At 52.4% G+C, this 130,034-nt stretch overlaps 5 protein-coding genes, 2 long non-coding RNA genes and 1 pseudogene across 11 annotated transcripts in view; 4 read left to right on the plus strand and 4 right to left on the minus strand.

The window, feature by feature from the left end:
* Nucleotides 1-6,787: 6,787 nt before the first annotated feature.
* LOC116435486 (zinc finger protein 2-like) lies at nucleotides 6,788-26,922 on the minus strand. The gene is given in 7 exon segments (XM_032091822.1): nucleotides 6,788-8,129; nucleotides 25,122-25,211; nucleotides 25,516-25,621; nucleotides 25,769-25,848; nucleotides 25,986-26,117; nucleotides 26,269-26,330; nucleotides 26,805-26,922. Coding segments are annotated over 7 exon segments (1,512 nt in total). The 3' UTR covers nucleotides 6,788-7,205.
* Nucleotides 26,923-29,532: 2,610 nt separating this feature from the next.
* On the plus strand, nucleotides 29,533-40,224 carry LOC116435488 (annotated as a pseudogene).
* An 8,087-nt stretch (nucleotides 40,225-48,311) lies between these two features.
* On the minus strand, nucleotides 48,312-52,710 carry LOC116435678 (serine/threonine-protein kinase pim-1-like). Of its 5 annotated transcripts, XM_032092193.1 has the most exons (8): nucleotides 51,938-52,707; nucleotides 51,760-51,810; nucleotides 51,171-51,537; nucleotides 50,368-50,544; nucleotides 49,961-50,110; nucleotides 49,124-49,733; nucleotides 48,850-48,984; nucleotides 48,312-48,561 (listed from the first exon to the last, which is right to left on the minus strand). In XM_032092193.1, exons 1-5 carry the CDS (start codon nucleotides 52,517-52,519, stop codon nucleotides 50,004-50,006), a joined length of 1,284 nt encoding a protein of 427 aa, XP_031948084.1. In that variant the 5' UTR covers nucleotides 52,520-52,707; the 3' UTR covers nucleotides 48,312-48,561; nucleotides 48,850-48,984; nucleotides 49,124-49,733; nucleotides 49,961-50,003. The 5 variants fall into 5 exon arrangements, with proteins under 5 accessions (XP_031948084.1, XP_031948083.1, XP_031948086.1 ...); XM_032092192.1 differs by having other exon boundaries at nucleotides 48,850-49,771; nucleotides 51,938-52,708; XM_032092195.1 differs by having other exon boundaries at nucleotides 48,850-49,733; nucleotides 52,010-52,707.
* Nucleotides 52,711-54,319: 1,609 nt separating this feature from the next.
* On the plus strand, nucleotides 54,320-76,436 carry LOC116435701. The gene is made up of 3 exons (XR_004236818.1): nucleotides 54,320-54,449; nucleotides 62,479-62,485; nucleotides 76,425-76,436. It is a non-coding gene; the product is annotated as an uncharacterized LOC116435701 (long non-coding RNA).
* Nucleotides 66,398-66,941, plus strand: LOC116435702. Its single transcript, XR_004236819.1, has 2 exons — nucleotides 66,398-66,549; nucleotides 66,716-66,941. It is a non-coding gene; the product is annotated as an uncharacterized LOC116435702 (long non-coding RNA).
* A 21,134-nt stretch (nucleotides 76,437-97,570) lies between the features above and the next one.
* On the minus strand, nucleotides 97,571-100,974 carry LOC116435687 (olfactory receptor 14J1-like). The gene is made up of 2 exons (XM_032092206.1): nucleotides 100,025-100,974; nucleotides 97,571-98,786 (listed from the first exon to the last, which is right to left on the minus strand). The coding sequence occupies exon 2, from the start codon at nucleotides 98,761-98,763 to the stop codon at nucleotides 97,807-97,809; it is 957 nt and encodes a 318-aa protein (XP_031948097.1). The 5' UTR covers nucleotides 98,764-98,786; nucleotides 100,025-100,974; the 3' UTR covers nucleotides 97,571-97,806.
* A 16,645-nt stretch (nucleotides 100,975-117,619) lies between these two features.
* LOC116435489 (zinc finger protein OZF-like) overlaps nucleotides 117,620-130,034 on the minus strand; it is a 45,538-nt gene continuing 33,123 nt past the window's right edge. The window contains exon 8 of the mRNA XM_032091823.1: nucleotides 117,620-118,324. Within this exon, the coding sequence (XP_031947714.1) occupies nucleotides 117,778-118,324 (547 nt within the window). The 3' untranslated portion in view covers nucleotides 117,620-117,777. The remainder of the gene's footprint in view (nucleotides 118,325-130,034) is intronic.
* On the plus strand, nucleotides 127,176-129,050 carry LOC116435688 (translation initiation factor IF-2-like). Its single transcript, XM_032092207.1, has 2 exons — nucleotides 127,176-127,460; nucleotides 128,303-129,050. The coding sequence occupies exons 1-2, from the start codon at nucleotides 127,176-127,178 to the stop codon at nucleotides 128,969-128,971; spliced, it is 954 nt and encodes a 317-aa protein (XP_031948098.1). The 3' UTR covers nucleotides 128,972-129,050.

A 130,034-nucleotide genomic window follows, 5' to 3' on the forward strand; every position in this document is an offset into this window, starting at 1 on the left:
TCTGGGGCTGTGTTTGGCTCTGTGCTGAGCACAGCGTTGCTCACACTGAGATGGTTTTGTTCTTGCTGAGCTTGCACAGAGCCAAGGCCTTTCCTGCCCCTCGTCCGGCCACGCTGGCGAGGGGCTGGGGGTGCGGGGGAGCTTGGCAGGGGTCACAGCCAGGACAGCTGACCCCAACTGACCCCAGGCATATCCCAGACCACAGGACATCATGGCCAGTGTATAAAGTGGGGGGACAAGGAGGAAGGGGGGACATTTGGAGTGAGGGTTTTTGTCTTCCCAGGTAACACTCAGGCAGGATGGGGCCCTGCTTTGCCGGCGGGCAGGGTCAGCACCAAAGACACAGACACCAACTGAAGGAACTGTGTAATTTATAGAATGCAAATCTGCAAAAAGTCACAAAAGCATAAGCTCAGCAAAGCACATAATCAGTAGCAAAGAATCACAGCAGGAGCAGCTCAGCAATGCCCCCAATCATCCCTGCCAAAGATTGCCTGCAGTGATTAACCAAGATCCAGCCCCAGTTGCCCTCAGACTTTACCATCACCTAGAGCCACCCATCAGCTGGGGGAAGCTGTCCCAGCCAAGGACTGGAGAGCCACTCCCGGACACTGGGAATTCCTGCAGCTGCCTCCAGCCACAGCTCAGGTTCCAACCCCGCTGGGAGAGGGCCCAGCTTTGACAGTGCTGGAGAAACAAACTGACAGCACTTCTAGTGCGGGAACATCTGCTTTCATCCTCCTCTTGGCTTCCTCCTAAACCTGGCCAGGGCTCAAGGAGGAGCCAAGGCAGCTGACTTTGACCATACAGCCCCCAACAAGGCCAGATGTGGGATTTCATGGCCTTGTCCCGGCCGCCCGCAGTGCCCAGGCCGTGCTGGCCGTGCTCAGAGCTGGGCCCAAAGCTGCCCAGCATTGCTGCCTTTGGGAGCAGAGCAGCAGGGCAGGACATGTGCCCAGCCTGCAGCCAGCCATGGCACATCCACCTCCTCAGCAGCTGCCCAGAGCCCAAAAGCAGCTTGGCAGCCACTGAAGAATTGGCTGCAGCCGCCCCAGCAAAGGGGGAACCTTTGGTGCCCGGCCAGGCCGTGCCATGCCCAGCTCTGGCAGCATCCCCCTGGCTCTGGACCCACCTGCACCCTGGGCATGGAGCGTGTCTTTGGAGAAGGTGCCACAATCAAAGGCCATCATCTTCAGCTGCCGCTGGCCAGCTCCAGGAAGAGGTTGTCATCCTTGAGCTCGTCCTTGGTGGCTCCAGCAGCAGCAGCCCCACCTGCTACAGCTTCTCCAGGGGCTCCTTCTCCTTCCTTGGGGCCACACCAGGCTCTCAGGGTTCTGCCCAGGGCCCCAGCCATCAGTGAACCAGACAAGCAAATCCAGGGGCGATGGTGGCCACCAGTGCTTGCCAGAGCAGGCCTCCAGCTCAGCTGCAGCCCAAGAGCTGCGTGTTCCCTTCTGATGCTCCCTGCTCAGAGCTACAGGCAGGACAAAAGAGTCTGCTTTGCTTTGCCACTGATTGCCAAGAGATGGGTGGGGCTGTTACCTGCCAGGCCCCTGGATCACACTGTGCCCGTGGGGCTCTGCCATCCTCTAGGGCACATGAACACCCTGCAGCCAAGGCTCACTGAAGAGCTCTTCCAAGGACGGCCTGGCCAAGGGCTGCATGGACAAGCACCTCTTCAGAACATCCTGGCACTCTGGGCACAGAAAGCAGAAGCCACCAGGCAGCTGCAGAAGGATCCCGCCCGCTTTGCCCCCCGTTCCCGTGCCCAGGCCATGCTGGCTGTGCCCAGAGCTGTGCCTGAACTTGCCCACACATTCTGTGCTTTGGAGGGCAGCAGGAGAGCAGGACGTGCCACCTGCTCAGAGCTGCCAGAGCGGGATGCTCCTGAGCCTGCTGCTCTCTTCTTTTTATTTTTCTATTATATTCTTGTTGGCTTCATGTTGTCTCATCTTTCTTTCTTCTTTTCTTTTTTCTTCTCGTTTTTCATTTTCGTGTTGATTTCTGTCTTTTGATTTTCTTTCTTTTTTTTTTTAATTGTTATTGTCTTTTTGCTTTTTTATTCCTTTTTTCTTCATTTTTTAATGGTGTGGTTTTTTGTTTTTTAGTTTTTATTGTTTCTTGGTTTTTTGTTCTTTCTTTCATTTTTTCCCATTTTTCTTGTTTGTTTCATGTTATTGAATCTTTCCTTCTTTCTTTCATCTTTTTTTTTCTTCAATTTTTTCATTTTCTTGTGGATTTCTTTTAGCTTTCTTTCTTCATTCTTTTATCTTTTTTCTTTCTTTTCCCTATTTTTTCATTGGTTTCTGTCTTCCTCCTTTCTTTCTTTTTTCTTTAATTTTTTCTTGTGTCTTTCTTTTTTTTGTTTTTTCTCTCTTTTTGATTCTTTCTTTCCTCTTTTTTTTTTCTTTTATTTTCTTGTTGGTTTCATGCTATTTACTCTTCCTTTCGTTGTGTGTTTGTTTCTTCTTTTCTCTTTCCTTTTTTCTGTCTTTTTACTTTCTTTGTGTCTTCATTTTTTATGGTTTTTCTCTTTTTTTCTGTTTTTGTTGCTTGTTGCTTTCTTCCATTCTTTTTATTTTTCTCTTTTTGCTTTCTTCTTCCTTTTTTTTCTTTTTTGTTGCTTTTTGTCTTTCTTCTTTCTTTCCTTTTTCCTTGCTTTCTTTCTTCTTTCTTTCCTTTTTCCTTGCTTTCTTTCTGCTTTCTTTCGTCTTCTGTCTTTCTTTCTCTTCTTTTTTATCTTTCTTCCTTGTTTCTTTCTTTTCTTCTTCTTTTTTTTGTATTTTTTTTTGTATTTCCTTGTTGGTTTCATGCTATTTAGTCTTTCTTTCTTCTTTGTTTCTTCTTTTCTTTTTCCTGCCCTTTTTTCTTTTTCTTGTTCATTTCTGTCTTTTTATTTTCTTCCTTTCTTTCTTATTTTCTTCCTTTCATTTTTATTATCTTTTTGCTTGCTTGCTCTCTTCATTTTTTAATGATTTTTCTTTATTTTTTTTTTAATTTTTCTCTTGTTGATTTCTTCTTTCTTTTTTTCATTTTTCTTGTTGGTTTCATGTCATTGACTATTTTTCTTTCTTCTCTTCTTTGTCTTCGCTTTTTTCATTTTCTTACTGATTTCTGTCTTTTCAATTCCTTTTCCATCCATCCTTCCTTCCTTCCTCTCTTCCTCCCTTCCTCTCCTTCCTTCCTTCCTTCCGAATTCCTTCCGAATTCCTTCCGAATTCCTTCCTTCCTTCCTTCCTTCCTTCCTTCCTTCCTTCCGAATTCCTTCCGAATTCCTTCCGAATTCCTTCCTTCCCCACTCCTCACCCCATCGAAGGGGTACAAAGAAGCCAGATGCCCTCCTAATTGGGGTCCTCTCACCCTCCCAAAATAGGGACTTCACCTCAGCCTCCCAAATTGCGGGGGGTTTATGGCACCTTCCCCAAATTCACTGCAACCTCCCAGAAGACACTTAGAGGCCCCAAAATTGTCAAAAAGAAGCAGAAGCTGCCCCAAAAGCAGCTCCTGCTTTCCCTCCCTGGAGTGCCCCACTCCAAGTGCCCAAACCACCCCATCCCTCCCAAACTTCATCCCACCCCCACAATGCCACCCCCATCACATCCCATCCCATCCCCACCCCATCCCATCCCATCCCATCCCATCCCATCCCATCCCATCCCATCCCATCCCATCCCACCCCTCCTGGACACCAATTCCCCTTCTGTGCTTCCTGACTCCCCACAGCCGGGCCTTGGGGCTGACGGATCGAGCCATTTGGGGCTGCCATCGACACACTGGGGCTGGCATTGAGTTGATTGGAGGCACCCGCTCAATCCCTCCATCCCAAATGGGAGCTTGGAACCTCTCCTGAGCCCTTGCTGTGCCCATGGGCTCACCTCAAGTCCCAAAATGAGAGCCAGGGCCCCACAGCCCATTCAGAACCTCTCAACATTGCCAGAAACAGCAGCATCCTTCCCAAAATGGGCTCCCCACATCCCTGACAATAGGTCCCCCTTCCAAGTACCAGAGCCCCCCTCTCAGAACCCCTCCCAAAGCATTGGGGGGACCCCAAAACTGCCTCAGGAACGGGACATAGCCTGACATCCCTTCAGGAATGTGGGATAGCCCAGAACCCACTGAGCAACGGGGTCCCCCCGGCCTCATCATGCGCAGCCTTCAGCTGTCTCAGGCAGAGCCCATCCCGCCCTCAGCAGCCCCAGCCCAGCCCAGCCCAGCCCTCGTGGGCAGGAAGCCCCAATGGCCGAGCCGGCCTGGGACACTTGCAGGGATGCGGGGGCAGCCGCAGCTTCTGGGGCCAGCCTGTGCCAGGCCCTGAGCGCCCTGCCAGGGAACCATTGCTGCCCCACATCCCATCTCAGCCTGCCCTCGGGCAGCGGGAAGCCGTTCCCTGGGGCCCGGCCCCGCAGGCCCTTGGCAAGAGTCTCTCTCAGCCAGCAATTGCTGCTCCTCCCTGCTGCGGGGCCCAAGCTGCAAGTTGATTTTCTGCCGCTGGCCCCGGCCCAGCCCCGAGCCAGGGCCAGCACCTTGCCCTGCAGCTCTGCGGGCGCTGCCTTTGTGCGGCCGCAGCGCAGCGGCCGCAGCTCGGAGCTGCCCTTTGTGTCCCCGCCGGCAGCTGGCACAGCTGGCGGGGCCGGGCCAGGGCCGGGCCAGCCCCGGCCTTCCCGGCTCTGGGACACAGCGGCGGCAGCCCCAGCCTTCCAGCCCTGCACACGCTCCCACACAAGCCTCCAGAGCCGCGGCCACGCAACGCAACTGACCGGCCGCTGACCCCCCAGCCTGGCCTGATGGCCATTCCTCTGCCCACACCTCGGCCAAGCTCCCCTTGGCCACCTCCTGAGCCACAGTGCCACAGACAAGTGGCACATACAGCTACAGAGCTCTGCCCAGAGCTGGCAGGGAACGTTCATTCAACAGAAAAACCACCAAGAAAAAGAGAACTGCCCCCAGCAGAGCTGTTCCCTCCTGCAGTAGTTACACCTGCACACCCACAGCGCCTGAGACTGCAAGCAATGAGCATTCCCTGGGCACATGTGCAGCCCAAGCAGCTCGAGGACAGCCTTGCAGCAGGACTGCTCTCAGCTGAGCCAAAAAGGCCCCTCTGGCAGCTGCAGGGCCATTGCAAAGGGCAAGGGCCAGAGCCTGGGCCCACGCGGGAGGAAAGGGCTCTGAATTCCCCTGCCCTGCCACCTCAACCCTGTTCCCAGGCTGCTTCCCACACCTCTGGATTCCTCTGCAGGACTGCGGAAAGCTGAGAGGCAGCTCTGGCTTCTCCACTTTTCATGTGCTAAAGCTGCCTGGCAGAAGAAATGGAGGGACAGCTCTGGTGGCACAATCCCTCCCGGCCCAGGGCACAGCGCTGGCAAGGTCTTTCCGTGCCGAGGCTTTGCTGCGGCCAAGGAAAGCTCCTGGCTCAGGGTCACCTTTCCTGCTGGGCCAGACCCCCCGAGTGGCCCAGCAGCAGCAGCAGAGAATTCCAGCACAGCCCCGGCACGGGCAGGGCGGCCCTGGGCGGGCTGCGGGAGCCGGCAGCGCCTGAGCTCAGAGCAGCTGAGCCCGGGGGCTCTTGGCCAAGGCCGAGGCCCAGCGAGCATTTCTCAGCTCGCAGGGCGGCCTGGAAAGGTGCTGGGGGGGATAATTCACCCCCCAGGGCGGTCCCAGTGGCTCCCAGGATTTCCATGTCCGTGCTCCCAGCGCTGCTCCCAGCCCTGATCCGTGGGGATGGGAATGTCCCGCTCCCTTCCCGGGGCAGGCTCACACCTGAGCCAGGTGTGCAGGGCAGGACCTTGCCCTGAGCCCAAGCCCTGTCCCCCCTGCAGGATCTGCTTCCCATCGGCCTCTTCCTCCTGCGGCCCCAAGCCCAGCTCGGTGCTGAACGAAGGGCGCTGGGCCGGGGTCATCCCCCGGCGGGGGCTGCGCACCCCCTCTGCCCCCTCCCCAAATTCCCTCCCGGGGCAGCAGGGGCTGGCTCAGGAGCCCTGTGGGCAGGGAAAAGGGGGTGACACCGGCATGGGGGGGTCACACACGCTCTGGGGGGACACACACGGCCCCTGGGGACCCCCCCTCACCTTCTCCTGCAGTGCCAGGACGATGAACCCCAACATGGAGCCCCCGACTCCGGGCAGCATCTTGGGGGTGGGGTCGGGTGGCAACTTTGGCTATCTGGGGAGGAGGTCACAACTGCCCTAAAACTCCCTCCCAGCCCCACAGCCACTCCCAGACCCCTCAAACCACCCCACAGCTCTCAGCCTGGACTCCCCCAACCACTCCCTGCAATAGAAATGGCCCCAAAAGCCACAAAATCCCCTTTCCATCTCCCCCAACACCCACCCAAATTCTCTCCAAGCCACACACCCCTGCCAACACCCCAAAACTCCCACAGAGACTGCCCCAAAAACCCCCCAAACCCTGTCCCAGCACCTCAAACCGCTCCAAGGGCCACAAAAGCCCATCCCAGTCCCCCAAGGAGCCCCCAGACCCTCTCCATCCCCCACGGCACCGACCAGGACAGGCTGGGGGACAGGAACATCCACAGCCCAGAGCAGCTCAGGCACTTCAGCAGCGATTTGGGCACTTTGGAGGTCACACCCCAAAGGGGGAGACCCAGGCCAGGGACTGGGACAGACAACTGGAATTCCTGGAGAACAGACAGGCTCAGGTGGACACGTTCTGCCAGCACAACTACGAGATTGTGGCCCCAATCTGCCTGGCTTCACAGCTCCATAACACTCAGATCCTCCCGAATATTCCCCTTGAACCCCAAATTCCAGTAAAATGGTACTGTTTTAGATCTCTTGGCTTAATTTCTTTATTTTTACTCCAATTTTGGTTGTTTCAGTAGGATTAACACAGAAATTACTTAGGCTGCAGAAGATCTCCAAGATCATCCAGGGTTGCTTGATACCACCAGTAGAAACAATTGGACAGAGCAGATGAAAATTTTAGGGTGTAAAGGTAAAAAATCAGCTCTTCCCAATGAATCTCCAATGTTGATCTGAGTCCCGATGGATGTTCCTGCCCCTGCATTCACCCAGGTGCCTACAGGGATCCAGGAGAACGTGGAGAGCACCAGCCAGGGCTCTTCCCAACACGGATCACAGGGAATGTGGGTCACCAGGGCTCTGCCAAACGTGGCTCCTCTGATGGGAGATGGAGTTGGAGCAGAGGACAAAGCTCTTCCCGCAGTCGGGGCACTCGCAGGGCTTCCCTTAGCGGTGCCTCCGTTGGTGTTGGGTCAAGTGAGAGCTCCTGGAGAAGCTCTTCCCACACTGGGGACACTCGTAGGGCCTCTCCCCGGTGTGGATGCGCCGGTGGGTGATGAGGTGGGAGTTGCGGTTGAAGCCCTTCCTGCATTCGGGGCAGCGGAAGGGCCTCTCATCCGTGTGAATCCGCTGGTGCAGGAGGAGATGGGAGCTGGTGTGAAACCTCTTCCCACACTCAAGGACCAAAGCTCAGTAGGGCCTCGTCCCCAGTGTGGAATGCCGCTGTTGACAGATCAGGTGGGAGCTGTCCGTCTGAAACCTCTTCCCACACTGGGGACACTCGTAGGGCCTCTCCCCGGTGTGGATGCGCTGGTGGATGATCAGGTCAGAGCTGTCTCTGAAGCTCTTCCCACACTGGGGACACTCGTAGGGCCTCTCCCCGGTGTGGATGCGCTGGTGGATGATCAGGTCAGAGCTGTCTCTGAAGCTCTTCCCACACTGGGGACACTCGTAGGGCCTCTCCCCGGTGTGGATGCGCTGGTGGACCATAAAGTTAGAGCTGTCAGAGAAGCTCTTCCCACATTGGGGACACTCGTAGGGCCTCTCCTCCGTGTGGATGCGCCGGTGCTTGATGAGGGTGGAGTTGTACTTGAAGCCCTTCCTGCAGTCGGGGCAGCGGAAGGGCCTCTCATCCGTGTGAATCTGCTGGTGCCGGAGGAGAGTGGAGCTGGTCTGAAACCTCTTCCCACATTCCCCACACTCGTAGAGCCTCTCCCCAGTGTGGATCCTCTGGTGGTCAATCAGGTGAGAGCTCCGTCTGAAGCTCTTCCCACATTCCCCACACTTGTGGGGCTTCTCTCCATTGTGAAGCTGCTCATGAACACCAGCTCTTGGACTTTGTGCTTTTCTTTCATGTGGAATAAACCCATCCTTCTCAACAAGGTGCCCATGGCCAAAATTGGGATTCCACCTCCCAGATTCCCAATATCCAAGGGCTGCTCCCAGACAAACCTGCCAGGACAGACAGATGTGGCTGGCCTTGGCCTCTGGTGGCTGTGTCTCATCTGCCCCTGAAACCCTGGGGCTCAGTGCGGCCCTTCCTCTGGAGACCACTGTGACCCTGTGTGGCCTCGTGGAACCCAGGGGCCGTTGTGACCCTGCAGGGCTGGTGACACCAAGGGGACCATTGTGACCCTGTGGCGTTCCATGGAACCAAGGGGCCACTGTGGCACTGCTGGGCCCAAAGAACCGAGGGGCTTTTGTGAAAGGGCAGCTGGGGAGGCCCAGAGTGGGCACCAGGAGAAAGGAATTTCCCTCCCAGGCAGGGCTGGGGTGCAACACATCCCCCAGAAGGAGTCTGGAGCAGCCCAAGGCTTTGTGTGGCCAGGCAGAGCCAGGCAGGACGCAGAGCTGCCAGCAAAGGAAGGGGCCAGCGAGGTGGGGCAGCCAGGGGGATGAGGACAGCCTGCAGGGACAGAGGTGCAGGGCAGGGACACCGTGGGACAGCCTGGGCTGCAGAGGGCAGAGGGATGGGCAGCAGCTGCAAGGCCCTGACAGAGCCAACTTGTGCAGCCCTTTGGCCACGGCTGCTGGCCCTGGCCCTGAGGCCAGGAGGGGACAAGTGACCCCTGCAGCCCTGGGGCCTCAGTGCCTCCTTGTCCCTGCCCAGCAGCCTGGCAGGGGCCGCCCCATGGTGCTGCCCTGGGCACTGCACATCCCCACCCCCGTGCCCCGGGAAGAGCCCTGAGCACTGAGGGAGGGACAGGATCTGCCTTGCCAGGGGCTGGGGCTCAGGCCTTGGCCCTTTGCACTCATGGAACACAGCCAGCTTTGCTCAGCACCAGAGACACCTTTCCCTTGCTTGTCCCCACCTGCCATCGCTGCCTCCAGAGTTCTGCTCTCACTGGAACCTGGGGACACTTTCACGTGAGTCGTGTCCTGATGGGACCCATTAAAAGTTAAAGAAACTTTGGACTTTGAATCTTTGAGTCCTTGAGAAGTATTTTGAAGACACTCTGAGGGACTGAGTCTGATGTGAACAACACCAAAGGCCCAGAGGGTCATTAAAGTCCTTGTGCTGCTGCTGTGCTGCTGAGCTGGGCCGGGCTCCTGGCACAGAGGGAACTCTCAAGCTTCTGGCAACCAAGGAGAGCTTCAAAGAGGCAGCTCTACTTAGGAGCAGCTCCTCTGCCAGTCCAGCAGGGCTGAGGGCACTGCCTGCAGGTACCTGGGAGGAGTGATGCCATGAAGATTTTTGCCTTTTCTTTTATACCCCTGTTACACCTTTTTACAACTTCTGTACTCCTAGTGCTTTTTGCTTACATTCTTAGACTTGTTTGTCAAGCTGAAGACTAAACATTTTAGAAGCTTTGTAGCTAGGGATCAATGTGCCGCAGACCCCAAGGTCCTCTCCAGAACACATTCTGTAAACCAAGATAGAACCATCCAGGGGAAGGTTCCTTGGGGAAGGGGGCTCACTTGAGTCTCTCATTGGGGAATCTTTGACAGATATGCTAATTAGTAAAACCTATCATGTTATACCCAATGTTGGGGGGGAGGAGAGAGAGACAGAGATAGATTCGGCGGGGTGCATCTCGATGCATATGACCTAGACATGTATACCTAAGGATACTTAAAATAAATACCAAGGTAAAATCCCTTTTCCCCTTCTAACCATGTATGACTCTTGATTTTAAGACCAGGAAAAGGCATCAGTTGCTGGAGACCACGAAGGGACCCTAAAGACCTTGAAACTCGCAGTCTTGGGTTGGAACACTTCTTGCTTTGCTCCTCTCTTTGCCGGCAAATTACAGAGGGGCCAGAGCAACAACCTAAGACTGTGACCAGGATTTTAGGACCAAGCACGGAAAGGCAGAAGCACGGAAAGAGGTGAGTGAAAAGGCGATCAGTTACTGAGGCTGTGCTAGCACTAGGGAAGAGATCTCCAAGGTTGTTGGAAAGGTTGGGGGCATAAAAGCCCACAAAAGGGGAAAGCTTAAACTTTTCCCTGGCAAACTGTGGAAAGGAGGGGACGCCCTCCAGGAGCCCAGAGGCTGCACCCTACGCAGCCGCAAGAGAGGCTCAGAGGTTGGTTGGTTGGTTGGTTGGTTGGGACGTTGGGAGTTGTGGGTTCGAATCCTGTTGAGACCAGATTTTTGCGCGCGCGCATTTACTGCTTGCTAAAACTAGTTGCTTTTTAGTATTTTAAAGTGCTGTTTTGAAGTGTTTGTGTAGTAACCTAGATAAACTGCCTGGGAAATTGGAATTCCAAGGCCAGATTGCAGGCTGAATTCCAGAGTTAAGAGCTTTCCTCTGTAAGAGACAGTCTGAAAATCCCTCATCTGCCTCACTATCGTCGCCGAAGACAGCGACTGAACACAGCAGTCCTGGCCTGGCTGAGGTGGGATTGTCTGCCAAGTGTTGCCTACAGGTGTGCCCACTGGGAACTGGTATGCATTCCTGAGGAAAATTAGTGCAGGTCGCAATGGACTGCGCCGTTCTTGCTGCCCAGGCGGGAAGGACTGCGCCGAAGCGGAAAGGAATGACCTGTCCTATACACCTCTCCGGTACACCTGTCTTGTACGTCTGTCCTGTACCTGCTTCCCAAAGCAACGGACCCCATAACAATGGCTGTAGATTTCCCAACCTCTTGGCCAGTTGCCCCTCGCTTCTGAAAAGGACTATAAAGGGACCTTCTCAAATAACCAAGTCGGAGATCTCCCCATGGAAAGAAGACGAATCTATTGGCGGAAGACCACGAGGACTTCGTCTCATCCGTTGGTAGCTATTGCCCCTCTTTTTCCCCCTCTCTACTTTGTTTTTCTCTCTCTCTCTCTCTCTTACTCTCTTCTATTGCATTACTGTGTTGTGGGCACTTAATAAAGGTGCACTGTTTTGATTAAAACTGAAATCTCTTGTGTCCTTTTACACTCTGAGACCGATAAACGAACCATCACGACCCCCGCTTGCATTAGCAGATCGTGACATTAAACTGGCGTCATGGACAGGATCTGACAGACAGAAGGGGTTGCAAGGTTGTGTGTAGTCTGTAATAGGGGAAGGACGTTTCACTCCAGCTGCACCTAGCCCGACACCCCGAAAAGGGTGAGCGGTGTCTAGAAAGCAAGGGGGGTAACTCGAATTTCCCGCAAACTGCACACGCCTGGGTGAAAAGCACCCCACACTCAGTTGAGGGCTCTGTCTTCAGATTTTTCACAAAAGATCTCTTAGTGTAAAAGGGGGAACTGTGTTTTTTGGTGTGTGTGGGAATTTGGACTGCTTGGTGTAGTGAAGAGACAACCATAAGTAACTTAAGGAGTACCTCCCAAGCAGATTTGGTCTCTTCACCCACCCAGGGAAGTGAAGCTGTGTGTGTCGCAGTGTGTAATTAACTTTTACCTCCCTGTGGTGGTTTTGATCCCTTCATAAAATGACTGAAAACCCTAGTGCAAAAGTTAAAGCTGCGTTTTATGCTCTGCTAGCAAAACACAATGCCCGGCCCTCTCCGGGAGGGGAAGAATGGGCTCAAAATAACTGGTTTAATTTGGATAATGTAACTGATAGAGTATGTTCTTTACAACATGAGACTAGATTTAAATTTGGCCGAAATAAAACCATAATCTGCTCTGTCTTAGGGGCATGCCTTGCAGCGGCTATAGATCATTGCTTAAAGCGATGTACTGAGGAGAAAGCAATCATAGATTCACTTCAAAACCTAGTGGAGATTTTACAGAAACAATTAGGTGAAGAGAAGAATAAAAATCATTTGATAGAGACTGCTTTAAAAGAGGAATATTTTAAGAATTCACAGAATACTGACTCACTAAAAGAGACAGAGGAAAAGGGAACTCCTCACATTAACCAAATATACCCCCAGAAAGAACTAATACTAGTAAAAAATTGTGGGGAAAACTGCTGCCCTCGTATGAGACCTCTGATTAAAACAGAATATAATTATATCAATGATGAAGATTTTGAACCGCATATCACCACTAAACAAATACCATACACTGCTGTTGAATTGGCCAGGTTAAAAAAGGAGTATGGGCGGCTCCCCCATGAATCTGAGACGGAATATGTTTTCCGAGTGTCCCTCACTGGAGGAGACCAAATTCAATTAACTGAACAGGAGGCCAGTGGATATTGGGGACATGGAGTTTTCTTGACAACAGGAGACAAACGTGGCACATGGTCCCTGACTCAGCACGCAGCTTTCTGGGCCGGGGGACTCAATCCTTTAGAAAGGGGAGACCCTTTCGCTATAGTTGGTACCCCCGATCAACTTCTAGAAAGCGTCCACAAAGCCGCCTGTCTGAAAATGATCCACAAAAGGAAATTAACTCCTGGATATGAATCCCCGATGCAATTACCTGTGAAACCTGAACTGATGACCCCTTTAATTCGGGGCCTTCCAGAATCACTCAAACCTACAGCAATTGTCCTTCAAAAAACCATAGCAGCTGTAGGTCCCGTAGAAAGGCTGGATAGATTCCTTGGAAACCCGAGCGACCAAACTGGATCTACCGATCCTGGGTTTACTCCATACTCAACCCCCTCAGCCTCCAGGTTCACAATCGAATTCACCTGCCGGTGATCGCAAAGTTTGGACATGGAGTGAGGTTGGAGTGAGGTTGCAGAAGATCTGATTAATTACAGTAGGAAATATGGACCTATAAAAATCCCAGAGGAAAAATCAGACAAAACAAAAGGTGTCAGGTACATTAGGGCTCCTCATAGTGAAAAAGCAGAGAATGTAAAACGGATCCCTAAGCATCAGCATTGGTGGTTATTAGGCATCAAAAAGGGGGTCCCCAGAGATATGATGGATGGCTTACCCCCTGATAAATTGAGTAAGGTAGTGTCTAACTGGCACTGCCGAAAACCCATTCTACCGAATCCGTCAATTCAACCCAGTGCACCCCTCCTCCCTCAGAATCTGGGCAGTGAGTCAGAGCAACCTCTCCCTCAAAGTCTGTGCAGTGAGCCAAAACGACCTCTCCCTCAAAACCAGGGAAACTAGACCCTCCGTCTCTTGTCAGTGGGCGAAGAGACGGAGCATGGGTATACCTGAGAATGCTCACTAAAAATAAAACAGGAGATATAATGATCACAGCTATTACAGGCCCTAAATAGGCACCTGTAACTTTTCTGATTGACACTGGAGCACAAATTTCTGCACTGACAAAGAAAGATGCCCAGAGGTGTGGAATTGTTCCAACAAAGAACCGATATTGTGTTTTAAATGCCTTGGGAACACTCTCACTACAGGGACCAAATGATCCTAAGAATCCTGCACACTACCCTGGACAACCTGTTTTGGTAGACCTTCCTACTCTAAGAGAAGTACCACTAGTGCTAAAAAGCCCTCTGAATAAATATGCATGGGTAGCCTCTGATGCCCTAGGGAGAGAGCATCGGATACATACACACTGCATAATTCCATCGTTCTAATTTTTCTGCCTTTGGTGGCAGACTCTGTTGTGTTTGCTTTTCACAGAAGAACTCCGAGGGACATGAAGAATCCAGCATAGTCCCTCAAACAAGTTAAATTGCTGATGCAAAACAATGTCTCAGAAGTTCAGCCAGCTTGTTCACCTTTTCTGCAAACTTCCTTGGAAGTTTGGTGGACAACCTGGTTGTAAGAGCGGAACCCTTCTAAGAAACGAATGCAAAGAGACATAACCGGTGTTGTGGGAACAGGATTGGGAATCTTAAATAGTATTGATTCAGATGTACTAATGAATAAATTGGCTGCCACAACTACAGATTTGACTAAAATACAACAACACTACAGTCATCCTTATTAGCCTTGGGAAGCCATCAGTGGTTGTTATCAAACATATTACCAAATTGGGAAAAGGTAAATATGAATGACCACAAATTGATAATTGACGCACTTGATGCTACACAAAACAACGTTTCTTTGGCTCTCAGCTGCATCCAGGCTCAATTATGGATGCAGTCAGTTGCTGCCTCAATTATAAGAGAAGGCGAAGAAGGCACTTTTCCTACTGAAATTCGGAAAATAATCTGGGACAGTGCCGCTGATTTTGAAAGAGAATTCCAATCCTGGTGGAACTTAGTAAATTTTACCTACGATCCCCTCACAAACACAGCCACAGCCTTTGTACTAACCATACGTAATGCTTCAGTGCATTTGATATTCCCTGTCATTGCATTAGGGCTGAACCATGATGGAGCTGTTCTCTATCCTTTCGAGCATAGAGAATGGGCCCGTCAAATTGGTGAGAAGTGGCAAACTGTTAATTTAGAAACTTGTATTGTCCGAGAACAACAAGGGTTTATCTGTGAAAGTAATGCAATTAGAGCTCAAGACATTTGTTTAGATACAGAACAAAATGTCTGTCATTTTGAAATTCATCCTAACGAGATTCCTGAAACAGTGCTTGTCTAGATAGGTAATGGATGTGCATGCTTAAGAACTGCTTGTGATAAAGTATTTGTAGAAAATTTAGTAGTAGATACTAAAAATCATTCAGATTTTTGTGTTTGTAACTTTACTAAAATCATAGGATGTGATTTTTCATATTTAGCCCCAGTTACTTCTTATCACCTTTTACAGTCCAATTACACACTGATCCACCAATTATTGCCTACCCCCATTGGGATGAACCTTACTTTGGTAAAGCAATTGTTGCTTCACCAAGATTTAATTGAAATTTTGCAAAAGATCAAGAAAAATGGACAGAAAACCTTGGTAACTGTTCATCACAATGTGAAAGAAATACATTGTGTTCTAGAAAGGGTAAAGAAAGATGCTGAACACAGGTGGTGGGATACTCTTTTTGGGTGGTCACCCACTGCTACAGGTGTCCTGAACAAATTGTGCCATCCCATCATTGTTCTCTTGATTTTGATCTTGATTGGTTTTGCTTTATCAGCAGTCTTATACATCATGAATTGGAGAATGATGAAACGGTTAACACAATTGACATCTATAATAGATGTCCACGTCCCATCCACTGTGGACATCCCCAAGGTTGTTGACACGAGACAAACTACACGAGTATTAAAATAAGATGTGATAAGGAACTAGAGGTATTTTGATTAAAAAATTACATGTGTATTCTGATTAAAAAATTATTTACTTCTTTCTTTTGTTTCCTTCTTTTTTTTTCTTTTCTTCTCTTTTCTTTTCCGTCCTTTCTTATGTTCTCTACCCTTTTCCGGGATATGCTACCAACATTGACGAGTCCTGAAGACTTCACAACGACACTACGAAATCGTGCTGATGGAGCTCGCTTGACGACAATCGTGAGTCACGGGGTGGTGTAAGAGACGGTCCAAAAATCCCTCATCTGCCTCACGATCATCGCCGAAGACAGAGACTGAACACAGCAGTCCTGGCCTGGCTGAGGTGGGATTGTCTGCCAAGTGTTGCCTACGGGTGTGCCCACTGGGAACTGGTACGCATTCCTGAGGAAAATTAGTGCAGGTCACAATGGACTGCGCCGTTCTTGCTGCCCAGGCGGGAAGGACTGCGCCGAAGCGGAAAGGAATGACCTGTCCTATACACCTCTCCACACCTGTCTTGCACGTCTGTCCTGTACCTGCTTCCCAAAGCAACGGACCCCATAACAATGGCTGTAGATTTCCCAACCTCTTGGCCAGTTGCCCCTCGCTTCTGAAAAGGACTATAAAGGGACTTTCTGAAATAACCAAGTTGGATATCTCCCCACGGAAAGAAGACGAATCTATTGGCGGAAGACCACGAGGACTTCGTCTCATCCGTTGGTAGCTATTGCCCCTCTTTTTCCCCCTCTCTACTTTGTTTTTCTCTCTCTCTCTCTCTCTCTCTTACTCTCTTCTATTGCATTACTGTGTTGTGGGCACTTAATAAAGGTGCACTGTTTTGATTAAAACTGAAATCTCTTGTGTCCTTTTACACTCTGAGATCGATAAACGAACCATCACGACCCCCGCTTGCATTAGCGGATCGTGACATCCTCTAGCAGAGTTTTCCTTTCTGTGAGCAAACATGGGCGGTGTGAATGAAAAAATCCCTCCTAACAGCCCATTAGAGCTGATAATAAAACATTGGAGATGGCTGACAGGGCGAAAAACTACTTTGGACACCCGAGAATTGCTCAGACTGTCCACACGGGTTTGGCCGACTTTAAAATTAAGTCAAGGAAATTGGCCTCACTATGGGAGTTTAGAAAACAACATCATTAATGACCTGATGGTAGAATTGAGATCATTACGTAGGTTTGATGAACTAAGGTATGCAGAACTTTTTACTATGTATCTGAACAGGGAAGAAGCATATGTGGTAGACAAAAGTAATATGGAAATGACTTTAAGGAAGAGAAAGGGAAAGAAAAAGCCGCAGCAAGCTGACTCATATACTAATATGGACAGAGAAATTAATATGATAGATACAGATATGGTAGCACCAGCTTTGTGCAATGGGGGGGTCTCCCCCCCGTTCAACCGCCAGGGCAGCCCGCACAAGGGGGGAATGGGGGAGCAGTGGCTCCCCCACCACCGCCGCCACCGACTCCACCGCCGGGGCAGCCTGCACAGGAGAGAGATGGGGGAGCGGTGGCTCCGCCGCCACCGCCTCCGCTGCCTCCGCTGTCCCTGCCGCTGTCCGAGCGGGGGCAGGGGAGGGAGCAGGCGGCCAGCCCCAAGCCGGAGGAGCGGCGCTGGGCCCCCCCACCCCCAGTCTCGTCAGGGGCGGAGGGCGGGCACGGAGGTAGGGGAGATGCGGATTGGCCACCGCCCCCTGACTTTTCCAGAGGCAGGGAAGGGGTGGATTGGCCACCGCCCCCTGAATTTCCAGAGGCAGGGAAGGGGTGGATTGGCCACCACCCCCTGACCGTCCCAGAGGCGGAGAAGGAGTGGATTGGCCACCGCCCCCTAACCGGTCCAGAGGCAGAGACAGGGAAGGAGGAGGGGAAGGGGCAGGTTGGCCGCCCTTCCCCGAGTACCCTGAACACAGAAGTGAAGGTAGAAATGGACACGGGCAATTGCGGCGGCATTCCCCAGTACAGAGAAGCGCAAGTTTCCGAGCCAGAGGCAGGAGGAGCCGCTCGCTCTCCCCACCCCGCGGCACAGGCAGTGTTAAAGCTGAGGGCAGATGGGATGGCCCCGACCCAGGCGGCTCTTACAGAGCCAGGGACGGGAGAACCTGCTTGCAGCCCCTGCCTCCCTACCCCTCTACTGCCGCAAAGAGCGAGACAGTTCCTGATCAACATTTGCCTGGAACAAGTTTTAAAACCAATGAACAAATTTCAATTAAAAGTGAATAGGATGATTTTGATACAGATGGTTCTCACGGGAAGGGAGGTAGAAGGAGGGGCAGGATAGCCCGAGAAGCTATGAGAGCAGTCAGTCCCGTCGCTAACACACAAGGTCCAAAACAGATAAAGGGGGGAGGAAGAACTTGTATTAGAAGCACCTCTGAGACAGGCTGTGAGAAATCAAGGAGTCATTTATATAAAAGTACCATTTTCTGTCGGAGAATTACAGCAGTGGAAAAACTCAATTGGGAAGTACAGGGACAACCCAGAGAGAGTAGCTATGTGTGTAGAAATGGCCATAAAATCCCAAAACCCAGATTGGGGTGATCTAAATGTTATGCTAGATGAATTATTGGATAAAACAGAGAGAGAAATGGTCAACAAAGCTGCTATATCTGCTATAGAAACTCAAATTGCAACTGGGAGTCTTCAAAGGTCAGTTAATGATATCTACCCCCTAGTGAACCCTAACTGGGATCCTAATGTCCCAGAACAGATGGAAAAGCTGAAGTGATACCAAAAATGGGTGGTTGTTGAGTTAAAATGTGCCGTTCCTAAAGCAGTGAATTAGGCTAGGTTATATGAAATCAAACAAAATCCAAATGAGACCCCCACAGAGTTTCTAAATAGGCTTAAAGAGGCTGCACAAAAATACACTACCTTAGACCCTGACTCACCTGAGCAGCAGATCCACCTGGCTTACCTGTTTATAGGTCAATCTGCTAATGACATAAAGAAAAAGCTGCAAAAGATAGATGGGCCACCGGACATAAGTAAATTGTTGACTATAGCCTGGAAGGTACACCAGAACAGGGACTTAGCAGACAAACATCATAAACCCCACTACAAGAGGTATGATAAGGAAAAGTCATCTGAGACATCAAAAAGGGGTCCCCCTTTTCCCCTATCTGCGGACCAATGTGCAATTTGCAAAAAACGGGGGCACTGGAAAAATGAGTGTCCATCACGAGCAGAAAAGAAGCCCCCAGTTTCGGAACTAACTGTAAATACGGACTGACGGGGACCGAAGGTAACTACTCCAGCAGAGCCTTCGGTTGTAGCTAAGCTGGGAAATGATGATGTTGAATTTCTGGTTGATACAGGGGCAACATATTCTGTGTTAAATACTTTAAAAGGTAAACTGAGTCAAGACACTGTGGATGTGACTGGAGCTACAGGGGTAAGTGAAACAAGGCCTTTTTTCCAACCTTTAAAATTTAAATTGGGAAAACACTGGGTCACTCACCAGTTCCTGTATATGCCAAATTCCCCAATGCCAGTATTGGGCAGAGATTTATTGGAAAAACTGGAAGCAGAAATTAAGTTTTCCAAGGAGGGGGGAGTGAAAGCTATAATCTCAGAATCTAAAATTATCGAAGCAGCTGCTATACTTGTACAGGAATGCCATGGAAAAATTCCCAAAGAAGTTGAAGAGGCTGTCATTCAAATAGTGTGGGCCAATGATTCTCCTGGGAAATCCAAAAAAGCTGAACCTGTGAGTATCACACTCAAAGCAGGGGCTATACCAGTAAGACAAAGACAATATCCTCTGAAATTAAAAGCTCGTAAGGGATTGGTACCTGTGATTGAAAAGTTTCTCAAATTTGGGTTGTTAGTAGAATGTGAATCCAGGTACAACACACAAATCTTGCCAGTAAAGAAAGCTGATGGTAAAAGCTACAAGTTGGTACAGGATTTGAGGGAAATCAACAAGATAACAGAGGACATACACCCCGTGGTAGCAAATCCTTACACACTTTTGACAACATTAACAAATGAATTAAGGTGGTTCACTGTTTTAGATCTCAAGGATGCCTTTTTCTGCATTCCTGTGAATAAGAATAGCCAAGAACTCTTTGCTTTTGAGTGGGAGAATCCAGAAACAGGGAGGAAGACCCAGCTCACCTGGACAGTTTTACCACAAGGATTCAAAAACAGCCCGACCATATTTGGAAACCAGCTGTCAAAGGAGCTTGAGGACTGGAGGAAACAAGAACCAGGAGGAGCAGTGCTCCAGTATGTTGATGACATCTTGATAGCGGCCAAGACACGAGATGACTGCATCGAGCTCACTGTCAGTCTGTTGAACTTTTTGGGCCAAAGTGGGTATCGGGTCTCGAAAGAGAAGGCACAGGTTGCCAGGGAAACAGTGGTATACCTGAGCCTGGAAATTTTCTGTAGACATCGACAACTCAGCAGAGAACAGAAAGAAACCATCTGTCAACTTCCAGAGCCCCATACTGTAAGGGAGTTGCAGGCCTTCCTGGGAATGGTAGGTTGGTGTCGCCTGTGGATATCCAACTACGGTATACTGGTGAGACCTTTATATGAGGTCCTTAAAGCAGCTGAGAAAGGGACAATTATTTAGACAAAGAATGCCAGAGCTGCATTTAAACAGCTGAAACATTCCTTGATGTCAGCCCCAGCTCTGGGGCTGCGGGACTTGACTAAACCTCTTGAACTCTTTACACATGAGCGACTGAATGTTGCTCTGGGGGTACTGGCACAGCACCTTGGAGACCAGCGAAGAGCTGTGGCCTATTTCTCAAAACAACTAGACAATGTAGCCCAGGGTTGGCCAGGATGCTTGAAAGCTGTGGCAGCAACAGTCCTTCTGATACAGGAGGCCCGTAAATTCACCCTTGGGCAGCACATTGTTGTGTATGTACCCCATGCAGTGATAAATGTGCTGGAGCAAAAGGGGGGACACTGGTTCTCCCCTAGCAGAATGCTCAAATACCAATCTGTGTTGTTGGAACAGGATGATGTTACTCTAAAGACAACTTCTGTGGTAAACCCTGCGATGTTTTTATCATCCACATTACTTGACGTGTGCCTGAGCATGATTGTTTGCAGACAATAGAGGAAACTTATTCCAGCAGACCAGACCTGAAAGATGTTCCTTTGAAAGATCCAGACTGGGAACTGTACACTGATGGGAGCAGCTTCATGAGAAACAGTAGGAGGATGACCGGTTACGCTGTAACCACCTCAGATAAAATCATTGAGGCAAAAGCCTTGCCTCCAGATGTATCGTCACAGAAAGCTGAACTCATTGCACTAACGAGAGCTCTAGAACTGAGTGAAGAGAAGAAAGTGAACATACAGACTGATTCCAAATATGCCTTCAGTGTTGTTCATGCCCACGGAGCTATTTGGAAGGAACGTGGCCTGCTGACTGCTCAAGGTAATGAAGTTAAGCATGCTAAACGAATTCTTGCACTTTTACAGAGCATTTGGAAGCCTACGGAAGTGGCAATCATGCACTGCAAGGGTCATCAAAAAGAGAAAACAGCCCCCGAACTGGGAAATTGTTTTGCTGACGAAACAGCCAGGGGGATTGCAGAAAAAGGCATTTTTGCAGTGGTGCCACAGAAAGAGATAGATTTGTCATCATTTACCCCAAAATACAATCAGAGGGATCACAAATTAATTAAGTTCCTTAAGGCTGAAATCAAAGAAGGTGGGTGGGCTGTTACCCCAGTAGGACAAGTCGTTGTTCCACCCCTGATCCTTCTGGAAATTGCCCAACGAGAGCATGAAAGTACCCACTGGGGAACAGAAAATCTTTTAAAACATTTGAAGAAAGTAGTAATAGGGAGAAGAATGACTGATACTGTACAATCTGTAACAAGCAAGTGTGAAACCTGCTGTAGAAACAACCCTGACACAAGCAAGAGAATTGTGTTAAGAGTGACAAAGACAGGAGATCTCCCAGGAGATTATTGGCAAATAGATTTTGCTGAGATGCCACACAAAGAGGGATGCAGGTATATACTGGTACTGGTTGACACCTTCAGTGGATGGCCTGAGGCTTTCCCCTGTCGCAGCAAAAGAAGTAGTGAAAGCTTTGCTCAATCATATAATACCAAGATTTGGGGTTCCTTTGGGAATGTCATCAGATAGGGGACCACATTTTGTTGCAACAGTGGTTGGGGAAGTTAGCAGGATTTTAGGACTTACCTGGAACCTGCACACACCATACAGGCCCCAAGCAAGTGGCAAAGTTGAACTCATGAAAACCCTCAAAACCCAGATTTGCAAGATTTGTCAAGAGACATCCATGACGTGGGTTCAAGCCCTGCCTGTAGCCTTGCTAAGAGTCCGCATACAGCCAAGGCGAAGGGACAACATCAGTCCCTATGAAATATTATATGGCAGGCCATACCAGGTTCCACATATCTCAGGGGAAATTCATATGAGAGGTAAAAATGATTTGCAAAAATATTTAATGGCTCTGAGTTCCACTTTGCAGAAGCTCCAGGGATTCGTCGTGTTTTCCAAACCAATAGGATTGGACACACCTGCTCATCCGTTCCAGCCTGGAGACTGGGTCTACATCAAGTGCTGGGACAGCGACCCCTTGCAAGCCAAGTGGAAGGGACCATTCCAAGTTTTGCTGACCACTTTTACTGCGGTCAAGGTTGCTGGCAAAGGACCGCGGATTCACTACTCCAGGGTGAAGAAAGCTTCTGCTCCCGAAATCACCAAGAACAGAGACTGATACAAATCAGAAAGATGCAGTTTAAACTGTTTTTTACATGTTTGCTGTTTGCCCAACTGGTAACCATGATTCAGGGTTCACCCCATGATTTACATAAGACTGTGGTCCAAAATGTTTCCAAAATTCTTAATAAAAGTGATTGCTAAATCTGTACTCAGTTACCGCCCCTAGATGGGAAGTGTCACTGGCCATTGATTAGCATTTTAATAGAAGACTTAAGAAAGACTTGGATGAAATTTGGAAGAGAACGCAAATTCTACATGAAGTAGCTTCTAGAAATAACACCTTAAAATTTGATCATATTTTTGATACCCTCACCTCATGGTTACCAAACTGGGCCTGGGTAAAAGAAATATTCATAATAGTTGTAATTGTAGTTATTATCTGCGTAATTTCCTGTGAAGCAGCTGGTTGTGTAAACTGGCTCTGGGGGTAAAAAATAGAGTAGAGAAAAAACTAGAAGGATAGAGGTTTGTTAGTCTCTAAAAGGGGGAAGTGATGCCATGAAGATTTTTGCCTTTTCTTTTATACCCCTGTTACACCTTTTTTAAAACTTCTGTATTCCTAGTGCTTTTTGCCTACATTCTTGGACTTGTTTGTCAAGCTAAAGACTAAACATTTTAGAAGCTTTGTAGCTAGGGATCAATGTGCCGCAGACCCCAAGGTCCTCTCCAGAACACATTCTGTAAACCAAGATAGAACCATCCAGGGGAAGGTTCCTTGGGGAAGGGGGCTCACTTGAGTCTCTCATTGGGGAATCTTTGATAGATATGCTAATTAGTAAAACCTATCATGTTATACCCAATGTTGGGGGGGAGGGAAACACAGACAGAGACAGAGATAGATTCAGCACGGTGCATCTCGATGCGTATGACCTACACGTGTATACCTAAGGATCCCAAAAATAAATACCAAGGTAAAATCCCTTTTCCCCTTCTAACCATGTGTGATTCTTGATTTTAAGACCAGGAAAAGGCATCAGCACATCCCTCAGTCTGAACTGCAGCTGGAGATGCTTCACTTCCACCAAGGACTCTGCCACCTTGAGAGAAGGATGCGCTCTATGGAGTTGAGAAAGAAAGTGCCTATCGCTAGCTTGTTTCCTCTAGTTCCTAGACAGCAAAGGGGCTATGAAAGCCAGCAGTGGCTTTTTGTTCTAGGACTTTTTCTTGACAAGCAGCTGCTGGATGTTTGGAAGGGGGTTTGGCATATGCAAAAATGAGAGGGTAAGATGGTACACTGAGCTTGAGAGAAAAAGCATATCTTCAGGGATTTGGATGCATTTCAGAGGGTGTGACTTACATGCTGAGCAGCTGATGGCACGGAAAAGGTTCTAAAGAAAGAGGCCGTGCTGGAATTGCCTTTTCTTTTGCAGCCTAGAAACTGCACAGCCAACAGCGAAACGATTCCTCCTCCTTCCCTGCTGCATGCAGGATCCCATTCCTTTATGTCTCCAAGAGGCAGGATGCACAGCCGAGCTCTTCCACTGACTGCTCGCACACGACTGGGGCCGCGCCAGCGGAGCGCTTGGCTTTTTGCTGGGCACTGTCAGTGCCCATCGAAACAAGCACATGATAGCGCTGCCCACTTGCAGAGGAAGAATCACTGCGAGCCCAGCTGGAAAGCACCCCAAGGGCAGAGGCAACTTGGAAACTTCCCCACGCTCAAATCAACGGTGTCAGGGCAAAAAGATTTCCCTAATCTTCCCCTTCCAAGTGCAGACTCTTCTTTGCACCCACACTCCAAGAGCAAGATGAACTCCTTTGCCCTAACAAATCTTTTCCCTCTCCCAGAGTCCCGCCACACACTTGAAGCCATCTGGCAAAAGCAGGGCTCACAAAAGGGCCAGCTGAGAAAGCTCTTGCTGCCTACAACTTCAAGTGCAGCCCTCAAAGCAGCAGCACACACGCTGCTCTGGGCACTTTCCTTCTCAGCTCTAGGCACCATGCTAAGCCTTCCCTCTCGCAGAGTCAGGATCCAAAGACAACGGCACCAGGGACTGCTCACACATGAAAGGCACCAGGACAAAAGGCTCACGAGCTTGGCCTTTGCATTCCTGCTGACAGCTCAACAGCTCTAAGCCAGAGAAGTGCCTGGTGGGAACAGCCTTTAGAATCACTCCGAGCACCTCATGACAAGGAGCTGCAGCGTGTGGGGATGAATCTCCAGCAGCCTCCTGCCCCAGAGTGTCCCCCGGGAGCAGCCATGCTCCAGGCCGAGACTGCCACCTGCATAACCAAAGGAGCCGGAGCCGGTGTTCCACACCACGGCTGTGCCTGGGACAGAGACACGAGTGGCCACAGAAGTGGCCATGGCACTGTCCGCACGCTGTCCCTGCTGCTTCTCCCCCAGCCGCTGGCGGGGCACCAACTGCCAGCCACCCACTCCTAAAGCCACGGGCCCACTGGGACACTGCGGGGGCTTGTGGAAGCCAGCGGCCACTGTGACACAGCGGGGCTGCACAGAACCCACGGTGCTTTGTGACCCGTGGCTCCCAGGAGAGCCTTTGTGATGCTGGGGACCTACACGGAACCCTGGCTCCACTGTGACACCAGCACAGAAGCTCAGGGAGCCCTGGAGACCGTGGTGACGCTATGGAAGCTGATGGAACCCTGGCTCCACTGTGACACCACAGAAGCTCGGGGAGCCCTGGAGACCGTGGGGATGCTAGGGAAGCTGACGGAACCCTGACGCTCCCCTCCACGCGTGGCTGGGTTCTTGGTGGCAATTAAATGCTCCCTGTTTGCAGCTGTCACTGGAGGGTGGCCCCAGGGCAGAGCCCAGCCGGGCTCCCAGTGCATCCCCCGGAGCTTGGGGCAGACAGTGGTCCCAGAGCTGAGGTTAATGGTGCGCAGCCGGCGCTGTGGCTCGCAGTCAGTGTTTGCAAGTGTTGCGTTCTCACCTCCTGCAACTTGTGGGGAAAACGAGCTGTGCGGCCGGGCCAGCACTGCCCCTCTGGGCAGTGACAAGGCTGAAGGTCTTTGGTGTTGCAGAGGAGCCGGCATTGAGCACAGCACTGGGGGAATGTCCTGATTCTGGCCGGGACAGGGTTCATTTGGCAGGAGCCAGGACAAGACTGGACACAAGCCCGGGCTCCTTCCCCTCCTAAGTGAGGAACAGTCCTTTGACCCCCACTCTGTGCACAGGCCAGACCTCCAAGATGTCCTGCAGCATCTTGCTGGTTTTGGAGGCAGGAGAGCTGAACACCATCACCTCCAGCATGGTGTCCATGGCATACAGGGTCTGCAACGACGACAGAGAGCAGTGGCCGTGATTCTGCTGTCCCTCCCACTCCCAGGAGACTGATCTGAAGTTCCAGTGTGACGGGAGGGACACAGGAGCAGGCCGTGTGCTGAGGGGCAGAGCAGCCGGCATTGCCGGAGGTGGCTGGAGCCTGGCAAGGCATGAAGGGATGAGGGTAGGAAAGCGAAGCTGAGACCGTGGCCTGCCTTGGATCTTTGGTCCTTAGGCAGCACAGGGTGGTCGGGAGCAGCCTGGACAGACTGGAGGCTCCTCCAGTTCACCCAGCACTTAGCCGAGAATACACAGATGCTTCCCGGCTCGTCATTTCCCCGCTTGGAGGAAGGAAAAAGATGCTGTTGAAGCAGAGTCTTAAGAGTTTTCTTCTGTTCTCCAGCACCGTCCCCAGCGTGCTGCAAAGAGAGAGGGGCCCAGCTGGCCACTGGTGCTGGGAGCAGTGTCTCAAGGTCTCCTGCAGCACTGGGGCTGGGCTTCCAGGAGGGATGGGCAGGTGGGCACAGAGTGCTGGGCAGGGGTCTGCAGGTGTGATGGGCCGGTACCTCAGTCCGGCAATAGCGAGCATGGCCAGCCGCCGCACCTCCGTGCAAATCTCGTACTTGGGCTCCAATTGCAGCAGCACCTGCAGAGCACAGCTGGTCTGCAATCTGGCAGCTTCCAGCACCCAGTGCCACCAGAGCCTTGCCCTGCCCACGCACTGCCCTCACAGGCTGCTGAGGCTTGTTGCTCCGTTCCCCAGATTGCCGGGTGCCCCCTCACCTGGATCTTCTCTCCCAGCTTGTATTTGTGGTAGAAAGCGTCCAGGTCCTTGCAGAAGCCACAGTCCTTGGCAGCTCTGCACAGGATACAGATGCTGTCGAGGAACTTGAGCTTCAGATCCTCATCCTGGAGCTGGAGGACAGAGACAACAGGGCAGCATAAAGCGAGGACACCCCTCCAGTAGGACCAGAGCCCTTAGGGTGCAGTGCCCTGTGGGAGCAGCTGCTCTGCAGAGCCAGCACCCCTGGCCGGGCACAGGCGCTGTCCAGCAGGCCGTGGGTACCTGGTCGGGGCTGCTGGCAAAGGCCTGGATGAAGTCCATGGCTTCCTGTCCATACACAGCATCTAATGGAGGGGGAGAGAAGAGAGAGCTGAAGAGGGTGCGGGGAGAGGAGAGAGCAGAGGAAAGAGATCTGCCGTTTGCCCATGCTGTGCCCACTCCCCTGGCACGGCCTTTCAGTGCAGCTCCCGACTGGAGGATGCCCATCAGAGGAGCTGCCCTGCTGGAGCACACCATGGCAGGGCAATGCCCAGTGCCCCGGGCTGAGGAGCACTCTGGCAGAGGAGAGGGACACGTCCAGCATCCCACAGCACCACTGCCTCTTGCCAGCCACTGACCCTCGCTGCCCACGCCCCAGAGCAGCAGCTGGGGCCCCCTCTGCTCTCCCCCTCCTCGGAACAGGCTGTGCCGGGGCTGGTGTCCTGCCCCGAGCAGCTCTGGCACTCCGGCATCACTCCCACCCCTGTGATCCCCATCTGCCCGTGTGCCGGGGAAACCTGATCCCAGCCCTGCCCAGTCCCACAGGGCCCCTCACTCACTGGGCTGCAATGGCTGCACCATGGTCACCTCAACGGGCTCCGCTGCAGAGCTGCTCTCCTGAGGAGCCGCGTCCTCCTCCCAGGCCACCCTGGGCCGTCTTGGGGGTCTCTTATCCATTCTACTGAACAGAGAAGAAGTTCTGAGTCTAGGCAAGGGGGAAGGTTTGGTTTAATATCTAACTCCCTGCTGCAGGGCAAGACGTGAGCTAAAACCAGCAGGCTTCTCGCCAGCTGTGTGCTCCCGTCCTGTCCTGTCGCTGTCCTGCCGGACACTGCAGGCTGGGCGCTGGTTCCACGTCAATAAACCCTTCCAGCTGTTGCTAGGGGCAGGTGGCGGGTCACAGGGGGCCCTTTGTGACACCCCAGTTCCCCCACTATGGTGCTCCCACTGAAACACTCCAAATCATGCACTGCTCCCTTCTCGCACTCCCCCTCCCCTTTCCCCTGCAGCAGGATGGAGAGGAGAACTGCAGGCTAAAAAGTGAAAGGTCACAGGTTGAGTTATGAACAATTGACTAAAACCAGCAATGAAAGAAAGCAAGAGCCCTGAGCTGCCAAACCTTATGGATGACAAAGGAGAGTAAGGCCTGTGATGACAGCCAGGTGGATGGACAAGGAGACACCCAGCATGAGTGGACGACTCAAGAGGAAAGGGAGACTTGTGGGCAGGAAACATGATGGGAAAAAAGGGCAGGATCAGGAGGGGAGAAAACGGGGGGAAATGTGAGGGGAAAAGGGTGTGAAACATGAGGGGGAAAAGGGTGGAAAATGTGAAGTAAAAAATGGCAAATATGAGGGGACAAAATTGCGGGAAAGGTGAGGGGAGAAAAGGGCGGGAAATGTGAGGGAAGAAAAAGACAGTAAACGTGAGCAAAAAGAATGGGAAATTAGAGGAAGAAAGGGTGTGAAAGAGAAGGGGAGAAAATGGGGGAAATGTGAGGGAAAAAGTGAAGGCAAATGTGAAGGGATAGAAGGGCAGGAAGTGTGAGGAGGAAAGAATGGCAAGAAACGTGATGGGGAAAAGGGGTGGAAAATGTGAGGGGAGAAAAGGGCAGGAAATGTGAGGGGGAAAAGGGCAGGAAATGTGAGGGAAGGAAAGGGCAGGAAACGTGAGGGACAAAGAAGGGAAACAGGAGGAAACATGGGTGTGAAACATAAAGGGAAAAAAGGCAGGAAACATGAGGCCAAAAATGGTGGGAAACTTGAGGGGAAAAGGGTGGGAAACGTGAATAAAAACGGGAAAATGGTGGGACAAATGACATGAGCCCAGGGGTGCTTTGTTTGGGGTCCTGCTTGGATTCAGCAGCTCGAGCTGTTTCTGTGTTACTGCACCATGAATAAATGGCTTTGTGGAACAAGACATCTGAGACTCGGCCATGGCAAACCTGGGGCTGAAGCAGTGAGGAAACCTGGTGTGACTGTGTGAGTGGTTCCATGGGGACTCAAGTTGGAGTCACTGGAGCCGCTGCTGTGAATATGCTCGAGTCCCAGCAGCTAAAATCTGTGGCCTTGGGATTTCTCCCAGAGGGACTCTGCAATGTCACATTTGATCGGTTCCTTAACACTGCCATGGCCACAGCAAGTCCTTGCACCATTGCTTTTGGTGGTTCCCCATCTTAGCCCACTCCCCTCAGAATTTGTTCCTGTCCCAGTTATCAGCTCCTGTGCTGCCTTTCCCACCCCGCTGGAAATCTCTGTGTCCAATCGTGTGTTCCTGGAAGTCCAGCTGCTCTCCCCATGCGGTTCTCGGGTGGTGCCAGCACGCAGAGGGTTCACTTGTGCGCTGTTGGCTCTGGCGGTCCACACCACTGACCCTGACCTGGAGAATCCGTGTCACATTCCTATCACTTTGCTTCCCACGGAAGGGAACGGCCTCTTGGCAAGAACTGATGGGAGGAAACGGACTACAGTGGGGAGATGGAAAGTCGTAAGAGTTTTATTCTTGCAAAGGGATTTCAGTAAAAGTGAGAAGACAGAAAGCCGGCTGGGCTGAGCAGGGCTGTCGTGTCGGAGATGAGGCAGAAGAGGAAGGTGCGTGGCCAGGGGCAGCGAGGTCGGGGGATGCGGCAGGGACACGGAGACGCCGCTGGCCTTGAGTGTGTGGGTGGGGCGTGGCGTGGCTGGAGCGGGGGTGCTCCGTGAGGGAGCGCGGCCGGGCAGGCAGTGGCGCCTGGCAAGGCAGCGGGACGCGGGTCCTCCCCCCCGGTAGGCGGCGCTAGGGAGCGGAAGAGGCGCGGTCCGGTGGCGGCAGGGCCCGGGCAGGGTCGGGGGGGGATCGGGGTGGTTGTGGGGCAGTCTGGGGGGGTTGGAGGGGTGGAGAGGGGATGTGAGGGGGAGGTCAGGTTAGGGGAGAAGGGAGAAGGGGGGGTGCGGGGTGCTTTGGGGTGGGAAGAGCAGGATTAGTGAGAATTCGGTGGACGGGAGGGGCCGGGGCGAGGGAGGGGAGGGGGCATTGAGGGGATTTGGGGGTATTGGGAGGAATTTGGGGTGCGAATGGGGGATTTCTGTTGTGAGAAGGGGAAATCTGGGGTGCAGAGTAGGAATGTGGGGGCTTGGGAGCAGGATTTGAGGTGCAAAAGGGACTCCTTGAGGCCAAAAAGTGGGAGAAAGGAGAAAATATGGATTGGGGGGGAACGGGGGAGTGGGGTAGAAAGGGGAGTATGTGAGGTTTTGGGGGAGGGTTGGGTTTTGGAGGGACCCCAGCCTCCCCTGTGTTCCTCCCACGCCCATGGATGATGAGGAGGAGGAAGAAGAGGAGAAGAAGAAGAGCCCCTGTGGGTGGCAGAATTGGGGATGATTTGAGGTGAAAAGGGTGGTTTTGTGGTGGTTTTACGGTTCAGGGGCCCACAACATCACCCTTTGCTCCCCCCCAGGCCATCACCGTCCCCTTGAGGAAGAGCAGAAGCCCCTCCACCCCAAGCAGGGCCTGGGGAGGGACATTGGGGGTGTCAGGGACCCCCTCTGAGATAGGGAGGTTGTGGGGAGACTGGGAGTCTCCGGGGGAAATTGGTGTGGAATTGGGGCGCTCACCGAGGGGGGTTTTGAGTGAGGATTGGGGGATCCCCCCCTTTCTACGGTGTTTTGTGATGTGTTGTGTGTGGGGAAGGAAAACAAAGAAAAGTTGTAATAAGAGAACAAAGAGGTCTCGTTAGAAAGAAAGGACTATTCAGTCAAGGCAGGAGAGATGTAAAATGGAACAAGTAGCAGAAGCACAGTAGTTTTGCAGAAGAAATTGTTCTACAAGCACTTGTCTTGGGGAAGAAAGGCTGATATTGCTATTAGGGACTTGATCACGTATATTACCGGTTAGCAGACGTATGAACAGTGTGATAAACAGCTATTATAGCATTGGCTTTCACAGGTAGTAAAATTTAAGAAATATTATCTATCAGAATATGTTAGGAAATATTATGTGCAACTATGTTAAGAATGACTGCGCTACGCAGATATTAACTAGTTAATGTTATAACCGGGGTCAAAGTTACAAGATGCTTATATAGGTTGAGTTATAAGATACAAATATAACCTGAATCATAACCTTCTATCCAATGTAATAGCTCGTATATGGTTAACTAATCGCCTAATGCTTAAATAAACGGAAACTCAGCAGGTGAATAATCTCAAAAATAGGCAAGTATAGCTATTTTGGGAAGCAGCAGGATGTACTAATGAGAAATTGGCAAATGTAAAGTCAATTAGCCACAAAATGGAGAAGTTAAAACAGTTAGATCCAGAAAGACCAAGGAACACCATAACTGCACATGCTCCAAAGACGAAGTTGAAAAGTTCAGATGTGGAAGACCTTGAGCCTTCATCGAAGAAGACCCCCGAAGACCTTCACGATCATGTTACACATTGTCTAAAAAGGCAGATCAGGGGAGGAACTATGTTAATCTTTTCTAAAGAAACGTAAATTAGTTCTTAGAAAAATGATGCATATGCATTGTGGTTTATTAATATGTATAGTGTTAAAGTATGTAAACGGAAAGTTTGTGTAACTTTTTGTGCCTCTGGCCATGGCCAAGCACCCAGCACTGTCGGTTTTGCTTTAAGTGACCTTTATCTCCTATAGTCCCTTATTAAATTTCTAAACCCCCCAAAAAAAGAGGAGTGGGCTTTGTTTCTCACAACAGTTATACTATTGGATATCCAGGCTCACGCTATTCTAACCTGGGAGTGAAAATACTATAAAAGCTATGTACACTTTCAATAAATGTTGCTGGTGGTACCAGGACTGGGGACTGTGCATCGTTCATACGTTGCAAATGGCTCCCTGAACAGAGACTTACAGTCTCCTAAAATGATCCTAGACCTGCAACGTTTCCGGGCTGCACCAACGGTGGGCTTCAAGGATGGTTGTAAACAGTCCTACAATATGCCAGGTTGTGGTAGCAAGTGCTTTACAACCGGTGCGGCAACAGTTTTCAACAGTTCTATTGTATCATTATATGGATGATACACTGCTAGTAGCAGATGACTCTTGTATTGCAAAACTGTTTTGCCTTTTTGTGTCTTTCTTTTGACAGATTTGGTCTTTGTATTGCAGCAGTTCAAACTGTCCCACCCTGGAAATACCTGGGGTTTCTATTATTTGAACAGGAAATTGTTCCTCAGCCCATTGTGGTGAGGACCTCTATTGAAATGCTAAATGATTTGCAAAAATTATTAGGAGCTGTTCATTGGCTCAGACCTACCCTTGGTACCTCCACTGAGGAATTGTCACCCTTATTTAATTTACTTAAGGGAGACACAGGTTTAACATGTCCTCACAAACTCAATCCAGAAGCCCGTGAAGCACTGCAACTTGTGACAGATTAAATTCAGACATCCTTTGTATCCAGACAACAAGCAGAGTTACCTCTGAGGCTTTTCCTTATCCTGGCTGAATTCCAACCAGATGCACTAATAGCACAGCGGTGTGTTGATAAACAGCAATTGTGGGTGCTAGAGTGGGTATTTTTAACTCACACATTTTCAAAGCCAGTGACCCCTTTACTTGACGTGATTGTTAGATTTGTTTCCACAGGTCGAAAACGATGCCAGAGCCTAAGTGGGGAAGATCCTTCTCACATCCACATTCCTTTGCCTGCAGACGCTTTTCAGGATATGTTCTGGGAATCATTATCTTGAGAGACAGCCCTGAGAGACTTTTTGGGAAACATTGTTAATTCTTTGCTGAAAAGTAAACTTTTGCAATGTTTAAAAGATCTTTCTTTGCAGCTGCGTTTTCTAACATGATCACAACCCCTGTGTGGTGCAAAGAGAGTCTTCATCGATGGCTCTGGGAAAACTGAGAAAGCAGTTGTTGCCTGGAAAAATTCCACAGGGGATTGGGAAAACTCTGTGATTTTTCAGCCAGGGTCAACATAGCTGGTAGAATTAGCAGCCGCCGTAGAGGTTTTGCGATTGTTTCAAATGAACCTTTCAACCTAATATCAGGTTGCTTATACGTAGTTGGCATTCTAAGCCATATTGAACATTCCTTTTTAAAGCAAGTGCACAACAAGAATTTGTTGATTCTGTTGTCTACTCAGCAAGATTATGTTCAAGGCCGATCGTGTTGTTTTTATGTGTCTGGTTTGAAAGACTGGTGTCTGCTAAGGAAGGCAGGAGCCTCCCTCAGAACGGAAAATATAAACCCCTTCGCTCTGAATTATTATAATTTTGAAATTAAGGGGCTTTCAGGCAATTATATGAGAAAGAGGAACAACAGTTCTTTAGTAGTATACATAACAAGGCAATAACACAGAAATACTGGCTTAACCTGACAGAGTCAGGATACGAGCTGACACCCTGCCGGGCAGGGTGGTGGTAGCAGTCCGATGAAGCAGTGGCTGCAGTCCTCCTGAAGTGGTTCTGTTGAAGTGGTGATCCTGTAGAAAGGTCTGGTCCTCCTCTGAAGGTCCAGTGGTGGTTATGCAGCTCTTGTCCTCTGGGAATCCAGTAGGGAAGGGCTGCTTGTGCTGTTCCAAAGCCCAGATTATATGCAGGTGGGAATGCTTAGTTGCTCCCCCTGGGCAGAGCATCTCCCAATGGGCTGATGTAATTCTATGAGTCATGTGGTGGGTCCTTGACATGCCATTAAACAGAGACAGACCCCGGAGAGAGTTATCAGGGATGAGTCATGGTAGGAGACAAAAAGCACTGCCCCACCTGCTTTAAGAGCTTGTGAAGATGATAATAGAATACATGCTTTTGGTTCCATCTTACATTGTAACCGAGGACATTATGTTATGCATCTTAGGTCTCCCTCATCTTTGCCTGGGCCTCTGGTGGAAGGCAATGCAGTCGCGGATGCTCTAACCATGATGGCAACAGTTCCAAATCAAATTGCCCAGACAAAGGTGTCACACGAATTCTATCCCCAGAATGCAAAAGCTTTGAGTAAACAATTTGATCTTACGTTTTCTCAAGGCAGACAAATTGTTCATTCTTGCCCTGGTTGTGCACACTTAACACCTTTACCTACCACGGTAGGTACAAATCCGAGAGGGATAGGGGTCAAGGAAGTCTGGCAGATGGATGTTACACACATTTCTTCTTTTGGCACCTTAAAATATGTGCATGTCTCAGCTGACACTTATTCCAAATCTTTTGTTGCCTCTGCTCATAAAGGGGAAAAGGCAAGAGATGTCATTAAGCACATGTTGTGAGCTATTGCCACCTTAGGAGTCCCAAAGGTAGTAAAAACTGATAATGATCCAGCACATGTCTCCCAATCAGTGAAAACCTTTTTTCACTCTTGGGGTATATGTCACGTATCTGGCATACCTCATTCCTCGACAGGTCAAGCTGTTGTGGAACGCACTCATGCCCTTTTAACGAAAATGCTTCTTAAACAAAAAAGGGGGGGATCCCCTTGGTATAACAGCTCAGGAACAATTGGGACAAAGCAACATTTGTTTTAAGTTTTTGAAATATTTCCAGCAAGTGAAAGAAGGTGTTCCCATGATACCTTAAGAGATTCTCAACCGCCTATTATAAAGGTCTGCAGAGCGGACCATGGTTAGGCCCCGTGCCTTTGCTAACGTGGGGACGTGGTTGTGGCTGTGTTTCTCTATCCACAGGACCCTATTGGTTACCTGCGAAGAACATCAAACCTGCTGCAGCAGGAATGAAGACTTGAAGGCAGCTCAATTTTAGTTTGCTAATCAGTTACAATGGGTTCTGGCACAACATGGGAAGCCTTTTTTGCCATCCTCAGCGGATTCTTGAGGATTGTGAATGAAGCACGGGTCCCAGAACCCAAGAGCAATGTTTGGCTGCCATTAGCCAAAGCAATTTAGCAAGCTACCCTTTGTATTTCCATGACCAGTGCTAGTGATCCATTTCAGACATGTCTGGTTGGCATTCCTTTGACAAAGGATGAATGGAACAAGTTATAAAATCAGACAGTGAGACGTGATTGTACAACTCCAGGTAAGCATAGATCGTCGTGGGCGTGTTTGGGATCCCGGCAGTCTGATGCTGGCCAGTCTGTGGGATGGCATTTGGGCAATGCTAATGAGAAAAATAAATAACTTTTCTGCTCTCTCACTGTGGCCGCAAGAGCTGGATGTACTAGGGTCTATAAAAGCTCCTGTGTGTTTCTACCCTAATTATGCTAATGATCCAAACACAGACAACACAGGAGTTGATAGAAGAGGCACTGGCATTTACCATGATGCCTCTGCCTGGTGCAATCTCACTACTCCCTCCCAAGTCGCAACAGGGACCAATGCAATAAGCCTGCCTGATAACATATTTTTGATATGTGGCAACAGAGCATGGGAAGGCATTCCAGGAAAAGCAGTGCGAGGTCCATTACTTTTGGTCATTTAACCATGTTTCATCCCAATCTCGAAGCACTAACTAATTGGACACTGCGACATAGGCAAAATAAGCATGATGTTAAATCACTTGGCCCTGACTGTAACTCTGAGGTTAAATTCTGGAATCATACAAAAAGAATTTTTAGTTCCTTAGTTGCCTCTATTGGTACGGCACAGGCCTTGATCACAATTAATAAACTAGGCTGTTGGCTTGCGAGGGAAAGTAAAGCTACCAGTAATGCTTTAACAGCATTGTTAACGGATGTCGACTGTGTACGTCATGCAACATTGCAAAGTAGAGCAGCAATAGAGTTTTTGTTGCTAGCCCAAGGACACAGATGTGAAGACTTTGATGGAATGTGCTGTATGAACCTGAGTGACCACTCTGAATCCATTCCCAAAAGCATGCAGGAATTGAAGGAGTTGTCTGGAGAACTGCAGCAAAAGCAGGGATGGGATCCTTTTGGCCTGTTCTCCTGGTTGGGAAGGTTCCGTTTCGGACCTTGGGTTAAACATGTCGTTGGTTTCGCTATAGTAGGGCTTAGAGCGCTTTTGATGATTCTATGATGTTTGGAATGTATATTTTCTTGTATTGATGCCTGGAAACCTAGTCAAGAAAACAGTGCTCCATAGTATAAGGCCTAGAGAGCAGGTATTTGTTTATGCGATGCCGGGAGTGAGGGGGATAGCTCCACCACAAACTCACTCGTCCATTCTTCACACAGTACTAGCTTTTACACTTTTGTACTGAATGCACACATTCTACTTTCCTAACCTTCATAGTGCAACATATTTTCTAGTCACATGATGATGATGTCAGCCCTTGTAGCACATGGGCGGTTTCTGCACGAGGCAGTCGTCAGCCTCCTGGTGGTCATTTTGGACGAAGGCTCATAAGCCTTCCTTGGGCTTGAGCTTTTCACCCCTGCTTTCTGCACATGCTCTGTAAGATTGTGTTCTCAAATAGTGAAAATATAATAAAAGCTATGTGGACTTTTAATAAATGTTTCCAGTTATACCACGACTGGGGACCGTGCATCATTCCTACGTTGCAGTCGTGGGTGTTGGCGAGAGCTTTTTATCATTCCTGAAGCTCCGTGAGTGTTTTTTAAGCAAGGTGGGGGGGGGTCATGAGGGCTCGAGGGGGGTTTGGGGATATTTTGGAGGTGGTGGGGGCAGGACCATGGGGGAATTGGGGCAGGGGATGTGAGGAGTTGGGAATGTGGGGGAGTCGCACGATTTGAGGGGGTTCAGATTTTGGGTATAGGTGGGAAGTGGGAGGGATCAGGTTTGAGGGGGCCGCACGGCTTGGGGGGGGCTCAGAATGGGGGGTGATGCAATTTGGAGGGTCATGGGAATGGGGGTGAGATGTTGGGGAGTTTGGACTCTGGGGGGTTGTTTGACTGATGTGGGCCCCAAATGGGAGGAGGGGTCAGTGGAGTTGGGTGAGCTCAGAGTGGGGGACTCAGAGTGGCGGGGGCTCAGACTGGGGGGGTGCCATGACTTGGGGGCATCATAGGAGTAGGGGAGGCACACAGCCCTGGGGGAGCAGATTAGACACTCACATGATGGGGGTCTCATTTTGTGGGGAATCGCATGACTTGGGGTGGTCAGATTTTGGGGCTCATATTTCAGGGTCACAACTTGGGGGGATCATGGGAATGGGGTTCAGATTTGGGGGGTTTCCATGAGTTTGGAGTTTCTGTCTTGGGGTCAAATTTCTGGTGGTTCACACAACTGGGGGCTTACAATTTGAGAGAGATCATACTTGGGAGGTCTCAGACTGGGGAGTCACATAACTTGGGATTGTCTGAGACTCCCAAAACCCACCCTGGCACCCCCAAACTCTTCTCTGGGATCCCCCAAGCCCTCCTCCGGGACCCCTCTAGCCTTCGTTGGCAGTCCTAAACCCATCCCAGACCCCCAAACTCCCACCACCCTCCCTTTCCGAACCCTGCCTGAACTTCCCCCCGGGCCCTGCAAGTCCATCCAGACTCCCCCTGGGACCTCCAATCCCCCTCCGGTGTCCCCCAAACACCTCCTTGAACCCCCAATTCTCCCCCTCCTCCGCCCCCCAAATGCCCTTGGGGCCACTCAACTACCTTCTGGAACACCTCAAAAAGCCCCGGGACTCCCAAATCCAATGGGGACCCTCAACCTTCCTTCAGGATCCCCCAACCCCCTCACCTCAAACCACTGCAGACCCTCCCACTTGAGACCCCCAAACCCCCCAGGGACCCCCAAATCCAAAGGGGACCCTCAACCTCCCTCCAGGATCCCCCAACCCCCTCAGCTGGAACCACTGCAGAACCTCTCACTTGAGACCCCCAAAGCGCCCCAGGGACCCCCAATCCCAAGCTCATTCGTGATGGAGCTGCATGGCGCTGGGACTCTTGTCCCAGGGACCTGAGCCCACCTGTCCCTGTGTGCTGAGATCACCCGAGAACTGCGTGGGGAGAGCAGCTCGGGTTCCAAGCACACACAGTTGTGTGATTGGAGATTTCCAACGGAGTGGGAAAGGCAGCACAGGAGCTGATAACTGGGACAGGAACAAACTCTGAGGGGAGTGGGCAAAGAGGGAAGCAGCCAAAGCAATGGTGCAAGTACTTGCTGTGGCCATGGCAGTGTTAAGGAACCGATCCAGTGTGAGCTTGTTGAGTCCCTCTGGGAGAACCTCCAAGGGCACAGATTTTAACTGCTGGGACTGGAGCATATTCACAACGGCGGCAGCTCCAGTGACCCAACACGTCCCTGCTCACACAGTCACACCAGGTTTCCTCACTGCTTCAGCCCCAGGTTTGCCATGGCAGAGTCTCAGATGTCTTGTTCCACAAAGCCATTTATTCATGGTGCAGTAACACAGAAACAGCTCAAGCTGCTGAATCCAAGCAGGACCCCAAACAAAGCACCCCTGGGCTCATGTCATTTGTCCCACCATTTTCCCATTTTTATTCACGTTTCCCACCCTTTTCGCCTCAAGTTTCCCACCATTTTTTCCTCTCAGGCTTCCCGCCCTTCCGTCCCCTCACATTTCCCATCATTTTTGGCCTCATGTTTCCTGCCATTTTTCCCCTTATGTTTCACACCCATGTTTCCTCCCATTTCCCATCTTTTCTCCTCATGTTTCCCTCTCAAATTTCCCCCTCACATTTCCTGATCCTTTCGCCCCTGATGTTTTCCACTGATTTTCCCGCCCTCACGTTTCCCACCATTTTTTCCCCTCAAACTTCCTGCCCTTCTGTCCCCTCACATTTGCCATCATTTTTTCCCTCATGTTTCTCACCTTTTCTCCCTATGTTTCGCACTCTTTCTTCCTCTCATTTCCCATCCTTTTACTCAAGATTCCTATCCTTTTTTGCGTTCCATTTCCCCCCTTTTCTCCCCTCACATTTCCCACCCTTTTCTCCCCTCATGTTTCCCGCCCTTTTCTCCCCTCACATTTCCCGACCATATCTCCTCTCATGTTTCCTGCCCCTTTCTCCCCTCATGTTTCCCGCCCCTTTCTCCCCTCATGTTTCCCCACCATTTTGTCCCCTTATATTTCCCAACATTTTGTGCCTGCACATTTCCCACCCTTTCCTCCTCACATTTCCCACTCACAATTCTCACTTTTCCTCCCAAGTCTGCTAGCTTTAACATAATTGCTTCCATATTGCTTTAAAAATTGTGCACTATACTCATAGATAGAGCTGTGTGCTGCAGTCATTATCATTTCTGTAATCGATTTCAAGACATTGTTTATTTGAAAAGCTAATCTATATATATAGCGAATATATATAATATATATTCACAGTATATATAATTTATATACATGACATAGTAGATATAATTTATATATATTATTTACTCATAATTTTCATATATTAGATATATTTATCAAATATATAATGTATATATATGGTTAACTTATATAAATTATATATAGAAGGTAATTAACTTTCTAGAACTATACACAGTTTGGACAGGTCTGTGGCTGGGATTGGATCCAGCCACACCGAGTCCTCTCGCAGGATTTTAGGCAGGCAGGTCTGAGCGCCCATGATCCTTCTCTCTGGCCCACAGTATTTCAAGTTCTGTGACAGAAGCAGAGCCCACATGAGCCCTGTGTCTGCACAGAAGGGGCCATCGCAAGGCCCGGGAAGACGAGCAGATGCATCGGGGGGATGCGGCCGTGCACAGGGATGCAGCCCACCACAGCTTCTCTTACCTTTCTGCTGACAGATGAACTTGAAGTGGGTGCAGAGAGCATCCAGAGCCATAAAGTGGTCTCTTCTCTCTTGAGCGACTTGAATGGATGTGCCAGCAGCTTCCCCAGGCCTGGGATCTGGATCTCTCCACAGGCAGCACCTCTGTCCTCATTTTGACCAGCCTGGGGGAGGCAGGCAGAAGAGCAGAAGGGCTGAGGGCCGGCAGCTGAGCCATTTGGCACAATTCCCTTTTGGGACACCAGAACCACCTCCTATGTAGGAGGTGCTGCACAGCCTCTTTCTCTTTGTCTTTTTCATTTCAGCGGAGTTTTCCCTCCTCGCCGTCGAGTGCTACGACTGCTACATGTCCCTCTGCAAACACCTGCAAGACGGGACCCTCCTGGGCAGCAGAGCAGGTGCTCACATGGCAGCAGCTGCCTGGGCCAGTGCCTTTCTCAATGCTCTGCTGCACATGGCCACTACGTTTTCCTTGCCCCTGTGCCAGGGCAATGCCCTGGGCCAGTTCTTGGGTGAAATCCCACAGATCCTCAAGCTCTTCTGCTCACACTGCCACCTCAGGGAACTCGGGCTTGTTGTGTTTTCCATCTGTTTAACTTTTCGTTCTTTTGTGTTCATTGTTTTCTCCTATGTGCAGATCTTCAGGGCCGTGCTGAGGATCCCCTCTGAGCAGGGATGGCACAAAGCCTTTTCCACGTGCCTCCCTCACCTGGCTGTGGTCTCCCTGTTCCTCAGCACTAGCTTTGTTGCCCACCTGAAGCCCCCCTCCATCTCCTCCCCATCCCTGGACCTGGCACTGCCAGTTCTGTACTCGGTGGCGCCTCCAGCCCTGAAGCCCCTCATCTACAGCCTGAGGAACCAGGAGCTCAAAGATGCCCTGAGGAAAATGATGACTGGATGCTTTCCAGCAGCAAAAACCTGCCTGTTTTCAGCTCCATAGGCTAAAGTGTAATCATTAGAGGCCCAGCCTGCCTTCTGAGGTTGTTTTGGTGGTGGTGGTTTTGGGGCGTTTTTTCTTCTCATATGTTAATGTTGTACCCAAAAGATTTTGTTATGCATCTTATTCACTGTTTACAGGCTGAATGTGACTGTTGACAGGGACTGTGTCAATAAGGAGTCTGCTCTGTGTGTATTCACATTAAATAAAGGACCCATCAGCAAGGTCTCTGTTTGAGATCCTTTGGTTGAGTCCATCCCTGAAGCTGGAGGGCAGGGCCAGTGTTGCAGGCGGTGGGGGGGAAGAGTCCCAGCAGAGCAGCACAGCCAGGGAGGGAGCAGCAGAACTTGGTCTTTTCAGAGCTCCTCTCCTATTACTTCCACTCTCTCCTTTGGAGCCGCTGTGATGGTGTAAGGCCAACAGCTCTGTCCGGGTGGTGCGAGTCCTGCTGCGTGTCACAGGCAGGGACAGGCCATGGGCACTGCTGGGACACAGCTGGGCTCCGCCACAGTTCCATTAGCAAAGGGCATCTCCTGAAGGCCCTGCAGGAAGGCTTTGCTCTCCCTCCACAGTCACTGTCAGGAACAGGCCCAAGGACCAGACTCTAAAGAGGCTGCCTGTGTTCCTTGTTCTCCCAGGGCTCAGTGGGATGAGATCAGGGTCCCAGTGTGGCCTTCAAGAAACTCAGGTGTGGTTCAGGTTTTGCTTGTTGGTGGCCAGTGCCCACCAGGTGGTGAATGGTCTGTGATGAACCTTCTCAGGGCTCTGCAGCTTGTGCCAGGGCTGATGGCAGGGGAATGTTCTTCTGGAGGGACTTGGGAGCTACCAGGATTCTGACTTCGGATGGGGGAAGCCATGCAGACAATCAATGTGATTGGTAAGCAAGCTTCGTTCATTAGCAATACAGAGGCACTTATATAGTATTGAATACAAGCTTATCAGTTCTTTAATTAGTTTAAACTTACAAAGGCGCATTCTTACTTCTACATAATTGGGTTAGATAAAAGACTACATTTGGCAAGCTTTATGTTTTGTCTTGAGAGATCACAGTTTTTCCTCCCTTCTCATGGTCAGCACATCTTTATCAGAACAGCACTGTACCTCCTAAAAACTCCTTTTTGTTCCCAGGCCTGTTTCTCACGCAGGGATTTTCTCATGGAGGCTTTTTCTCATGCAGGCCTTTGCTTGCAGGCCTTTGCCTCCACAGCTCTTCTATTGATCTGGTTTTATCAATAATCCATGGTGAATGGTCTGTGATGAACCTTCCTGGGGCTCTGCAGCTTGTGCCAGGGCTGATGGCAGGGGAATGTTCTTCTGGAGGGACTTGGGAGCTGCCAGCAGAACACAGGGGAGCTGCAGGGACAGTGTGTGCCAGGGATCAGCAGTGAGTGGAGCTCACTGGGCACAGGCTTGTCCAGGGTGGGCTCACCCACAGATAAAGGACTGAATGTTTCCTGTGACCCATGAGAGCTCTGCAGCCCCAGGGGACACAGCAGGTACAGGGAAAGGAGTCTGGGCAGTGACTCGTCTGACCCTAGGGGAACTTGCAGAGGAGGATCCAGGGCAGCCCCAGCCCATGTGCCAGCCCTGGAGCAAGGCAGGCACCTCTGAGCACCCTCCATGGCCACAGCAGAGCCTGTGTGGGAGGGGGTCAGTGCAGGGAGCACCATCAGCTGCAGAGCTCTGTCTCCCAGCTTGAGCAGCACAGCCCAGCAGAGGCAGCCCATGGCCCTGGGCAGCACAGCCCCCATGCTCTGCAGAGCAGCACCCCCAGCTCGGGGGCTGTGGGCAGCAGGGCAGAGGCTACAGCAATGGCTGCTCAGGCCAGCACAGACGTGTTCCCCTGGGAAAGGCTCTGTGGGGAGCTGGGATGGGCCAGGAGAAGAGCAGGAGCCCATGTGTGTGCACAGGAGCCCTGGCAAGAGGCTGCCCTGTCCCTGGGATAGCAGCAGGAGCAGCCTGAGGAGCCCCAGGGCCAACTCTCTGCTGCTGTGCTGGCCAGTGGGGCCCTGGGGCTGCAGGAGCTGCCCGAGCTGAGGATCTCCTGAGCATTCCAGACACAGAGTCACTGTCCCGGACCTCCAGTGCCTCCAGTTCCTGCTGCAGGGCCAGACAGGACTGGGCTTCTTTGCAGGGCTGGGGCCGCGGCAGGGAGAGGAAAACAATGGACCCTTGATTATAAGAGTCCCCACAGTGTCACAATGCTCTCCATGGTTCCACGAGGCCTTGCAGTGTCACGCTGGCCCCTTGGTTCCTTTGGGCCCCACGGTGTCACTATGGCGCCCGTGGTTACACGAGGCCCCGCGGTGTCGCAAGGCCCCTTTGGTTCTCCCAGGGCCCTGAGTGTCTGTTTTGCCAGTGGGCAGGGTCAGCACCAAAGACACAGACACCAAGTTCAGGAATAGTGGAATTTATTATAATGCAAAACTGCAAAGAATCACAAAAGGAGAAGCCCAGCAAAGCACCCAATCATCACTACCAAAGATTGCGTACAGTAATCAAGAAAGAGACAGCACCAGTCACCCTCAGACCGTGCCATCATCCACATCCTCACATCAGCTGGGGGAAGCTGTCACAGCCAAGGACTGGAGAGCCATTCCCAGACCCTGGGAATTCCTGCAGGTACATCCACCTTTGCAGGCAACGAGGCTTCAACCTCGCTGTGAGAAGGCCCAGCTTTGACAGGGTTGAACAAACAAGCTGACATCACTTCTAGTGTGGGAACATCTGGTTTCATTCTCCTGTTTGGCTGTTCCCAAAGCCTGGCCAGGGCTCAAGGAGGAACCGAGGGAGTTTGATCCTAAACCCCCAAACAAGGCCAGATGGGGCCTTGTCCAGTTTCTAAATACAGAAAGGTAAATCCATGTTTCACCAATGAACATGGAGCATATTGCTAATAATGCTTTGTTAATGAGCAGATAGAAATAGAACATTTGGTTGGAAGGTTCATGTAGATGTCAACTTTGGCTCAGAGCCTGTTGTTCAGGCCTCAGTCAGGGCCTGTTGTTCAGGCCTCAGTACTTCAGTCAGTCCTTTGACCTAGAGACGAACTACAACCTTCATAACAATTCTTTTGATACTACAATCTTAGGTTTAAGTATTAGTATTACTTTGTTGACAAGCCAAAATATCATACGGGACGTGCTTTAAGGGTATCTTTTCACAATCTTCATAGGAACGCTGAACCCAGCCATGATTAAAGAGCTGTACGTGAGTTTGATTCCATTTCTCTTTATACTGGGTGCAATTGAACAGTTTACAGTGTGGGTGCAAACAACCTATTCCAGGAGACAACATCCATCCACAGACACTTTTTCCTACATATATTCCTCTTTATCCAATTTAGGCAAGAAATGCCTTTTCTATGAAAATGCAGCGGTCAGGGGTCTAGAACTCTGTATTTATCATGAACTGTGCTCAAGTTTCTAACCCACCATTTGGGTTGGGCCAGATGGGCCAGCCAAGGCCAGTCATCGAATCCTTCTGGACTTCCACGCACCCAGCAATTCCTGAGGTTAAATGAGTTCCCTATCTCTGCTCCTACTGTTAGAAATCTATTTTCCCAACCAGTGCTGCGATTACAATGACAACATTAAATCAACAAGATCAACAATAGTTTCACTGTTAAGTGGTCCCTTTCTGTCTGCAGAAGTCACTCAGTGGCACATCAGTCTTCACATCGAGCGCCGTGGATCAGAGCACTTTCCAAAGGGACCATGGGGGCAAACAGGGAGATTTGGTCTGGCAGGCTCTGCAAAACAATATCCTGTAACATCTCTTTGTTCTCACATAGAACACTTGGCTGCAGGGATATGTTCCCATCTCTCTCACCCAGGTTTCAGGATTCAAACAGTGTTGTCTTTGCCTACAGCTGTTACTTCAGCTGGCTCGGATGGGCCATTTGGCCTCTGGACCCACACTCTGGCTCCATGATTAGGACTGGTTGATCCAAACCCTTTATCTCCATGAACAGTAGTGATGTGAGGTGGATGTCCTTTTGTCACGGTTGTTTTAAAAACTGGCAGTATCAATAATTGTGCTACCCTGCCGTGGGGTTGAATAATCCAGTGTTGTTCCCTATTGTTTAACAGAACTACTTTAATTTCTCCTTGATAATCTGCACCAAGCACTCCTCCCACCATATGAACACTTGTCAAGGCCAAGCTTGAGTGAGCAGTTATCAAACCAAAGTGTCCCAGGGGAATCTGAATTCCTGCGCCGGTACTGATAACTCTCATTTGCTTCTGATTTATCCTAATTAATTCCAATGCATAAAGGTCCAGCCCTGCAGCCTCTGGGATGGCCCTGTCAGGGGCCATCACCCCCAGAACAATTTCCCAGGAAGTCAGAGTGTCACTGTCCGTGGTTGTATTTGCAAATTGGGTGCAGCCATGCGCATCGAGGCAGTTTCCATTTCCCCGTTGGTGGGCCCATTGTTAAGGATATGGAGCACATCTGTGAGGGGGGTTTTTCATTGCAACAGCTTCCCATCTCTTACATTTTTCAACTGCTCTTTTAACAACCCCTTCATCTGTTCAATCAATTCTGCAGCTTGTGGATAGTCTGGTATATGAAAAACCCAGCAGTCTTACTCACTTTATTTTTCACAGTAACAGCCAAAGCATTCCACGTCCTGGCGTCAGCAAACCCTATAAAAACAGCCAGTTTCATCCCTTCCTCCTTCATCTGTTGTATACAACCTCACACAGTTTCCCAACGATGTTGGGGTCCTGGCCAATCGTTTTCTGTAGAGTATTTAGTCTTATATCCCTGAGCAGCCAAAGCTAACAAAATGGTTATTTCACAATGTCATTATATACATGTGAAAACATAAACATACAATTTTTATTATATTATATACATGTAGATAATTCTTGTTATTAGTATTCTTGTTGTTATTATTATTATTTCCTTTGCTCAAACAAATCCAAGCTCAAGATCAAAAACCTCTTCTGTTGCTCCATGTGGGAGCGTTTCAACAACAATCGTTCCTTCTGTTGGTGCTGTTTCCGAGATGCTGTTAACAAAATTCACCCTCATCTTCCCAAAGCCACAAGTTCTTTTCCTTTTTCCATATGCAATTTTTGGATGCATTTTAATTCATCCAGTGCTTCAGCTTCTTTCAATTGACGTCCTCATTGCTCGCACAGTGCTCCAACCGCAGCCCATGCCACAGCCAGCAAACCCTAGGGAAGGTCTTCCCATCCGGGAATTTTGGATGGCACTGATTCCTTACACTTTCATTTAAAAAGCAGCATTTTGTTGTGATCCGGCCAGACTATACCAAATTTGTTTTACCAGTGGGCAGGGTCAGCACCAAAGACACAGACACCAACTCAAGGAATCAGCGTCATTTACTGTAGTTCAAAGCAGCAAAGAATCACAAAAGGAGAAGCTCAGCAATGCACCCAATCATCACTGCCAAAGATTGCCCGTAGTGATTAAGAAAGAGACAGCAGCAGTTACCCTCAGACTTTACCATCACCCACATGCACACATCAGCTGAGGGAAGCTGTCACAGCCCAGGACTGGGGAGCCACTCGCGGACACTGGGAGTTCCTGCAGGTGCCTCCACCCACAGGTGAGGCTTCCAACCTCGCTGTGAGAGGGCTCAGCTTTGATAGTGTTGGACTAACAAACCGACAGCACTTCTAGTGTGGGAATATCTGGTTTCATTCTCCTGTTTGGTTTCTCCCAAAGCCTGGCCAGGGCTGAAGGAGGAAGCAAGGGAGTTGACTTTGACCATACAGCCCCAAAGAAGGCCAGATGTCAGATTTCATGGCCTTGTCCAGCTTCCAAATCCAGAAAGGTCAATCCATGTTTCACTAATGGGTGGATACATCTATCAGAGTGCTAATGACCATGCGCATTTCATTAACGAGCAAGTTCAAAGAGAACCTTTGCTTGGAAGGTTCTGATGGTGCCCCAAGCCCCGGGACTGGAGGGGCCCCTTGGCTGCGGGGCTGGGAGGGAGCTGCCCCTTGTTCTCACTCTGCCTCACGCAAAGCTGGGCCGCTCACAAGTGGGGCAGCACAGCAAACAGGCAGCCTGCGAGTCTCTTCCATCCTCGTCTCTTGAGATTTTTCACCTTTGAGCTTAAGGTCTACAAAGGCAACTGCTTTTGGTCCTGCTGTGTATCCCCACGTTAAGCAATGCTGCTAAATCCGTCTGTAGCACAGCAGCAGGGGAAAGGCCTCAGCCCTTCAGTGTCAGGAGCTGCCGGGCTCTGCCTGAGCAGCTCAGCCAGCAGGAAGGGAGCTGCTGCACATGGGAACGAGGAGCAAAGGACTGCAGCACCTCCTTCTTGGGCAGAGCCCAGATTCGGTGGGGGAATAACAGTTATTCTCGTGCACTGGTGCATCAGCACTGCAAGTGCTGTGCCCGCAAGCACATGGTTCGAGATCTGCAAAAGAATTCTGCAACTCTTGACTGGGTCAGGATGTCACCAGTGCTGAACTCCACTTTAGTCCAAAGCAACCAGTTTACACCTCTGCTGGTGTCTGCTAGAGTTTTTCTTCAGGGTATCCAGACAAAAGTAAACACAGGAGGAGCCTACGTTTTCGTTGGTTAGCAGAAATGTATCTCATTTTGCTGTACAATCCTTTTTCAAGACGTGTTATCTCTTTAAAAAAAAAATAAAAAAAGAAAAAACAGAAAAAATAGGAAAGAGAAAAACACCAAATGTGTAGCAAAAAATCTTCTGTCGCTTTGGATTAAGAGGTAGCTGATCCTTTTAAAAAGAGAACTAAGTTACTTACTTTGCAAATGTGCTGATGGCATGGATCCATCTCACTGACCTCAGCATCCTTTTTTTAAAGGTTTTGGGTTTTGTTGCCAATATTAAGTTATTTTAAATTGTGGTTGAAGCAATAGGACATTTAAATATGGATTGTGCATGACCGTGTCTTGAGTGTAAAAATATTGCAGTTTGAGACTTGGACCTAAAGTATTGCAAAGAAAAGTTAGAAATACCAATGGATTGTGTGACAGCAGCTTTTCCTATAGCATGTGCAGCATCAGAAAGACTTCATCAGTGTGGCTGTGGGTGCTTTTAGCTTTGTCCTGTGCCACTCTATGATGACATGAAACAGGACTTAACCTGCCACCAGCCCAGGCCACCCTTTGCCACCCCAGCTCCTTGGACCTTGTGTCCGCACAAGCAGACACAAAGTGTTTCTGCGGCTTCCCCCTTTTGCACAAATCCACAGAGCGCTGGGATTTTTCCCGGTCTCGTGTCTCCATTGTGCCATATTCCTAAAGAACCAGCAGCCCCTCCCGATGAATACGGTGAGTTACACAGATGCTTGTCAGCTCCACTTCCTGCCTAGAAATCTTGAAACTGCTTCTAAATGCTGCTCACTTCACCTCTTGGACACCTACTCACACAGAGCTGGGACAAAAATGCCCCGCATGCCAGCTTACGAGGTGAGTTACGCCAAAGAAGGGCTATGTGGGAAATCCCTATCCCTGCCTATCCTTTTAAGAGATCTGTACACGGGGGTGCGCATAGATGCGTCTTGTGTCTAAAGGAAGGAATGTGCAAGCAACGTGACTGACACTTTCACTCTCCGTGTTCGTTCCGCAGCCACGGGTACAAAGACATTATGGGAACCCTTGTGCAGACAGAGCCTTCTATCCCTGTAGAACGGAGCGCGGCGGGTGGGGGCGGTTGGCGGGCAGCGAGCCCCGGGCAGCAGGCGAGATCCGGCTCCGCACCTGCCAGGCCCTGCTAAGGCTCAATGCCGGCTCCTCTGCAACAGCAAAGACCTTCAGCCTTGTCACTGCCCAGAGGGGCAGTGCTGGCCCGGCCGCACAGCTCGTTTTCCCCACAAGTTGCAGGAGGTGAGAAGGCAACACTTGCAAACACTGACTGCGAGCAACAGCGCCGGCTGCGCACCATTAAGCTCAGCTCTGGGACCACTGTCTGCCCCAAGCTCCGGGGGATGCACTGGGAGCCCGGCTGGGCTCTGCCCTGGGGCCATCCTCCAGTGACAGCTGCAAACAGGGAGCATTTAGTTGCCCCCAAGAGCCCAGCCACGCGTGGAGGGGAGCTGGTGCAGCTGCGGCCTGCGCTGTTGCCTGCTGTGCTCTGGGGCTGCTGCTCCCCGCAGAGGGAACTGCAGTGGCGTGCCAGAGGAGACAAAGAAGCTTCAGCTTAAGCCAAACTGAGCTGGGTGGCTGGGCTGGCAGGAGTGGGGAGGGTCAAGGGCATTCCCAGAGCTCATCCTGCTGGAAGGACGAGGAAAAGTGGCAGTGGGAAGCTAACAGGGAGGAGAGCTGAGGCCTGGAGGGCAGCTCTTGAATGACACTCAAATCTCACCGGACCTCTGAGATATTGCTGTTCTTCTGCCAGTGAAAGGATGAGTCCCTAAACCTGGGGCTCGCTCCTCCTCGTGGTCAGGGGCATCAAGGAAGGCTACAGTGTGACAGAGACTGCCCTGAGCTGGCAACTCACTGGGGGAAAAGAGGGAGGGAGCACTTGTGAAGTAAAAGGCAGGTGGGGCAGAGAACTGTTCAGAGAAGGGCTGAGCTAAAGCTTGAGCAAGCGGAGAAATGTCATTTGGGGTCATCCCAGATTGATTTCATTTCACAAGTTATTGAACAAGTTTATTTGGGGCGGGGGGGTTGTCATGTTTTCCCCTGGAGGCGTGCACTCTGGCAGGCTTGAGCTGCGTTGCCGAAATGCTCGGGCACGTCTCTGCTGCAGCTCACACCGGTTCTTCTTTGGCTTCTTCCGGCCCGGTGCTGAGCTGCAGCAGAGCCCTGGCGGAGCCCAGAGCAGCCTCAGCATCCACAGAGCCCGGCTGCAAGGAGAGAAAGCAGAAACCGCCCGTCACTTGAAGGCTGCTGTCCCCCTTGTCCCAGCCACCCGCGGTGCCCAGGCCGTGCTGGCCGTGCTCAGAGCGGTGCCCGAAGCCGCCCGTCCCTGCTGCCTTTGGCAGGAGAGCAGGATGGCAGGACACGTGCCACCGCCCGCAGCCAGCCGTGGCACAGCCACCTCCTCAGCAGCTGCCCAGAGCGGGATGCTCCTGTGCTCGCTGCCATCTCCCAAAAGCCCTTATCCCACCCGTGCCAAGAAGACGGGGACCCACCGCACGCCACCCGCCGCCGGAAGAAAAGCTGCTCCCAAGCCATGTCCTCGGCCTTCTCCAAGGCCACGTGCCATCCACGCCGCAGCTGCTCCCAAGCACTTCCCGATCCAGGCTGGACAGCACCTACAACGCTTCCTTGAAGAAAAACAAACAACAAATTAAAGAAAAGGCATTACAGACAAAAAGGAGAAACAAGGAAAAAGGTAAAAAATCTTCTCTCTGTCGGGGGCCTGAGGAAGGCCCAACCTTCCCTACATGCTGGGGAAAAACCCACCCACGGGCGAGGGAAGCCCACGCTGTCTCCCTTCCCCCCTGCACTGCCCCCCAACAGGCACGGCGAGCCCAAAGCAAACAAGGGCAGTGGAGCAGCCCAAGCCCTTCCTTTCCTGCAAAACAAAGCACCTCGTGCACAGCTCCTGGAGTGCCACCTCTGCTCCTGCCATGGGGGCTTGTTTGTGTCGGGCTGGCTGCCCCAGCCCCAGCCCCAGCCCGGGGAACAGTGGGTGGTGGGAGCTGTTGGCAGGGCCAGGGGCCGACTCCCATTTCGTAAGCACCCCAGCCCATCCCGCCCGCCCTGCCGAAAAGCAGCTTGGCAGCCGGCTGAAGAATTAGTTGCATCCGCCCCAGCAAAGGGGGGAACCTTTGCTTCCCGGCCAGGCCGTGCAATGCCCAAATCTGGGAGCATCCCCCTGGGTGTGGACTCATCTGTAAATTTGCTGTGGAGCCTGGCTTTGAAGAAGGTGCCAGAATCGAAGCCCATCATCTTCAGCTTGCCGGTGGCCAGGTCGAGGAAGAGCTTGTCATCCTTGAAGTCGTCCTCCATGTCTGCAGACGCAGCAGCCCCACCTGGTACAGCTTCTCCAGGGGCTCCTTCTTCCCTGCGGCTGAGAGCAGGCTGTCAGTGCCCCGCCCAGGGCCCCGGCTGTCAGTGAAGCAGGACAAGCAAAAGCAGCTTGCACGGCGGCCACCAGGGCTGGGAAGAGCAGCTCAGCTCCAGCACAAGGGCTGCGTGTTCCCATCTGACGACCCCTGCGCAGCGATACAGGCAGGGCAAAAAAGCCTGCGTTTCTTGGCTGCTTCTTGCCAAGGCATGTGTGGAGCTGTAACTTACCGGCTCCCTGGATCAAAGTGTGCCTGTGGCTCTCTCCCTTCTTCTACGGATGATGAATATGCTGCAGCCAAGGATCACAGGACAGGTCTTCTAATGAGGGCCTGTCCAAGGAGTGCAGGGACAGACACCATCTGATCAGCTCCTTGCAGTCTGCGGGGAGGAACCAGAAAGCGCCGGTCAGTTGCAGAAGGCTCCTGTCCGCTTTGCCCCACTATTGCCATGCCCAGGCCGTGCCATGGGGGCTCCGAGCTGTGCCTGAACTTTCCCATCCATTCTTTGTTTTGGAGGAGAGCAGGAGAGAGGGGCATGTGCCACCTCCTCGGCAGCTGCCAGAGCGGGATGCTCATGAGCCCGCTGCTGTCTCTCAGCACTGCTATTCCCCCCGTGCCGCAGAGATGAGCATCCACCTTGAGAGAGCCGTTGTGGGAGCGACAGCTGGCCCCAGCTGATGTTCCGGCCCTTCGGGAACGGGTGCTGCCCGCAGACCATCTGGTGCAGCACGATGCCCAGGGACCAGACGGTCGCTGCCTCGCCGTAGTACCAGCCAAAACGGTTCCATTCCAGTGGGCTGTACGATGGTGTTCCTACGGAATAGAGAGGCAGTTCATCAGGAGGATGCTGCCTGCTCCTGGAGCCTCGCCCCAGCATCCCTGGGCACGCGGGGGCCGCACCAGTGGCACGCGGCGTGACCCGTTGCCCTCTCGCCAGCGCCTGTGACTTGTGGACAAACTGTGGGTTATAAAAGAAGCCACCGGTGTCTCAAGAGGGCAGCGGAAGCCCTGGCAAGGCCCGAGCATTCCACGCAAAGGGAAAACCCGCTCAGTGCCGAGGGGCGGAAAACCCTCCCTGCCTGCATTGCCCCAAAAAACATTCTGAAGCCAAGGCAAACCAGGCGAGCTGAGCAGTCCAAGCCCTTTCTCGCCTGCACACCAAACCGGCAGGTGCACAGCTTCTGGCCCCCCCCCTCTCTGCTACCCCCACCCACAGGTGTGTTTTTGTCACGCTGGCTGCCCCAGCCCCAGCGCCAGTCCTGGGCAGAGTGGCTGGCGATGGCTGCCAGCAGGGCTGGAAGATGGCCCCCGGCCACCCGCCCTCCAAAGCAACTGGGCTGAACACTCGGTCCTGGCATCAAAAGGGACAATCCCCGCTGCCACAGCCAGCTTGGGCCGCGAGATGCCGGCACCGGGAGCCTACCCTGGCGGGGACTCACCTGCAAAGCGGGTGTAGGCTGTGTCTTGCAGGTGGGTGCCGCAGCCAAAATCAATCAATTTGGCCTGGCCGGTGGCCAGGTCAACCAGGATGTTCTCTGGTTTTAGGTCCCTGTGAAGGACCCCGCAGCTGGTGCAGTGCCGCACGGCCTCCAGGACCTGGCGGAACAGCTCCCGTGCCACCTCCTCGGACAGGAAGCCCTGCGCTCGAATGAAATGAAGCAGGTCCTCAGAGTGCTCCGGCCGCTCCATCACCAGCACCACGTTGTTGGGGAGCTCGAGCCACTCGAGGAGCTGCACCACACCAGGGAAGCCGGTGGACACCTTGTCCAGCAGCACGACCTCGAGTGGTGCGCTGGTGCCGTCGGGCTGCGGGAGGAGCACGATGCCGTCAGTGGGGCTGATGCCGTGCCAGGGCTCGGGAAGCCCTCGCCCGGCCCGGGATGCTCTGCGCCCTCCGCTGCCCCCACGCCCGCTCTCCCCCGAGGCGTCCTGCCGCCTTCCACCCTCCCGGGCCTCGGCTTATCCCCGCCCGTCACGCCCCGGCTTCTCCCGCTGCCCACCACCCCCCTCCTCCCCCCGCTCACTCACCAGCTCGCCCCAATGACGGATGCGGTTCCGTGGCACCCGTTTGATGGCCACCTGCAAGCCAAGGGGAGCAGCGGGCTGAGCTCGCCGCCCGCCCTGCCGAGCCCCATCCTCCTTCTCCTGCGCCCTCCTCCTCCTCCGCCCCCCTCCTCCTGCGCCCGCCGCCGGCCCCGCCACTCACCGGGGCGCCGTCCGAGAGCCGCGTCGCCGCGAAGACGCTGCCGAAGCCGCCGCGCCCCAGCAGCGAACCCACCCGGTAGCGCTCCGTCAGGCCCTGCTGCGCCTTCCCTGCCGGCGAGACGCGGCTGTCAGCGCTCGGCCCGGGGCCAGAAACGGCCCCCGGCTGCTCCTCAACCGCCCCGGGCCGGGTATCCCCAGATGTTGCCTCTTTCGAAGGGGACACCGGCGGCTCGGGGGCGGGGGCCGCGCTGCCGAGCGGAAGAGCTCGGACCGGGGAAGGGGCCGCGGACGCGGCGGGAGCGGCCGCGCCGTCTGTGTCCTCGGCGGGTCCCGGGAGGAGCCGGGGCCGGCGCCGGGGCCGGCGCCGGGGCCGGGGCCGGGGCCGGGGCCGGAGTCGGGCCAGCCGAGGCCAGAGGCTGGCAATGCTGCCCAAGAGGCAGGCACTGATGCCCGCCCAGCAGCGCCACCGCCAGTAGGGCAAGAGCCGGGCGGAGGCGAGACCGCGGCGGGACGCCCGGGGGCGGGGAGGGCGCAGCCCCGCCCGGGGCCGGGGGCGGGCCGGGCGCATGGCCCGGCCTGGCATGGGGAGAGGGAGGCCGCGGAAGGGGCGGAGGGGGTGGAGCACTGAAGGGAGAGCGGGACAGGGGATGCGGGACACTGGGAGAAGGAGAGGAGGAACAGGAGAAGGAACGCGGAGGGTCTGGAGAACCGCTGCTCTTGTATTGCTCTTCTGCTGCTGCCGCCGCTGCCGCTGCTGCCGCTGCCGCCGCCGCTGCTGCCGCTGCCGCCGCTGCCGCTGAAGCGCTGGGAGCGTTTGTCCGCGTGTCCGTGTGTCTGTTGCCCGGGTGTCCGTTTTTCCCCCGCGCGTCCCGCGGCCGAGCCCCGCGCGCCCCGGGCCAGCACGGGCCGCTCGGCTCCGGGGCCGAAGCGGAGTCACGGAGCATCTCTTCCTCCCGCAGCCGCGCCAAACGCACCGTCTTCTTTAGCTCCTTCTTCACCAGATTGTAACGCTTCCTTGCGGCAGTCTTGCAACTTGCCCCTGCTGCTCGCTCGCCGCGCGCCGCGGTCTCTTGCTTACGAGCAAGCGAAGCGCTGTCCGCACTTTTTGCCTGGAGCAGAGCAAAGTGCAGAATGAGGCGCCTGCCAGCGCCAGGCAGAGCCAGCCCCGTGGGAGGGCAGAGCAGGACGTGAGGAGGGAGACGTGCAGCCCCTGCGGGGCGCAGCGCTGCTCCCCGGCCGCTCGGCGTGGGCAGTGGGAGCGGCGGGGCCGTGCCCGGCGCGGTGCCCTCGTCGCCAGGGCTGTTGCTGTTTTCTTACCCGGTTCCAGGTGAAAATCGGAGACTGCCGATAGGAGGATTCAAATAAAAGAATGGAAACACTCTTTTTGCCGAGTTCTGATGCCAGTCCAATAGAGCAGCTCAGCTCTCAGCTGTCTGCCTCCTCCCTGCCCAATCCAGCACTTTCAGCCAGGAGCAAAGGGCCTCTCTGCAAAGAAACTGCAGGCTGGTTTCCTTCTCCTGCTGTTCATTGACACAGGTAGAAAAGCAGACTAGTTTGGATGCTGAGTCTGTCCAAACAGACAGTGAGCTTTGCCATGTGAAGCCAAGACACGGAGTCTTGAGCCCTGTGACAGTGTCATGGGAATCACCTTTGTTGCTTCTGCTGTCTATTGTCACTGCTGAGGGTGCAGTCCCATGGGAGCACCTGCCCTGTCTCTAGAAGCCAGAGCCGAGCAATGCGCTGGGCTCTAAAATCTTCCATTGGCAGGCTTCTGGTGTCTCCAGCATTGCTTTCAAAGCCAAACAGGGAGAAGGCAAACTGTGTGTAGCAGCTAAGGGTACTGTAGAGTGTCTCAAACTTGCTAAGTCCTAGGTCTTCTAGGTAAGATCAGTTTGGAATAACTGTGGGGTAGAACTAGTGCAAGACAGAAAAGGGGAGCATAGAAGGGAAGCAATTAATAGTATACGGGAACATCTTGGGTTGTTTCTTTCCGTTTGCATGTCACTTCTGGGAAGCTGTTTTGCTTTTGCAAGAATCCTGTCCACAGTGATGTTTGCTCTTTTCAAGACCCTTTCCTGGAGACCTTGCTCGAGCTCCTGTCACAAGATGTGCCATCACGTGCAGTTTCTCTTGGCTTGCCACACTGTGTGTGCAGCATGACTCCTGCAGCAAAGCAGGGCCAAGGTTTTGAGAGCTTGAACACTTGTCCTTTCTCCTCCTGGTGGACTAGCGAGTTGTGCGGTGGGTAAGGTTTCCGTCGTTACTGTTCTAGGCTAAGGAAACAGGAGGAGGGGGTAGCAGCAATTGTTCAGCATTGGCTGAATGGAGAGAAAGAATCTCCGGAGCCTGCAGCCAGAAGTGGAGAGCTGTGGGCTAATCCTTCCAAGCTCTCAGTGGACATCTTGCAAGCGACCTGGAATGTGAAAAGGGTCTGACAGAGGCAGTTGGTTTCTGAGTTCAGCGTAGATGCTTGCACATCTGGTGCGTTGGTGCGCAAATCAAGAGTACAATGGGTTCATGGGAAGCACCAGAAGAAGCTGGAGCTCTCCGAGCAGACGACTGAAAGAATCTGCAAAGGAGAAATGTGGGAAATGACTTGGTGTGCCTTGCCTGGAAGAAGGGTAGTTTTTTCTAGTAATTCCTAATCTGTTCCCTTGGCTTTTGACTTTCTTAACAAGGCCATTTGCATGCCCGATTCAGCACGAAGCGAGAGGCCCGGGCTTACGGAAGTGCGCCAAAGATTCCTCCGCAGTGACGCTCAGGTGGAAAGAGGAGCGGGGCGCCTGAGCAGCCTCCGGGGAAGCATCCCGCGAGGTGCAATTTGCGCCGTGCTGGGAGAGGAGGAGGGGCAGAAGGATGGGCCTTGCGTGGCAGCAGCAGCAAGTTTGGGCCGCAGGACATTGCGCCTGCGCCGCTGCCCCACAATGGGCGGGCGTGTCCCCGGGGCTGCGGCCCTGGCACCGCGTCCGCTGAGCTGCCGACGCTGCGGGAGCTCCCCGGGCTGGGCTCGGGTTCCCGCTGGGACTGGGCAGCAGGCTGTGCTCTCGCTGTGCTCAGCAGCAGCGGGACGTACCTCTGGACATCCGCGTGTCCTGCTGCTGGGAAGAAGCAATGAAGCCAGTGCAGAAGTTCTGCTTCCTCTTTCTCCCGGTGGATTTTTTTGTTTCATTCCACACTCCAGAGGCAATTTCTGTGCTGGCCTCTGTCAGCTGATTCTATTTCAAGAGCACCAGCAACAGGGCTGTGTTTGAGCACTGTGAATGTGGCCTGTATGGCTTTCATTCTCCTCGGCTTTTTGCTTATGGACCTGTGAAGATTTCAAGATCTGCAAATCAGGATGCCTGCACCAAAACACCTGAATTCCCCATCAGAAAAGCACTGTGGCTAGCACCGATCGAAAGAGGCAAGTGCAGTTTTTCAGATAAAATTCAAGTGGGTACCAGAAGAGGGGGAAGAGCAGCCATGATCTGTAATTCCCAAGGCAAACACAAGAAGAGCCTCCTGCTGTCACCTGAGGATCAGCTGCAGGGAACAGAGCTGGAACCCGATCCTTTTTTTCTCTGAAGGTTGCATCGGGGCAGCACAGCCGGGCTCTGAGGAATCAGGTCTGTTTGTGGGTGATTGTTGCTCTAGTCCAGAAATTCACGGGGAAAAAGCTCTTGGGAAGCCGAGGCACAAGCAGGTGGGAAGGGGCTGGCGCTGCTGCTGCTCTTGGCCGGGAGCCCCGGCTGTGCCGGTACAGGGCCCAGTGCACTGTGGCTCCTGCTGCTGGCAGAGCTGGGCAGGTCTGAGGGACAGGGAATGGACATGGGGGACAGCAAAGGCTGTGGGGGGCTGCAGTGATGTTCCCACTTGGGCCAGCGCCAGCACAGAGCTTCAGCCCCGCAATTCTCCCAGAGGGAAGTGCTGGAGATAGGTTTCATTTCAGCCTTCCTTTACTCATCACTGTGAAGTGACCAAAAGAAAAGGAGAACAAGCAGAGCCCGATCTCTTCTCCTTCGGGAGGAGTCCCACGCCTTGGGCTGGGAGAGGCCATGAGGGGCTGTGAAGGGCTGTGAGGCGCCATGAGGGTTTGTTAGGGGCTGTGAAGGGTCATGAGGAGTCGTGAGGGGCCGTGAGGGGCCTTGAGGGGCCATGAGGTGCTGTGGGGGGCCATGAGAGATTGTTAGGGGCTGTGAAGGGTCATGAGGGGCCATGAACTGTGAGGGGCTGTGAGGGACTGTGAGGTGCCGTGAGGGGCCATGGGGAGCTGTGAGGGGCATTGAGGGGTCATGAGGGGCTGTGAGGGGCCTTGAGGGGCCATAAGGGTCTCTTAGAAGCTGTTGGAGGCCAGGCACCTGATGGAACCAAGGGTCAGTTATGACACTGTGCAAGCAAGGAGATCATGGTTGACAGTACAGAACTTCATGGAAGCACAGGCCCATTGTCACACAGCAGGGCCGCAGAACCAAGGAGATCATTGTGACACTACACAGCCTCATGGAATCAAGGCGTCCATGTTACGCTACGGAACCTCATGGAGCCAAGGGTCCATTGTGACACTGCGGACCCAAGGAGACTGTTGCTGACAGTACGAAAGTTCCTGGAACCAAAAGTCCTTTGTGACATTGTGGGGCCTCATGGAACCGTGGAGAGCATTATGACACTTTGTTACTATCTGATTTACACCCAGAAGGGCAAAGAAAACGAAATCTCTGAGTAGAAAAAGGAAAGAACTTTGAAGGTTCAAAATATTCCCAAAGGCCAGATGAAAACCAAATGAGATTAAATGTTGGTGCCAAAAAAATGGGTATCTGTTTATCTAATGGTAAGAGAGGCAAAGAGAAAGAAGGAGAAAAGGAGAGTAAAGTTAGAAAAGACAAGGTTCCTCTAAAAAGCATAGGATAAGTCACCAGCACACTGTGCTACCTTTGTTGCTGCTGAGACAGGGTGGGGGAAGTGGAGAAGTGTTTGCCTTTTTTCTTCAGCTGTTGGAAGCGTCTTGTCTGCCTCTTCCCATCTCTGGAGCAGTTTGGCTGGAAAGCGGCGGCCCATCCTCCGAGATGCAGGCTCAATGCTTGCAGCTGAACCTTGGTGTGCCTGGGACGAAGGAGCAGGGCTAGGGGTTGCACAACTGCCTCGGGATTTCAGTGCAGGGGTGAAGGATTGGGGGGTTCTCCCCAGGCGGGCGGCGTCGGCTCCCGGAGGCCTCAGGGTGTCTCGCAGCAGGCGATGGGTGGTGGGGGGAAAGGCAAAGGGCGGGGATTCTACCTTTCGCTTTCGCCTCCACATTTTGCACCAGTTTTGCCTTCCTTTTTATGGGCCTCCAGGCGGGCTATGCACGGCCCGTAGGGCACGTAGTTTCCAGGCGTTCAAAAGTGATTCTGACAAGCAGCCATAATGACGAAGGACTTTTGAAGCCTTTCAGGTGTTGAGCAGTGATAATGCCGAAGCGTTTTTTGGAGCCTTTCTCTTAGTATCCGGCTCTTGCACGCTTCAGAACCAAGGGGCCATTGTGACACTGCAGGGCCTTGTAGAACCAAGGGGTCATTGTAGCACGGCAGGGCCTGGTGGAATCAAGGGCATCGTAGTGACACTATGGGGCTCCATGAGGCCCCGGGGCCATTCTGACTGTGTGGAAGCAAGGATACCATTGTTACGCTACGGGGCATCATGGAACCAAGGAGGCCATTGTGAAGCAGCTGGGGAACCCGCTGAGACTATTCTGACACTTCAAGGCCTGGTGACACGGAAGGGCCATTGTGGAACTGCAGGGCCTCGTGGAAGCAATGAGACCATTGTGACATCCCAGGGCCTGATGGGAGCCAGGGGCCATTGTGACACAGCCAGGCCTCATAGAACCGAGGGGCCATTGTGACCCTGCAAGGTGTCCTGGAAGCAAAGGGCCAGTGTGACACAGCCAGGCCTTGTGGAAGCAAGGGGCCATTGTGATCCTGGGGAGCCCAATAGAACCAAGGAGCCATTGTGACCCTGCAGGACCTGATGGAATCATGGAGACCATTGTGACACTCTGGGAGCTCATGGAACCAGTGGGCCATTGTGTTATTTTGCAGCCCCATGGAAGCAAGGCAACCATTTGGACACAGCAAGGCCTCATGGAAGCAAGGGGCCTTTGTGGCGCTGTAGAGCCAAGGAGACCACTGTGCTATTGCTGGGCCTCAGGGGAACAAAATTGTGATGCTGCAGGGCCCCAAGGATCCAAAGAAGGTGGAACAGGTGTGGTTGGCTTGGCCTCCTGGGGGCCACCTGCCTGCTCCAGCTGAGCTTGGCATGTTGAGGCTTGCTTCTCCTCTGGCCCTGAAACGCTGGAGTTCCTTGCTTTCCTTTCGGTGGGAAAGAACTGTCCTTCTGCTCCAGGGACCCATGGCTGAAATTAGGGTTCTACCTCCAAATTTGATTCTATCCGAGGATTGTTCCCATGTGAAACCTGCCAGGACAGACAGCTCAGGCTGGCCTTGGCCTCTTCGGGGCCACCTCGCATCTGCCTTCAAAACACACGGGGGGGGCTGTGCTTTTCTTCCCATGGAAAAAACCATCTTTCAAGTCCAGCCATGCATGGCCAAAATTGGGAATCCACCTCTGAAATTCCATAGATCCAAGGAATGGCTCCCCGACAAAAGCTGCCAGGAATGTCCAGCTTCCCTTGGCTTCCTGAGGGCCAGCTCTCATCTGCCTTTGAAACACTGGGGCTCCTCACTTTTCTGCCAATGGAAAAGAACTGTCCTTCTGGGCCAGACGTCCATGGACAAAACTGGGATTTGGCCTCCCAAATTCCGTCTATGCAAGGATAGCTCCAAGACAAACAGGTCTGGCTGGCCTTGGCCTCCTTGAGCCACCACTAATCAGCCTTTGAAACACTGGGGCTCTGCCCTTTCCTTCCTGGCGAGAAGAACTGTCATTCCGGTGCAGGCACGCACAGCTGAAATGGAATTCCACCTCCAAAACTCCCCATATGTCCAAGGGTTGCTTTCAGACAGAAGCTGCAAGGACAGACAGCTCTGGCTTGCCTTGGCCTCTGGTGGCTGCCTCTCATCTGCCTTCAAAACACTTGGGTTCGGTGGCTTCCTTCCTGTAGAAAAGAAGCGACCTTCTTGTCCAGGTGCCCGTGGCCTCAAGCACATGATCACTACCTAGGGCCAAAGGAGCTCTGTGTTGAGTGGAGTGGAGACTGAGGAGAGTGGAGGAGAGTCCTGGGAGGGCTTGAAGGGTGGTTCCAGAGCTGGTGGATCCTTTCTACATAGTAGAGGCCAGCCGGCAAAAGAAAGAATGAATGCAAAGGGCAGCTGGGGAGGTCCAGAGTGGACACAAGGAGAAAGGAATTTCTCTCCCAGGGCAGTGCAGTGGTGCAACGTGTCCCCCAGAAGGAGTCTGGAGCAGCCCAAGGCTTTGTGTGCCAAGGCAGAGCCAGGCAGGACGCAGAGCCATCAGCAAAGGAAGGGGCCAGCGAGGTGGGGCAGCCGCGGGGATGACGACAGCCTCCTGCTGTCACCTGAGCATGAGTGAAACAGTGCTGGGAACAGCGCTGCAACCTGATCCTTTCTTTCTCTGAAGGTTGCATCGGGGCAGCACAGCCGGGCTCTGAGGAATCAGGTCTGTTTGTGGGTGATTGTTGCTCTAGTCCAGAAATTCACGGGGAAAAAGCTCTTGGGAAGCCGAGGCACAAGCAGGTGGGAAGGGGCTGGCGCTGCTGCTGCTCTTGGCCGGGAGCCCCGGCTGTGCCGGTACAGGGCCCAGTGCACTGTGGCTCCTGCTGCTGGCAGAGCTGGGCAGGTCTCAGGGACAGGGAATGGACATGGGGGACAGCAAAGGCTGTGGGGGGCTGCAGTGATGTTCCCACTTGGGCCAGCGCCAGCACAGAGCTTCAGCCCCGCAATTCTCCCAGAGGGAAGTGCTGGAGATAGGTTTCATTTCAGCCTTCCTTTACTCATCACTGTGAAGTGACCAAAAGAAAAGGAGAACAAGCAGAGCCCGATCTCTTCTCCTTCGGGAGGAGTCCCACGCCTTGGGCTGGGAGAGGCCATGAGGGGCTGTGAAGGGCTGTGAGGCGCCATGAGGGTTTGTTAGGGGCTGTGAAGGGTCATGAGGAGTCGTGAGGGGCCGTGAGGGGCCTTGAGGGGCCATGAGGTGCTGTGGGGGGCCATGAGAGATTGTTAGGGGCTGTGAAGGGTCATGAGGGGCCATGAACTGTGAGGGGCTGTGAGGGACTGTGAGGTGCCGTGAGGGGCCATGGGGAGCTGTGAGGGGCATTGAGGGGTCATGAGGGGCTGTGAGGGGCCTTGAGGGGCCATAAGGGTCTCTTAGAAGCTGTTGGAGGCCAGGCACCTGATGGAACCAAGGGTCAGTTATGACACTGTGCAAGCAAGGAGATCATGGTTGACAGTACAGAACTTCATGGAAGCACAGGCCCATTGTCACACAGCAGGGCCGCAGAACCAAGGAGATCATTGTGACACTACACAGCCTCATGGAATCAAGGCGTCCATGTTACGCTACGGAACCTCATGGAGCCAAGGGTCCATTGTGACACTGCGGACCCAAGGAGACTGTTGCTGACAGTACGAAAGTTCCTGGAACCAAAAGTCCTTTGTGACATTGTGGGGGGCCTCATGGAACCGTGGAGAGCATTATGACACTTTGTTACTATCTGATTTACACCCAGAAGGGCAAAGAAAACGAAATCTCTGAGTAGAAAAAGGAAAGAACTTTGAAGGTTCAAAATATTCCCAAAGGCCAGATGAAAACCAAATGAGATTAAATGTTGGTGCCAAAAAAATGGGTATCTGTTTATCTAATGGTAAGAGAGGCAAAGAGAAAGAAGGAGAAAAGGAGAGTAAAGTTAGAAAAGACAAGGTTCCTCTAAAAAGCATAGGATAAGTCACCAGCACACTGTGCTACCTTTGTTGCTGCTGAGACAGGGTGGGGGAAGTGGAGAAGTGTTTGCCTTTTTTCTTCAGCTGTTGGAAGCGTCTTGTCTGCCTCTTCCCATCTCTGGAGCAGTTTGGCTGGAAAGCGGCGGCCCATCCTCCGAGATGCAGGCTCAATGCTTGCAGCTGAACCTTGGTGTGCCTGGGACGAAGGAGCAGGGCTAGGGGTTGCACAACTGCCTCGGGATTTCAGTGCAGGGGTGAAGGATTGGGGGGTTCTCCCCAGGCGGGCGGCGTCGGCTCCCGGAGGCCTCAGGGTGTCTCGCAGCAGGCGATGGGTGGTGGGGGGAAAGGCAAAGGGCGGGGATTCTACCTTTCGCTTTCGCCTCCACATTTTGCACCAGTTTTGCCTTCCTTTTTATGGGCCTCCAGGCGGGCTATGCACGGCCCGTAGGGCACGTAGTTTCCAGGCGTTCAAAAGTGATTCTGACAAGCAGCCATAATGACGAAGGACTTTTGAAGCCTTTCAGGTGTTGAGCAGTGATAATGCCGAAGCGTTTTTTGGAGCCTTTCTCTTAGTATCCGGCTCTTGCACGCTTCAGAACCAAGGGGCCATTGTGACACTGCAGGGCCTTGTAGAACCAAGGGGTCATTGTAGCACGGCAGGGCCTGGTGGAATCAAGGGCATCGTAGTGACACTATGGGGCTCCATGAGGCCCCGGGGCCATTCTGACTGTGTGGAAGCAAGGATACCATTGTTACGCTACGGGGCATCATGGAACCAAGGAGGCCATTGTGAAGCAGCTGGGGAACCCGCTGAGACTATTCTGACACTTCAAGGCCTGGTGACACGGAAGGGCCATTGTGGAACTGCAGGGCCTCGTGGAAGCAATGAGACCATTGTGACATCCCAGGGCCTGATGGGAGCCAGGGGCCATTGTGACACAGCCAGGCCTCATAGAACCGAGGGGCCATTGTGACCCTGCAAGGTGTCCTGGAAGCAAAGGGCCAGTGTGACACAGCCAGGCCTTGTGGAAGCAAGGGGCCATTGTGATCCTGGGGAGCCCAATAGAACCAAGGAGCCATTGTGACCCTGCAGGACCTGATGGAATCATGGAGACCATTGTGACACTCTGGGAGCTCATGGAACCAGTGGGCCATTGTGTTATTTTGCAGCCCCATGGAAGCAAGGCAACCATTTGGACACAGCAAGGCCTCATGGAAGCAAGGGGCCTTTGTGGCGCTGTAGAGCCAAGGAGACCACTGTGCTATTGCTGGGCCTCAGGGGAACAAAATTGTGATGCTGCAGGGCCCCAAGGATCCAAAGAAGGTGGAACAGGTGTGGTTGGCTTGGCCTCCTGGGGGCCACCTGCCTGCTCCAGCTGAGCTTGGCATGTTGAGGCTTGCTTCTCCTCTGGCCCTGAAACGCTGGAGTTCCTTGCTTTCCTTTCGGTGGGAAAGAACTGTCCTTCTGCCTCCAGGGACCCATGGCTGAAATTAGGGTTCTACCTCCAAATTTGATTCTATCCGAGGATTGTTCCCATGTGAAACCTGCCAGGACAGACAGCTCAGGCTGGCCTTGGCCTCTTCGGGGCCACCTCGCATCTGCCTTCAAAACACTGCCTTCAAAACCTGGATCTCTGTCCTGGATCTCCATCAGTCCTGGAAGAAAAGCAAGTGACATAGTCATTGCAGTCAGGCACTGAGGGCTGTTCCATGTGCCCCCAGCCCGGGACACACTGGCAGAGCGGGACTCTGCTGCCAGCGCTGAGCCTGGCTGGGGCTGGGGGGCAGGCCCCAGGCACTGGCATGGGGCTTGTGTGAGCCAAAGCAAGTGCAGGACAGGCTGGGGATGCTGCTTGTGCTGCCAGAATCCAGCCCACGGGGCACCGTCTCCCTCAGCGGGGCACCCAGCCCAGCCCCAGCCTGGCAGCAGGGCACCCACTCTGCCTGTGGGGAGCACATACCTGTCCTACTGCTGGAGTCCCTCTTCATCCCAGGACCATGTCCTCCTCCTCCTCGTCTTTTCCATCAACATCCATGGCCTCAATGTACTCTTCCATTTCCACCTCCATCTCTTCCTCCATCTCCTCCTTCACATCCACCTCCATCTCTTCCTCCATCTCCTCCTTCACATCCACCTCCATCTCTTCCTCCATCTCCTCCTTCACATCCACCTCCATCTCTTCCTCTCCAGTCTCTCCTCCCTCCACTTCCATCTCCTCCTCTGTATCAGTCTTTAGATCCACCTCCATCTCTTTCTCTTTGTCTCTGGAAACCTGCAGATGTCGCAAGACCTCGGAGTGGGATCCCTGTCCCATAGCATCCCCACAGAGGCACTTAGGTGGTGTCCATTTGCATGGAATGGCACCTTACCTTCCTCGGGACCAATGTGAGCATCTTGCAGGGATGAATGGCAAAATCCAGGCACGAGAGACCTTTCCGAAGTCTTGGGAGTAGCGGAGCAGGGGCCAAGCAGGGTGACAGGTGTGTAGGCACAAGGGCGAATGGTTGTGTTGTCCTCTTTGCTGGATGCTGGGAGCTCCAGTGTGAATGCAGGACCGTCACATCACAATTGACAGGAGTCCAGGGTCACCGTGGAGTGGACAACGGGGATCATAGAATGATGCCATCCCTGAGTGGTCTGGCTTGGAAGGGACGCTAAAGATCATCTTGTTCCAACTTGAGCAATCTTCTACCAGAGCACGTTGCCCAGAGTCCTCTTCCCACCTGGCCTTGGATGTTCGCAGCGATGGGGCATCCACATCCTCTGTGCACAGCCTGGGCCAGTGCCTCAGCACTCTCAGTGTGAAAAAGCAGCTTCCTTAGATCCAACCTAAATCAACGTCCTGCACTTAAAAGCCATCCCCGCTTCTGCTCTTGCCACTGGCCCTATTGAACACTGTCCCCATCTTTCCTATGGCACCCTTCAAGTCCTGCATGGCCACAGCAAAGCCTCTCCAGGGCCTTCTGTTCTCCAGGCTGAACATTCTCAAGCCCACATGGACAGCAGTGACTTAGATCAGCAGAAATCAAAGCTGCAAGGTAGCAACTAGCACCAGGAGCTGAGAGAGGGAAGCTTTAGACCCAGGCTTGTCTCGAAATAGACAAAATTAGTAAGAGTGCAGGGGCAGATGGTGGGACACTGGCTCTGTTCTAACTGATGAATATTTTCTTTTTTTCTTCTTCTTCTTTTCTCTCATGCTGACCCAGGTTTTGCTGTTTGAAAGGAAGCTTGGCACAGCATCCATTGTCTTCTCCATTTGTGAAACACCGAGCAGAATCTGAGCAGGCTGATGGCGCAGAGCAAAACCTGCAAATATCTTGAGCATCCTGAGCCTGGGGGATGCAGCTAAACCCAGTCCAAAGTAATTTCTGGAAAGTCGAACCTGGTTTACATTTTCTTGAGTTTGGCTGTGCCAGCTTCACCAGACATTTAGAAAAAAGCAAACAAAAACCTCCAACCAAAAAACACAAAAACCCAAACAAACCAACCCACACAAACCAATCAAACAAACAGATAAAAAAACCCCCAATCAAACCAAAAGGAATGAGGAGTTCATCTTAGTTGTGAGGATATCACAGCAGGCGAATGGCTGCTTCCCACAGGATCACCATAAAAAGCCCCATGGAACAGCTGCTCCAAAAGATACACACCAGGGGAAATAGAAGAAGTGCTACATGGCGGCTTTGGGGGTAGCTCCACATTAAGGTGAAGGATGAGCACTCCGTGGTACAGATCCAGCATTCCCCACACTCCAGGCCGTTCTTTGCTCCTGATGAAAGACCCTTGCAGCACTGTGGCCCTTCTCAAGGCAATGTCAATCATTGCCACAGCTCTCAGCTGAGCCACTGGCATTTCCAGAGCGAGATTCAGGCCAGAAGCCAGAAGCAAATCTGGGCAATACATGTCTGTGGCAGGTGAGGAGACTGAAAGCTTTCATTAGGAATTGGGGATTATGAGCACTGACATTTACTGTGCTAGAAAGTCCAAGGGACAAATTTGTGCCAATTCAGGTCTCGCCTTTAACTACGAGGATCAATTTGTGTTATGCTTGTAGCAGAGTCTGGTGACAGAGGGGGTTTCCAAAGGAACTCTTGCTCCATGGAGGCCTGTACCCCAAGAAAAGGCCAAGAGAACTGAGGTGTGAAAAACAAAGATCCTTTATTTAGATAAGAGCAGCAACAAAAACCAACTACACAACATATTTACATTGTAAGAACCTTTGGAACAACAACGATCTAGAGAACGTATTTACAAGAACATAGCTATCAAAACTATCTTAAACGTATTTACAGAAGACAAAAAGAAAGCCTAAAAGGTATCTACAGAAGGGTGCCATCTCTGTCCTGGATCTCCATCAGTCCTGGAAGAAAAGCAAGTGACATAGTCATTGCAGTCAGGCACTGAGGGCTGTTCCATGTGCCCCCAGCCCGGGACACACTGGCAGAGCGGGACTCTGCTGCCAGCGCTGAGCCTGGCTGGGGCTGGGGGGCAGGCCCCAGGCACTGGCATGGGGCTTGTGTGAGCCAAAGCAAGTGCAGGACAGGCTGGGGATGCTGCTTGTGCTGCCAGAATCCAGCCCACGGGGCACCGTCTCCCTCAGCGGGGCACCCAGCCCAGCCCCAGCCTGGCAGCAGGGCACCCACTCTGCCTGTGGGGAGCACCTACCTGTCCTACTGCTGGAGTCCCTCTTCATCCCAGGACCATGTCCTCCTCCTCCTCGTCTTTTCCATCGACATCCATGGCCTCAATGTACTCTTCCATTTCCACCTCCATCTCTTCCTCCATCTCCTCCTTCACATCCACCTCCACCTCTTCCTCCATCTCCTCCTTCACATCCACCTCCATCTCTTCCTCCATCTCCTCCTTCACATCCACCTCCATCTCTTCCTCTCCAGTCTCTCCTCCCTCCACTTCCATCTCCTCCTCTGTATCAGTCTTTAGATCCACCTCCATCTCTTTCTCTTCGTCTCTGGAAACCTGCAGATGTCGCAAGACCTCGGAGTGGGATCCCTGTGCCACAGCATCCCCACAGAGGCACTTAGGTGGTGTCCATTTCCATGGAATGGCACCTTACCTTCCTCGGGACCAATGTGAGCATCTTGCAGGGATGAATGGCAAAATCCAGGCACGAGAGACCTTTCGGAACTCTTGGGAGTAGCGGAGCAGGGGCCAAGCAGGGTGACAGGTGTGTAGGCACAAGGGCGAATGGTTGTGTTGTCCTCTTTGCTGGATGCTGGGAGCTCCAATGTGAATGCAGACCGTCACGTCACAATTCACAGGAGTCCAGGGTCACCGTGGAGTGGACAACGGGGATCATAGAATGATGCCATCCCTGAGTGGTCTGGCTTGGAAGGGACGCTACAGATCGTCTTGTTCCAACTTGAGCAATCTTCTACCAGAGCACGTTGCCCAGAGTCCTCTTCCCACCTGGCCTTGGATGTTCGCAGCGATGGGGCATCCACATCCTCTGTGCACAGCCTGGGCCAGTGCCTCAGCACTCTCAGTGTGAAAAAGCAGCTTCCTTAGATCCAACCTAAATCAACGTCCTGCACTTAAAAGCCATCCCCGCTTCTCCTCTTGCCACTGGCCCTATTGAACACTGTCCCCATCTTTCCTATGGCACCCTTCAAGTCCTGCATGGCCACAGCAAAGCCTCTCCAGGGCCTTCTGTTCTCCAGGCTGAACATTCTCAAGCCCACATGGACAGCAGTGACTTAGATCAGCAGAAATCAAAGCTGCAAGGTAGCAAATAGCACCAGGAGCTGAGAGAGGGAAGCTTTAGACCCAGGCTTGTCTCGAAATAGACAAAATTAGTAAGAGTGGAGGGGCAGATGGTGGGACACTGGCTCTGTTCTAACTGATGAATATTTTCTTTTTTTTCTTCTTCTTTTCTCTCATGCTGACCCAGGTTTTGCTGTTTGAAAGGAAGCTTGGCACAGCATCCATTGTCTTCTCCATTTGTGAAACTCCGAGCAGAATCTGAGCAGGCTGATGGCGCAGAGCAAAACCTGCAAATATCTTGATAGTCCTGAGCCTGGGGGATGCAGCTAAACCCAGTCCAAAGTAATTTCTGGAAAGTCGAACCTGGTTTACATTTTCTTGAGTTTGGCTGTGCCAGCTTCACCAGACATTTAGAAAAAAGCAAACAAAAACCTCCAACCAAAAAACACAAAAACCCAAACAAACCAACCCACACAAACCAATCAAACAAACAGATAAAAAAACCCCCAATCAAACCAAAAGGAATGAGGAGTTCATCTTAGTTGTGAGGATATCACAGCAGGCGAATGGCCGCTTCCCACAGGATCACCATAAAAAGCCCCATGGAACAGCTGCTCCAAAAGATACACACCAGGGGAAATAGAAGAAGTGCTACATGGCGGCTTTGGGGGTAGCTCCACATTAAGGTGAAGGATGAGCACTCCGTGGTACAGATCCAGCATTCCCCACACTCCAGGCCGTTCTTTGCTCCTGATGAAAGACCCTTGCAGCACTGTGGCCCTTCTCAATGCATTCCACAGCAATGAAGTAACTGAATCCAAACAGAAATGGAGAAAACCAAAATAATGACAAAGTCAGGTACCACTGCTGCAGCCAGTTGCCCAAGAGGAGGCTTCATGTGTTTCTGTTTCTAATGACTATTAGTTTTGAAATAAACTAATTGCAGAAGCTTTTAAAGTTTTTATAGAGGCGAATGGAGTTGCTTGTGACACCACTTCTTTCTAATTGCAGGTGGCACTAATTGAAGAGTACTTGAGGGAAGGAGAAGAGCATTACTTAAGGACCCCACACATGCAAATACCTGGAATGGAAAACATGAACTGGACTCCAAGGGGACAGGGATGTTTGAGACTGAAAAATACAAACATGTTCATTCCCAACCCACGAAGCTTGGCCACAGGGCCAAAAATAAGACGCATAGCTTTTGCAAAAAGTTGATTTTGTAGGTATTTTGTAGCTATTGATATCAATTTGATAGATGTTAATCTTATTTTAAATTATATTAACTTGAAAAACCGTTGAAGTTGTATTAATTTAAATTACATTTATTATTTATTATATATATATTATATATTACATACGATATATTATATATTATATGTAATATATTATATATATTATATTATATATATTCAATTATTATTAATTTAAATTATATTCAATTGTATTTAAATTGAACTTGTATTAATTTAAATTAAAGTGGTATTAAGTAGTATTTACTTGCATTAACTTGAAGTTGTATTAAATTCAGATTGCATTCATTTGTATTTACTTTTATTAATTTTAAGTTGTATGAATTTAAACATATTGTATTAAACGGTATTTAACTGTATAAATTTAAGTTGTATTAGTTTAAATTTAAGTGGTATTAAATAGTATTTACTTGCATTAATTTGTATGAATTTAAATTCAGATTGCATTCATTTGTATTTACTTGTATTCAAATTGTATGAATCTAAACTTGTATTTAACTGTATTTAGGTGCATAAATTTAAGTTATACTAATTTAAATGGTATCGAATAGTATTTACTTGCATTAACTTTAGTTGTATGAATTTAAATTGTACTAAATTATTTATTTATCTGTTGCATAAAACTAAGTTGTATCAGTTTAAATTTAAATGACGTTAAATAGTATTTACTTGCATTAACTGTTAGATATGAAATAAGGTTTACATTGCATTAAATTGGATTTACTTGTATTAATTTTAAGTTGTATGAATTTCAATTTCAATTGTATTTAATGTTGCAAACTTTTAAGCTGTATTTGTTTAAATGTCAGTTGTATTAAATTGTACTTTATGGTATAAAATGTGAGTTGTAGGAATTTCAATTTAAATTCCATTCAGTTGTGGTCAATTTTACTACACTGTATTTACTCTAACATTGTAAGCAACACCAGCCTTCTGCTCTGAGCGTATCCTGTGTCCAAGCTCTGTCACATCCTGCCCGAGCAGCTCTGGACACAGGGATCCCGCACCCTCAGCCGGGCGAACGGAGCCTCCCTTGCCTTCCCTGCAGCCGCCGGGACGCTCCCAAGGGGAAAAGCGGCAGCCGGGCCCTGGAGGCGGCGGAAGCTGCGAGGGCAGAAACACAACAGCAGGGCAACGGGAGAAAGCAAAACGGAGCCACGCTGCTGGGCCGGGATTAAGGGTGGGAAGCCCTTTGTTCTCCTGCGTGCCCCAGGGGCGGTATTTTCCCCCACTGGATGGGAACTGGTTCCGAGCAGGGCACAAACCCTGCAGGGAGGAGCGGAGCTGCCCCTGCCTCCTCCAGAGCCCCTCTCGGGCTCAGGGCTCAGCCCCACGTCTCGCCCTCCCTCGGCAGCGCCTGTCCCGGGGGCACATCTGGCACCGCTGGGGCTGCCCGGGCACGCAGGTTCCCAGAGCCGCCGGAGCTGTCAGCGGGAGCAGAGGACAGCCCTGCTTCTCCCCAGAGACCGCCCGAGCAGCTGATGCTCCACCGGCGGCTCCAGCTCATGGGCGCGGTCCCTGCTGAGGCTCAGCTGCCTTTTGGCCACTGCCTTTGCTTTGCAAGGGAAGAACCTCATTCATCCTTACAGAAACCACATCAGGTCACGGCATTTTCTGATTCAAGGGGAAGTTTAAAACAAAAAGACTGAAAGAAAGGGAAAATCCAGCCCCAGGCCAAGGACGGAATGAAAAGTCCAGGGCCTCAAAGGTATTGAGGCACTTAATTCCCATGATCTTTTATCACAGACAAGAGTCTCTATCCCACAGATTCTCAGCTGCCAGATACCATTTTGGCAGGCTCTTAGAAAAGAGTTTGGAAAACTAAGAAAGAACTGGCAAAACTCTTGGTGCTCCTTTGTTCATTGTTCAAGGAGTAAGTAGAAAGAAACCTTTTTGCGAAAATCTGAGCTCCTTAAACATGCAGGACGGAGAAAAGAAGAATTCTTGCTCTTTGGAAACTTCTTTTGCCATGGAGTTGGTTTTATCAGGAGAGGTTTTGTGACACCCAGTGGCAATGATCATCTGTGATGGGCAGACCTGCACTAATGCACAAAGACGCTCTCCACAGATCATAGAGTCACAACACAGCCTTTAGAAAACTTCAACAAATCCTCTTAATTGGAGGCAAGAAGCCTTACAATGCTGCAGTAGTTAATCCCTTCCACTAGTTACAGTGAACTCTGAGTTCCCAGAAGGTCATTTATCCAGAACAAGCCCCAGAGAGCCACAGTGTGGAGCTGAGGTGCCTCTGCCTGTGGATGTCCCTGGATCCCCTTTGCAAGGAGGCTCCGCGAGCAGCACCAGCAGCTCCGAGGGCCCAGCTCCTTCCGCGGGTGTTTGTGCCCCAGAGACACAGCCCAGCCGGGCACCAGGGGCTGTCTGGGAGCTGCACTGCAACAAAAGCTTTCTACAGGCCCACAAAAAGTTTAAATCAACTCTTAATTCAAGTGTCTTGAAGGAATTCCCCTTCTACTGGACACCGTCTGTAACACACCATACAGCACATGGTGCTGTAAAAAGTTTCCCACTGGAGCTGTGAGAAGGCTTCAGCCACTCTCCCTCAGCCATTTCCCGCTGAGCCCAGCTCAGCCCATCCCCCCGAGCAGCCCCAGGCCTAAAAGGCCGCGGCCGGGTCGGGCTGTTCCCCTCGGGCCGCGCTGGGGACACGGCGCCGGCCCGGCCACACGGACCCCCCTGCGCCGGAGCCCAGGGGCCGCCGAGCGCTCCCCGGGCCGCCCGGGCCTCGGCAGCGAGCACAGAGCTCTGCCCGGGAGGCTCCCGGCCAAAGGCGGCGGCGCTCGGCCGCGGCCCCAGCCCGTCCAGCCGAGGTCACCCCCGCCAAGGCCCCGAGGGCCCGCCCGGCCCCGCTCCGCGCCCCTGCCCGCCCGGCAGAGCCCTCGCAGCCCCCGAGCCCCGAGGCAGCCGCGCTCTTACCGCAGCCCGGCACTCCCCGGGAATACTCCTGGAAGCCGCCCGCCAAGCGCTGTGGCAGCATCGGGAATCGCTGCGCTTGACAGCGCCGCGAGGCCATCGCTGTGCCCAGCTCGGCTCCGGGGCAGCGCGGCCGCTCCTCCTCAAGAGCGGCCCTTCGGCTCCTGCGCCCCCGCTCCAGCCTCGGGCAGCCGCTCCCGGTTCCCTCAGCCCGGCCGGGGCCGCCCTGCCCGTGCCGGGGCTGTGCCAGCGCTGCGGGCACCCACAGCACCTTCAAACCCCATAGCACATCTTAGAAAAAACAACCCCCTCACCGGTACCCCAAGAAACCCCAACCCCAACCCAACCAACCAGCCACCTGATGAGCGGAAAAGACTCCACTACCAGAATAAGTAGTAAAGTAGGTGTGTTTATTCCAGTGCTGGGACACATGGGCAATAGCTCCTCCAAAGCCATGCATGCCTGGTATTTATCGGGGTACAAGTTCCATATTCATTAAGTTTCCCAATACACCTATACATATTCATTACCTGGCTCCGCCCAGCCTCGCTTCGTATTACAATGAACCCAAAAGTCATTTACATCCGCGTTGCGCTTGTGCAGTGTTGTCTGGTGGTCGTGGGCAGGGGTCTCTGAGATGAAAGAAGAGTCCTCCTCAGATAAGTAAAGGGTCTTCCTCATCCTGAACTTTTCGCCTTTCCTCCCTGCGCATGCTCTTTATGCCCCTGGCCCAAGCCCAAACTTCAAGACTGGTTTGAGCTAGTTTTAGGTTAAAAACAGGATTCCTTCGCCTTATCAGTAGTCTCTTATCCTCTCTTCCTGCTTTGGTATGCACCGTAAGTGCTGAGCAAGCTCTATGCATTGCTTCTAACAAACCAATGCTTAATAAATCACTTAACCTCTGCTTCCCCATTCCCCTGATTCAGTCCCCCCTTTTCTAAAGAGTTAGTAACTTCTTTTACTAATACATAGATTTTTTTCCTAATGATTTTTTTCAGTAGGCATCCCTTAATGCTTTTCCATGTGTGTTTGACAAAGTAGTTAAAACTGATAACCTTTTCAGTACTCTATAGTTCCAAATAAGCAATGTGATAGACAGCATGAGGCAGGTGCTAACCAAGGTTAATAAGACAATGATGGGGTGACATAACGTATTTAGGCTGCCTATTGCGGTAGGTGACCACCCGAAAAGCGAGTCCCACCAGTTATGGCTTGCGTCTTGTTTTACCCTTTGCAAGATTCTGCTGATTTCTTGTGTGTCATGATGGATGGTGATTAAGGTCTTTTTCCCGTTTCTTTGGATTTCTTCTAAAATCTCCATTAGGTCCTGATGTTTCACTAATTGCTTTACTAATGTTAGGTCCATCCCACTAGGTGTGGGTAGCAATTTATGGTAAATGGTGTAGTTAGACCTTATTAATTGATGAGACACGACCGGTGCTAAATACGAAAAGTCACACCCAACAATCTTGGTAAAATTACAGATACAAAAATTAGAGTGATTCCTGGCAGCTACATTTATATTACTGTCATCTATCATCACAGAAGGGCAGACAGTTCTTAAGCCTACACAGCCTTGGCCAATATATACAAGTACAGGTTTTGGTGAAGTGTCTGGGTGGATCTCAAAGTGACAAATGCCTTGCTCTGCATCAAGACATATGTCTTTAGCATCAAGCATATTACTTTCACAGATAAATCTTTGTTGTTCCCATGTGATGCAAGATTCTAAATTCACCGTTTGCCATTTTTCTCCTACCATCCGAGCCCATAGTCTGAGTTCAGAGGGGTAAAAAACTGTTCCTTCATAGTTTAGTCCCAATGCAACAATAGGATGAATTACATCAACTGTGGCATTCCGTATTATAAGCACGAAGGCAGTAGCTATGTTAGTCATTGGGTCATAGGTGAAATTTACCAAGGTCCACCAGGATTGGAGCTTTTTTCCCAATTTAGTAGCATTGTTCCAAACAGCTCCTCGGATTTCAATAGGGAAAACACCTTCATTACCTTCTCTTATAATGAAGGAAGCTGTGGGCTGCATCCATAATTGAGCTTGTATGCAGCTAAGGGCTAATGAGACATTGTCCTGAGCTGTGCCAAGTGTGTTTAATATCAGTTAATGGTCCAGATCACTGATTTTTGCGAGGTCTGGAAGTATTTTTGAGACTTGCCACTGGCTGTTTCCCAATGCTAATAGGGAAGATTGTAGGGGCTGTTTTAATTTGGTCAGGTCACTGGTCGCTGTGGCCAATTTATTCATCAGTATCTCTGAATCAATCCCATTTATGACTCCCAGTCCTGTTCCCAGCATGCCAGTCAGGTCTCTCCGCATTCTGCCCTTGAGGGGGGTTTGCTTCTGCAGCCACGCTGTCCACCCTTCAAAGGATGTTTCAATTAAAGGGGAGCAGGCTGGTTGGATTTCAGAAATGTTAATTTGCATTAGTAGTTCTACACACTGAAGAGACCACTCTGGATTAAACAGCAGTAATTGCTGGCCTGTGTTCCTCACTACATAAGGGCCAATCTCATAAACCTTTGGCTCAGATTTAAGTGATGTGACCTGGGTTTGGTTCTGATTGTCAGAGTAGGTAGTGGGCCTAGCCATGGTATTTATCTGGAATTTGAATGAGAGCCCATTACTGTCCTGGCCCCAAAGACAAACTACTTCAACGGTCTGTACTAACGTAAAATTATACCAACAATCTGCTTCACTTGAATGACTACAGATTTCATTATATTTGTCTGTAGGAGTAGCTGAAACACTGATTTGGGTTGCTTCTCTATGAGTAGTTCCATTAATCATTCGGCATCTTATCTTGATTTTTTCTCCTACAGTTCCCTGGAGCTGCCAAGTTCTTTGTTTTTCCCACTCTTGCTTTGTATACACTTGGTTTCCGTGCATGACCAGAGTCAACAGATTTAAATTTTTCAAATCAGAATATTTCCCCATGAGTCCAGTAACCCTCATAAAGGCTTGGGACCATGCGTCTTCTCTCCTATGAATAACTTCCCAACTGGAGGTTACAATTATGACTGTGAAAAAAAAAATTTTCTGGGTTATACTTGCGTGCCACCCTAACATTTTCATTTTGTTCGGGTAAACTTCAATTTCAGTTCATCATCCCCAGGGGTCACTTTCCAAGGGGCCTCTGGAGCCTTCTTTACTCGGGTATGGTGAATCCAGGCACTCTGTTCTCTGATCTTAATCGCGGTGTAAGTGGTGAGAAGCACCTGGAATGGTCCTTCCCACTGTGGTTCCAGAGTCTTTTCTGTAAGCGACTTAACATATACATAATCTCCAGGCTGAATGTCATGTACAGGACCATCCAAGCTTCGACTTTGGGTTCCAGCCACATGTTTTCCAATTTCTCTAAGCTGTTTATGTAAAGCAATCATATAGGTGGCTAGCGTCTCTTCCCCTCTTTGGGTAGATACTCCTTTCTGTACCCCATATGGTCTCCCATAAAGTAATTCAAAGGGACTTAGCTTTTCCTTACTTCTGGGCTTGGTCCGAATTCATAACAATGCGAGTGGAAGAGATTGGGGCCAGGGTAGGTTAGCTTCTTGCCCTAATCTCACACTTTGCTGTTTAATCAAATGGTTCATTTTCTCTACTTGGCCACTCGACTGGGGGTGGTATGGAGCGTGGAGTTGCCAATCTATGCCTAAATGTCAGCTGGTTTGTTGTACCACCCTTGAAATAAAATGTGGTCCCCTATCTGAGGATATTGTGGCTGGAACTCCGAAGCGTGGTATTATTTTTGTAGTAGCGCTTTGGTTACTTCTCGAGCCTTAGCGGTCCTAGCAGGAAAAGCTTCTGGCCATCCTGAAAAGGTATCTGTCAGCACCAGTAAATATTGATACCCCCCTTTTCTTGGAAGTTCCATAAAATCAATTTGCCACTGCTGTCCAGGCCCATGGCCCCTCCCAGTGTGGCCCATTTTTGGTTTGGGGGTATTTTTGGGATTAGTCTGGAGGCAAAGGTTGCACTGTCGAGTTACTTGCACAACAGTTTCGTGTAAGTTTCTAGCAATAATTTTCCCAATTAAGTAGTTATATAAGGCATTTGCTCCCCAGTGTGTTTTCTGGTGCTCCTCTCTAACTACGGCCCATAGCAAATGAGAGGGAATAACCAATTTTCCTTCTGCAGTGATAGCCCATCCCTCTTGGTTAAATGGTCGCCTTTCATCTTTAATCAATTTCTCTTCTTTTTTATTATATGTTGGCTTACCCTCTGTTGGGGTCCCTCCCCTGCCGTGTAGCCCTGGCAGAGGGGCCCTGAGGGCACAGACACGGGGTTTCCCTGCCCCTGCTCAGCCTCGTTCCCATTGGTTGGTTTGTGTTCCCTGCGCGGGCAAAAGGACCCTTGGTCCCGTGACTGGAACAGTTCCTCAGCAGAGCCCCGGCCATGCGGCTGGAGAAATAAACATCTCTGAAACAGCTATCAAGAATCTGTCTGTCCATATATATTTCCTTTCCACGGGACTCCTGGTTTGATATATGCATGTTGCAGTATCCCCACTGCAACAAATGGTGGAGAATTGAGAGCAGAACGATCCCCGATCCCTAAGCGACTGATTTGTGTGAGTAAACCCTGGAAACTTTGGATTCCTCTTCTTGGTTTTGCTTTGCTATTCCATATCTAAACTATGGAGGAACCGTGGGAAGACTCTTGGCTCTCAGAGCCGCATATGGACATTTATCTTAAACTTAAAATGATTCTTGAACAACGATTTGTAAATTTTAGCTTGATTCAAGCTCAAAAAGAACTGAAACACTTCCTGGCATGGTTGTTTAAGAACTTTTTCTATGTTTCTTGGGATTTAATTCTTACCAAGGGCTTTTGGAAAACCGTTTGGACACAGTTAATACTGGAGTCAAAATATATGCCGATGGAAGAATAATTTCGTGAATATTATTTAGTTACCGAGACTGTTGAGCAATGTCAGCTGTGTCCTGGCGAAGGGAAGCCTGGCGCAGGGACCGTGCGGCCCAGGCCACGTGCACCGAGCGCTCTCCGAGCAGCAGCGAGGCAGTTCCCGCGCGCGGGCGGAGCCACGAGAGCCGCAGTGTCGGTGGCGGAGCGAGGCGCGGCAGGAGCAGCAGGACCCGGCGGTGCCCGCACGGCCCCACGCAGTGCATGGTGGAGCGAGCCCCGTGAACGCCCGACTGAGAGGGGAGGCGCGCAGGCGGCGGCGGGCGGCGGTGGCGGTGGAACGGAGCCGCGCCCAGCCGAGACGCGTGCTAGAGCAGGGCGCGGGGGGGTCATCGCCCGGGGGCCCGGCCGAGACGTGGGTGCAGCACCTGGCATTGGCAGCGAAGCTGCGACCAGAGGAGGCGACGCACGGAGAACTGAGCGGCGCGGCCCGGCCCGGCCCGCGCAGCCCCGAACGCGACCCCGGGAAGAGCGCGCAGGCACGAGCAGCCCCGACAATTCCAACACGGGAGCGACCGAAGGAGAGAGCAAAGACGCAGCGAGACAGAAAACAGCAGCCACTCGGAAAAAGGAAAAGATCATAGTAACTAAGACCTTAGGGATAGTAAAATGGTATAATGTTAAGCAAAATTATGGTTTTATAACAAGGTGTGACAACCAGCAAGACATATTCGTGCATAGAACTGCTATTAAAAAGAATAACCCTGAAAAATGCATCCCAAGCTTGGGAGATGGAGAGGTGGTAGAATTCAAAATTATACGAGGTAGAAAAGGGTTACAAGCATCGCAGGTCACTGGGCCTGATGGTGTTCCTGTAAAAGGCAGTATATATGCAAAAAATCGTAGTCATGTTAGACAATATCTCCATTGTAAGTCCCCCCTACAGTTTCCCTTTCCTAATCCCACCTTTCCCTTTTACCCTATGTCCTATTACCCCCAGTGTATTCCCAATCCGTTTTTTCATCCATGGTTTCCCTCACAAAACCATGCTTTTGCCAATTGTTTCCCCCAAAATCCCTTTCCAATGCCGAGTGGGGGATGAAAAGGGGGAGGGAAGAAGTTAAACCCTCTCCTGCCTCAATTTCCCCACAAAGCATGCTCAGAGAGTTCTGTCTCCCTTCTGTCAGCCCTAAGATGTTCCACAGAATCTGATTGGACATTTAAAGACTCAGGAGGGTGGCTTGTTTTGTCTTGAAACGGTTCTTGTTATGTTTATCCAGTTGTTTTCATTCTCCTTTTATTAAAATAAAACGGGTGAGGTGTTGGGGTCCCTCCCCTGTCGTGTAGCCCTGGCAGAGGGGCCCTGAGGGCACAGACACGGGGTTTCCCTGCCCCTGCTCAGCCTCGTTCCCATTGGTTGGTTTGTGTTCCCTGCGCGGGCAGAAGGACCCTTGGTCCCGTGACTGGAACAGTTCCTGGGCAGAGCTCCGGCCATGCGGCTGGAGAAATAAACATCTCTGAAACAGCTAGCAAGAATCTGTCTGTCCTATATATTTCCTTTCCACGGGACTCCTGGTTTGATATATGCATGTTGCAGTATCCCCACTGCAACAACCCTCTAGGGAAAGTTGTCCATCTGGGATCAAGGCTCCAGTTATTGTTACCTCACCTTTTGCTGCTTCTTTTGCCTCTCTGTCCGCCAGTTCATTTCCTTCTTCCAATTCGGAGCTCACCTTTTGATGTGCCCTGTGTGCATGATTGCTACCTTCTCGGGTAGCTGAACTGCTTCTAACAGCTGCATTATTTCTTGTGCATGTTTGATGTTCTTTCCATGCAAATTTAACAGTCCTCTTTCTTTCCAAATGGCCCCGTGTGCGTGCACAACTCCAAAGGCATACCTTGAGTCTGTATAGATGTTTCTTTTCTTTCCTTTTGCCATCTCTAAGGCACGGGTTAGGGCGATTATTTCAGCCTTCTGCGCAGAGGTGTTTGTTGGCAGGGCTCCAGATTCTATCACCTCCATGCAGGTGGTAACTGCATACCCAGCATGCCGCTTTCCACTGGTGACGTAGCTGCTTCTGTCAGTAAACCAGGTCTCTGTGTTGCTTAAAGGGGTATCCTTTAGATCCGGGCGGCTGGAGTAGGTAGCTTCGATAGTCTCCAGGCAATCATGGCGTACCAGTTCCCCTTGATTTCCACTGAGAAAGGAAGCTGGGTTGACAATGTTAGTTACCACTATTTCTACATCATCTTGTTCTACCATGATGGCTTGATATTTCAGGAACCTTTGTGGGGAGAGCCAATGCCCACCTTTCACTTCCAGCACCGCGGACACCGTGTGGGACACCAGCACAGTCATTCTCTGGCCCAAGGTGAATTTGCGTGCTTCCTGGATGTTTAGCACGACTGCTGCAACAGCTCTGAGGCACCCAGGCCATCCTTTGGCTGCTGCATCTCGCTGCTTACAGAAATAGGCAACTGCCCGTTGGTATGGGCTCAGGTCCTGTGCTGAGGCGATCCCTTGCTTCTCATGGGAAAATAGAAAGAATGGCTTACTCACGTCTGGAAGTCCTAGAGCTGGAGCTGACATGAGGGCATTCTTCAGCTGGCTGAAGGCCCGCATGGCCTCCTTTGTCCATTGGAGAGCTCTGCTTTCCTTTGTAATGAGTTCATATAGTGGCTTCATGAGCAGCCCATAATTGTAACTCCACAGTCTGCACCACCCTGTCATCCCCAGAAAAGTCCGTAACTCTTTCACTGTCTGGGGTTTCGGGGTGCGGCATATCGCTTCTTTGCCATCTTGCCCCAAAGTTCGTTGCCCGGCACTGACTTCATAGCCCAGATAGATCACTTTTTGTTTCACCACCTGAGCCTTTTTCTTGGATACCCTGTACCCTTGGAGTCCCAGGAAGTTTAAGAGGCTTACCGTCCAGGCTGTGCAAGCTTCTTCTGTTCGGGTAGCTATTAGGAGATCATCCACGTACTGCAATAGCTTCCCTTCTCCTGGTGGGGCTTCCCAGGACTCTGTGTCTTTTGCGAGCTGTTCTCCAAACAGGGTGGGACTGTTCTTAAATCCCTGAGGCAACACCGTCCACGTGAGCTGGGTTTTGCGCCCACTCTTAGGGCTTTCCCATTCGAATGCAAAACTTTTCTGGCTGGCTTCATGGAGAGGGAGGCAAAAGAAGGCATCTTTTAGATCTAAAACAGTAAACCAAGTTAGCTCTGGTGTTAAACATGTTGACAGAGTGTAAGGGTTTGTCACCACAGGATAGAGGTCCTCAGTTACCTTGTTAACAGCCCGTAAATCCTGTACCACCCGGTAAGACCCATCAGGTTTACGGACAGGCAGGAGAGGAGCATTGAAATCAGACTGGCACTCTTTTAGTAATCCCATCTGTAAGAATTTTTCAATTATTGGGCCAATTCCTTCCCTGTCTTCCCTTTTGAGAGGGTACTGTTTAATTCTAACTGGTTGTCTCCCTTCTTTGAGTTTGATCTGTATTGGGGTTGCATTTTTGGCTCTCCCAGGTACATCTGTGGCCCAGACTCCTGGGAACACTTGGCCCATTATCTCTTCCCTAATTTCCTCTACAGGGTCTTTGGTTGTTAGTATTAGGCTCAGTATTCCTACATACTGTTGGTCATTTACCTCCAGAATAACTTCCCCATTCCTAAAAATAATGGTTGCTTGTAATTGTTCTAATAAATCTCTTCCCAAGAGTGCTTTTGGAGAATTGGGTAAATATAAAAACTTGTGAATACCCCATTGTTTCCCGATTTTATATTTCAATGGCTTACAAAAATAAGCTTTTTCAGATTGGCCAGTTGCTCCATGTACCACAATATAGTCATCCCCCACAGGCATTAAAGCTTTATTTAAAACTGAGTTTGCTGCCCCCGTATCCACCAAAAATTCTATTTCTTTTTCCTTTTCCCCTAGCTTCATTATAACCAGTGGATCTGCTAGGGTAGAATCCCCTGGTCCTCTTCAATCTTCTCTCACATGTGCAACCACCCTCCCCCTTCCTCGGTTTCCCTTGTTCTGGTGGTCTTCTTGTCTTCTTTCTGGGCACTCGTTTTTCCAATGACCAAACCTCCCACAAATCACGCATTGGTCTCTACCTAGCCGGGGTGGGCCTTGTCTGGGCGGTCCTCATCTGGGGGGCTCTTGTCTAAATTTTTCTCCATTCCCTTCTTTTTCTACTGCTACTAATTTCCTCATCCCTTGCTTGTAACTTTCTTCTCAATTACTGAATACCCTCCAAGCCGTATCTAATAGACTTTCCAGGTTCCTCCCTTCTGGCCCCTGAAGTTTCTGCAATTTACGTCTGATATCTCCTGTGGATTGTCCTAGAAACAAAGATACCAGCTGTTGTAGCCCTACCTCGGTCTCAGGATCCAGCGATGTGTTACGGCGCATTGCATCCCTCAGACGATCCAGGAATTCGGATGGTGACTCAGAAGGACCCTGTCTTATTGCGTACAAAGCTGACCAGTTTAGGGTCTTGGGAATAGCCCTTTCCACCTCATTTGCTATCCATTCTCGATAACCTTTTAATTTCTGTTCTATTCGGATTCCAGTGTGGTTCCTGGAGTGGGAAGTAATCTTTTACATCTAATTGTGTTTTGTAATAGTCCTCTGCCAAGTCTCAAGCTGTTTTCAAAACTAACTGTCTTTCTGTCTCTGTTAGTCCACCCACTAGTAATTGTATATCAGCCCAATCTGGATTATGCTGTTTGATTATAAGTCACAAGCGCTCAGCAGTGCCTGCTGGATCCCTTTGGTAATTTTTGGCAACGTTATACCATGCATCTAGGTCAGCAGTAGAGAAAGGTACTCTAATTAACATTGTATTCCCATCAGGTGCCACTGCCTCTCTCAGAGGTGCCATCAGTACCTGTTTCCTGGTTCGGGACGAGACAGGACTGCCCGGGGGAGAGGAGGTTGGCGTTGGTGCTCCTTCTGAGTCCGCATCCTCTTCCTGTCTCCTAAGGGGAGGCTTAAGCAAATTGGTTAATTCATCATCATCTTGTCCCTGGGCTGCTGCTTGATAGACTTTGTCTGACCTTGTACATCTCTGACCTATACTGCATGACAAGCAGCATTGTTTAATTCTTCTTCGACCCTTATTATTTTCTTTTTCCAGAGCTAACACCATAGGATCACTGGGGGGTTTGATTCCACAATCTCTCTGCCATTCAGGGTGTTTTTGGAGAGAAAAAAATGCATCAGCATAGGAAACTTCTTCCCATTTACCTTCTCGCCTCAGAAACAGCATTAACTGAGGCAAGGTATTATAATCTAAAGTTCCATTAGATGGCTATTTTGCTCCATTTTCTAATTTATACAGTGGCCACCACTGGGTACAATATTTTATAAGGGTTCTTTTATTTTCTGTGTCTGCAGCTCCTACTGTCTCTTTCCAATGTGCCAAGATACAGCTCAGCGGTCTTGTTCTGGGGATTTCCTTACTTTGTCTGATTCCCATCCTATTCAGAGTTTGAGTTTACTCAAATACTGTGCCACCCCTTTCGGGTCACCTGTATAATGTATAAGCCACTCTTTATAAATTCTCCTATGCCTTCTGCCAAACCTGCTTCTCTGCCATTTGAAATCTTCTTCAAAGGTCTTTATTACGTCTTCCCAATCTGTTTCTAGCACACTATTTTGGGAATGTGCTGCTCCTTGCCACACAAAAGTTTTAAAACAAAATATTCCTTGCTTTCCCAGCAGTCTGGGCATAGATCTCTGCTTGCTAAAGAAATAGAATTGTAATGTCTCCGACTTCTACAAAATCCGCACTGAGCTAAAACCTACAGCCGGTGTGAGGCTGGAATTTTCTTATACCCACACACAAAGCAGGGAGTCCCTTCTACCACTCGTGCAGATAGGACACATGAACAGAAAGAGTCGGGGCTATACTTCTACTATATAGCTACTGAGGGATGGGGGTAACAACCTCCGTCCCTGCTTAGCCACTGTTGTTTCTATCTCTGTCTCCTAGTTTTATCTCGCTTCCACCCAAACCTTTCTTCGCACTCTCTCACAGTTCTTACCCAGTTTTCTTCCCGAACCTCCCAACTCTCAGGTACCAAATGTGACTTTCTACACACAATCTTTAAAATCTCAGGCTCAAAATCAACTTCACTAGAGTACCCTGATAGCACTGAGAACACAGGCTCTGCTGCCTGGCAGAAGAGCAGTACCACCTCCTCTTACAAACTTTACACTGTACCAATACCCATGCAACATGCCACCCACTTGTTGAATGAAAAGTTCTGACACATCCACACAAACAAGCTATTCCACGTACTCTTTCAAACCCTAAGTCCTCCACTGCTGGTTGCTCCTAGTCTAGAGCCACTAATCTTCCTGCAGAGCTTCTGTATATTCCCTCTAAAGGGACTTGTTTGCCTCTCTTCTCTATCCAGTGTCTTATTGGATTTATAAACTCCCACAAATCCAGACCGAACCACTGAGGGGAAGGGATTCTCCCAGCCATGATTCCAAAATCAACAGCCATGCACTACCCCAAACAAATGCTTCAATATTATGCACTAAAACAACACACGGCAACACGCACGCCCCCGATTGACAAACGAATAGGCGAGCTAATACACAGCCACATACACATAAAAGCAGTCCAACAACAACCAATATCCACACAGACATATAAGCAACACAACAGCATTCAAACCAGCTACTAGTAGCAAAAATGTTCACAACACTCGCTTGTAGTAGCTTCAGGGTCCCACTTATATTTTCCCAACACAATAACAAGTTCCAGCAGGACCCCCCCTTTTTGGAATCACCCGATCCGCTCCCAGGATCGCTAGCGGCCGCCCTATCGGTCGGCGATTCCCCCTTGCCGGCTCCGGTAGCCAGTTGCTTGCAAGTCCCACCTTTACCCTCACAGGGACTGCGCTGAACGCGGGACGTCTCCTCGCGGCTTACCAGCAGCCCTGGCCACGTGTACGACTTATAGGCAACCTAAATGCAAAACATACCATTTATCCGCAGTTCCAGGTTGTTGTCTGTCCGCCGCAGTGAGCGAGCCGAGGGGCGGAGATCGTCCAGAAAAGCCCTGGGGCATGCCTAGGATGTCTGCTCCTCAGCCGATCCTGCGATTGGACAGTTTCTCTCGGCTGCTCTCCAAAATGATGAGCGGAAAAGACTCCACTACCAGAATAAGTAGTAAAGTAGGTGTGTTTATTCCAGTGCTGGGACACACGGGGGATAATTCCTCCAAAACCATGAGCGCCGATGGCTGCATTCAGCTCGGTATTTATCGGGGTACAAGTTCCATATTCATTAAGTTTCCCAATACACCTATACATATTCATCACCTAGCCCCGCCTAGCCTCGCTTCGTATTACAATGAACCCAAAAGTCATTTACATCCGCGTTGCGCTTGTGCAGTGTTGTCTGGTGGTCGTGGGCAGGGGTCTCTGAGATGAAATAAGAGTCTTCCTCAGATAAGTAAAGGAGTCTTCCTCATCCTGAACTTTTCGCCTTTCCTCCCTGCGCATGCTCTTTATGCCCCTGGCCTAAGCCCAAACTTCAAGACTGGTTTTAGCTAGTTTTAGGTTAGAAACAGGATCTCTGGTCAGGATTCCTTCACCTTATCAGTAGTCTCTTATCCTCTCTTGCTGCTTTGGTATGCACAGTAAGTGCTGAGCAAACTATATGCATTGCTTCTAACAAACCAATTTTTAGTAAATCTTTTAACCTCTGCTTCCCCATTCCCCTGATTCACCAGAATATGGCCCCTCGTCCCCCGACATATTTGACCCTGGAGGGAAGCCAGACAGTATTGTAGAAGAGCTTGTGCCACTCTGTGCCATGCGGCATCAGCTGGAGCTGGGTCATGGCGAATGGCTGGAGCCGTGAGGGAGCGCGTTCCCTCTCTGTTTGCCTTCTGTGAGAGTGCAGCAGCAGCAGCAGCGGCAGATGCAGCGGGGGGAAAGCGAGCGTGGGACGCTGGGGAGCACTTGCCGGTGAGCGCATGGTGGGGCCACGCAGCGCTGGCGAGCGCATGGAGACCTGGTGCTGGCGAGCACATGGCAGAGCTGTGCCTCTGCAGCGAGCACATGGCAGAGCTGTGCCGCGGCTGTGCCTGGTGGCCGCCCCCATGCCGCAGACTGGTGGGATCAGCGGCGCTGCAGGCTGGCGGGGCCACGGCTCTGCTCTGTGAATGGGGGGAGGGGCACAGGCTGTTGCGATGGGGATACTGCAACACGATGTATCAAACAAGGAGTCCCGTGGGAAAGAAATATATATGGACAGATTCTTGATAGATGTTTCAGAGAGATGTTTATTTCTCCAGCCGCATGGCCGGGGCTCTGCCCAGGAACTGTTCCAGTCACGGGACCAAGGGTCCTTCTGCCCGCGCAGGGAACACAAACCAACCAATGGGAACGAGGCTGAGCAGGGACAGGGAAGCCCCGTGTCTGTGCCCTCAGGGCCCCTCTGCCAGGGCTACACGGCGGGGGAGAGACCCCAACAACGGGCGGCTCTCTGCATGTGGGAAATGAGGAGACGGGCTAGTGGACTTCTGCCAGCTGCCGGACCCGTGAAGCCACCTAACCCACACTGCTTACAGCCAAGCTCCCGTTCCTTGCAGACTCTCGGGAGCTGATACTGTGCTAGGAAAAACGGACTAAGACCAATAGTCCCTTCCCCAGGAATGAAATGCATTCAGCATTTGCACCAGCTTGTGCGGGAACAGCTGCAAGCTAAGTATGTTGTTCCTGCAGCTGGTCCATAGAACTCTTCTGTTTTCATTATTTAAAATATTGCCACAATCCTGGACCCTATCTCAAAGACTGCTTTTTTACTACACCACCTTGTAATATCCTGCATTGTTCTGATTGCTTTTTTTGATAGATAATAATTATAATTTGTAAGCTATTCCTTTAAGCAAGAATTAGGCTTGTTACCTTTAAAAACCTGTTAGAGAGTTTATGTTAATATAATTGTAATTTTATATATATTCTGCGAAACAATGAAGTATTTAAGCAATGATATTACCTTGCTTATTTTTACTTGGTGCACACTTGTTGTTGTATTAGATGTATTATTTTATTGTTTGTAGTAAGAAAACTGCATGTTATGTTACACATTTTTACTGAATTTAGGAAGTTGCAAAATGTTTGCGTTACATATTGTTAGAACAGAAAAGGGGGGGTGCGGGGATGGAGTGTGCCCCCCGCGAAAGACTGTAAAGAAGTTTACATGTTCTTAATTTTCCAATTGCATTCAAAATGATCACAACATACTAATAAAGTTTTAAAGCAATTTTATAAGTATTTTAGAGAAACCCTCTCAGTCTAGGCTTAAGGCTCTGGCCAAGCCCTAGCCCTGGCTGACTGGGGATTTATACCATCAGACCCAAGTGTTTCTACCCTAAAAGTGTAATCAAGTCATTTTGACTTGCCAATTTGATCTTAGAAAAGCTGGACCCAATTTCAAAGTAAACTTAAAAGTCTTGCCTAGGAAAGACTTTCTAAGTATTCACTGTGAAACAGGACCTTCCAGCAGTTGCAGACTCTGAGTGATGGTAAAAGTTTTAGACAACTTTACATTGTTTCTCAAAGTCCTATCTATTTAATCACTGCCATAATTCTTACTTGTATAAAACAGAAAAGGGGGAATTATGGGGAATTATAAGGTAGAATTGGGTTGTAAGCTGTAAAACCTGCCTGCAGAGGCACATGGCAGAACAAAGGAGCACATGTTGGTCTGGGTCCGAGATTCAATCACCTACAATGGAGCCTCCCCAGGGCCTCCTTTGAGCCAGTCACTGGAGGCTGTGATTGCAGGCAGGCAGAGGCACTGGGCAGGTGGCTCTGGTGCTGAGCAAAGCCTTTGTTTGATGGAGCAGAAGGGCCAAGGCCTGAATCCCGGCCTCTGGGACAGGAGATCCTGTCCTTCCCAGAGCCCAGGGCTCTCCCTGGAGGCAGCCTGGGCTGTGAAGGGCAGTGCCCAGGGAAGGACAGCAGTGTAATAGTGCCCAGCGTCCCCAGGGCTGCCTGGACACAGCCCCAGTGCCACGAGGACAACTTGTCTCCTCACAGACCTCACTGGTGCAGACAACTGCCATGGCCAAGGGCACCAAGAGCTCAGGCCCTTGCAGGCAGCTTCAAAGCTCTTGGGGAAGGACCCTCTGGGAAGGCATCCTCTTTCCTCATCAGCCTCATCCTCTCTCAAGCACTCAGCCCAGTTCTGTTTGCTCTTTCACCACCACCCCAGGTTTAGATTCCTTTGCACCAGCTGCTGCCTTTCTGAGCCATGGTAATTCTGCCCAGGCCAGCAGTGCCATGAAATGAGTCTCTTCCTTCCATGAGCTCTGCTGGCCTGCTGCTCCTCACACTGTCATCCAAGAGATCCCACCATGAGGAAGAGATTTTTACATGGAGGGTGGTGTAGGGGGTTGAACCTGAATTGATGGACAGTCTTTTAGACTAATGACTTTTCTCACAATTTACATATTTAAACCGCTCAGAAAGGCAGGAATGGCCTTTGGTCCGAGCTTGCCTGCTGGAAGGTGGGGGGGCTCCAAGCCTCCAGGTCAGGCCAGGGCCCCTGCTCCCTCCCTTTTTCCCAACGCCATGGCACAGGCCCTGGGTTGTTGCGGGGGGAACTGTCCCAGAGCCGCAGGCAGCTAAAACCAGCCATGGACTGCCACACAGCTAAACTCATCTGGCCCGGCTTCCTGGGATGAGCGGGTCCTCCTCTCCTCTCCTCTCCTCTCCTCTCCTCTCCTCTCCTCTCCTCTCCTCTCCTCTCCTCTCCTCTCCTCTCCTCTCCTCTCCTCTCCTCTCCTCTCCTCTCCTCGCGGAGCCAATGGGAGCCGGCGTAGCCTCCTGTCTGCAGCCAGCACACTCCGCGCTGAACTGAAGAAGACACCACACAGCCAGCAGCACAAAAGGGAGCGAGGCTTTCTCCACCGTAAAGCCTGAACAAGAACACTCTTCAACATGGAGGCTTCCAAGTCAGAGAGAAAGAGAAAGTGAGTCCTGTGGGATGGAGCTGGAAATGGCAACGGGAGAAAAGAGGGCGGTGCCGTGTTTTCTCATGCGTAGCTTAAAATACTTCTTGCATGCTGTGGTAAGAAACTGTAATACCACAAACTGTTTGTCTCTTAAATCCATTTGAAGTACATGAGGGGGGATGAATGCCATGTGTGGCCCGTGAAAACTGTGAAGAATGCCTGTGCCAAGCTACATAGAAGTATTGAGAGGCGTTTTTAGAGACTTGTGGCGGAAAAAAAGCCTTTGTGTTCAGGCCAAAGTAACTCATCCTTAAAAAGATTAATAATCCCATGTAATAGCTTATGTTTGGCAGTGTGAAGGAACTGTGAGATTTTTCATGGAAGAGATGTTTTACACCACAGCAGATTGTTTCTTTCTGGGCGGGTCTGCTGTTGGTGGCTGTTTAGGAGCCAGCTACAGCTGAAGAAAACCCTTTTTTTTCCTGTAAGCATATGAAAGAGACTTATCAAGAACTACAACACTGACTAACATCCCATGTTCTGACACCCTTTGTGTGAGTTGGGTAAAAGGAGCAAAGTGGCTGGAAAGGGGGAGGGGGTTTGCTTTAATTTCTTGTTATTTCTCTTTACTCTTAATTCTGTTAGTAATAAAACCCTTTCTTTGTACTGCAACTGTTTAAGGTTTGTGCCTGCTTTGCTTTCTCCTAATTCTTATCTCACAGAAAGAAAAGAAGTAAGTAATAGATATTTTGAACCAAACCACAACAGGTAGTGACATCAAGGAACAGGCTGCCCAGGGAGGTGTTGGGAACATCCAGAGCCACGTTGGACAGGGCTTTGAGCAGCTTGCTCTGCTTGAAGATGTCCCTGCCCATGGCAGCTGGTTGGACTAGATGGCCTTTAAAGGCCCTTTCCAACCCGGCCCATCCTATGATTCCATCATTCCATGATCCCGTGAGCGACTGCGCTTCAGGATGAGCCATCCTCACCCATCCCTGGGCAGCTGGCACAAGGGACCTTGAGTGCAGAGGGACCTTGACATGCTCAGGGATTTGGCCAATGTAAACATCCTGATGATTTTCCCTAATCCCTCAACTCTTAAGCTGAGACTTCAGGAATGTAGTCAAAATGAAGAGGTTTCAACCTAAAGAGACAAATTCAACCACATGGGTTTTGGAGACCCAATTCTGCATTCATGCCAACGTATTTAGCTCCTCAGCCTGTCTTCAAGTAGATTCTGCAGAGTCTAGAGCCATGTGCATGGACAGGCACAGTCCCTCCCAGAGGAAGGGTGTATGACCATCTCCTAGGCTGACATGCACATAGGAGGCCACCAGCCCCAGTGCCCACTTGTGCCAGGCCTCCAGGATGGGTGCGACTCATTCAGCAGGACCCTCTATTCCTGCAGCAGCTCCTTGGGCTTCCTCTACCCTTCCCAGCGGCTCCCAAAATGCTGGGAGCTTTGCTTTTGGCTTTATCCGTACATCCTGGGGCAAGGTTTGCTAAATTCCTGCTTTGCAACTTGCCCTGTTTCCATGTCCTGTTTGCTGCCTCTTTGTGCTGGAGTTCTGTCTGTTCAGCCAGCAGAGAAGGATGCTTATTTCACGGGAACGTGGAGAAATCCTTCTTGTCCTGGCAGGAAGCTTTCCTGCAAGGCCTGTAAGATCTCCTGAGCTCCTTCAGCCTTCAGAGCTGCCTTTACCATGGCACCTCTTGGATCAGTCTCCCAGTACATCAAATTCTTCTCCTCTGGAGTGCCCTGGCCCACGCCCTGCTGCTGCCCTTGCTCCCTGCCCTTTGGCATGTGAGACGCCCCGATTTCATTGTCATGTCAGCCAAGGTGGACACTGCTGACCCCATTCCTGAGCAGCTTCTCCTGTTGGTCAGCTCCAAGTCCCAGTGAGTATCACCTTTCTTAGCCCACCTGGCAGCCCATGCAAGGAGTTGTCCAAAACTCCTTCAGGGCTGTTGGCACCCCATTGCTTTGCCTGGCCAGGGAATGCCAGGACAATTCTAGTCCTCCATAGGAACCTGCTCCTTTTCCTGGAGATGTGGGACCACCTCTGGCATTTGTGCCTGACCTCTGACCAGCTCACTCCTGCCTTCTGTCTGCATCAATTGCAATTACGGGAGTTGAGAGAAGACACTCACACCCAGGTGTCTATTCCGTGCACACATGTACAGAGGCAAGAAGAAACTCACCTGCTGTGGCTTAGTGGAAGGTGTGGGATGGGAACTGGGTGTCCCTCAAATGCTGGGAACACAAACCCAGGATGAGATGCCTCCACTGGCCCGTCTGGATCCCTTCCCTCAGCAGGGGTAAAGGAGATCCCATCCTGGGGAGATCACTGCCTGGGTGTCCTGTGCAATAACAAGATTGCGGGAGCTTGGGTGGGTTGGACGGCCGGGACGGACGGAGACGAGAGATCTCTGAAGTCAGATCTTGGAACATGCGGTTTATTGCAAAGGGCGTGGGTATAGGGGCACTGCTTAGAGCTGCCAGACTCAGCTCGGAGCAGGCCCAGGAGAGCAAGAGAGTAAGCGGGTAAGTAAAGAGAGAGAGAGAGAGCGAGAGAGGAATGAGAATGAAGAAGAAGTGATGAAGTCCTGGTTACAATACAATAAATCATCTTCTGTACTGAATATTCTAATTGTCACTAACCAATCTAATACAAGATACAAATCCTATAGCATTTACATACAGCCTATAAGAGTTCTTATATTACCATAGAGTGTTACATCTTAACTTCTAAAAACTACTCTTCGGACCCCTTCTGCTGAGCTAGTAGGGTCTGCTCTGACCCTTGGACCTGCCTGCAAGCAGAGGGTATTGTTCAATCAAGAGGGGATTACCTTCAGTCGGCCATACCATTGTTTTCCAGTTGTTCAGTAACTAAGACTTGGTATTTCAAAAATGGCTTTCATTTCGATGTCGCTTATAGTTTTCCTATTCCCAAAATCTCCCATCAGGCAATCATATTTATAAGGCTTTCCTGTTTCATCTTCCCCAACAAAGATGAAAAAGGATATTGAGTTGCAACTTCACCTCTGAGAGGAGGAATGATGCCTCTGGAAATAAGTTAGTCTCCCCAGTGCAGGCAGTGAGACCTCAGTGCTTGCTTCAGGCTGTGTCGTGGGTTAGCTAGCATGGTCTTGGAAATGATGTTCTCACAAAGGAGTGCTTACAGCTTCCCCCATGACCTGACAGAACCTATCAGCTGGCCAGTTTGACCATGGACAATTCTCGAAGCCACTTAAAGCTGTGACCGCCTCTGTGATCCACACTTAAGAATAGACAAACTCCCCCTCCAAGCTCTCTCTCGTTTCCAGCGCTGGGACAGGTGGCTGCGGGCCCCGGGTGGGGGCCAGCGGGCCCGCCCAGGCCCTGCTCAGGCCAGGCCAGGCCGGGCCACGGCCATCCTGGAGTCGATGGACCTGTTCCAGCCATGGAACCCCCCCCACTGCCTTGCTGTGGGCAGCCAGAGCGGCTCGGCTCTCCCCCCTCTCCACTGCGATAAGCAACATTCAACATTCCAGCTGCAAAGCTGCAAGGCCGAGGTGAGATTAACCCTTTTAGTGCTGTGAAGAGCTGAAAACCTGAGGGAAGAGAGAGAGGAAATGCTTAAAGCTGAAATTCTGTTGTGAAGCTGTGATATATCAGAGTATCCCCTTGTAATTCCATGAAGATCTGGGGGGTGGAGTGTTCAGCTCGTGAGCAAAAGCACCTGCGCTGAGATAGGCAGATGCTGACGCAGCTGTAATTTCATGAGAAGTTTGGACAGGGAGAGATGGACCAGATGAGGACTTTTGCTCCAAACGGGAAAGGAGAAAACCTCAGTCCCTAGAGATGCTCCCAGAGATAGTCCTAACGATGAAGATGATGAAGACCCTTTGCTCCCAGGGAAGGAGAAGGGCCTCTGTTCTTAGAGATGAAATGCTCCCAGAGATGGGTGAAGAGAACTTTTGTTTCTGAACGGCTCAACCTTAAAACTGTACCCCAAAACCTTCAAGAGCAGACCCTCGAAAGCAGTCATGGGAAAAGCTACAAGTCGGGGTAAGGGACTCACATGCGAGCAGAGAGACCTCTTCCTAAATGGACTGAACAATATTTGGAAGTGGGCAGCTGTCTCATTGTGATAATGTGTTCGTAGCATGAGCAGAGAGACTCCTCTTTCTAAATGGACTGAACAAGGTTATTATGGAAGTGATAAACAGCCTGAACATCTTAAGGATTGTCTTTTTACATTGTCTGTGGGAGAAGGGATGAAGGTGGGGGGAGGAGAAGAGTTCTCAAAGTGTGGTATGATTTTTTTCCCCTTCTTTTAGGTCTGTTAATAAACTTCTTTATATTCTTTCAAGTTTGGTGCCTGCTTTGTGTTTCTCCTAATTCTTATCTCACAGAAGGTAAACAGTAATGAGTATTTTGGACCAAACCACTACACTAATTTGGTGTTTCTGCCCAGTTACAAACCCAACCTGCTACAGGGGTGGAGGGAAGCACTTTGGTATCTGCTGAGGAGATGGCCCGGTTCACAAGCTCAGGCCTTGCTGCTAGAAGATCCTGCTTTGCTCTTGCTGGAGGCCGTTCCCTACCAATGCCTGGCCCTCCATTATTCCTGGATCAAGGTGGACCTGTGGCAACAAGTGTGTTCCATGTCCATGTGACAGCAGAAAAGGGCAGGACACGTCTGCTTCCAGCACTTGTCTTGGCTGCTCCCTCAGGGTGCTGGCACCATCATCAGAGACACAGAACAGCTTCTCCTCCCACAGCTATCCCTATCCTCTGCACTTCCCCAGGTGTCTGCCTTGATATTCACCAGGGACCTCCCTGTTTGTGGCCGTCCATTGCCCTGCTCAGCAGGGACGCAGTTGTGTTTGGACATGAGCTGCCACAGCCAGACATGCAGCAACTGGAGCGCTGAATATCAGAGGCCGAGCCAATTCTTTTTTTTTTTCCCAAAGTGCAAGAAAGACAGACAGAAAAGCACAAGGAAGCGTGACAGTGTCTCTGTAGAGTCTCTTTGTCCTATGAAACTCAGCAGCTGTGGGTGTTCTGGTGCTACTGATGCCTTAAGTTTTAACTTTTATATTTTTCAAATTCTGTACTGCCTGGTGTGTAACTCTGAAGTTTCTTGTAGCCTGTTAATTTCTGCTCTCTCATGCTAGCTAGACATAACAAAGCCTCTCTGGGACTGCTCTTCAAGGATACCCAGACCTAGGCCCAAAAAGTATAAACCAAAGAGCCTCTAAGGGCGGCAAGTGGAGGGGAATTGACATCATTAAACTGAAGTGTTAATTGGATAATTAACCCTGATATGCAAATGAAACAAACCTACAAAAGTGTGAAGAACTTGTGATCTGTTGTCCATCTTGGGGTCCATCTTGGCAATAGCCTCTGGCTCCCCAGGGGCTACCTTTGAAGGCCTTTCAAATAAATATCTATTTTTATTCCCTTACTCCTGTCTAGTCTCTTGTCTTGGGGTGACCTTATGATGTGTATCCCATATCGCTGCCTATGCCCAGAAATTAATTTTGTGCCTTTCTATGCCCCTAAACTGAGCCTGAGAGGGGGAAGGAAAACTGAGAGAAACTTTTCCAAAGCAGTTTGCAGCTTGTTCAAGGTCACACACAGGTAGCAATTTGTTTCCCTGCTGTGGCAGAGGGGGAGGAAGCACCCAGCTTGCTCCTCCCAGGACAGTTTTTTTGGCCAGTGGTTCAGCTGCTTTTTCTCCGGAGAGAGACTGAGAGCTGAATTGAAGAGGAGGATGAAAGCAGATGTTCCCGCACTAGAAGTGCTGTCAGTTTGTTTCTCCAGCACTGTCAAAGCTGGGCCCTCTCCCAGCGGGGTTGGAACCTGAGCTGTGGCTGGAGGCAGCTGCAGGAATTCCCAGTGTCCGGGAGTGGCTCTCCAGTCCTTGGCTGGGACAGCTTCCCCCAGCTGATGGGTGGCTCTGGGTGATGGTACTACAGGCAATCTTTGGCAGTGATGGCTGGGGGCATTGCTGAGCTGCTCCTTTTGTGATTCTTTGCTGCTTTGAACTGCACGAAATGACACAATTCCTTCAGTTGGTGTCTGTGTCTTTGGTGCTGGCCCTGCCCACTGGTACAACAAAATTGGTGTAGTCTGGCCGGATCGCACCAAAATGTCGCTTTTTAAATGTAAATGTAAGGAATCAGTCCTGTCCGAAATCCCGGATGGGAAGAGCTTCCCTGGAGTTCGCTGGCTCTGGAGTGGGCTGCGGTCGGAGCACCGTGAGAGCAGTGGGGCAGTCGGTTAAAAGAAGCTGAAGTGCTGGATGTCTTAAAATGCATCCAAAAATTGGATATGGAAAAAGGAAAAGAGCTTGTGGGTTTGGGAAGACGAGGATGGATTTTGTTAACAGCATATTGGAAACAGCACCAACAGAAGGAACAATTGTTGTTGGAACGCTCCCACATGGAGCAATAGAAGAAGTTTTTAATCTTGAGCTTGAATTTCGTTGTGCAAGTGAACTAGTAATATTATCATAGTTTATATATATATGAAATAATATTTTTATTGTATATATAATAAATAATAATGTGAAATGGTGCTGACAATACGAATTCTTTAGCTATGGCTGCTCACGGATGTAACACTAAATACCCTCCAGAAAATGCTTGGCCAGGACCCAAAGGTCACTGGTAAATTTTGTGAGATTGCATACAAGGAATAAAGAAGGAAGGGATGAAATTGGCTGTTTTTATAGGGTTTGCTGATACTGAGATCTGGAATGCTTTGTCTGTTCCTGTGAAAAAGACAGTGATGAAGACTGCTGGGTTTTTTATATCCCAGACTATCCACAAGCTGCAGGATTGGTAGAACAGATTAAGGGGTTTTTAAAAGAGCAGCTGAAAAAATGAGGAGATGGGAACCCATCCCGATGGAGAACCCATCTCCCAGATGTGCTCCATACCCTTAACAATGGGCCCGCTGGGGAAATGGAAACCCCTGGGTGTGCCCGGCTGCACCCAGTCTGCAAATCCATGGACAGGGAGACTTGGACTTCCTGGGAAATCGTTCTGGGTGCAATGGGGCCTGACAGGGCCACCCCAGAGGCTGCAGGGCTGGGCCTTCCTGCATCAGGATTAATTGGGATAAATCAGAAGCAAGTGAGAGTTATCAATGCAGGAATAGGAATTCAGATTCCTCTGGGACACTTTGGTTTGATAACTGCTCGCTGGAGCTTGGCCTTGCAAAGCGTTCATGTCATGGGAGGAGGAATTGATGCAGATTATCAAGGAGAAATCAAAGTAATTCTGTTAAACCATAGTGAACAAGATTGAATTATTCAACCCCATGACAGGCCAGCACAATTATTGAAACTGCAGTTTTATAAACAATTGTGAAAAAAGGAGATCCGCCTCAAATGACCACTGTTGGTGGAGATAAAGGGTTTGGATCCAGCAGTCCTAATAATGGAGTCAGAGTGTGGGTCCAGAGGCTCAATGGCCCTCCCGAGGCAGCTGAAGGAACAGCTCCAGGGAAAGACAGCACTGTTTGAATCCTGCAACCTGGGCAGAATGATGGGAATGTGTCCCTGCAGCCAAGTGTTCTGTGTGAGAACAAGGAGATGTTACAGGACATTGTTTTACAGATCCTGCCAGACCCAATCTCCCTGTTTGCCCCCACGGCCCCTGTGGAAAATGCTCTGATCCACGGGGCTCCATGTGGAGGCTGATGTGACTCTGAGTGACTTCCACACGGATTCCAGCCAGGAGCCTGGGTGCCCCTCAGGGACTGGGACCCGGCACCTCTCCAGCCGAAGGGGAAAGGATCCCACCAGGCCTTGTTACCCCCGACACCGCAGTAAAGCTGAACAGCAAAGGACCTTGGGGACATTATTTTGGAATTAAAAAGCATCATCTCTGTGGACAATCAAATTATTGTTCCTAACCCAAATGAGACTGAGGAAAAATAGCGATGCCTCCCTTTAGGGTGCTTCAGCAACAACTGCAAGGAAGAGTTTCATGTTAAGAGAACATTTTCCACCCAAAGAGTGCCTTGGATTTCAGAAAGCCAAAGATTCTGGTTCACCCAGTGCCCCACATGCGCTGCCTTGTCCTGTGGAGTTCACATTAACAAGCTAAATCAATTATTAGAAGAAGTAGCAAATGATACTGTTAAAATATCCAACAGCACATCCTGTGAGCTCCAACAAACACGAACGGGGGCTCTGCAGACCCGCATGGCCTTGGATTATCTGCCTGCTGGTCAAGGAGGAGCCTGGGCTATTCTAGGACAGGAATGCTGCACTGTTATCAGTGATGGGTTTGAAGTCCAAGAGTCAAGAATCGCCTCAATAGAAAGAGCAGTAGAAGAGTGGCAGAAAGAAGAAAATTCCTCTTGCAGGGATTGGCTTTGGGGCTGCCAAACTGGAGGCTGCTGCGAAATGCATTTGTGGCAGTCACTGTCATCACTGCAGTGTGAGCACTTGGTGTGTTATGATTCCATGTTAGAACTGTTGTGACACTTTGTGCTGGGAAATGGAGCACTGAGACTTGTCTAAAAAGAGACACAGTCTCAAGAAAAAAGGGGGATTTGATAAATAACAGAGAATAGCAACTAATTACTCATGTTTTAAAAGGAATGTGAATTGTAGCTCTGAGTGATGACCTTGAGCAGCACTTAATTGAAGAACAAGAGGCGATGCCTTTATGCCTAATAGCTAAATCTAAGACTCTGTTACTGAAAGAATTATTTGGAGTTGTAGTTCATCTCTAGATCAAAGGAGCGATTGAAGTTCCAAGGCCTGAACACCAGGCCCTGAATGAGGCCTGAACAACAGGCCCTGAGTGAAAGCTGACCTCTAGATGAACCTTCCAACCAAAGGTTATCTTTGTATCCCACTCATGAACTAATTAACAAAGTACTATTAACAATATGACCTCTGTGCCTGTTCCTTGGTGAAATGTGGATTGACCTCTCTGTATTTAGAAACTGGACAAGGCCCCATCTGGCTTTGTTTGGGGCTGTAGGATCAAAGTCAACTCCTTTGGTCACTCCTTGAGCCCTGGCCAGGCTTAGGAGGAATTGAAGAGGAGGATGAAAGCAGATGTTCCCGCACTAGAAGTGCTGTCAGTTTGTTTCTCCAGCACTGTCAAAGCTGGGCCCTCTCCCAGCAGGGTTGGAGCCTGAGCTGTGGCTGGAGGCATCTGCAGGAATTCCCAGTGTCCGGGAGTGGCTCTCCAGTCCTTGGCTGGGACAGCTTCCCCCAGCTGATGGGTGGCTCTGGGTGATGGTAAAGTCTGAGGGGAACTGGGGCTGGATCTTGGTTAATCACTGCAGGCAATCTTTGGCACTGATGATTGGGGGCATTGCTGAGCTGCTCCTTTTGTGATTCTTTGCACTTTTGCATTATAATAAACGACACAGTTCCTTCAGTTGGTGTCTGTGTCTTTGGTGCTGACCCTGCTCACCGGCAAAATTGACAGTGTGGCCCCATAGAACCAAAGGTGCCTTGTGACCCTGTGGGGCCTCATGTGACCCAGGGGCCATTGTGACACTGTGGGGCTCATGGAACCAAGGGGCTAGTGTGACGCTGTGGGGACTCGTATAACCAGAGGTCCATTGTTTTCCTCTCCCTGGAACTGCCCAGTCCAGCTCTCCCTGCCCCTGCAGAGCAGTAGAATCAGGTCTGGCCCTGCAGCAGGAACTGGAGGTACTGCAGGTCAGGGACAGCGACTCTGTCTGGGATGCTCAGGAGATCCTCAGCTCGGGCAGCTCCTGCAGCCCCAGGGCCCCACTGGCCAGCACAGCAGCAGAGAGTTGGCCCTGGGGCTCCTCAGGCAGCTCCTGCTGCTATCCCAGGGACAGGGCAGCCTCTTGCCAGGGCTCCTGTGCACACACATGGGCTCCTGCTCTGCTCCTGGCCCGTGCCAGCTGCCACAGAGCCTTTCCCAGGGGAACACGTCTGTGCTGGCCTGAGCAGCCATTGCTGTAGCCTCTGCCCTGCTGCCCAGAGCCCCCAAGCTGGGGGTGCTGCTCTGCAGAGCATGGGGGCTGTGCTGCCCGGGGCCATGGGCTGGCTCTGCTGGGCTGTGCTGCTCAAGCTGGGAGACAGAGCTCTGCAGCTGATGGTGCTCCCTGCACTGACCCCCTCCCACACAGGCTCTGCTGTGGCCGTGGAGGGTGCTCAGAGGTGCCTGCCTTGTTCCAGGGCTGCCACATGGCCTTGGGGCTGCCCTGGATCCTCCTGGGAAAGCTCCCCGAGGGTCAGACGAGTCCCTGCCCAGACTCCTTTCCCTGTACCTGCTGTGTCCCCTGGGCTGCAGAGCTCTCACGGCTCACAGCAGACATTCAGCCCTTTATCTCTGCATGACCCCAGCCCGGACAGGCCTGTGCCCAGTGAGCTCCACTCACTGCTGATCCCTGGCACACACTGTCCCTGCAGCTCCCCTGTGTTCTCCTGGCAGTTCCCAAGGCCGTCCAGACAAACATTCCTCTGCCATCAGCCCTGGCACAAGCTGGAGAGCGCAGGAGGGTTCAGCACTGACCATTCACCATCTGATGGGCACTGGCCATCAACACACAAAAGCTGACCCAGATCTGAGTCCCCTGAAGGCCACCCTGGGACCCTGATCTCACCCCACTGAGCCCTGGGAGAACAAGCAAAACATTGAGACCCTTAGGTTTTATTGCTGAGGCAACTATGAAATAAGACCTAATCCTTCCTGCCCTGCCTCCAGGAGGTGCCCTTTGCTGATGGAGCTGCTGTGGTGGAGCCCAGCTGTGTCCCAGCAGTGCCCGTGGCCTGTCCCTGCCTGTGGTCAAAGCACGGACACACAGCAGGACAGTGACCGAGCTGCCCGAGCACTCTGGCCCTGCGCCCACAGAAGGGCTGGGGAGGAGAGTGTGGAACAGCAGATGTGGAAAGAGTCATTGTCCCTGGTTGTGCTGCTGTGCTGGGACTCTTTTCCCCCTCTCCCCTATAACTTCATGCAGGTGTCAGAGTTGGGATCCCAGATAACCAAGGCCCTGACAGGTAGTTTATTTTGTTTAAATATAGCAATAGCACAAATTTTACAGATTTTACAGAGTTTACAGAGTTTCTGAATCTAATTCAAGAAGCAGAGAGGGAATTAGATGAGGGATGAATAAAAACATTTCACTGAGCACAAAATTATGGCGAGAAGAAGCCATTGACCACCACCAAAGACCTGAGAAGGCAGACTGGGCCAGTCATGAGTTCCATTCTGAAAACTATGCAGCAGAAAACAGGCACTTCTTTGCTTCTGAAAAGTATCCAGTCATCAGTTTACTCAGGGCCTCCTTGAGCTCCTGGTTCCTCAGGCTGTAGATGAGAGGGTTCAGGGCTGGAGGCACCACTGAGTACAGAACTGACAGGGCCACATCCAGGGATGGGGACGAGATGGAGGGGGGCTTCAGGTGGGCAAACATAACAGTGCTGAGGAACAGAGAGAGCACGGCCAGGTGAGGGAGGCACGTGGAAAAGGCTTTGTGCCAGCCCTGCTCAGAGGGGATCCTCAGCACGGCCCTGAAGATCTGCACATAGGAGAAAACAATGAACACAAAACAGCCAAAGAGCAAACAGACACTAATGGCAAGGAGCCCAAGTTCCCTGAGGTAGGATTTGGAGCAGGAGAGCTTGAGGATGTGTGGGATTTCACAGAAGAACTGGGCCAGGGCATTGCCCTGGCCCAGGGGCAGGGAAAATGTATTGGCCGTGTGCATGAGAGCGTAGAGAAAGGCACTGGCCCAGGCAGCTGCTGCCATGTGGGCACAAGCTCTGCTGCCTAGGAGGGTCCCGTAGTGCAGGGCTTTGCAGATGGACACGTAGCGGTCGTAGCACATGATGGTGAGGAGGGAAACCTCTACTCCCATGAAGAAGACAAACAGAAACACCTGAGCAGCACATGCTGAGTAGGAGATGTGCCTGGTGCCCCAGAGGGAATTGTGCATGGCCTTGGGGACAGTGGTGCAGCTGGAGCCCAGGTCGGGGAGGGCCAGGCTGAGCAGGAAGAAGAACATGGGGCTGTGCAGGTGCTGGCCGCAGGCTCCGGCGCTGATGATGAGGCCGTTGCCCAGGAGGGCAGCCAGGGAGATGCCCAGGAAGAGGCAGAAGTGCAGGAGCTGCAGCTGCCGCGTGTCTGCCAATGCCAGCAGGAGGAAGGGGCTGATGGAGCTGCTGTTGCACATTTGCTGTCTCTGGCCATGGGCACCTGTTCATGGAGAAAGGACGGTGACAAGTCAGGACAGGCTGCTTGGAGCCAAACCTGTGCCATTCCCTGCAGACTGTCCCGCTGGGACTGCCCCACCCTTGTTCCTGCTCTGGGAAAACCTTCACCCAGGGCCCTGCCTGAGCTCCACTTGTGCTGTCTGAGTGTGCCAGGAGCAGCTGGGCCTGTGCGTGGGGGCTCTCGAGGAGCCATCCCTGCCCCGCTGCCCTGGGTTTGTGGCCGTGTGGCAGAGGGATAAGGCTGGATAGTCAGGATTTGTCAGTGGAACCACTCCTCATGCAGACAGGCTTGGTACCATCTGCACTCCCAGGTCTACAGGACAGGGATGGCAGGGAGGAGATGGAGGGAATTCTTTTCCTACCCACACATCATTCCTGGTTCTCTGAGGTCAGAAATCCCCAGCATTTCTGCTGCACTCCCAGTTTGCCACTGAGAGAGGTGAGAGGCAAAGGATTCCCTGTGGCTGAGGGCAAGTTGAGGGGCTGGATGGGCTTGTTCCCAAGTGCCCTGGGCTTGCCCCTTTGGCTGCAATCAGAGCACAATCACACTCCCGGCTCACCCTGGGATAAACCAGATCCTGCCCAGAGCAGAGGCATCCCTGAATGTCTCACCCTCTCTAAAGGTCTCTGAGCAAGGGCTCAGCACCCCCTTCTGCCAGGGGCACTCACGGTGCCCTTGGCAAACTCAGCAGCATTTCCTCAGCTGTGGCATCTCTGCACTTCCCTGGGGGACATTCAGAGGACTCCGAGAGGCTCTGGCACAGATTTGCACCCAGGAGGGCAGCTCAGAGCTTGGGAGGACACAGCGAGGAGAGTCCTGGGTATGCACATGATGGTATCTCAGGGAGAGAGGTTCAGCTCATTCCCCTTTCCCATGGACTGCTTTGCCCACAGCCCCACAGGGCACAGGGAAACCTGGACACCCCATTTCCATGGACAGCCCTGCCTGGCAGCCTGACTCAGCTGCTGCAAACCCCAGAGCCTCCCTGAAAGCACCAGATGACAGTGACAATACCAAGGGAGTGCAGAAACAAGAGAAGAAGAACAGAAACGTGGTGCTGTGCCTGAGAGGGCAGGGCAGAGACTCAGAATGTCCTGTGACTCTGGGATTACAACTCCTGTTCTGCTTCTCTCATCCCCCAACCTTCCCACCCTGATCCAAGCAGGAAATCAAAACAGTCTCAGGAAAGCTCCTGATCTTTACAGCAATCCCAGGCTTACCTTCTTTGGGAAGTGTCCTCCAGAGCTGTGCCCAGGCTGGTTGGAGCTGGGAGCAGCCCTGCCCCAGCCAGAAGCTCCCAGCAGCAGCACCTGCCCTGCTCAGGGTGGCTCCTTCCCCCCACAGCTCCTCCCCCAGCGCTGGCAGCAGCTCCCCGGGCCGGCTGAGAGCTGCCCCTGGCAGGCAGCAGAGTCCCTGCCCCAGCTCAGCGCCCTGGGCTGCAGGACCCTGCTCTGCAGGACAGCCCTGGGCACCCCTGGCTGCAGCCCCGGCTGCTCAGCCCCGCAGCAGAGCCCGGCAACAGGAGCTGCCTTGTGCTGGGCCTCGGGTGCTGCAGCAGGGCAACCCAGCCCGGCCCTAGGGCCACATCCCCCAGACTGCAGCAACTCTGAGAGTGCTCCGGAAAGGTCCTAAAAGCTGTGGGATGGGCCAGCTTCAGGAGATGCCTCCAGGAACTGCAGCTTCTCTTCCCACAGCCAGACAATGACTGTTCCAAACGCTGTGAGGATTTCTGCTCTGGTGAGCCCTCAGTGAGCTCTGCTCTGTGCTCCCACCACCGGCTGAGTTTAAGCCCTGTGTGCCTCTGTGCTGTGCCCGGGCTGGCTGCAGGCAGTGCCCCAGCCCTGCTGGGCTGTGCCCAGGAGCTGCTCCTGGCCAGAGCTGTCTCTCTGCAGCGCTGCCGCTTGCCAGGAGCTGCCTCTGTGCCAGGAGCCCGGCCCAGCTCAGCAGCACAGACACAGCACAAGGACTGGAATGACCCTCTCGGGGCTTGGTGCTGAGGCCCTGAACATCAGTCCCTGACAGGGACTGGCACAAACCTCTCAAGAATTCCAGTCAGAATTGAACTTCAAAGTTTCTGGAAGTTTTCATGGGTCCCAGTGAGGGACACGACTGAGAAAGTGTCCCCAGGCTGCAGTCAGAGCAGAGAACTGGAGGCAGGGATGACAGGGGGGACAAAGAGAAGCTAAGTCTTGGTGCCCTGGGGCACAGCAGCGTCTGTGCCACCAAGGGCTGGGAGGAGACACCTTGTCCTGAGGCCCGGGGGCCTCCTGGGCACAGCCCCAGCAAGGCTGGGCACTGTCAGCCCCTTGTCCTGCCCTCAGCATCCCCCCACATCCCAGTGGCCTCAGGGATCTGCTGGAAGGAGTCCCTGGGGAGCCTTGGTCAGGAATGGCCCTGGGGGCTCCTCGATGCTCCCAGGGACTGCAGGGCTTTCAAAGGACTTTGGCTTTGGCTTTTGCCTGGGAGTCTCTGAGAGCTTTGTGCAATCCTGGCCCCCAATTATCTGCTCTAATGAGTCCCTGGAGATTCTTTGTCAGTAACAACACCCAGTGGGGATCATTAATGCTTCAGGGTACTCAGGGTTAATTTAAGTGCTTCTTTTTGACACTGAGTCTTTGATGGTTTGTGCAATCATGGCCTCCAATTATCTCCAATTACTTTAATGAGTCCCTTGAGAGCTTTGCATTGACACTCAGTGGGGCTCATTAATGCTCTGAGATACTCAAGGGTTTTAAGGTACTTTGGATTTTCCTTCCCACACTGAGGCTCTGAGAGGTTTTTGGGCAATCCTGGCCTCCAATTCTCTCCTCCAAGGAGTCCATGAGGAGCCTGTCTTTGGGATGGACCTCAGAGGGACCCATCAATGCCTCGAGGCACTTTGGGTGTTTCCTCTGCCTTTGACTCCTGGAAAGGCTTGTGCAATCTCCTCTCAGGCCCTGAGCTTCAAGGGCTCAGCCCCAAATGCCCCACGGGGCTCATTAGGATCAAGCAAGTGCTGACAAACCCTGGCTCTGCCTTGATTTCCCTCTGGCCTGGTGCAGTTCACTAGGAAGGTTTCCTTCTCCAGTTACGGAGAAATATTTCAAAGAGCTTCTAAGAAATACTCATTCCTATTTTAAAGGGTGTATTTTATTACTTTTCTCTTTAGAGAGAAGTGAGTGCAGCATTCTGTGATTGATACTGATGCAGGGTCTCTCCTCAGGAGGTCTGGCCTGGTCACAGAAGCTGTGCCTTGAGGTCTGACCCAGTGTGGAGAACCCTGCTCCACATTCCCAGCCCCATCCTGTCTCTCCTCACTCACCTGGGACCTGCTTTGCTTGGAGAACTGGCTGCACTCAGGCAGAGGGGGGGTTCTTGGGGTTTTTTTTGAGGCAATCTAAAACCCCTGATGTGAAAAATGAGGTTCATTCTTTGTAAAATTTTAAAGAAGTTTAATAAAAGGGACAATTAGGAGGCAACAGCAAAAAGGGTATTATGGCTGGGTGCTTTGGCAGAGAGCCAAAGGCACACCTTTACATCCAAAAGATTGCCTTTAAAAGCAATAATCTCTTATTGCATATTCATCACAATCATGCATGATACATAAATTCTTTGGAGTTTCTATGTATCATCCCATCAGCCTTATCTTCCTCTTTTGCTCCATTCCGTCTCTGCTCCCTCCAAAAATTCTTCTCTTTGGTTTTTGGTTTTCTTCTTCTCTGATAAGATACTCCAGGAATGTAAAGACTTTCTCTGCCTATCTTTTCTAAACTGACTACATAAAGAGTAGACATTCTATATCATTGAGGTAAAGTTTTTCTAACATTATGTAACATGTGAAAAGCCAACATCACAATACATTCATAACTCCTGAGTTTCCTCATTGAAAACAAACACCCTCCTCCAGTGTGTGCCAAGCCCAAGCGAAAGGCTTAAAATCATTGTACTTAGGCATATTTGGGCAAGAATAAAATACACTGTAACCAGTGTAGAAGCCATCTGAACAACTTGGCAAGAGATAGGGAACAAAGCTTGCAGAAATGAGGAACAAAGCTGCTGAAACCAGTGAAGAAACTGCTGAAAGAGCTGACAAGACACTGTGCATGCTGAGAGGAGAAACGTAAAAAGTGCAGAGCGAAGAAGACGTTCAGCCTTCATCAAATGCCCACCGAGCCTTCCTGAGCGCGACCACCAGGGAGCCCTGGGCCTGCGCTCCGCATGTGCTACTGATAATAACGAGTGCTGAGAAATGGTTTGCATAACCACACCTTTTCTAGGGAAAACAATGAACATGCCTGAAATGGAACCACATCTTGTAATCTGCCGTGTGCCTGGGGTGGGTGTTTGGAGGAGCGATCCCCGCACACCCAGCGTGCTGAATAAAGCAAACACCCGCTTCTTGGACTTTGTCTGCGAAGTGTCTCTTGGCCCGGTTTGGGGCGAATCATAGAGCTGCCAGAGGGGCCTTTTTGGCTCAGCTGAGAGCAGTCCTGCTGCAAGGCTGTCCTCGAGCTGCTTGGGCTGCACATGTGCCCAGGGAATGCTCATTGCTTGCAGTCTCAGGCGCTGTGGGTGTGCAGGTGTCACTACTGCAGGAGGGAACAGCTCTGCTGGGGGCAGTTCTCTTTTTCTCGGTGGTTTTTATGTTTAATGAACGTTCCCTGCCAGCTCTGGGCAGAGCTCTGTACCTGTATGTGCCACTTGTCTGTGGCATTGTGGCTCAGGAGGTGGCCAAGGGGAGCTTGGCCGAGGTGTGGGCAGAGGAATGGCCATCAGGCCAGGCTGGGGGCTCAGCGGACGGTCAGTTGCGTTGCGTGGCCGCGGCTCTGGACGCTTGTGTGGGAGTGTGTGCAGGGATGGAAGGCTGGGGCTGCCACCGCTGTGTCATAGAGCTGGGAAGGCCGGGCCTGGCCTGGCCCCGCCAGCTCTGCCAGCTGCCAGCGGGAACACAAAGGGCAGCTCCGAGCTGCATCCGCTGCACTGCGGCCGCACAAAGAGAGACTCTTGCCAAGGGCCTGCGGGGATGGGCCCCAGGGAACGGCTTCCCGCTGCCCGAGGGCAGGCTGAGATGGGATGTGGGGCAGCAATGGTTCCCTGGCAGGGCGCTCAGGGCCTGGCACAGGCTGGCCCGAGAAGCTGCAGCTGCCCCCAGATCCCTGCAAGTGTCCCAGGCCGGCTCGGCCATTGGGGCTTCCTGCTCAGGAGGGCTGGGCTGGGCTGGGCTGGGGCTGCTGAGGGCGGGATGGGCTCTGCCTGAGCCAGCTGAAGGCTGCGCATGATGAGGCCGGGGGGACCCCGTTCCTCAGTGGGTTCTGGGGTATCCCACATTCCTGAAGGGATTTCAGGGTATGTCCCGTTCCTGAGGCAGTTTTGGGGTCCCCCCAATTCTTCGGGAGGGGTTCTGAGAGGGGGGCTCTGGTACTTGGAAGGGGCACCTATTGGCAGGGAGCCTGGGAGCCCATTTTGGGAAGGATGCTGCTGTTTCTGGCAATGTTGAGAGGTTCTGAATGGGCTGTGGGGCCTGGCTCTCATTTTGGGACTTGAGGTGAGCCCATGGGCACAGCAAGGCCTGAGGAGATGTTCCAAGCTCCCATTTGGGATGGAGAGATTGAGCGGGTGCCTCCAATGAACTCAATCCCAGCCCCTATGTGTCGATGGCAGCCCCAAATGGCTCGATCCGTCAGCCCCAAGGCCCGGCTGTGGGGAGTCAGGAAGCACAGAAGGGGAATTGGTGTCCAGGAGGGGTGGGATGGGACGGGACGGGATGGGATGGAATGGGATCGTGGGGGTGGGATGAAGTTTGGGAGGGATGGGGGGGTTTGGGCACTTGGAGTGGGGCACTCCAGGGATGAAAAGCAGGAGCCACTTTTGGGGAGGCTCCTGCTGCTTTTTGACAATTTTGGGGCGTCTAAGTGGCTTCTGGGAGGTTGCAGTGAATTTGGGGAAGGTGCCGTAAACCCCCCGCAATTTGGGCACCTGAGGTGAAGTCCCCACATTTTGGGAGGGTGAGGGGTCCCCAAATTGGGAGGGGATCCTGCTGCTTTGCACCCCTTCAATGGTGTGAGGAGGGAGGGAGGGAAGGAGGAAGGAAGGAAGGAAAGAAGGAATTCGGAAGGAAGGAAGGAATTCGGAAGGAATTCGGAAGGAATTCGGAAGGAATTCGGAAGGAAGGAAGGAATTCAGAAGGAAGGAAGGAAGGAAGGAAGGAATTCAAAAGGAAGGAAGGAAGGAAGGAAGGAATTCGGAAGGAAGGAATTCGGAAGGAATTCGGAAGGAAGGAAGGAATTCAGAAGGAAGGAAGGAAGGAATTCAAAAGGAAGGAAGGAAGGAAGGAAGGAAGGAATTCGGAAGGAAGGAATTCGGAAGGAAGGAATTCGGAAGGAATTCGGAAGGAATTCGGAAGGAAGGAAGGAATTCGGAAGGAATTCGGAAGGAAGGAAGGAAGGAAGGAAGGAAGGAAGGAAGGAAGGAAGGAAGGAAGGAAGGAATTCGGAAGGAATTCGGAAGGAATTCGGAAGGAAGGAAGGAAGGAAGGAAGGAAGGAAGGAAGGAAGGAAGGAAGGAAGGAATTCGGAAGGAAGGAAGGAAGGAATTCGGAAGGAAGGAATTCGGAAGGAAGGAAGGAATTCGGAAGGAAGGAATTCGGAAGGAAGGAGTTCGGAAGGAATTCGGAAGGAAGGAAGGAATTCGGAAGGAAGGAATTCGGAAGGAAGGAAGGAAGGAAGGAAGGAAGGAAGGAAGGAAGGAAGGAAGGAAGGAAGGAAGGAATTAGGAAGGAAGGAAGGAAGGAATTCGGAAGGAAGGAATTCGGAAGGAAGGAAGGAAGGAAGGAATTCGGAAGGAAGGAGGGAGGGAATTCGGAAGGAAGGAAGGAAGGAATTCGGAAGGAAGGAAGGAATTCGGAAGGAAGGAATTCGGAAGGAAGGAGGGAGGGAATTCGGAAGGAAGGAAGGAAGGAATTCGGAAGGAAGGAAGGAATTCGGAAGGAAGGAATTCGGAAGGAAGGAATTCGGAAGGAAGGAAGGAATTCGGAAGGAAGGAGTTCGGAAGGAATTCGGAAGGAAGGAAGGAATTCGGAAGGAAGGAATTCGGAAGGAAGGAAGGAAGGAAGGAAGGAAGGAAGGAAGGAAGGAAGGAAGGAAGGAAGGAAGGAAGGAAGGAAGGAAGGAAGGAAGGAATAAGGAAGGAAGGAAGGAAGGAAGGAAGGAAGGAAGGAAGGAAGGAAGGAAGGAAGGAAGGAAGGAAGGAAGGAAGGATGGATCATGGGATACAATCCAGGAAGGAAGGTAGGATGCCAGCAAGGAGTCCAGGAAGGATTCCTGGCAGGATTGCAGGAAGGATTCCAGGAAGGAAGGATTCTGGGAAGGCTTCCAGGAATAATTCCAGTAAGGAATGAAGGATTACAGGAAGAATTCCTGGAAGGAAGGAAGGATTCCAGGAAGGAGGAAAGGATTCAAGGAAGGAATGAGTCCCAGAAGTATTCCTTGATACATTCCAGGATGGAAGGTAGGATTCAAGGAAGGATTCCAGGCAGGATTCCAGGAAAGAAAGATTCCAGGATCTAAGGAAGGATTCCAGGAAGGATTCCAGGCAGGATCTAAGGAAGGATTCTAGGAAAGATTCCAGGAAGGAAGAATTCCTGGAGTAAAGGAAGGATTCCAGGCAGGATTCCAGGAAGGAAAGATTCCAGGAAGAAAAGAAGGATTCCAGGAAGACTTCCAGGAATAATTCCAGGAAGGAAGAATTCCTGGAAGGATTCCAGAATGGAAGGATTCCAGGAAGGACTCCAGGCAGGAACTAAGGAAGGAGTCCAGGACAGATTCCAGGAAGGATTCCTGGAAGGATTCCAAGAAAGATACAAGGAGAGATTCCAGGAAGTATTCCACGAAAGATTCCAAGCAGGAAGGAAGGACAGATTCCTTGAAGGATTCTAGGAAGGAAGGAAGGATTCCAGAAAGGATTCCAGGAAGGATTCAGGGAAGGAAGGATTCCAGGAAGGAAGGTAGGATTCCAGGAAGTATTCCAGCAAGGATTCCAGGCAGGAACTAAGGAAGGAGTCCAGGAAGGAAGGAAGGAAGGAAGGAAGGAAGGATTCCAAGAAGAATTCCAGGAATCAAGGAAGCATTCCAGGAAGGATTCCAGGAAGGAGACCAGGAAGGATTCCAGGAAGGATTCCAGGCAGGAACTAAGGAAGGAGACCAGGAAGGATTCCAGGAAGGATTCCTGGAAAGATTCCAGGAAGGATTACAGGAAGGAAGTATTCCAAGAAGAATTGCAGGAATCAAGGAAGCATTCCAGGAGGCATTCCAGGAAGGATTCCAGACAGGAACTAAAGAAGGAGACCAGGAAGGAAGGATTCTAGGAAGGATTCCAGGAATAAATTCAGGAAGGAATGAAGGATTCCAGGAAGGAAGGAATCCTAAATAATGTGTAACCAACGAGAAAATAGAGAATAAAGATGAAGGAAATAAAGGAGGAAAGAAGAAATGAAGACAAAAAATAACAAGAAATGAAAAAACACAAAGATTTGATGCAGAAATGTAAAATTGAAAAAAGAAAGAAAGAAAGCCACAAGAAACAGAAAAACAAAAAAGAAAGAAAGCAAATGGATTAAAAAATTAAAGAGCAAAAGAAATATAAAAAGAAATAACAAATGAAAGCAAGAAACTAAGAAGCAAGGAAAGAAAGAAAGAAAGAAAGAAAGAAAGAAAGAGAAAGAAAGAAAGAAAGAGAAAGAAAGAAAGAAAGAAAGAAAGAAAGAAAGAAAGAAAGAAAGAAAGAAAGAAAGAAAAAGAAAAGAAAGAAAGAGCAAGCAAGTAGCAAGTAAAGTGAACTAGTTTGAAAACAAAGCAGTGGGAGGCACCAAGTCAGAATAACAATTTAATGGGGAAATTTTTAAAAAGGCAGAAAACACTCGTTCAAAGGGACAGAGTCAGGATACAACCTGACACCCTGTTAGTCAGGGTAGCAGCAGCAGTCCGATAAGATGGGGGCTGCAGTCCTCCTGAAGTGGTGGATGTGGTTCTGTCAAAGCGGTGATCCTGTAGAAAGGGGCTGCTCTTCCTCGGAAGGTCCAGTGGTGGCTGTGTAACTCCTGTCCTCTGGAAATCCAGTGGAAAGGGTGTCTGTGGTGTTGGGAATCTCAGATTATACCCAGGATGGGATGCTTGGTTCCTCCTTCTGGGTGGAGCATCTCACAATGGATGATGAGTCATGAGGCCAGGCGCTGATGTGCTCATTAGCGGAAGAAAGTCCGAAGGGAGGAGGCAAGGAAACACTGCCCCACCTGGTTCCAACAGCTCATGAAGATGGTAATAGAATACACTGCAAGCCAGGGCATTATCCATCCCTTATTCTATTACCATCTACATTATCCCAAATCAATGCCTTCTTTAAACTCTACAAACACACACACACACACACATATATCTATATACAGTGAAACCCTACACACAGTTCTCACTTTAGGTCTCCTTGTGGTACACAACGCGTTTCCCCATCTTTCTGCATTACCCACCAAGTGTAACCAGGTCCTTGAGCAAAGACAATCCCATGGATGGGTTTGCCTTTGCCTGAGATGGGATTAATCCAAACAGTCTTTCCTAAAATACCTCTCAGGTGTACCACAGGGACTCTATCTCCATCCATTGTGTGGAAGGGTCCAGACTCGGCGGGACCAGCTCGATTGATGGACCCTCGGGTATTGACCATCCAGGTGGCCTTTGCTAAGTTCACTTCCCAATTTTTTAAGTTTGCCCCCCAAGTGCCTTCAAGGTGGTTTTAAGTAGTCCATTGCTGCGTTCCATTTTCCCAGCAGCTGGTGCATGATAAGGGATATGATATATCCATTTGATACCGTGTTCTCTGGCCCAGATGGTTTCCCTCTGTGCTGCCCACTGGCCTTTCTCCAGCAATCCAGCCATCCCCACAGAGCATGAGCTGCCATCCATGAGTTGGTGTAGAGACAGAGCCTCGGCCACTTCTCTTGTTCAGCAATATCCAAAGACAGCTGGGCGGCTTTAAGCTCTGCAAACTGACTCGATCCACCTTGTCCCTCGGTAGCTTGTGCAACTCGTCGTGTGGGGCTCCACACTGCAGCTTTCCATTTCTGGCTGCTGCCTACAATTTGGCAGGAACCATCAGTGGAGTATTGTCTTTCAGTCTCCGGTAGCTCATTATATAGTGGGGCTTCCTCGGCACGTGTCACTTCCTCTTCCTCTTCTTCAGAAGATAATCCAAAAGTCTCACCTTCTGGCCAGTTTTTTACAATTTCCAGAATCCCAGGGCGACTCGGGTTTCCAATACGGGCGCGCTGTGTGATGAGGGCCATCCATTTGCTCCATGTGGTGTCGGTGGTGTGATGAGTGGAAGGAACCTTTCCCTTGAACATCCACCCCAGCACCGGTAGTTGGGGTGCCAGGAGGAGTTGTGCCTCTGTGCCGATTACTTCTGAGGCAGCTTGGACTCCTTCACAGGCTGCCAAGATTTCCTTCTCTGTGGAAGTATAGTTGGCTTCAGACCCTCTAGAGCATCGTCTCCAGAATCCCTGTGGTCAGCCCTGAGTCTCACCAGGCACCTTCTGCCAGAGGCTCCAGGACAGACCATTGTTCCCGGCTGCAGAGTAGAGCACGTTCTTCACCTCTGGTCCTGTCCTGACTGGGCCAAGGGCTACGGCGTGAGCAATTTCCTGTTTGATCTGGGTGAAGGCTTGCTGCTGTTCAGGGCCCCAGTGGAAATCATTCTTCTTGCGGGTAACCAGGTAGGGAGGGCTCACGATCTGGCTGTACTCAGGAATGCGCATTCTCCAAAAGCCTATGGCACCTAGGAAAGCTTGTGTTTCCTTCTTGTTGGTTGGTGGAGACACCACGGTGATCTTATTGATGACCTCAGTGGGAATCTGACGTCGTCCATCTTGCCACTTTACTCCCAGGAAGTGGATCTCTTGAGCAGGTCCCTTGACTTTGCTCCTTTTGATGGAAAACCCGGCTTCCAGGAGAATCTGGATGATTTTTTCTCCTTTCTCAAATACTTCTATTGCCGTGTTCCCCCACACAATGATGTCATCAATGTACTGCAGATGTTCTGGAGCCTCACCCTCTTCCAGTGCAGGCTGGATCAGTCCATGGCAGATGGTAGGACTGTGCTTCCACCCCTGGGGCAGTTGGTTCCAGGTGTACTGCACGCCCCTCCAGGTGAAGGCAAACTGAGGCCTGCACTCTGCTGCCAGAGGGATGGAGAAAAATGCATTGGCAATATCGATGGTGGCATACCAGTTCACTGCCTTGGACTCCAGCTCGTACTGAAGCTCCAGCATGTCTGGTACGGCAGCGCTCAGTAGTGGCGTGACCTCATGCAGGCCATGGTAATCCACCGTCAGTCTCCATTCTCCACTGGACTTACGCACTGTCCATATAGGGCTGTTGAAAGGTGTCCTGGGTTGCCATCCTCGTGAGCTGTTGAAATCAGGTGGGGCAGTGTTTCCTTGCCTCCTCCCCCCCAGACTATCTTTCTGTTAATGGCCCATCATTGTCCTGCCGCATGACTCAGAGATAACTCCCTCCGGACTATCTTCTGTTAATGAGCCTAATCAACACTTGGCCTCATGACTCATTACCCCATTGTGAGATGCTCCACCCAGAAGGAGGAACCGAGCATCCCATCCTGGGTATAATCTGAGATTCCCAACACCACAGACAACCCTTCCACTGGACTTCCAGAGGACAGGAGTTACACAGCCACCACTGGACCTTCCGAGGAAGAGCAGCCCCTTTCTACAGGATCACCGCTTTGACAGAACCACATCCACCACTTCAGGAGGACTGCAGCCCCCATCTTATCGGACTGCTGCTGCTACCCTGACTAACAGGGTGTCAGGTTGTATCCTGACTCTGTCCCTTTGAACGAGTGTTTTCTGCCTTTTTTAAAATTTCCCCATTAAATTGTTATTCTGACTTGGTGCCTCCCACTGCTTTGTTTTCAAACTAGTACATATTCTGGCGCCCAAGGTGAGGCTTGCTCTGATAGAAAGTCAGAATTACAATTTTGTATTGTAGAAGCCACCTACTCACTGTGATGCTCAACGTGCTTAAGTGGGTCTTGTGCCTAGCTCTCTATATTTTTTCTCACATGGGGAACTACCTGCTGGTTGTAATGCTCTGGTGTAGACCAGGGTATGGTAGAAAATTTGCTTTATTAGTCTATTATGCCTACTGCATGATAACCTCTGAGGCAATGAACGTAATTCGGAATGTATACTCAACTTTGTCTACTCCAGGCTGCTACATCTGGGGCCTCAAGAATCGCACCCAGGCAATTTAATCCAGGATTAAAGAATGTTTTCCAGCCTTTCAGGCCTGACACATCAGTTTTTGAAAATATTGAATTCCCTCTGGATGTCAAAGAAGGCATAATCTTGCTGTTAGATCTGCTTTGTCTTCTCTCTACAGCCTGCACCGTGTACACCACGCTTAGAATCAGAGCTATGGCACAGCATCCTCTGGATGAGAGGGAGAAAAAGAGCAGAGCAACAAACATCGTGTCTATCCAAACTGTCACAGAGGAGAAAGAACCAAAAGCAAAGCAACAGTGTCCATGTCTATGCAGACTGACACAGAGGAGAAAGAAACCGTCTCCTTCCTTCCGAATTCCTTCCTTCCTTCCTTCCTTCCTTCCTTCCTTCCTTCCTTCCTTCCTTCCTTCCTTCCTTCCGAATTCCTTCCGAATTCCTTCCGAATTCCTTCCGAATTCCTTCCTTCCGAATTCCTTCCTTCCTTCCTTCCTTCCGAATTCCTTCCGAATTCCTTCCTTCCTTCCTTCCGAATTCCTTCCTTCCGAATTCCTTCCTTCCTTCCTTCTTCCTTCCGAATTCCTTCCTTCCTTCCGAATTCCTTCCTTCCTTCCTTATTCCTTCCTTATTCCTTCCTTATTCCTTCCTTCCTTCCTTCCTTCCTTCCGAATTCCTTCCGAATTCCTTCCGAATTCCTTCCTTCCTTCCGAATTCCTTCCGAATTCCTTCCGAATTCCTTCCTTCCTTCCTTCTGAATTCCTTCCTTCCTTCCTTCCTTCCTTCCTTCCTTCCTTCCTTCCGAATTCCTTCCGAATTCCTTCCAAATTCATTCCTTCCTTCCTTCTGAATTTCTTCCTTCCTTCCTTCCTTTCTTCCTTCCTTCCTTCTGAATTCCTTCCTTCCTTCCTTCCAAATTCCTTCCTTCCTTCCGAATTCCTTCCTTCCTTCCTTCCGAATTCCTTCCTTCCGAATTCCTTCCGAATTCCCTCCGAATTCCTTCCGAATTCCTTCCTTCCTTCCGAATTCCTTCCTTCCGAATTCCTTCCGAATTCCCTCCGAATTCCTTCCGAATTCCTTCCTTCCTTCTGAATTCCTTCCTTCCGAATTCCTTCCTTCCTTCTGAATTCCTTCTGAATTCCTTCCGAATTCCTTCCTTCCGAATTCCTTCCTTCTCCCAGTCGGGGTCCTCTCATCCTCCCTAAATGTGAGGACTTCACCTCAGACCCCCAAGTTGTGGGGGGTTTATGGCACCTTCCCCAAATTCACTGCAACCTCCCAGAAGCCACTCAGAGGTCCCAGAACTGTCAAAAAGCAGCAAGAACCTCCCCAAAAGCAGATCCTGGTTTTCCTCCCTGGAGTGCCCCACTCCAAGGGGCCAAACCACCCCATCCCTCCCAAACTTCATCCCACCGCCACAATGCCACCCCCATCCCGTCCCGTCCCATCCCATCCCACCCCTCCTGGACACCAATTCCCCTTCTGTGCTTCCTGACTCCCCACAGCCGGGCCTTGGGGCTGACGGATCGAGCCATTTGGGGCTGCCATCAACACATTGGGGCTGGGATTGAGTTCATTGGAGGCACCCGCTCAATCCCTCCATCCCAAATGGGAGCTTGGAACCTCTCCTCAGGCCTTGCTGTGCCCATGGGCTCACCTCAAGTCCCAAAATGAGAGCCAGGGCCCCACAGCCCATTCAGAACCTCTCAACATTGCCAGAAACAGCAGCATCCTTCCCAAAATGGGCTCCCTGGCTCCCTGCAAATAGGTCCCCCTTCCAAGTACCAGAGCCCTCCTCTCAGAACCCCTCCCTAAACATTGGGAGTACCCCAAAACTGCCTCAGGAATGGGACATACCCTGAGATCCCTTTGAAGCCATGAAGATTTTTTGCCTTTTCTTTTATACCCCTGTTACACCTTTTTTACAACTTCTGTATTCTTAGTGCTTTTTCTCTACAATCCTGAACTTGTTTGTCAAGCTAAGAGACTAAACATTTTAGAAGCTCCATAGCTAAAGATCAGTGTGACCCAGACCCCAAGGTCCTCTCCAGAACATATTCTGTAAACTAAGATAGAACCATGCAGGGGAAGGCTCCTTGGGGAGGGGGGCTCACTTGAACCTCTCATTGGGGAACCTTTGATAGATATGCTAATTAGTAAAACCTATAATATTATACCCGATCTTTTGGGGTGGATATAATTTGGCGGGGTGCATTTCGATGCACATGACCTGGACGTGTGCACCTAAGGATCCTTAAAATAAATACCAAGGTAAAATCCCTTTTCCCCTTCTAACTGTGTATGACTCTTGATTTTAAGACCAGGAAAAGGATCACCTTCAGGAATGTGGGATATCCCAGAACCCACTCAGGAACGGGGTCCCCCCGGCCTCATCATGCGCAGCCTTCAGCTGGCTCAGGCAGAGCCCATCCCACCCTCAGCAGCCCCAGCCCAGCCCAGCCCAGCCCAGCCCTCCTGGGCAGGAAGCCCCAATGGCCGAGCCGGCCTGGGACACTTGCAGGGATGCGGGGGCAGCCGCAGCTTCTGGGGCCAGCCTGTGCCAGGCCCTGAGCGCCCTGCCAGGGAACCATTGCTGCCCCACATCCCATCTCAGCCTGCCCTCGGGCAGCGGGAAGCCGTTCCCTGGGGCCCGGCCCCGCAGGCCCTTGGCAAGAGTCTCTCTCAGCCAGCAATTGCTGCTCCTCCCTGCTGCGGGGCCCAAGCTGCAAGTTGATTTTCTGCCGCTGGCCCCGGCCCAGCCCCGAGCCAGGGCCAGCACCTTGCCCTGCAGCTCTGCGGGCGCTGCGTTTGTGCGGCCGCAGCGCAGCGGCCGCAGCTCGGAGCTGCCCTTTGTGTCCCCGCCGGCAGCTGGCAGAGCTGGCGGGGCCGGGCCAGGGCCGGGCCAGCCCCGGCCTTCCCGGCTCTGGGACACAGCGGCGGCAGCCCCAGCTTTCCATCCCTGCACACGCTCCCACACAAGCCTCCAGAGCCGCGGCCACGCAACGCAACTGACCGGCCGCTGACCCCCCAGCCTGGCCTGATGGCCATTCCTCTGCCCACACCTCGGCCAAGCTCCCCTTGGCCGCCTCCTGAGCCACAATGCCACAGACAAGTGGCACATACAGCTACAGAGCTCTGCCCAGAGCTGGCAGGGAACGTTCATTAAACATAAAAACCACCAAGAAAAAGAGAACTGCCCCCAGCAGAGCTGTTCCCTCCTGCAGTAGTTACACCTGCACACCCACAGCACCTGAGACTGCAAGCAATGAGCATTCCCTGGGCACATGTGCAGCCCAAGCAGCTCGAGGACAGCCTTGCAGCAGGACTGCTCTCAGCTGAGCCAAAAAGGCCCCTCTGGCAGCTGCAGGGCCATTGCAAAGGGCAAGGGCCAGAGCCTGGGCCCACGGGGGAGGAAAGGGCTCTGAATTCCCCTGCCCTGGCACCTAAACCCTGTTCCCAGGGTGCTTCCCACACCTCTGGATTCCTCTGCAGGACTGCGGAAAGCTGAGAGGCAGCTCTGGCTTCTCCACTTCTCATGTGCTAAAGCTGCCTGGCAGAAGAAATTGCGGGACAGCTCTGGTGGCACAATCCCTCCCGGCCCAGGGCACAGCCCTGGGAAGGTCCTTCTGTGTCGAGGCTTTGCTGCGGCCAAGGAAAGCTCCTGGCTCAGGGTCACCTTTCCTGCTGGGCCAGACCCCCCGAGTGGCCCAGCAGCAGCAGAGAATTCCAGCACAGCCCCGGCACGGGCAGGGCGGCCCTGGGCAGGCTGCGGGAGCCGGCAGTGCCTGAGCTCAGAGCAGCTGAGCCCGGGGGCTCTTGGCCAAGGCTGAGGCCCAGCGAGCATTTCTCAGCTCACAGGGCAGCCTGGAAAGGTGCTGGGGGGGATAATTCACCCCCCAGTGCGGTCCCAGTGGCTCCCAGTATTTCCATGCCCGTGGTCCCAGCGCTGCTCCCAGCCCTGAACCCTGGGGATGGGAATGTCCCGCTCCCTTCCCGGGGCAGGCTCACACCTGAGCCAGGTGTGCAGGGCAGGACCTTGCCCTGAGCCCAAGCCCTGTCCCCCCTGCAGGATCTGCTTCCCATCGGCCTCTTCCTCCTGCGGCCCCAAGCCCAGCTCGGTGCTGAACGAAGGGCGCTGGGCCGGGGTCATCCCCCGGCGGGGGCTGCGCACCCCCTCTGCCCCCTCCCCAAATTCCCTCCCGGGGCAGCAGGGGCTGGCTCAGGAGCACTGTGGGCAGGGAAAAGGGGGTGACACCGGGATAGGAGGGGTCACACATGCTCTGGGGGGACACACACGGCCCCTGGGGACCCCCCCTCACCTTCTCCTCCAGTGCCAGGTGGATGAACCCCAACATGTAGCCCCTGACCCCCGGCAGCATCTTGGGGGACAGGGGCTGGTGGCTTTGGGGGGTCTGGGGGATCACCGGCGCCTCAAAACCCCCTCCCAGCCCCACAGCCACTCCCAAACCCCTCAAACCACCCCACAGCTCCTGACCAGGAAGCCCCCCCAACCACTCCCTGCATCATAAATGACCCCAAGAACTACCCAAATTATCTCCAAGACACACGGCCATGCCTAGATCACCAAACTCTGTGAGAGACCACCCCAAAAGGCCCCTCCAAGCACCACAAATGCCCTCAAGAGACACAAAAGCCCCTCCCAGTCTCCCAGGGAGCCCCCAGACCCCGTCCCAGCCCCCATGGCACCGACCAGGACAGGCTGGGGGACAGGAACATCCTCAGCTGGGAGCAGCTCGGGCACTTCAGCAGCGATTTGGGCACTTTGGGGGGCACACCCTAAAGGAGGAGTCCCAGGGCAGGGACTGGGACAGACAACCGGAATTCCTGGAGAACAGACGGGCTCAGGTGGACACGTTCTGCCAGCACAATTGTGAGATTGTGGCCCTGTCTGCTCAACCCATGGCATCACAACACCCAAATCCTCCCAAATATTCCCCTGAACCAACCCCAAACTCACCCCCAAATCCCGCTAAAATGGTGCAGTTTAGATATCTTTAATTTCTTTATTTCTACCCCAATTTTGGTTGTTTTGACAGGATGACGGAGGAAACTATTTAGGTCGAAAAAGACCTCCAAGATCATCCAGGACTGCTAGATGGCACCAAAAGAAACAACTGGACAGAGCGGATGAGAATTTTTGGGCTGTAAAGTCAATAAATCAGCTCTTCCCAATGAATTTCCAATGTTGATCTGAGTCCCAATGGATGTTCCTGCCCCTGCATTCACCCAGGTACCCACGGGGATCCAGGAGAACGTGGAGAGCACCAGCCTGGGGTCTTCCAAACACGGATCACAGGGAATGTGGGTCACCAGGTGTCATAGGTTAGCAAGCACAGTCCCGGAAGGGATGTCCTTGCTAAGGGGTGCTTACCCCAGTTTCCTCTGGGACCTGACAGAACCTATCAGCTGGCCAGTTTGACCATGGACAATTCTCGAAGCCACTTAAAGCTGTGACCGCCTCTGTGATCCACACTTAAGAACAGACAAACTCCCCCTCCAAGCTCTCTCTCGTTTCCCGTGCTGGGACAGGTGGCTGCGGGGCCTGAGTGGGGCCCAGTGGGCCCAGCCCAGGCCGTGCTTGGGCCAGGCCAGGCCGGGCCACGGCCATCCTGGAGTCGATGGACCTGTTCCAGCCATGGAACCCCCCCACTGCCTTGCTGTGGGCAGCCGGAGCGGCTCGGCTCTCCCCCCTCTCCACTGCGATAAGCAACATTCAACATTCCACCTGCAAAGCTGCAAGGCCGAGGTGAGATTAACCCTTTTAGTGCTGTGAAGAGCTGAAAACCTGAGGGAAGAGAAAGAGGAAATGCTTAAAGCTGAAATTCTGTTGTGAAGCTATGATATATCAGAGTATCCCCTTGTAATTCCATGAAGATCTGGGGGGTGGAGTGTTCAGCTCGTGAGCAAAAGCACCTGCGCTGAGATAGGCAGATGCTGACGCAGCTGTAATTTCATGAGAAGTTTGGACAGGGAGAGATGAACCAGATGAGGACTTTTGCTCCAAACGGGAAAGGAGAAAACCTCAGTTCCTAGAGATGCTCCCAGAGATAGTCCTAACGATGAAGATGATGAAGACCCTTTGCTCCCAGGGAAGGAGAAGGGCCTCTGTTTTTGTTTCTGAACGGCTCAACCTTAAAACTGTACCCCAAAAAACTTCAAGAGTGGACCCTCAAGAGCAGTTGCAGGAAAAGCTGCAAGTCGGGGGAAGGGACTCACATGCAGGCAGAGAGACTCCTCTTCCTAAATGGACTGAACGATATTTGGATGTGGGCGGCTCTCTCGTTGTGATAATGTTTTCATAGCACGAGCAAGAAGAGACTTCTCTTTCTAAATGGGCTGAACAAGGTTATTATGGAAGTGATAAACAGACTGAACATCTCAAGAGTTGTCTTTTCACATTGTCAGTGGGAGAAGGGAGGAAGGTGGGGGGAGGAGGAGAGTTCTGAAGGGGGTATAATTTTTTTTTTCCCCTTCTTTTAGGTCTGTTAATAAACTTCTTTATATTCTTTCAAGTTTGGTGCCTGCTTTGCATTTCTCCTAATTCTTATCTCACAGAAGGTAAACAGTAATGAGTATTTTGGACCAAACCACTACACCAGGGCTCTTCCCAATGTGGGTCCTCTGATGGGGGATGAAGTTGGAGCAGCGGACAAAGCTCTTCCCGCAATCAGGGCACTCGCAGGGCTTCCCTTAGCGGTGCCTCCGTTGGTGTTGGGTCAAGTGAGAGCTCCTGGAGAAGCTCTTCCCACACTCGGGACACTCGTAGGGCCTCTCCCCAGTGTGGATGCGCTGGTGGGTAAGGAGGTGGGACTTTTGCTTGAATCCTTTCCTGCAGTCGGGGCAGCGGAAGGGCCTCTCCTCCGTGTGAATCCGCTGGTGCAGGAGGAGACTGGAGCTGGTCTGAAACCTCTTCCCACACTCGGAACACTCGTAGGGCCTCTCTCCTGTGTGGATGCGCTGGTGAACGATCAGGTAGGAGCTGTCTGTGAAGCTCTTCCCACATTCCCCACACTGGTAGGGCCTCTCCCCAGTGTGGATAATCTGGTGGCGGATCAGGCTGGAGCTCCGCCTGAAGCTCTTCCCACATTCCCCACACTCATAGGGTCTCTCCCCAGTGTGGATCCTCTGGTGGTCAATCAGGTGGGAGCTCCGTTTGAAGCTCTTCCCACATTCCCCACACTTGTGCGGCTTCTCCCCATTGTGAAGCTGCTCATGAACCACCAGCTCTGACCTCTGGCTGCATCTCCGGCCACCTTCCCAGCACAGGGTGGGTCTTTCCTCCTCAGAGCACCCTGGGCTGCATTTGCAGCCCCTCCTCGTGCGGGATCTCCAGGGCTTTTCCTCCCCGTTGCATTCCTGTGCATTGGAGCCGCTCAAAACGGCCTCTTCCACCAGGTTCTGCTGTGGGGATTTGTCCTCCCTGGGCTCTGTGCTCAGCTCCTTGTCTGGGGGAGGAAGGACAAGGAGAGGATGGGATTTGCCTCCGTGCCACAGGGAAGGGGAAGGAGATCCCCCCAGTCCGTCCCCGGCAGGACGGCGTCGGCAGCGGGGTTGTCCTGCAGCCGGGGGCGATGCTGGGCTGGGAGATGGAGCAGGAGAGAGGGGAAAGGGGCAGTGACTTCCTCCTCACCTGCCTGGGGCTCCCGGGGCATCTTCCTCTTCCTCGCAGCCTCGTCCTCCTTCTGGCCAAAGGTTGGGAATGGGAATTCCTGGTTTGGAGGGAAAACAACTTGTGAGCACGTTTAGTTTATAGGTCCCTCTGCCCACGTCCGTCTCTGGAAGTCCCTGGGCATCTGGGGTCCATAAAAACCTCCCAAACACCGAGATTCACCCCTGAAAAAGCCTCCAGGAGTTCCTCGTCTCTGGTCTCTGCCATTTTGTGTTCGGGGGTTTCCCCCTGTCCCAGCTGCTGGGGGTCACACTTGTATTGGGGGTCCCCCGTCTACTTGGTTCCCACCCTCCCCAGGCTGCTGGGAGTCCCAGGAATCTGAAAAGTTCCCCCTCTTCCCTCTCCCCACTTAGGGATGCTGGGGGTTATGGGTCCATGCATCCTTTTCCCCTTATTCTCTGATTTGGGGTGCAGGGACTCCAAGGAGTCCCCCCCTCTCCCTCTCCAGGCTGTGGGGGTCCCGTGAATCGCGGCGCTCCCCCCTCTCTGGGCTCCCCACTTTGGGGTCCTGCGGGTCCCAGGGGTCTCCTCCTCCAGACTGCCTCTGCCGGCAGCCGCCACTGGGACCCCCCAATGTCCCCCCAGGGGCATTTTCTGCTCAGCTTTGGAGTTCTTCATTCTCCAAACATCCCCCCCAAAAAACCCAACCCAGGGACCCCCCCAGGATATTTGGGCCGAGCTCCCCCTCCCCAGGGACCTTTGGGATGAGGGGTTGATGATCCCACGGGTGGAGGGGGCTGTGAATTCAGGGAGTGCTCGACCTCGTGGATCCTTCTCCTTTTCTTGATCCTCCTTTGTCTCTCCTCTTCCTCTTCCTCCCACTCCTCCTCTTCCATCCTTCCTCCTCCTCCTCCCTAATCCCACCTCCTTCTCCTGCTTCCATCCCTTCTCGCTCTCCTTCTTCATCCCTCCTCTCCCTTCTCCTCCTCCCCCCAGCACCAGCCACACCCTGGGTCCCCCATTCCCGAGCCCCTCGCAGCCCGCGGGAGCAGCGGGGATGGAGCCGGGACAGGTCGGGATGGGCAGCGCGGGGCTCTCGGCTGCTCCCACCCGCTGGGGGCGGGGGAACCCGGCCCGGGGAAAGGAGAGGGAAACTGGGAAAACTGGGGGCTGCACATCCAAACTGGGCCTTGCTGGGGACCCTGGGTGGGGACTTGCAGCCCTTGGGGCTCCTCTGGGGAGCCTGGAGAGCCGGGAGGGGGGAACACAGAGAGGGCTGGGGGATCCCAGGAGTGGCACCACTGGCAGTGACTGGTTTGTAGTGGGGTAACTGGAGCCTTACTGGGGCAACTGGGAGTCCCTGGGAATGACTACAAGCATGCTGAGGGACACTGGGATATACTGGGAGTGTCTGTTCACACTGGGAACAATCAGGACCATACTGGGGCAAGTGGGAGTGACTGGAGGCAACTGGGCACGACTGGGACGATGCTGAGAGGGACTGGGATCATATGGGGAGTGACTGGGACTATACTAGGGGAAACTGGGTGCAACTGGGATCACATGGGGAGGAACAGAGAGCAACTGGAACCGTGCTGGGGGACACTGTGATCCTACTGGATCACACTTGGAGCAACTGGGACTGCACTGAAGGTGACTGGGAGTGGCGGTGAGCAACTGGGATCAGACTGGAAGCAACTCAGGGTTACTGGGACTGACTGGGAACATGCTGGCAGCAACTGGGATGCACTGGGAGAGACTGAAAGCACAGTGGAGGTAAATGGGAGCAACTGGAACCACACTGGATGATGATGGGAGCAGCTGTGCCCATGCTGGGGTCATACTGGGATCCCACTGGAAATAGCTGGGATCATATTGGGAGTGACTGGAATAGTACTGGGCGTATCTGAGAGTGACTGGGATCCTAGTGGAACCAGACTGGGAGTGACTGGAAAGGTGCTGGCTGTGACTGGAATCATACTGGAAGTGACTGGGAGCAACTGGGCCCACACTGGGAGTGACAGGGAGTCACTGGGCATGACTGGAAAATTACTGGGAATATCTGGGAGTGACTGGGGTCATACTGGGGGTGACTGTAACCATGCTGGAGGTGACTGGGTGCAACTGGGATCATACTGGGAGTGACTGGGATTATCCTGGAAGTGACTGGAACCATACTGGCAGTGACTACGGGTCCTACTGGGATCATCCTGGGAGCCACCGGGATTACACTGCGCATGAATGCAACCTGACTGGGGGTTACTAGGAGCTGCTGGGCCCATGTTGGGAGGAAAATGTGGACACACTGGGAGCAACTGGGATCAACTGGAAGGTACTGGAACCCTGCTGAGGGGACTGAGACCACAACTGGGGCAACTGGCATCATAATGGGAGCAACCGGCATCATACTGGGAGCAACTGGGACTATGCTTTGAGCAACTGACAGCAAATGGGATCATGCTGAAGGGTAACTGGGAGTAACTGGGAAAGACTAGGATCATTCTGAGGTTAACTGGAACCTTATTGGGGCAACTGGGAGTGTCTGTAGCCATATAGAGAGTGACTGGAACCACACTGGGAACAGCTGGGATCATGCTGGGGACAACTGGGACCACGCTTGGGCCAAGTGAATCTACCCCGGGGGCAACTGGGCATGACTGGGACCATGCTGAGAGGGACTGGAACTATTCTAGGGGCAACTGGGTGACACTGGGATCACACTGAGGGTGACTGGAATACTGGGATTGACTGGGAGCAGCTGTGTGCAACTGGAATCATGCTGAAAGCAACTGGGAAGAAGTAGGAGTGACTGGGAGCATGCTGGGGGTGACTGGGAGCCACAGGGATCATACTGGAGGCTACGGGGGTCATGCTAGCATTGACAGGGAGCAACTGGAGGCCACTGGCATCATACAGGGAGTGACTGGGGCCTTGCTGGGATTATAGTGGGTGTCAGTGGACTCTGACTGGGGGTTACTGGGAGCTACCAGGCCCATGCTGAGAGCCTCCTGGGGATGCACTGGGAGGAACTGGGAGGAACTGGGAATGATAGGATGCATCCTGGTGAAAACTGGGATGTACTGGCAGTGACTGGGATAAAACTGAGGGCAACTGAACCATGCTGAGGTAACTGGGAGTGCCTGGGAATGAGCATGAGAATGTTCAGGGCAACTGGGATATACTGGGAGTGTCTGAGACCATGCAGGTGGTGACTGGGACCACACTGGGTGTGACTGGGAATGTGCTGGGGGGAACTGGGACCATGCTGGGGGAAACTGGGGGCAAACATGAGTGACTGGGGCCCTGCCGGGAGAGGCTGGCATCATACTGGGAGTGACTGGGACTATGCTGGGGCAACTGGGAGAACTGGGAACACACTGGAAAAAAGTGGGAAGAACTGGGAGAAACTGGGACCATGTTGGGAACAAATTGCATCATAATGGGAAATGACTGGCGGTGACTGGGTTCATACTGGGAGTAACAGGGATTCTGCAGGGAGTGAGGGGAAGTGACCAGGATCATACTGGGACTGACTGGGCTCATACTGGGAGAAGCCATTTCTGGCCCCGGGACCCCCGAGCCCCTTTCCCAGCCCCGGGACCCCCGAGCCCCTTTCCCAGCCCGGCACCCCCGAGCCCCTTTCCCAGCCCCGGGACCCCCGAGCCCCTTTCCAGCCCCGGGACCCCCGAGCCCCTTTCCAGCCCCGGCACCCCCGAGCCCCTTTCCCAGCCCCGGGACCCCCGAGCCCCTTTCCCAGCCCCGGGACCCCCGAGCCCCTTTCCCAGCCCGGCACCCCCGAGCCCCTTTCCCAGCCCCGGGACCCCCGAGCCCCTTTCCAGCCCCGGCACCCCCGAGCCCCTTTCCCAGCCCCGGGACCCCCGAGCCCCTTTCCCAGCCCCGGCACCCCCGAGCCCCTTTCCAGCCCCGGGACCCCCGAGCCCCTTTCCAGCCCCGGGACCCCCGAGCCCCTTTCCAGCCCCGGCACCCCCGAGCCCCTTTCCCGGCCGTGCCGCCCCTGCAGCCCCCAGACCCCCCCGCCGGGCTCCCGCCAATCCCAGGGGTCCCCCCTCTCGGGCTCCCCGCTTTGGGCTTCTGGGGCTCTCCTCTCTCCGGGGTCCCGCTTAGGGAAGCCGCGCCTCTCCCGGGGCTCCCCAAAACCGGGGTCCCCCCGCCCCCGCCGGCCCCGCGCCGTCCCCACGGGGCCCCGGCACAGCTCGGAGGGCCCGGCCCGGGAAGCCCAACCCCCACCGCGGGGGGACCCGCATCCCCCCGCCCCCGCCGGGGCTCTGCCGCCACCACCACCCCCAAAAACACCTCCCGGGACCCCCCGATATCCGCCCGAGGGGCATCTGCGGCTCGCCTTTGGAGTCCCGCAAGCTCCAAACATCCCCCCAAAAAACCCCAAACCCAGGGACCCCCCGGGACATTTGGGGTGAGCTCCCCCTCCCCGGGCACCTGCGGGACGGGGGGCGATGGTCCCGGGGGGCTGCGAGTTCAGCGAGCGCTGGAGCCGAGCGCTTCCTCCTCTCCTCCAGCTTCCCGCTGCCGCTCCGCCTCTTCCTCACTTCTCCTCCTCCTCCCCTCCTCCTCCTCAGTCCCCCCTCCTCCCCTTCCCCCTCCCCCGTTCCCGAGCCCCTCGCAGCCCGCGGGAGCAGCGGGGATGGAGCCGGGACAGGTCGGGATGGGCAGCGCGGGGCTGCTCCCACCCGCTGGGGGCGGGGGAACCCGGCCCGGGGAAAGGAGAGGGAAACTGGGAAAACTGGGGGCTGCACATCCAAACTGGGCCTTGCTGGGGACCCTGGGTGGGGACTTGCAGCCCTTGGGGCTCCTCTGGGGAGCCTGGAGAGCCGGGAGGGGGGAACACAGAGAGGGCTGGGGCATCCCAAGAGTGGCACCACTGGCAGTGACTGGTTTGTACTGGGATCATACTGGGATCATACTGGGAGTGAGTAGGAGCCTGCAAGGGGCAATTGAGACCATGTTGGAGGCAAATGGGATACACTGGGAGTGACCGGGATCCTGCTGAGGGTGACCAGGAGCAGCTGTGAGCAACTGCGATCATGCTAGGAGCAACTGGGAGGAACTGGGAGTGACTGGGTGCATGCTGGGGGTGACTGGAAGCAACTGGGCTTATACTGTGATGAACTGGGATAACTGGGATCATGCTGGAGGTGGCTGGGATCATACTGGCAGTGAGTGTGACTACGCTGAGGCTCACTGGGAGTGGTTGAGAGCAAATAGGATCATGCTGGAAGGAACTGGGAGTGACTGGGAATATGCTGGAGGCAATTGGGGTACACTGGGAGAGACTGGGAGGGACTGGAACAAAAGTGAGGGTGAAAGCAACTGGAACCATGTGGGGTGCAACTGGTTCATACTGGCAGTGACTGGGAGCACACTGGGGTCACATTTGGATCATACTGGGAGTGACTGGACTAATACTGGGAGTATCTGAGAGTGACTGGGAACACACCATGCATATCATCCCCCATACTGGGGGGTGACTGGGAGCAACTGGGAGCAGGCTGGGAGCAAATGGCATCATACTGGGACTGACTGGGTTGATCTAGGAAGCAACTGGAACCATGCTGGAGGTAACTGGGACCATACTGGGAGTGATTGGAAGCAATTGGGATGATAATGGGACCATACTGGGAGTGCTGGCATGTGACCAGGATCGTACTGGAGGTAACTGGGATCATATTTGTGTTGAAAGGGAGCAACTGGGCTCACACCTTGGGCTACTGGGAGCAACTGAGAGAAACTGGGATGATGCTGCAAGCAACTGGGAGAACTGGGAATGACTGGATGCATGCTGGAGGCAACTGGGATATTCTGGGCATGACTGGGATCATACGGGGATAACTAACACCTCACTGGGGCCGCTGGGAGTGTCGGGGAATGACTACGGACATGCTGAGGGTAACTGGGATATACTGGGAGTGTCTGTAACCATACTGGGGGTGACTGGAACCACACTGTGAACAACCAGGACCATGCTGGGTGAGACTGGGATCACACTGAGGGTGACTGGAATCATAGTGGGATTGATTGGGAGTGGCTGTGAGCAACTGGAATCGTGCTGAAAGCAACTGGGAGGAGGTGGGAGTTACTGGGAGCATGCTGGGGGTGACAGGGTGCATGCTGACGGGAACTGGGATGTACTGTGAGTGTCTGTAACCATACTGGGATTGTCTGTAACCATACTGGGATTGACTGGGATTGACAGAGCCTTCCCTGGGGACAGCTGGAAGTGATCCCCCCGTTCCCCCGCCCTCCCTCGGGCACTGCCGCATCTCCCAGCCTGCGCTGCCGGCATCTGCCCGGAGCAGCGCGATGGCTCCAGCGCTGGGGCTGGGGGCTCCTGGGGCGGCGAGGGGGGACTGGGACCCCAGCACCCCCGGGACCCCCCTGAACCCCTCATCCTGCACAGGGACCCCCCTGAATCCCCTACTGCCGGACATCAGGACCCCCCTGCTCCCCTTTTCCCGGCCATCCCATGTCTCCCAGCCTCCAGACCTCCCGTGTGCTTGACCCTGGGACGCCCTGGAACGCCTCGGACCCCCATTCCTGCCTTTCCCAGCCCCCAGCCCCACCTTTCTGCAAAACCAGAGACCCCCTGAACTCCCCCTTCCCGGGTGCCCCCACCCTGTTACCCCCCTTCCCTGGGCACAGGGAGCCCCTGGAACTCCCTTCTGCCTCTCCAAGTCCCTGCCCCCCATTTCCTCGGCCCTGAGACCCCCCTGGACCCCCATTCCTGAGAACCGAGATGCCCTTTTACCCCTTTGCCTGGCACTGAGACCCCCCTGCACCCCCTTATCCGGCACCAACCCAGCCTTTTCCCGGCCACCTCCCTCTCCCAGACCCCAGACCCACCCTTTTCCTTGACCAGGGACATTGGAATGGCCAGAGCCGGGATACTGCGATAGCCAGACCCAGGACATTGGGATAGCCAGACCTGGGATACTGGGATGGCCAGACCCGGGATATTGGGATGGCCAGACCCGGGATACTGGGGTAGCCAGACCCGGAATATTGGGATGGCCAGACCCGGGATATTGGGATAGCCAGACCCAGGATATTGGGATGGCCAGACCCGGGATATTGGGATGGCCAGACCCGGCTCAAGGAGAGGAACCGGCGCGCGGCCGACAGTGACCTGGAGATGGGGCCGGTACAACCAGAGCGGGGGGAGTGGGGGGAGCTGGGGGCTGGGCTGGGATCTGTGGGAATGGGATCTGTGGGAGTGGCATGGGATCTGCGTGCCTGGCATAGGAATCCAGGGAGCTGCAAGGGGCTCCGTGGGGCTGGGACACGACTCCATGGGTCCGTTCTCTCCTCGTTCCCAGGTCTCCCCACGGTGCAGGTGGTTTCCAGCTGCGACCTCCTGTCCAACGGAGCGTCCATGGATCCCACCGGCACGGCTACAACGGGTGGGATTTCATCTCCTTCCAGCTGGGATCCGGGAGCTTTGCGGTGTCCGACGGTGCCACCCGGATCCCCCAGAGGTGCTGGGAATCCAAAGGGATCCTGGCAGAGCAGATGAAGCATTACCTGGGACACACCTGTGTGGAAGAGCTCCCAGAATACATCGGATGTGGTCAGGAGGCTCTGGAGCACAAAGGTGGGTGTGGGAGGGGGAGGGGAATTCCTATGGGAATGTGGGATTCAGGAATGGGGCACTTGGGAATGCAGGAATTCCCATGGAATTTCCATGGGCAGATCTCACTCTCATCCCATGGATAGATCTCCCCCCAGCCCATTGCCATGGGAATTCCATGGGGAAATGATTGGAATTCAAGGCCAATCAAATGACAGCGGTGAAATGAGAAGCAATCCCTGCTGCGACTCGCTGGGACATAAATCCCAATCCTTTCCCCAGGCCGGGTCTGTGGTGCCCGTGGCAGCGCCAGGGGAGTGCCCTCTCCCTGCCCCGAGCCGAGCTCGGGCCTTTCCTTCGGTGTTCTCTGCCCTGCCCGGGGCAGGAGGGCACTGACGGAGCGGCTTTGGTGGCACCGGGCACCGCCCGGGCTCCGGCCACTGCAGGTGGCTCCGCGGGAATGTCCAACACCAAAGCTTCGAGCCAACAACAGCTCCTGGAGGGGATTCTGCCCCCTCTGCCTGTCCTGGGAGCCCAAGGGCAACGCCCCGGCCACAACAGCCCAGAGTGCTGGAGCACAGTGTCCCTGGGCCAGGCCGTGTTCCCTGGCTGTCCCCTGTCCCTCGGCTCTCCCCTGTCCCTCGGCTCTCTGGGGCCGGGGGTGGCAGCAGCCCTGGGGGAGAACAACCCTGAGCCCCGGCTGGGCCAGTTCCCCCAGTTCCACCCGGGGTGGGGCCCAGGTCACTCCCAGCATGGGCCCTGGGGCTCCCAGTCACCCCCAGTATGATCCCAGTCACTTTCAGTTACACTCAGTATGATCCCAGTATGACCCCAGTATGATCCCATTCACTCACAGTATGATCCCACTATGATCCCACCATGGTCCCAGGTGTTCCCATTCATCCGTCTGTGCCCCCCAGATTTCTTCTGCAGCCCCCCCGTCAGAGTGGGGGGTGGGGGCCGAGTGCTGGTGCCCCCCTGCCTGCAGCAGATCCAGCAGTGAGGGGAGTTCAGGGGTCCCTCAGCATTTCGGGGTCCCCTGGGATTTGGGGTGAACCCCCCGGGCCCCCCAGGATCTCCCTGAACACGCTGACGCTGCCCGTGCGCAGCGAGAAGGTTCATACCCGGCACGGGGTCCCCAGCTCTGTCACCGGCATCGCCCAGGTACCCCAAAACCTCCCGGGAATCCCCAACACCCCCCGGGGAACCCCAACCTCTCCTGGGACCCCGAAAATATCCCGGGGACCCTCCAAAAACTCCCCAGGACCGCAAAGCCCCATACAGACCCCCCAAATCCCTCTCAGGACACCAAAATTCCCACGGGACCTCCCAACACCCCCCGGACCCCCCTTGAGAAGGTTTATACCTGGCACGGGGTCCCCATCTCCATCACCGGCAGGGACCCCAAAACAGCCTTGGGACCTCCAAATATTCCCCCCGGGATCGCCCAAACCCCCACTTTGGGACCCCTGAAAACCCCCCTCGGGAACCCGCAAAAAACCACCGGGACCCCAAAAATCCCCGGGACTCACAAAACCCCCCCAGGAGCCCCTCGCGAATGTTCAGACCCAGCACGGGGTCCCCATCGCCATCATCGGCACCACCCAGGTACCCCCAAACCCTCCAGGGACCCCCAAACCCTTCTGGGACCCCCAAACCATCCCGGGGCTCCGCTGCCGGAATCAACGGGAGTGGTGTTGCCCTTTTAACGGGAGTTACAGTGGGCACCGACTTTACCGGGGCATCTTAAAGCGCCGATGGTAGAGCGAACCCCAAAAATTCACCCGGGGGGCACTCTCCCGTTTGCTGCACTCGGGGGAGCCCCGAACGGCGACGGGTCCTGGGCTGAGCCCCGCACTCAGCCGGGGCTGGGGAGGGAACGGGGAGGGCTGGGACGGGGTTTGGGGTGCTGGGCTTAACTGGGGGACCCCACTGGAAGCCCTTTGCCGCTGTCCCACCTGCCCGGATCCCCCCTCTCGCACCCCTTTGCCGTTGTTGCCCCAAAGCTCCGCTGCCCCAGCTCGCTCTGGGGTGACCCAGCCCTTTCCCATCGTGGCCCGGCCCGGCCCCGCTGCCCCGAGAGCTCCCGGGCCGCGGCCGCAGGCACGGAGCAAGGGCAGGAGGAGGAGGAGGCGGGACAGAGGAGGAGGAAGAGGAGGCACGGCGGGAAGAAGGAGGAGCCGGAGCAGGCGGAGGAGGCTCCACGTGCGGGCAGCGCTCTCTGGATCCGCAGCCGCTCGGGCCGGGAGCATCGCCCGCCCCGCATCCCGCAGGTGCCCGGGGAGGGGGAGCTCGGCCCAAACATGCCGGGCGGTGTTTTTGGAGGGGGGAGGGATCTTTGGAGCTCGCAGGGAATCGATTTGGGGCTCGCTGTTTCATGCTGTCTGTCGGGGCGGGCGGCGCGATGTTTGGAGCTTGCGGGACTCCAAAGGCGAGCCGCAGATGCCCCTTGGGCGGATATCGGGGGTCCCGGGAGGTGTTTTTGGGGGTGCCGGTGGCGGTGGCGGCAGAGCCCCGGCGGGGGCGGGGGGATGCGGGTCCCCCCGCGGTGGGGGTTGGGCTTCCCGGGCCGGGCCCTCCGAGCTCTGCCGGGGCCCCGTGGGGACGGCGCGGGGCCGGCGGGGGCGGGGGGACCCCGGTTTTGGGGAGCCCCGGGAGAGGCGCGGCTTCCCTAAGCGGGACCCCGGAGAGAGGAGAGCCCCAGAAGCCCAAAGCGGGGAGCCCGAGAGGGGGGACCCCTGGGATTGGCGGGAGCCCGGCGGGGGGGTCTGGGGGCTGCAGGGGCGGCACGGCCGGGAAAGGGGCTCGGGGGTGCCGGGGCTGGAAAGGGGCTCGGGGGTCCCGGGGCTGGAAAGGGGCTCGGGGGTCCCGGGGCTGGAAAGGGGCTCGGGGGTCCCGGGGCCGGGAAAGGGGCTCGGGGGTGCCGGGGCTGGAAAGGGGCTCGGGGGTGCCGGGGCCGGGAAAGGGGCTCGGGGGTCCCGGGGCCGGGAAAGGGGCTCGGGGGTCCCGGGGCCGGGAAAGGGGCTCGGGGGTGCCGGGGCTGGAAAGGGGCTCGGGGGTCCCGGGGCTGGAAAGGGGCTCGGGGGTCCCGGGGCCGGGAAATGGCTGCTCCCAGTGTGAGCCCAGTTCCCTCCCCGAGTGGTTCCAGTTTCCTCATCAGTCCCAGTATGATTCTGGTCACTTCCCCTCACTCCCTGTTGCTCCCAGTATGAACCCAGTCACTCCCAGTTGTTCCCCATTATGATGCAATTTGCCCCCAGCATGGTCCCAGTTTCTCCCAGTTGTCCCACTTTTGTCCAGTGTGTTCCCCGTTCTCCCAGTTGCCCCAGCATAGTCCCAGTCACTCCCAGTATGATGCCAGTCTCTCCCAGCAGGGCCCCAGTCACTCATGTTTGCCCCCAGTAGCCCCCAGTGTGGTCCCAGTTCCCCCCAGCACAATCCCAGTCACACCCAGTAAATCCCAGTTTCCCTGAACATTCTCATGGTCATGCCCTGTCACTCCCAGTATCATGCCAGTGGCCCCCAGTGTGATCCCAGTTGCTCTCTGTCAATGCCAGCATGACCCCCGTAGCCTCCAGTATGATCCCCGTGATTCCCTGTCTCTCCCAGTATATCCCAGTCACCCCCAGCATGCTCCCAGTCCTTCCCACTTCTTCCCAGTTGCTTTCAGCATGATTCCAGTTGCTCACAGCCACTTCCAGACAATCCCAGTATGATTCCAGTCACCCTCAGTATGAT

This window comes from Corvus moneduloides, chromosome 27 (assembly GCF_009650955.1).
Source record: "Corvus moneduloides isolate bCorMon1 chromosome 27, bCorMon1.pri, whole genome shotgun sequence".
In the NCBI taxonomy this organism is placed as follows: Eukaryota; Metazoa; Chordata; class Aves; order Passeriformes; family Corvidae; genus Corvus; species Corvus moneduloides.

Coding starts and splice junctions, on each gene's coding strand:
- LOC116435687 (XM_032092206.1), bottom strand. CDS start 98,763: ATGTGCAACAGCAGCTCCATCAGCCCCTTCCTCCTGCTGGCATTGGCA.
- LOC116435688 (XM_032092207.1), top strand. CDS start 127,176: ATGGTCCCAGGTGTTCCCATTCATCCGTCTGTGCCCCCCAGATTTCTT. Junction 127,461..128,302: donor CTGTCACCGGCATCGCCCAG/GTACCCCAAAAC, acceptor GTTGCCCCAAAG/CTCCGCTGCCCCAGCTCGCT.
- LOC116435678 (XM_032092192.1), bottom strand. CDS start 52,519: ATGCCAGGCCGGGCCATGCGCCCGGCCCGCCCCCGGCCCCGGGCGGGG. Junction 51,811..51,937: donor GGCTCTCGGACGGCGCCCCG/GTGAGTGGCGGG, acceptor CTTGGCTTGCAG/GTGGCCATCAAACGGGTGCC. Junction 51,538..51,759: donor TCCGTCATTGGGGCGAGCTG/GTGAGTGAGCGG, acceptor CTCCTCCCGCAG/CCCGACGGCACCAGCGCACC.